Source organism: Lycorma delicatula, chromosome 2 (assembly GCF_047948215.1).
Source record: "Lycorma delicatula isolate Av1 chromosome 2, ASM4794821v1, whole genome shotgun sequence".
Lineage (NCBI taxonomy): Eukaryota > Metazoa > Arthropoda > Insecta > Hemiptera > Fulgoridae > Lycorma > Lycorma delicatula.
Genome location: NC_134456.1, coordinates 119,857,068 through 120,001,246, shown reverse-complemented (window position 1 = coordinate 120,001,246; position 144,179 = coordinate 119,857,068). Strand labels below are relative to the sequence as shown.

General features: G+C 31.4%; 1 protein-coding gene across 2 annotated transcripts; it reads left to right on the top strand.

Annotated features, from left to right (window-relative positions):
• Positions 1 to 62,039: 62,039 nt before the first annotated feature.
• LOC142319185 (calpain-B-like) lies at positions 62,040 to 140,608 on the top strand. Of its 2 annotated transcripts, none has more exons than XM_075356173.1 (14): positions 62,040 to 62,109; positions 66,957 to 67,154; positions 69,091 to 69,160; positions 76,219 to 76,336; positions 87,962 to 88,096; positions 93,410 to 93,581; positions 100,411 to 100,601; positions 107,002 to 107,267; positions 110,214 to 110,377; positions 117,416 to 117,627; positions 119,823 to 119,853; positions 122,453 to 122,654; positions 127,716 to 127,843; positions 136,764 to 140,608. In XM_075356173.1, the coding sequence occupies exons 1-14, from the start codon at positions 62,089 to 62,091 to the stop codon at positions 136,965 to 136,967; spliced, it is 2,112 nt and encodes a 703-aa protein (XP_075212288.1). In that variant the 5' UTR covers positions 62,040 to 62,088; the 3' UTR covers positions 136,968 to 140,608. The 2 variants fall into 2 exon arrangements, with proteins under 2 accessions (XP_075212288.1, XP_075212287.1); XM_075356172.1 differs by lacking the exon at positions 62,040 to 62,109 and adding an exon at positions 65,196 to 65,398.
• Positions 140,609 to 144,179: the final 3,571 nt, after the last annotated feature.

The window sequence follows — 144,179 nt, the reverse complement described above, 5'->3', positions numbered from 1 at the left end:
AAGGCTGTTAAAAGTAGAATTCAGAGTAGTACGAGGACTATCCGAGAACCAACTTTACCGTAACTGATAAAATGGTAAAGCATTATATGATATGCATAATTTACATTTCTATATTACTTTAACACATTGTTGCTACCCATTTTCATGGAATCATTCTACTCTGGCACCAATTTTTCAGACTCTTGTTAAAAAGTTCTGCCATCAGAGTATCTAGCCAGTTATTAAACCCATTCGTAAACTACCTATAAGATTTCAAAGCACTAATTAGTCAGCCTGCATCTACTGTGCATTTTGATGAAGAAAGAATGGTTGTCAATTACTTAAAATCGAAAGACCATTCTTTATAGTCGATTGAGGAAAATCTCCTGATTGAACCGCTCTAATAAACCTACTGTGCGATCCGTGAAGCTGAACCATGTTTTGTCATAGGAAGGAACAGTAAACTTTATGAGCATTTCAGACAGTTTTTTTTTATCTCTGAAGTCTATTCAGTTTTTTAGAGCAAACTGCTGACGCTATTGGTACCTGATTTAGTAAGTTATAAAACAATCCTCGTGTTTTTAAGTACTCTTAAATACAACAGACAACTGGAAGTAAGTTTTAAAACAATCCTCGTGTTTTCAAGTTCTCTTAAATATATGATTTTGTACTCTAAAAAAATTGGCCAGTACTCTAAAAAAAAATGACAGACCAAATAGGCCCAGTTTTAATTTAGCAGTTACTCTTTGAATTCTGTAACGTTAGAACGTCTGAAACATTATCATCGACTGGAAACCCCAAAATAAATAATGTACTGTAGCATTATGGACGTCAAAACTCAAATAAAAATTTAATTAAACCTTTAACTAGATTTTTTTCTAATTTCTAGTAATTCGGTGTAGATAGAAAAGATTTGGCGAAGAGGATATGTTACTACTTATCTGCTCATATAAATATCTATTTAAATATATCAAACAAAAACTTGTCAGATTTGTGATAGGAACTGAGGAATGAGTATTTTTAAAGTCGTATTTCTTTTAATTACTAGATTTATTTAAAAAATTCTAAGTTATGGAGTTAATTAAGTTTTTCCCCCATAAAAATAAATAAAATGTTCCCAATCATTAAAAAAACATTATAAGATCAATATTTATTCTTAGATAACGTAAACATGGTGCAAACGACCACATTGTATATGGAAGTCAAGCTATCGAAAGTAATGGAAAAAAACCATTTGCTACTTATGTTATTTATTATAAAAGATTTTAAGTAAAATCTGTTTAAAAGAGATTTTAATCTGGTAGTGTACCCTAGTTTACTAGTTAACTTTATTTTTAAATGTAAACTAGAAGGTATATTTGCAATTATTTGCAAGGTAAAAGCAAATAAAATAAAGTATAGTTTTGTTAAATACAACGTTTTGATAAAATGTTACTAAGTTAAAGCTTTTGAAACTTCTTTAAGTTCTCGAAATAAATTTTAAAAATTAGGAACGAACTACTCTTAAAAGATAAGAAACTTGATTATACTTAAATAAAATTTTTATGTTTATAAATTATAAAATATGTGATTTTAAAACACATTTTGTTTTTAATAAAAAGAAAATATATAACTAATTCCACAAGAAGTAAATTTTTTCTTCTCCTATAAATAAATTATCAAGCAATTAAATTGCGATCTCTATTAATATTCTACAAAGTCCAAAATTAGTTATAAATTTCGTTTTAATTTTATTGCTTGTTTTAGGAAACGCTTATCAAAAAAAAAATATATATTATTAAACAGCTACTCAGCTTCAAAAATAAAAAAATTAAAAAAATCATGGAATGTTGTTAAGCTAAACGAATATTAGGAAACGAAGTTGATGTATACCCTTAATTTTATGTATAAATTTTAAATTTTATAATTAATATATTCAGCTAATAAAGACAGTATCGAACCACAACTTAAGATTTATCACGCCTGAATATATATTATACATCATGAATGTTTGAAACAAGCGAATTAATAACTCATCCAGTAAGATAAGCGTGCCTTTGGGCTTTCAGATAATATAATATTAACAAAGTTGCTTTCTAAATTTCAAATAATCTATCTAATATATTAAATATATTGAATGTTACAAATATTTAATATATTATTATTACTGCCGATCTCCATGGAGGAGTGGTAGCTTCCGGCTTTTCATTTCAGAGGTGCCGAATTCAAATCCCGTTCAGGCAAGACATTTTTTCACACCCTACAAAATTAATTTATCATTCATTTAGTAACTGTAAGAGAGCAAAATATGTTGTTACATTGTAAAATAGATAAATAATAAATAAAATTATCACCATTGCCGTAATGTACATAAGTGTTCCTTTGTGCCCTATAACTTATGAACAATTGTACTAATTTTCATCGAAAAGTGTCAAATGATTCATTTTAATGCGAGTGATCGGGCAACTTTGTAAATAACGATTTGAAGAAAATAAATATGTAGACGGAAGATTTTTTTTCAATCTAAAAAATATTTGAAAATTATTAAGTCAGATAGCAAATGAAAAATAAAACTGAATGAACAGTATATATTTTTTTTAGCAATATTTTCCAGGAAAAATTAAATTAAAATTTTAAAACACTAATAAAAATAAACTTAAGTATCACTTAATAGTTCAATTTATATGAAAAGATAATTAAAAAAAAATTAAATTGGATCACTGAGCTCTTTTCATAGAAAAATTCAAAATAAATGCAAAATAAAAAAATGTTAAATGTGTGCAAAATAACTTACAAACAAATACGAATATGTTATGATAACTACATGTATGCTTTTATTATTAACTTCTTTTTAAAATAAAAGTAGTGTCTATCTTATCAGTGTTTTATCATTTTCAGCTCTTCATGAAATAATAAATTAGGTTTATCGAAAAAAGATTGCAGCCAAAAATAAAATCATATTCCCTACGTGATTAAGATATCAAGTTTTTTTAGACGTGACCGGCGTTGACCTTGATCCGATGCGCACAACGCCTCTGCCCCACGGTCGGTCAGTGCAATGGCGACAGTTCAGCAGAAAGCATAGTCCGTTTTGTGGTTAGCGGAGTATAAATCAGTTATAACTGTTCAACAACAGCGTGTTTGTAGCAATGATCCCCTCATGCAAACAGCATTAGAAGTTGTTACAAACAGTTTAAGGAATCTGGCAACGTGGAAGCGAAAAAGTCCCCGGGACGGCCCAAAACGAATGACGAAGCAGTTGGAGCGTATACGCCAAAGTTGTTTAAATAGTCCTAAAAAATCAGTTTTTAAGCGAAGTTTATAGTTAGGAATCCAAAGAAAACTATTCAAAATGTGTCGGCCTCCGTGGCGCGAGTAGTAGCGTCTCGGTCTTTCATCCGGAGGCCTCGGGTTCGAGTCCTAGTCAGACATGGCATTTTCATACACGCTACAAATCATTCATCTCATCCTTTGAAGTAATACCTAACGGTGGTTAAAAAAAAAACTATTCAAAATGTGTTGCACAAGCGTTTACGACTTCACACTTACAAAATTCAGCTTAAACGTAAAATTAAACCTACGGATCGTCCTAAACGTGTAGAGTTCGCAAGTAAAATGCTTAATAACATTGAAGATGACGAAATATTTTTAAAACGTGTTATGTTTACGGATGAAGCGATTTTCTGTGTCAGTGGTTGTGTCAACCGGCATAAGTATAGTAGATGGGGATCTCAGTAACCCATTGAAATTACTGAGTATGTCAGAAATTCCCCAAAAATAAACGTCTGGTGTGGTTTGAGGTCCGATTGTATGATCGGCCCGTTCTTTATTCATGAGCCTACTACCACAGGGAATGTTTATTTAGATTTGCTACAATTGTACGTTTTCTCACGAGTTGATCAAATTGAACATGTTGCTGTAATATAATTGTACGTTACTGTCTGTAATGTTTCACCAAGATATACTTCATAAATCCAGAAACAAATTTCCATAGTTTTCATATTATAAAAAAATATATTGAAATCTTTACAATAGTAATTTAATTACATTCTATCACAACATTTTATGGCTTTTTAATTTTCTCATGACAATAATGCCAAGCAAATTTAAAGTTAAGTCGTTTGGATGATTTAGTTTCGGTAACTTGTATTTCGTCTAATATGTGTGTTATTTGAAAATAATGATGAACATCTCTATTTCTGGTAAACCAGGGAGCATTTTGATTTATTACTAGCGGTGCTCCATACCGATTTTAAAGAGTTTAAAATATTTTTATTTAATAATTTATTTTAAAATATTGTAACTTTCTCCCTGACGGTCAAACTTGAAATTTATTTCCTTACTTTTTGTTCTTGTGTATTTTTCGCTTAGTGTTGTTATTTAGTATTAAGCCTAGATATTTTATTTCATCTTTTCATGGCAAATTTTTGTTATTCAAAGTCAATAATTTTAAGGTTTTTTTCATAATGAAGATTATCTATTTATACTTTCGATAGATACGTTTTTAAGAGAAATCAACTGTACTGAGGGGGTTTTCTCACTTAGTGGCACTACTAATTTATATATAACTCATTTTTTCGAAACGGAAAGGGTTAAATGTCGGTCTAATGAGACCTTTTTTTGTTAGTAATTTCCACAACTGCGTTTTTGCCTTAGTAGTCGGTTTATTTTTAACCATTAACAAAACTAATGGTATAAAGGTAAATTTAAATCTCTGAACCAAACATTCTTTTCTGCAAGAAACACGAAGTGAGATACTTTGGGTTATGAAATGAGTCTATTTCACAGTCAGTTGTATACAAAGATAAACCAACATTCGATTGATTTATACTAACTACTGTTGTCTATATGATGAAGTGATAAATCATTCTCGCTTACTAACTAATACAAACGGATTAATTTTATTTACGTAACTGTAATTAAAAAACATTGAAAACGTCGGTCTTATCATTAATAGAAATAACAAGCTTATGTATTTAACAATCTCTATATTATTTAAAATGTTAAATTAATTTATGTTTTCATTTAAATAAAAGTGTAATGTGGGCACCAAATTTCTTCCTTGTACGACTATTAAATATACACATTCTTTAGAAAGAATATGGTCCGACAGTTTCAGAGGAGTAATGAACTAAAAGATAAGAATTTTTTGCTATTTATTAAATATCGGGCATGTTTGCCTCAGTATATATGTTGTTGTGAGAGTCTATTTTTTAGTCACTGTAGTTAATTTTAATGTAGATGAAATTAAACAGAATTTCCCAGAATAATTAAATTAAATTAAAGTAGTAAATCAAAAATAATACGATTTTAAATTATAATTTTCAATTAATATTATGTAATCAAATGTTTCACCAAATCTATTACATATACACTTATGTAATAATACCTTTAAATTACATATACATATTTTTAAAAGTACATAAAATTTTATTTCACTAATAACTTCTGATTTTTTTTCATCTTTTTTTATTTACTATTATTATTGAATAATTATTTATTGTAAAATTCTTTTTGCAATCACGGGTTAATAATTATTAATAAATCAATACATTTAAATTAAAAAGAGTTAAAAGAAAAAGAGATGAAGTCCGATTGGAACCGATGTGCCTTCCCTTATAAGATCCAAATATTTCATTAATAAAATTTTATTTGGTTATAACTCTAGAACCAATGAAAATAAGTACCACTTATGATATATCGTTGAAAAGCTCTCAATGAGAGCTTATTACTGCAGTTAAGTAAAAATCCAAACTTTTTCGGATTTTGGGCTTTTTTGAACACTCTTGGTTCAGTCGATTGCAATCAAAAGGGGAGATGCACAACTAAATGTTACTACAGTCCTAAATCCAAAATTTCAGTATACTACGACTAATCGTTTTTGAGTTATGCGTTATGCGATATACGTACGAACATACATACATACATACTACGTACAGACGTCACGTTGAAACTAGTCAAAATGGATATTTCCGTTGAAATCTGAAAACCGAAATTTTTCGCGAATACAATACTTCCTTTACTTCCTACAAAGTAATATGAAAAAATTATTGTCTTTCTCTGTTATTAAACAAAAAATAAATCAGTATCAATAATAGACGCAATTTCTTTTTGACTTTGGAAGCGAACGAACTGTCTAATAATTCTATATGCATTTTGTCCCATCCCCCAAATAGCTTTTTCTCTTAAGTTTATATATATATATATATATATATATATATTTACTCGAAATGGAATTTCCAACGGTACACATAAAATAATACACTTCACTTTTTAAGTATTCAGAAATATCTAATGAATACCCAATTGCTTGGAGACGTCAAAAGGAATGCAAACTATATAAGTAAGGGTTTGGACAAACTAAAGTGGCCGACTTCAAAGCAACAAAACTTCAGCTGTAGTTCATAAAGGCAATTAAAATACACAGGTCAAACCAAAGTGAAAAGTTTAATCAAACATCATAAATCAATGAGCAATACCATCCTTACTCTGAAGTCGGTTTCAAATAAAGTGTGTTAAAAAACTTTAATTTTGGGTTTCATCAAAAGTATAAAGAAAATTTACGAATTCATCGTATATAGTAGAATATAAAAATAGGGTGATTTTTATTTAATTTTAAATAAATGTTTGGTGTGTGTGCGCGCGCACGTATTATTTTTATTTTACTGTTTTCCTTACGTAAATTGTAGTATTTCATAACTAACAAATAACAATTGTACTGACCTGTTTAAAACGGCGCACAATTTCCCTGCATTACATTCCATAATTCATAACACCTTTCTGTTTTTTTCTTTTTATATTTAAAATTATATTTATATAGCATTTCTTGGGTTTGAAAATTAAATTTACTATATTTAGTTTTTTATTTATATCCAATATTTATTTTTCAGTACCCAAATATATACAAATAAGCTGCAGTAGATTAATAACTCAGTCACTATGTATTTTACTTTACCGTTGTAAGATATAAAAAATTCCTCCGTTCTGCAGCCTGTACTTAATCATCTATCAGTTACCATCCTTTTCTATTTCTGTACTCACAGATAACATGAAAATTTAGATTGAACAGTGAGGAGGAAAGAAATTAAGAGAAGAAGGAAGAATTGTTTAGGAAAAGAACGATTGAGCAAAAAAGAAAAAACGTGTCTTGAGTTCGAAGGGATTTTTAGACTCCTCAATTTAATAGGCAAGCGCCATTAGATCAGTCTCGTTTAGAGTTGTAATAAAAATTCAAACGTATGAATTTGTTAAAATCACTAATAGATCATGTAAAATAATCCTATTAAAATATTTCCTTTAAAAAATCTTTTTAGTATTGATCCATAGGGTAAATATAACTTAGCCAATAGTTTACCTAATTTTTCAGTCCTTTTTTCTTACTGTTTCAAGCGGTATTATTTTACCAGTTACATTCAGATAAACAGGCCTGAAAGAAAAGTTTTGCTCAAAAGTACGGCCTTAAATTTCTGTTAGCGTTATCATTTTCTTTCTTACTTAATTAATGATCAATCATTAAGTAAGATTAGATGATATATTGTTCGTAATACAGGGTCATTCACGGGAACCGGATGTTTTTGAAGTGGATTGTACTCGGGCGTTCGTGGTGGGAGGGGCACGTGGCTGGTGTCTGACGTTTCCTTTGTTCATAGCATTTACATTTTAGTCGTTGAGATGGAGCCGTGGACGCTAGACCAACGCCTGTACGCGTATGACAGTTTTGTGCGAAATAACGAATCCGTAACTGCTGTTCAGCGAGATTTCCTCCGTCAGTTTAATATCCATCGTAATGCAAGTGTCCCTTCTCGTAACACAATATTGCGATGGGTAAACAACCTTCGAACAAGCGGTTCAATATTGAAGAAAAAACCACCAGGTCCCCGACGAACTGCTAGCACTCCGGAGAACATCGAACGAGTAAGGGAAGCCATTGTCAGAAGCCCACGCCGCTCTATTCAGAGGCATTCAGCTGCACTTCAAATGAGCACAAGTACGGTAAGACGAATTCCGCATACATACCTGCATTTCCATCCTTACAAGATAGCCGTCGTGCAGCAGTTAAATGAGCAAGATTTCACGCAGCGATTACAATTTTGTCGACAAATGCTTACCATTTTTGAAGAAAATGAAAATTTGTTATTGTTAATGAGTGACGAAGCCCATTTTGGCTTCGTCACAAACAGATTTGCCGGTATTGGGCAGAAAGAAACCCACATCAGCTTCACGAGAGAACACTTCATAGCCCAAAGGTGACTGTCTGGTGTGCAATAGGAAAGGTCGGTGTTATTGGACCATATTTTTTTGAAGAAAATGATGCTGCCGTAACTGTAACAGCTGATCGTTACATTGCGATGTTGAATACGTTTTTCATCCCTGAGTTACAAAACCGGGGAATCGATTTTCAAAATGTGTTATTCCAGCAGGACGGAGCTACAGCGCACACAGCGAGAGCAACGATGGCTGTTCTCCGTAACTTGTTTCCGGGACGGATCGTTTCCAGATTCGGCTACATCCCTTGGCCCCCTCGGTCCCCCGACTTGAGTAGTTGTGATTTTTTTCTGTGGGGGTTTCTGAAATCGCGTGTGTACGGCAATAAACCGCGTACATTGGAGGACCTAAAGACCGCAATTCGTCATCACGCCACCCAGATTGATGTAGCATGCTGCAAAGAATTGAGGCCAGTTATCGTGAAAGGCTACAACAATGTATTGCCCTAAATGGACATCACTTGCAGGACATCATTTTCGTTCATGATTAAGTAACAAATTCTTTGATTTAACAAGTGTTTCAGTACCAATAAAACTTTTTTAAAGTAAATATTCAATTTTTTATGATTATTTTAAAAACATCCGGTTCCCGTGAATGACCCTGTAAAAGATTATTGTTAGATAAATATTTCCAACAACCCAAAATAATAAATATTGTTTTTTAAAACTAAAAAATGTAAAAAGAAATTGTGTAAAAAATATCAGAATAAAATTATGAAAAATTTGTGTGACTGTTCGTGCCTTGGTATAGTAGAAAATTTAATCATTTTATCTCCGACCTTCGGTGTCTGAAGAATTTTCAACAAAAGATTTAGTACAAAAGAAAAAGATGTACTACGAGCTTACGAATTCAATTAGTATTGCACGAGTGTATGAGACCACGCGTGCACGAACACACAAGCGTTTTTAAGGAACAATCAGTTGGACTCTTTGTGTAAAACAACTCTGATTAAGAGCCCTGAACACTATGTAATGCCTTATAGCTCACAGATTATAAAAATGATTAAATTTACTCTATATACTATATGACCTTCTAAAACATTTTGAACTGTCGATCTGTAAATGAACTTTAGGTAATACACTTATCAGAAATCGAAGATCAGTCTACGACAAAAATAAAATGTTGAAGCTTTAATTTTCTTCTAATCAGCTACAATTTCTAAAAAATTGTTTAATTATTTAAAAAATTGCTAATGTAATTTTTCGTGTACAACAGGAAAATATTGCTTATTTAAAACCGATTACTTCAATTAATATTATTAATTATATTAATTAATATAATGATTACATCATTAGTTTTTAATATCAAAGCAATAATATGTAAACAGATCACATATATAACACACATGCGCGCGAAGACGCACGCATGGGCACACAATAACGAAATATTTATCAAGAAGTTTTTATCACTACTCGACATTTATCACAAGTCGTTCGTCAAACATTTGACAGTTTGAAAATTTTAATTTTCCCCTTCAAACGAATAATTAAAATTTCCTTCAGAATTTATAAGCGTCAAGTCGCCAAGTACAAAAGTTAATATATCATGAAGTTGAGTTATGAACTAATTTAAACTTTATTATAAAAACTTTATGTCTATAAATACCGTAAATTTTTTAATTAGTTTTGCAAATAAATAACAAAGTTACAAAATTTACCCGATTGAAATTCTCATGAAACAAAATTATCAAAACTTTAAATTATTTTAAAAAACATTTCACAGGAAAATATATTTTTTTCTTTATTTTTTATAAAAGTCTATGAAATATTAAAAACAATATATGTTTTGTGTATTTATAATTTTTAATTACGAAAGAGTTTTTGTTATTTTTCTACAAAAGTTTTTTCCGACATCTCTTAAAAAAAAAAAAATAAGAGTGAATTTTATCATTAAAAATTTCAGTAGAAGCCACAAAATTCAGTAAACGTTATATATTTTATGACCGGAGCTTTCTGGACAAGTAGATTTAAATAAACTACTGGAGTATTCGGATAAACCGCATAGCTTTCTTGATTCCTTCTGTTTTAAAGATGAAAAGTGAATTTATTTTTTTTATTTATTGGTCGTTGTTAGTTTCCATTTTTTTTCTCATTAGACATAATAAAATTTTGCAACTGAAAAATATATTTTACCAGACATTTTATTAAATAAATTTTGAATGTAGAAAATTTTGGGTGTAGAAAATATATGATACAAAGTTATATTTCTTTGCAATAGACATATTTTTATATAGAACTAACAGTAATTTTAGATTTCTAGTATATTTTACACTTTAAATTATTTTAAAATGTTTTTAACTTTATTTTAATATGAAGCAAGTTGTTTGTTTTAGGCAAAAATATGATCGGGGAAGAAATTTTTTGTGATTCAGCCGAAAACATAAAACATATATATAAAATATATATTTTATATATATATATATACATTTTTTCTTTCTTTTTATAACTACACCAAAATTATTAGCATAAAAAAGCGCCCTACTAAACAGTTATTGAAATAAATTGGAAAATAAAATTTCGCTTAAACCTTTTAAAAAGAACTTACTTAAAATCTAAATCTAGATGATTATTTCGAATGTTAACTAACCATCATCACTAAACACTATCAAAAATATATATAAATACCTATTAAAAAAATAAAATAAATAAATAATAAAAATATATTTAAAATAATATTTATGACAATAATATATTAATGAAACATAGATTTGATAAGAAGGAGAAACGTTAGACTAAAAAAAAGTTGATTGAAAAAATTAAAACATGTTTCTAATTTAGACAAAACATAATGATCAAGACAAAAAAGAATAATAATATTAACTTAAAAAATTAAAATAATTACAACCAATAATTAAATTCTTCTTAAACCAAAATCGGGATATTTATATTAATATTAAGAAATAGACTTTTTAATTTAGAAAGGCAAAATGTAAAAAGAAGATATTTAACTTGTTGAATATATTTATACAACTAGCGAAAAATTTCGCCCGGATAATATTTTTCTGTTTTGTTTTTAATAATTGAAGTTTGTTTTTTTTTGTTTTTCATAGACTTTATTAATAAATTTTCTCAGAATTAAATTCTCTACAAGTCTTGAAAATAAGATTTACGCATTTATAAGTTATTTAATTAATTTATTGTACTCCAAACCTAAAAAAAAAGGTGTTTTCCATCACCGAATCTTACCGTTTTACGATAGATATCATGAAAACTACGGGAGAGATGTAGTTCTACGGCCTATTTTATTCTATTTTTCGGGTTACAAAACATTATAAGCCTTCAAGTATATATATATATATATATATATATAAAACATAAATTATAAATATTTACATATTCTATTATTTATATACTAGCAGACCCGGCAATGCTTCGCTATTGCTAGATTTGAACGTCACAAAATGAAAGTTACGGAATTTCATAAAATTTAACCTTTCCCTTTTCTCCCTTTTCCCTTGCTCTTTTCTTTCCCCCCTTTTTTCTTTTCCCCATCTTCCTTTTCCCATTTTCATTTTTACCATATTCCCTTTTCCTTCCCGTTTCCCCTTCCCTTTCCCCATATTTCCCCTACCTTCCCCGTGTTTTTCCTTAACCACGCCTTTTCTTCCCCATTTCTCCTTCCCTTATTTCCTTTTTTCCTTCATCTTTCTCCCGTTCCAATTTTCTTTTTCCTTCCTCTTTCTCCCTTTCCAATTTTCTTTTTTATCCTTTCCATTTCCTTTTTCCGTTTTTCCTTTTCCGCGATTTCCCTTTTCTATTTTTTCCTATTTTCCCTTTTTCCATCTTCTTAATTTCCTTGTTTCCCTTTTCCGATTTTTCCCTTTCCCCCTTTTCCCCGCGCGTAAATCGGTCCAGTACTTTTTAGTCTTACACATCATTTTTTAGACATATATATCGGAAACATTGAAATGGAATCGTGAAATATTTAGTATAGCGTGTGTTGCTTTTACTCCAACAGACAGCGCTATTTAAAAAAAAAAATCATGTTTTTACCTATCACAGATGTAATGTCTTAGATATATAAATAGTAGCTATATAAAAACACGCGCGTACTCAAAATTTCAAAGCAATCGGTCAAGAACTTTCGGAGATTTAAAATTTTGAACAAACGAACATTTAAATTTTTATTTATATAGATAATATTTATAAATTTAAATTATTTAATATTAAAAATTATTTACCTTATTAAAAAATAGACTTCTTACCATAAAAAAGCCAAAATTCATAAATATATATTTTTTTTGTAATACTGTGGAGATTAAGATTATCATGATAATCTCATAAGCAGCATAATATTTATTAATAAGTTATAAAACTTTATGTACAGTTACTATGTATATTTATGAGATACTATGCTAATATGCATACAAACTCAAATTATTTAAATCTCTAATGGTATATTTAAACTCTTTAATAATTTTTTTTGTTAAAATTTTGGATTACAATAGTCTATGACAGTACGTTCTGGTATCACAAAAGCTTTCCATTTATTTGAAATATTACTCTTTTTTACTGGAAAGCAATCCTTATTAGGTAATAACCTAATAAGGACCTACCTCACGTTCTATAAAAAGAAATACGTAAATCCCAAATTTCTTCTATGAATAGATTTCTTTTCTACTCGCTGAAAATATATAAGTTAACTTTTTTTTTAATGAAAAATAAAATTCACACTTAAATCTTGTGTATTTTTTCGGTAAGTCGAATTTTTTTTCATTTCTATGAAAGTCAGTAATGGAACATCTAAATATTTAATTACAGTTCTTTTATCTGTTATAAAATCGCTAGTCTAATTCAGATAAATAATACTCATACAATTTTTAAAAAAATTATTAAAATCAAGTTCTTAAATCGTTTGTATAGTGTGGTAAAACAAGACTTAATACACGCTTCAAAAATTTTTTTAATTTTTTTCCTCGGAATATGAATTAGCAGAAACTGAGCTGAAATAACTGCCGGAAAAATATTCTACACCGTTTTCTAAAAAAATTACATTAAAGTTTTATGAACTAAGGGCCAAAATAGTGAGTTTTAACTTCAATTAGATCCCCCACAACAACGATAATCTCTTACAAAATGGCCCTCTTTTTTATTTTTTTAAGTATTTCATTCCTATTGCCATAAATATTTACTTTATTATAAGATCTAAAAAAACATTCCCTTGTAAAAAAATTATTAAAAAAATATTTTACTATTAACATTTAAAAAAGTTTGTTAATTCTTCCAAAAAAAAAACCAACATACTGCTGATGGATGACCATGGCGAATTAATAGCATATTTTCTTTTCATATGTAATTGGTTGGAATTCCGATTAAGTCTGGAAGTTTTTCAAGTTACAAAATTAATTTTTCATCATAGAAAAGGAGGTAAGAAAACTGCGATTGGGCTGAGACCTATAAATGTTGGAGAAAGGACATAAAAATAAAAAAGATGTCTCTTTTCTTGAAAATTAGTACCGTCATTTTTGAGAAAAAATATTTGTTTGGTTATTCCCGCTGTTAGTAAGTCCGGTCTGGCGCGAGCGGTTGTTTTGGCAACTAGTAATTAATTATTTACTAAACCAGTAGTGTTTGTGATGTGGACAGAGAAGGTCGGCTTAGAGCCTTTTCCTTTACGGATCATATGAAAATTAACATAATTCGTACTTATAATTAATTAGATTTTTCCTTAGTATGTTTTCTGTTTAATAGCGTATTGTTTTAAATTAAATAACAGTGATTCACGCGTCCAGTGATCATTAACCACTATCTATACAGTCAAATTAAACCTTTAAGTTATGACCGTTCAATATTTATCTACATAAAATCATTCTAAAGATGTAATAGCATAAAATTGAGACAGAATATTTTATGTATTTTTTTTTTTTACTCAAATACAGAAGCCCGTACTGCCTCAACATTTGGATTAATGGTTCTGAATTACCACATAATATCAGATTTTTAATGTCTTGGTTTCAAAACAAATTTCAGAAAAACTAATTCGTATAGTGAATTTTTTCGGTAATTGACTGAGCTTATTTATTTTTATTTGATTATGAAAATCAAGTTGAACCAAATACAGTAGTAGCACAATAAGTAAACAATTCAATAATTTGTTTATATAAGCTATATTTAAAATGATGAGTTGATCTTAATTACAACGTAGGCCTACACGAATTTCAAGTGTTCGCGTTACTTTTCACCCTGAAAGCTGAAGTGTTACTAACTTACATTCTAAATGTTGCACGACTCAATTTTCCGCAACAGGTAAAGTTGAGTGTTGTATAATTCATTTTTATAAATATCGTAAAATTATGTTAATTTATTTGATATAAAAATTCTTATAATTAAATTATATAATAACAAAAACATATTTTACATTAAAATGGGAAAATCATCTGTATTTTTATAGGTAATAATTGTAAAAATATAATATTTTATTTTATAAAATATTCCCGTATTTCCGACATATCAGGTTTTTTTTTGGTTTTTTATATATTTCACCTTTTTGTTAAAATACATAAGATTTAAAAAAATATTATACATTTTTTTAATGGTAAATTTTCTGGTGCCTTTCTAGTACTTGATTTTTAAAGAAAATTACTTTTATGTTTACCTGTAAAATAGTGCAAAAGATAAACTAATTAAAAATTATTTCAAAAATAGATTATTTCGTATGAAATCTAGTTTATATTTATGTATATAGGAATGGGAAAACTCTATTGTCAGTATCATCAGAGATTTTATTCTGATAAATTAAGAACTGGATAAGAAAATTACTGTTCTGATTAACAATCTTAATGAGTTAAGTTAATAGGTATTGAAAACAGGTACAAAAAAATAAAGTATTGCAAACTTAAAATCTGGCATGCATTTTTCAAAACAATTCAGTTCAATCCCTTAGAAGTCAAGAAGGATATGAAATGATATTTGTTTTTTCATAAACAACGTATTTTGTTTCAGTCGAAATGATATCCTGAAATGTTTATTTTAAGTCAAGGAATTTCTCTTAATACTACCCGTAAAAGAATAAAACAAAAGAATTTTAAGATTACAGTTGTTTACAATAATCTCCTTTTAGAAGGTTGAAACACAACCTAGAAAAAACCAAGATTTTTTTAAAGCATACATCGGGCTTTCCAACTAAATAATTCCTAAAAGGGTAAGCTACATTTAGAGTGTATTTTATTGTTCCGGTGAACCATCAATCCGTCGAATATTACATAAGAAATAAGTTTGCAACCCTATAAAATTCAAACTGTTCAGGAATTAAAAGATCCTGATTGGTTGCTCGCATGAATTTTTGACAAGAAATATTTTGATGCTAATGAAAACTAAATCCACAATATGTTTATACCAGATGAACCTCATTTTCATCTGAACGGCTACTTAAATAAGCAGAATAGCCGATATTGGAGAACGGAAAACTTATTTCACTTACATGATAAAAAAACTTCTTTACGTAATCCGAAGATCACATGTGTTGTGCACTTTCGTCATCTGGCATTATTCGACTGGTTTTTTTCACGACAATCGAGGAAACGTTACAACCATTTCCATTTCGGCAGCAAGTTACACAAGCATCGTCACAAACGTTTTAAGGTAATAATTACTTCGATTTCCACAAAGCACGTGATCATTTCACAAAAGTACGCAAAATGGTGCTACAGGTCATACTGCTTGTGTATCTATTACTCTTTTAAGAGAATTTTCTCCGAATCATATCATGTCCTAATATGGATACATTATTTGGGCAGTTAGATCTCCTGATATGTCTGAGACTTTTTCGTTGGGTTTGCCCAAGAGAAAGATGTATGTCGAGCAACTGCGAAGTTAGGAGGACAAAAATTAAAAATTCAAAACGTTGCTCCCATTATGGCAATGTTACGGCGAGTAGTGGAAAATTTTCGGTTAAAACTACAAGATCATAATAATACCGAAATGTCAAACGTTAATTTAAAAAAGTAAACAAAAATATTTTATTTAACAGAAAACTGTAAAAAGATCATCTTAAGATAAAAGCTTATTAAAATATAGTAGTTTTAAATTTCCACTTCACTGACATACTCTTTATTTCATGAGCAAATTATAACCAAAAAAAATTTGTTCACAACTTGAAATGGATTTTTCATAGCATTCCTTATGACTGTAAAACCCTAATATAACATCTGTGATACAAGTGACAATCTAAGGAGAGATTGATCTACAATCTAAGCACTTAGATTGATCTACAATCTAAGCACTTAGATTGATCTACAATCTAAGTGCTTTCTCTGAGGGTAATAATGTTCACTGAACAGCCATTCTCTTTGATGAAAAAGTAAAATTATGACTTTTAAGTGTGAGTATCAACTGCATTTCAGTAGGCTCGTATGCTGATAAGAATAGTAATATTCTCAGTGGAAAAAATACAGGAAACCACTTCATTTCTCGCTCTTCTCAGTAAGTCTGGGCATGGGATGATTGTTATTCATTAAACAATATCTATTCTTCTTTTAGGAATGATTTTTCCAGTCCAGATCGTCTATAACAATTATCATTATGGCATTTGACATACATACCTCATGTGCCTATACTGTATCTTATAACATGCATCTTTCTTTCAGGGTATAAGTCGCTAACTTTTTTTGTTAAGCATTTTTTAATTTTTTGTTATATCTGTTAAGTGCCTGCTAAAAGTAGTATACAGTTAACGCTCAATCTGCATAACGGTTTAGATAAATTATCAGTGTTATATTGGAATAATAATTTTATTTAAAAATAAACTAATAGTAAAACAACTCACACAACCAATTTCTTTTCACGTTTCTAATCTCTTTCGATTTTCAAAATTGTAATAAAAGAATTTTTTTTATTTAATATAAATACTCTTAATAGTACTTAAAATTAATAATAAAGTTTAAAAAGTAGCTTTAAGTAAATTTATGGGAATACTTCTATAACACGGCAATAATTAATATTTTGTATGCTAAATACTTGTGTTTAGAGTACTTAAGCATTCGAGATGCTACACTGAGTTTTCGTCGTAACAGTATTAATTCGATTTAAGTTCGTAACAGAATACAAATTCTAAGTATTTACCGTAATTGCATATAGAAAAAGGCGAATCAATAGTACGCTACAAAAGATATACTAATTCGGAAATTTACTCCAAGAAATCCATTACAAACAAGTATAAAACAAATGTAAGCCGAACGACTGAAGAAGATATATAAGGGCTTCCACGTAAAATGAACTTTCAGATAAGTTTTAAGACACGTGTTGATAGTCCCACGCATCTTACTGTTTATAAGTATATGTGCATAAATATATCGAAGAGTCGACGTCTTAGAAAAGCAACTTCTTGAAAAGTTATAATTTTGTCATTATAAAAATACCGATAGTAAATTTTAATTATTTTTCAGAATTTACGACAAACGTGATATATGACATTATTGCGGTATCGTTAATCATTCTCTTAACTAACATCATGAGCTAAAAGTAAAAATATGCTATTTTCAACCTGTCAAGGAAAGAAGGTTAATGAACTATTTGATCGTAAGTGATATATGCAAAAATGATGTTGAGTTTTATATTTAACAACTATCTTTAATTAATGCGGTTATAAGCCCAATAAAATTTGTAGTTTAGCTTGAAAAGTAATTAAAAATTTTACCTTTTTTTGTAACTACAACTCTTAACTAAATTTTGGAATTAAATCTTTTTTAAAAATCTTACGTCCAGACATTTTCAGCCGTTTGATCGTTTGTGCAACCATCTTCAGTGACTGGTGAACCTGTTTTCACATTATGTCAGCCGATGTTACTGTTAACGAATTATTTAATTGGATAGTCGCGTATCATTAAGAATTTAGTCAGAAGACATGCTTGATTTGATAGGATTTGGCCATTTAGATTATTGTCTATACATATCATACTACTAAAGTATTTGAAAATTGTGTTCTTTTTGTGTATATGTAGAATTTCAATCTTAATATTGATGAATTTATGATTTTTTTGCTATAAAGTTGTTAGAAAATCTTGATTCTACGTTGCTGTGGAGGAATTTTAATTGTTCGTTCCACCTATACTAAAAATTGCTTCCCATTTGACCGATGTAAAACTATGTACAATCGAAATAGTTTAGTTTATACATTTATGTTTTTTTGGTGATTGTGTTCTTTGTATAATGATTTATATTGATTATTATTCTAAAAGCTACATTGTATTAAGATTGTTTTTAAATTTTACCTATTTTTTCTGTCTTTGTGCATATAATGTTTCAAAATGAATATCGTGGTTTTAAAGCTATGTAATATTTCTCAAGTTTTACATACATTTATTAATTATACATGAAATAGAAGAGCAATTTAAACAGTTTTAGCTGTGCTTAAGGTAGTAAACTGCTTTCTGTACCTTCCGGTTGAAAGTACTTGGAGCAAAGCCCCCCCCCCCCTCCCAACAGAAAGCATTTTGCAGTTTGCAAAGTATGAATCTGTAATTACTGTTCAACGTGCGTTCCGTTTGAAGTTCCGTTGTAATCCACCGAGTGACAATAACATTCACAGATAACAATTTGAAACCACTGGCTCTGTTTGTAAAGGATAAAGTACAGAACGACCGAGTGTGGCCGAAGACAATGTTGAACGTGTAAGAGAGTCTTTTGTGCGAATTCCTAGGAAATCCGTAAGGAAGGCTAACCGAGAATTAGCAATTCCAGGACGTCTGTGTGAGGGTTTTAAGGAAACGCTTACAACTGCGTCCATATTCGTTTACAGCTTTTACAAGCTCTAAAGCCTACAGATTATGCTTTACGTGCTAGCGTCGTAAATGAGATGATGCACGTGACGATGAAGAAGTTTCGATGACGATGAAGTTTCTTTATACTGTCCTATTCTGTGACGAATCAACATTTCATGTTAATGCAAAAGTAAACACTCATAATGTGCCTATCTGGGGATCAAAAAATCACACGAAATATTGCAGTATGAACGAAACTCACAAACATTTTTTTTTTGTGCCGTATCTCGACTGTAAGTTTACGGGCCGATCTTTTCACGGAAGCAAGTGCGTCTGAAATGAACTATCTTAATATGCTACAACTACAGCTCTTTCTTCAACTGCAATACGAACCACAGGACTTTATTTGGCAACAAGATGGTGCGATTCCTCACTGGCAAAATGTTGTACGTGATTGGTTGAATGAAATTCTTCCCGACCGCTGGGTTGGTCACCGGGGACCAGATGATAGGGCTTGTTTGCCGTGGCCTCCACGTTCGCCCGATCTGACTCGGAGAGATTTTTTTCTTTGGGGGTTTATAAAGGAACAAGTGTATGTGCCACTGTTACCAGCTGACCTGAGACACAGGATTGAAGCAGCTGTCGCATCAGTTACTCCAGACTTGCTGATTAGAGTATGGGATGAACTGTCCTGTTTGATGGATGTGTGCTGTATGACGAATGGTATTCAGATTGAATACTTACAGGCAAATCTGTTAGAGTTGCTTTTATTTCATTTATAATTTATCAATGTAAGTAAGATTTAATAAATATTATTACATAACTTTAAAACCCCGATATTCATTTGGAAACACGATGAAATATATTCTTTATTTTTGTTTTCTTATTTTTATTTATTTTGTTTAGAAATGTGTCATGAAGTGAGCTGTAATATCATATGTTACAAAAATAAATTTTTCATTTACTCTACTTACTTTATAAATTATTTTGGTCTTTAGCGATTCCATTATGCAATTTATCAGTTTTTAAAAAAGGTAATTGTTATGAATACGTCAACAAAATTGTAAATTTGTTTAATTACCTGTTTACCTGTATTTAATGAATTTTACTCTCCCAGTTATTGTAGAATACAATAGAGGGAAAATATTTCTAATGTCAAAAATGAGCAGTTGAAACATAAAACATTTTCCGAGTCGTAAGACCATGAAACGTCGAAATTCTGCAAAAAATCACTTACAAAAATGTGTACTAACGCTTAATATCTCAGATAGGAGTTAGCGTACTGCTACTTAGGTAGGAAGAGTTCTCTATATCAGGTCGTGGATGTCATTAATTTATTTTTTTAATTACCTAAGGTGGTGGAAAAATACAGAGATAGGGAGTATCATTTCTCAATAAAAATATCAGAACGACCCTTTCGTTATACAAAATATGTATGAAAAATTTTGTTTAAAAAAATATATATAATTTATCCCACAAAAATTTAAAATATAGGAATTTCTGTGAATGTTAGTTTTTAATAATTCTATTGTAATTTAATAATTAATTTAATGAAATATTTTTTTAGAAATGCAAAATCTTACTTTTGATGAATATTTAAAAAGAAGTGGTTAGGGATAGAGTAAGGAATTTCAGTTATCGTTCAATCCGGAAAAGTTGTGCAAGTCGTTGCCACTTTTTTATATGATTATTGTGTAGATTAAGACTGTTTATCATTAAAATAAATTTATTCTCGCTTAGGGATATAAGTTGCAAAAATCCACTTAAATTCAGGATATGTTGTTTCTTAGATAAACATAAGTTTCATGATTTTAAAACTTTTACATCGACTTCAATTTTTTTGCTTTCGAGAAGTTTCTGAGTTTTGCAAATAATTTATTGTTTTTAATTGTAAGCTATAATTTATTATTATTTTGAAATCAGTAAATATTTATTTTGTTTTTGTAGTTTAATTTTTAAATATTTTTCTTTTAATTTTACTAAGACATTATTTATTTTAAAGAAATTTATTACTAGGATTTTAGTTTTAATCATGAAGAACATAGATATCTAATGGACATATCAACTTAGTTTTATTATTATGATAGAAAATGATATGTTAAAAACGCTGGTGATAAATACCGGGCGGCTATTGTGTTTTTAATTGAGATCTTTCATAAACAAAAAAATATTACTTTTTTAACAAAAATCGATATTTTTCTGTAAAAATCATTTTAAAAGACGTCTGTAGGAAATTTTTTTTAGTTTACCAAAATTAATTTTTATGCAGAAATTTTCTTTTTAACAGAAAAACACAAATTTATCTGTCCCTCAATAAGGCATAAAAACATTTTTGCACTCTAAACGTTTTAAAGAAATTATAAGTTATTTTTATATTTAAAAATTATGTACAGATAACAAATTTTTTAGGAAAGAAAGAACACGTAATTTATAAGGAAGAAACTTATGAAATATCAGCACCATTTAAATATATCAGCATTCAGCACCATTTTGTCAAGCGATATTAATTTATAATGCGTTTCGATGGTAGGAACCATTGATTTAAACTCTCCAGTTTAACTGAACAGTAAGGCATCTAGGATTAATGAAGCTGATTTTAGAAGGAAGAGTAAAAAGTAAAAAGGAATAAAAGAAAAGAATGAAATATATAATATAATTAATTATGAAGGGAAAAAATTTAAGAAGCAGCTGAATTTAAGACTTGCACAGAAGAAAAATGTATCCAACTAGTCAAACGACTGAATTAAAATAAAAATTGTTCAATTGAATACTTCCTTCTAAATTACAATCACAATACAATGGATACTATGACGTATCTAGGGTGGCGTTACTTCAGGAACGTAAAGAAAATTCTAAAGTGGTGTAGAACGCTACGAAAGAACTCCGAAGAAATTGTGGAAGGAAAAGGCCTCCGCTGCAAGAATATCTTAAACCTACTTTTCGAATGGGTAGTTTTTTTTATACGCTACAGTTCTTAATCGGAATGTATTTCATTTTTTCTCACCACCGATCTTCTTTGTTTCTTTTTTTTTATTCCCTTCAATCATAGTTTAGATTTTGTGAGTTTGGATCATGTTTTCGCTATTTCTGTAACGAGGACACATAGACGTACGAAGCCAGTGGATCTTTATCTGATCTGGTGGAAATATTTCAGGCGGTCTGTTTGTAATATGTCAAGGACTATATTTCCGGTCCAATAGCTGCACAATAAATCTAATAATTAGACGAATGCTCAACGAATAAAACCCGTCTTACAGGGCTTTACCGTTTCAGTATTCTTAAATAGATATATTTTTCATATAAAGAGTACACAAAAAATTACTCAGAAATTTTTTTTAATTTTACATTTTACAAACAATTAAGATTATTAACGTTGTATAAAAATTCTTAAAACTTTCTTGAAAGAACGTAAAATATTTATGTTCATTTTAAAGGATGGCCCTTTTAATCCACATTCTTTTTAAGAAAAAGGACTTGGAAATTCATTAAAATTTATCTTCTGTTCCTTTTTAAGTCTTTTAAATTTTTTTACATCTATTTAATGCTCCTTTCCCTTTCTTTTAAATATATTTTAACGAACATTATGAAATGCTAATAACTGGAAAAAGTTTTATTGGATTATAAAATTTCTGTATTTTAAAATGTATTTTCTGAACATTTCTACGTATTCAACCGGCTGGAATAATGATGAATTTTTATATACAACTAGTATAATTAGTTACATCTACAAGTTACCTCTCACCACTTTTCTACAAGTTAAATTGTCATGGATGGCAATATAAGTTTCAACGCTTATTAATGATTTATTTATGGATATTTATATTTCTAGGGAAAATACAAGTGCTGTTATAATAATTTATAATAAATTTATTTAGGAATACACATTAATTATTATTTTATGTAAACATTAAAATTCAATAATTTATGTAACTAATTAACAGTTTATTTAAACAAAATGATGCTAACAAATAAAATTGACTTTTATACATATAGAATAATGAATAGAAACATGATATTTAATATTACATAGCTATTCATTAACCACTGAAAACGGAAAGTAAATGATAAACTCTTCAGTTCCTCTCAACGAATCAACATATCATTGTGAATATTGTGTATACGGTTTGAAGTGGGTAAACGGACATTTTGGTTAACAAGGACTAAATGTTAACAATTGCTACAATTTATTTGCCCTAATGGTCACTACAATTCGACGAACAAAACCCGATTGCCATCTCCTCACAGCTAATGATGAATGTATATTACACAAATAATATAACTTAGGTATACAATTCAATAAATTTATCAATTATTACGATTCTGTTTGGTTAGATTTAATAAATTTTCATTTTCTCTTTGTTATTATTTCCAGCAAAAATATATTTTAAATATTATTTAGAGATAATAATAAATTGATTAATTAATATGAATCAATTTTATTCCGACCAAATTACTGATACTAAATTTCTTTAATTTTACAGCATTGCTTTCTACTTAAGTAAATTCTTTCTACTAGAGTCATCTAGTAGAGTCATAAGAACGTTATTACGTTCTTATTCAAAATCATTTAAGTTTAAAGAATTTTTAAATTCAAGCCGGACTGAGATATCTTAATAAATAATCCTTTGTCTATTATACTGGTAAGAATTTTCATCATCTGTTGAAGGATTTCAGGATCTCTTAACTCAAATTTCACTACCCTGAGTATGAATCTCCTGAACCCGTTAGGGAAGACACCTAGTGACGATCCCGGTCTCCGTTCCCCCCTCCGCTCATAGCCCAGATGGATTTTACCAGAGGACGTCTTTTAGATCCTCTAAATCTGATTACATATTACAGTCATCATTTTGGTCTCTGTTATGATACCTAGGATGCAAATGCCTCGGCAGATATCTCCATCAGCGTGTTTTCTCATCTGTACTGTCGCCTTTGTCTTAGGCTTCTTCCAATCTCGCTCTCCTAGTCTAATTTGTAGTCCTCCAAACTATCTGTTCAAAGATTTCGCGAAAGCGCGATCCTTCTGAAGATTTTAAGAATTATTCCAACTGTTTACAGTAAGGTGGTTACGATTTGGGAGTAAATTTCAAATTTCTGTATATACCCGTCAATCGTTGGTAGCCAAATACCCACTGTTTGGTCAAAACACTGCGGCAGTGATTTCTCTTTCGGCTGAACAAATTTTCTTAGATTTCAACTGCCGAATCTAACCAACCAGTTTTCAGTAAATTAGCATCAAATATTTTAAATACTTAATTTGACCAGTCATCTATTTTATGTGATTAATCTTCCTCCAGTTTCTTTTCATAAAATATTACGGTAGCTAATTCTTTAGCCTGGCAATAAATAATTTTTTTTTAAATATCATTTTGACCACTTAAAAATTTGATACAAACTTGTTTCTATTCACGATTCTACCGTTTGCCCCATCTTCAGCGTTATTACCATCCGCATATTACGATTCCATTTCCTAATCATTGATGGAAATCCGAGGATTAGGCAAAATTCCTTTGTTTTGCAAATACGCTATCACATTTTTATTAGTTTAATCGTATCTACAAATGAAAGAAGTTCATTCTTCACTACTGCCCTGTAAACTGATTAATTTGGAAATAATAATTTGTGTACTGACAATAAGAAAAATAATTTATTTCTCAGCATATCTTGTGTTAAACAGAATATAATAAATAAAATGACTTTATTACATCCTTACATTGATAGGTAGATAATGGAAAAGATATGTTAAAACAATAATAAAAAACTGGTAGACAAAGAACAAGAGAAATCATAATTTTATTAAAAATAGTCAAACTTTTATTTAAAGCGATCTTTACTTATAATTGAATGATAGATTTGTTTCTATAGTCTGAACATGTAAAATGGAGCTAATTACTTGATATTACCTACGTACATGAATAATTTACGGAAAAAACATAAATATAGACAAAAACAGTAAAAACTAAGTTATAAAAATAATAACACCCGGTGAAACATGTAAATGAGGTAATAAAACTTTAATAAAGTAAATTAAAATAATAATTGCCAACAGAATACATCTAACAAATTTCATCATTTTGTTAGAAATTCGCTCAAGAAAACTAATAAAAAGTAAAAAAGGAATAATAAGAAGAAAAATCAACAAAAAGTTGACAAAGTTAACATAAAGACGACACGTTATAATTTTTTTTCTTTTAAAGAAAACAAACAAGAAATGAACAAAAAATTGAATGAAATAAACCCTCAGAAAAGTTGATCGTAATATACCAAGAATAATTTTTTTTTTTACTCATTTTTTCAGATCTTTTTCTTTCTTTATAATTTAAAATGAAAATCAACATTTCTGAATCAACTCACTCATGAAAATTTTACCGACTAATTTTCTCATATTCTGAACAAGTAGAAATTACTAAAAACCACCGGGATAACTGAGATAAATCACGTATCTAAATCTATTTAAATGTTTAATGCTGTGATTATATTAAAGAAAATAAAAAATTTTATTGAAAAAAAAACACAAAATTTGTCTTCTTTAAGTATCTTCTCCCACTTGTACAAAACCTTTTCATTTTTTGTAAAAAATTTTCTAGTGTAAGCTTTATATGTTAGTATATTAATTTAAAAATAGTGAAGTTGACCTGTCCAGTGATGATTTTCTTTTATAGGAACCAAGAAAACTTATTTATAACAAATCCACAAGATTATATTATACTTTTATATTATTTTCGATTCATTAGCATAGTAGAAACCTATCACTTACGAGTGACAGACAACCTTCTGTTATAAAATTATTTATATAAATTATTAAAATTTATTTATTTTTTAATTATCATCAACCAATTTATTATCAGCCTGTTAATAATTAACGTCTTGTTCTTCGGTAAGCTATTAGGTCTAAAATAGCTTAAACTTCGTCGGACTTGTGCAGAATTTAAACAATAATGTTCTTTACGTTTCGAAGAAACTCAGCGGTTGGTCGTACTAGTTTAAAAAAAATTAACCTATTGATTTCTAAATTCAATCCTTGATTTCCACTTTTCATTCCCATAATTAATAAGACAATCCTGGATTAGAACTTTCATTCCATCCGAAAAAACAGCTACCAATTTATCCCGACTAAATGAAGCTTCACCAGTTGTCCGAAAGAATTTCAAATAATCAGGCTCATTCACTCAAACTAATACTTTCACTATATGTGTATTTCCTGAAAATATTCTTCAAAATAGTTCTTATTACCGAGTAGTTGGTGACAAATTTTACGTTAAGATTAATAGTTTTGAACTCATAATTTTTTTGACGAAATATTGCGTTGTTTCCAATATTGTGATGTTTTGTATCAACATACCATTAATCTTCGGTCTTTTCATACAAAAAATTGACATGCGAATAGGGCACTTATTTGGGAAGTCATCATTTCCATTCTTATACCGATCCATTTTATTTACGGATGGAGAAAAGAGTATAGGTTAATTAAATAAAACAAGAGATAAAAGTTAAAAATTAAAAAACACGACTGCTGAAAAAAAAAACTTTGCACTTTTAGTTCTGGTTTGGTTCCATCGTGATTTTATATAATACTAGCAAATACTCAGTTTGAATTTTAAAAACTGGAAAATTGGTTGCGAAGATACAAAAACATTTTCGAAAAACCGTGATCTATTAGATCGAGAGTGTATAATATACATACAAAGTTAGTCTTAGACATACTAACAATTACCTCGTTTGAATTTTGAAAATCGGACGATTGTTTGCAGAGATATTACAAGAGCACACCCCATTCCATCTCCCAAAACAGCGTCTCAGGGGCACCTCGTTTGTTATCAGTTGATGGTAATGAAGATTGGTCTAGCCTCGTGCAAGGTGCTCGCATACCTCATCATTGTAGCCTCACATGCGGTCCCCACCGGAAGCCCATTATTATTAAACAGAAATTATTTAAACTTATGTAATATTATTTTATTCTATTTAACGTAAATTTAATTCCATTATTTTTATAATATTATTCACGCGATTGATTTGAATCATTCAGTTCAAACCCAGTTCACACAGTGATGGAGGATCACAGATCATAGTTCATTAACGTTTGTGCTTCAGCCGGAAAAATACTACTATAAATAACAATTATATATATATCTGTAATTGTTATTTATAGTAGTGATTTTATATATAAGGATTCCAACAAGAGATAGTATATCTAAATCGGTTCAGCCGTTGAGCTGCTACAATGGAAAAAACATACATACATACCCTAAATAATATTACACTCTTTTTTGGGTAGTCGTGTAATGAACGATAAATTCGCGTAACGTTGTCGATTGGGGTAAATACATGAGAGAAACATTCGTATTTTTTTTTTAACAAGGTTGCTGTAACGCCTCTCTCATAAATTGGTGGTGATCCTTTCGTAATGAAAATCGACGAAAGAACATTTAGAAAGTGAAATCGCAGATGAGTTTATCCATAATTATGGATATTTGGTGAAGGTTTTAAACACCGAAAAGAGCCTTCAAATCATCCTTCAAATTAATCCCTTCAGATCAGTAAAATGATGTCAAAACTAACAAAAAGGAAAAATCCGCCATTTATTATAACTTCTGAAGACATATACCACAGTACCACATTAAAAAACAGTAGTTCTAACACTTCAGAGTCAAATCTCAAGTATATTTTTGCGAATAGACTTAATAAAATTGAAAAATAATGAAACAAAGAGCATGGAGGTACAGCAAGGCATTATTTGGTCTAGCTTTAATTGAAGTATTATGTCACGAATGTCCTTTCACAAGCATTATCCATAGAATTAAAGTCTTCTAGCTTCCTTCAATCAACATTAACCTAAGTAAACGTGGGAAAATATTTCAACTACATAAATAATTTAAGTGAATAATATTCGACTTAAAGGAAAAACCGAGTGTCTTGGTATCCACTAATAAAGAAACCTTTTTAATTAAATAATACGTAAGGAAAAATCAACAAATATCTATAGATCTAGCTGACCTCCTTTCCAATGAGATTTTTATATTGCTTTAATTAATGTTATTTGCTTCCCAAATCAGCTAATATTCAAATCTCATTAACACAAACTAAACAAACATAAACTCATTAACACAAACATAAACTTATTTATTTCTATAAGCTTAAATTTAAAAAAAAAATGATCCATAAAAATTGTTTTGTAATGAAATTAGAATATATGCACATATATTTATATAAAATTGCCAAGGAATAGTCTTAACTAAAATCATGCGTATTAAAAATAATTTCTACTCAGATTAATTGAACTTAGAGTTGAAAGATAGATCATTAGGGCGGTAAAAAAACATAACAAATATCTTCAAATATAAATAATTAGAACATGTAATAATCATTTTTAAAAATTAAAGTTTTCACGTAATATGAATTATTATTTTTATTAATACGAAGTAAGTTCGGTTTTTGTTTAGTCTAGCTTCATAATCTTTTACAACTCTATACTGTTACTAGAATAGTCTACGAAAGTAAATGCTTTAGCTTGTTTTAAATCTACTCGTACGCTTATAAAACCTCAGAAGAGCCTTCGGTCTGTTTCCTTAAAATTCAAGAAAAACTGGACGAAATTTTACAGGTTTTAGAGCTTTACAGGTTTTAGAGCTTTTCTCGAGGAAGGTTTCTCGAGCGGGGAAAAAAGAAAAGCTGTTAACTTTTTAATGGTTTGAGATATCGGATTAGAACCTTCTTTAATCGATTTCCTAACCAAAACCCAGTGAGTGACACCATGTTAAAACATAAACTCCATATTTCTTTGTTGCAAATATTTTTCATAACGTTTTTGAGTAATGGCGTAATATCATATTGAAGGCTCGGTTTAGTGTACAAAAAAAGAATGTACTGTACCGACTTTGAGAATGTTAAAAGGAAAATTTATGCATCAAAACATTTTATTACTGATTTTAATAGCAGGAAAAAGTGGATTTGCTCCTGGACGAAGCCGGTTTCAGCAGCTAGTTGTAATAAAAGGTTTTTAGAACAATTCTTTTTAACCTTCTAGATTTCAAATTGCTAATTAATAACATTAAGAAAGTAAAGTTATGATTAATTCAGTCATTATTTTTTGTTAATATTATATAAGAATACATGAATTTAGTTGTACACATGAATTTTTCTCCATAAGTTTACTATGTAAATAAACTATTTTAGTGAATTTCCTCAGAATGTTTCAATAAAACGTGGTATTACTCATACATTTTAACTATACGCAGATAAAGAGAAAAAAATTCAGACCTTATTTAACTGCTAATGGGTAAAAGTAATAAATAATTTGGCAATTTTTCATAGTGTCTTCCCTACCCTTACTAACAACATAATTATAATTATAAATTGGAAATCCGCCTGTTTTTAAAGAAAATATAGAATTTTATATAAATTAAAAACCGGTAACAAAAACACCTTCATGGTAATCGATATTTATCAAACTATATCAAAATATTTACACAAAGAATAAATAGAATAGGAGCATTATAAAAGAAGAGAAAGACTAAACCACATAATTTCGGGTAACGAAATTATGTAGCCCGGAAAAAAATGATTGCAGCTTCATAATAACTTAAAATTTTCATAGTGCTTTTATTTCAAAATGCCATGTATTTTGAGTTTCTTAGAAACAAAAAGTATTTTACCTTATCCATGAAAATTCAAAAAAACTTTTTTTAAGTTATGTAAAATGTATTTTTTCTTTCTTTTTTTCAGTACATAGATGTGACGATTATTCTGTAGAATTTTCTTTGATTCAATGTAAACTTATTGTTTTAAATGATCTCTTCATATTAATTTTCATATTTATTGATTTTTTAGTAGCTCCTTGCTGCTCCGCAGTTTTATTATTAAAAATAAATGTTATACTCGTATATTTTTTAAAAATCAGCTAAAAACCTAGTGGACCCGTGCTGCTCCATATTACTTCCATATTACTATTCTTATTACGTGCTTCTTATTACGAAGTAGTGTTATATATTTTTTTTAAACTGGTTAAGAACGTATTCTATTTACAACACGTTTCATCCAAATCCCCTTGTTTTTCTCTTTCTTTCCTACCACAGGTAAAAGGCTTGCTCAAAACCTATTTACGATCCATCCAGAAATTCTACTGGACGGATCGGACTTATCTTTTTTATTTTGCTTAGTATATATCAACAATCACCGACGGATCTTCAAAGTGATTTTCCTGTGAATAATTATCTCGGAAAGTTCCTTAATTAAGGATAATAAATAAATCAGAATATTTTGAGGATTTCACAGAAAAGACTCAATTTTGGGGTCCGATGGCGCTTGATTAGTTAACTGTGAGTGATTTCGAACAGAATAAAAAAAAAATCAGCCCAATCCGTCCCGTAGAACGCCCGAACGGACTGGAAAAAGGTTTTTTAATATATTGCGTGCTCAAAACCTATTTCCAGTCTGTCCAGAAGTTCTACTGGACGGATCGGGCTGATTTTTTTTTATTCTGTTCAGAGTGGCCCGCAGATGTGTCATTAAGCATCGATAAACCTTCAAAGTTATTTACCTATGAGTAATAATCTCGTAAATTTCTTCAATTAAGTAATAAATGAGGATTTGTTGAAGAATTCTTAGATGAGACTCAAGTTTGGAATCCGATGACGCTTGATGACATTTTTGTGGGTCAGTAGAACGCTCAGACGGACTGGAAATAGGTTTTCAGCCCAATGTTTTTAATATAAGAGTATAAGTTTTATAATTATTTTTTATCGATAATATCATTATGGAACTGTACATATTTATTTTATATCCTCTTTCTCAAACATTTTTAATGTTTTTCCTTCATGTTTCAAAGAGAGACCTTACTTAACTCTTCCAGTTGAATAAAATGGCGTGTACTGTACGCCAATTTGGTCTTTTAAAATGTATCTATCCTTCATTATTCACGAAATCGAAACGAATCTCCAATACCTATTTCAAGAACTAAGTTTAACTTTTCCGAGTTACGGAAGTTTAGCCCTTGCGATAATAACTAAAATATAAACACCTAACTAATAATGCTCTATAAGAAACACTACTTTTACTAAAAATATTATTAAATATTTATCTTGTTTTTGAATACACTATATGCTCTGTTGTAGTCAAATATATAATCAGATCTTTGTCTGCGGTATACATATACAGACTCCGATTTTGATTGAAATCTGTTTGATTGGATGGATGTACTGAGCAAACCTTTAGTAATTCAAAGACTTTGAAAAACTGGTTAAATGCAAGTATAAGAATATTCACTAAAACCTTTAAAACATCCAGAAAGTCTGTAAATTTTCATAATTGCAGTGCTTTCTTCCCATGTAATGAAAAAATAAAAAATTTCATAATTTCTTTCTTACATAAACTTTTTCTTCTCTGTTAAATAGTTAAAGTATCTAACCGCTTAATTCAAAGAATAAAATTGAAAAAGATTGCAAAAAAATATTTAAAAAATTATAATCTTAATTCAAATTAAATTTATTATTCTAAAAGATAAAATTCAGATTTGAAATGTTCCTTCGCTTTCATTGTTTCAGTAGAAAAGTAAGAATTTTCAGTAAATTGCTGAAATACGGCCACAGTGCAACTTGGAAAACTTGTTGCTATTGTTTCAGACATGTTATTTGAGTTCCTAATGTTTGTATCACGTGTAACTGTAGTTATTTTAACTGAGATATAACTTTCATTTCAACTAAATTCATAATCAAAATAAAATAAAAATTTATAACTATATAACAATAATTATAGTTGCCCCAGCGAATCTACGAGCTTGTGACCTCACGTGCTGACATCTTATTATATTATTATTTTCCAATTATTATTGTTATTATAACATTATTTTTGCGCGTAATTATTTTTATTTCATTTTTCGACTTACAAACAATACGGGCGTCCAAACAATACATTTATGTAGTTGTGTGTTCAATTATTTCCACTTGAGCTGATTAGATATTTAAAAATGCTTAATGACTCAATCTTGTAAACAATAACCGTTCCTTGTTGGATTGATGATTGCCGAAACGCTATTAGCAAATGACGGCAGGCACTGCGTAAATTTAACCTCAGGCCTACAAATGAACATCTAAATTTATACCGTAAGGCTGGAGCGGTATGTCGTCTGGTATTCTTGGACGCTAGGAGGAAGTCATGGAGGAAATACGTGGACACCATCTCAGGCATTACTCCCATGTCTACTGTGTGGAAAAAGATCCGTGGGATTTGTGGGTCACCAAAACAATCTATTCTCGGGCTTATTCATGAAGGGAAACTCCTTTTATCACCTCCTGCAACTACCTTAGAAAATTCTTTCCGCTCGGTGTTTCTCACTTCATCATATAGTAACGAATTTCAGAGGTACAAGATACAGATGGTGATACAGATACGTTGGTGGTTCGGTCGGTGAATTAAATGTTCCATTCGAATTCAAAGATTGTCACGCGCACTTAAAAACTCACGTGACGCGTCCCTTGGACTTGACAACATTCGTCTCGGGATGTTGTCATACATTCTTCATTCGGTGTTATAACACCTATTGAACGTTTATAATGATTTATTCTCTGCGCAAGTTTTCCCACCCTTCTGGTTAGAAGCCGTTGTCGTACCAGTATCTAAATCTGGTAACGACAAAACAAGCCCCTCAACCCTATCTCCTTAACAAGTGTCTTATGCAAAGTAATGGAGAGGATGGTGAACCGCAGACTTACGTGGTACTTGGAGAGACATGGCCTTTTATCTCCAGAACAGTGTGGATTCCGACAAGAACATTGAACATTTAGTGTTGGAAACAGCTATTCAAATCTTCTTTGATATCAGAAAGGCGTTCGAAACGGCCTGGCGACGTGGTATCCTAAACACTCTCAAAAAATGGGGTGCCAAGGGCAATATGCTTGCTTTTATTAGGGGTTTCTTAAATGGCCGAATTCTTCATGTTGGTGTTGGAGATTCTCTCTCGGGTAGCTTCAACTTGGAGAATGGAGTACAAGGAAGTGTATTAAGTGCCACCTTGTTTTTTATAGCCATCAACAGTATTACTAAATGTGTGCAGTCGCCTGTTTCGTGTTATTTATTTGTTGATAATTTTGCTAAATATATTGCGTCCCGTTCGACAGCCACAGCGGAGAGACTACTGCAGAATACTGTTTCTCGTCATAAAGCTTGCTTTAAGTTTACCGGCTTTACATTTTCACCTGAGAAAACAAAATGTGTAGTCTTTTCTCGCCTTCGGGATTCCTTAAATCTGCAAGTCTTTCACAGTGGAGAGCTAATTGCTATCTTTCCTGACGTCGGATTTTTAGGTTTATTTTTTGATAGTCGCCTTACATGTGTCAAACACATCAAAGAGTTAAAAACGAGATGTTTCAAAATTTTAGATATGCTGCGAGTCCTTAGCAATATCAATTGGAGTGCCGATCGGTCATGTATGTTGCGTTTCTACTATTCCTTAGTTTGTTCCTGTTTGGATTATAGTTGTGTCGCCAACTCTTCAGCGCGTAATACCATGCTTAAAATGCTGGATACTGTACATCATGCTTTCCTCCGGCTTGCTACAGGTGCATTTATATCAAGCCCTGTCATAATCATCCTTGTTGACTGTGGTGAACCGTTACTTTGGGATAGACGGAACCAGGTTTTAGCATCTTATTTTACCCGTCTTAAGGGGCAGCTAAATCACCCGGCATTTGACACAGTCCTTGGAAATTCTTATTTTCGAAGGTATGTCCACGTTATACTTCAACTGTAGGTATTCGTGCCCGACGTTTTCTGCACCTTCTGAATATTGACGCACCTTCTATTTTTCCATTATATCCGTGTGCATATCGTCCGTAGAGAATCACCTTATAAATTTTATGTTTGACCTCACTATATACTATAAAGAATCAACACCACCTATTTTCTTTCAGCAAATGTTTCACCGTATTCTCTCTAAGACAAACCCAGACGCGGTAGTATTCACGGATGAATTGAAACAGAACGATACCGTTGGATGCACATTTATTGTTAATGGCCGAACCTATATGTTTGGTCTACCTGGTATTACGAGTGTCTTTACGCTATAAATAAGACTTTGAATATCATTAACCCTAAGTACCGACATATCCTTATTTGTAGTGACTCGTGTAGTGCTCTCCAGGCCTTAGAAAATTTTTATTCTAGACATTCTATCGTCACCGAAATTTACAATGCAATCGCCAAGTTGAACCATCGCAACGCACAAATGAGTTTTTTCTGGATCCTTAACCAAGTGGGGATTCAGGATAATGAACGTGCGGATTGTGTTGCTAAAAACGCATGTAGTCAACCATCCTTCAATATTCGTGTTACTGCATCCGACTTTATTAACTATGTAAAACCTACTCTTCGCGCAAAGTGGCAGGATGACTGGACGGCTACAGTAGATAAACTCCGGCACATTAAAGGTTCTGTGTTGCCATGGGGGTCCTCATACAGGAAAATTCGTCGTGAAGAAGTGGCCCTCTGCCGATTGCTGGTAGGTCAAACGAGAGCTACTCATGATGTCAGCAGTAAATGCTCCAGTATGCATACGTTACGACTGCCGCTTGACTATGCGCCATATCCTTGTGGATTGCGTGCGTTATGCAGCCTTGCATCGTAAATTTAAATTGTCTAGGAACATTCGTCGAATACTGGTCAATGACAAAGAAGTTTTGGGCCGGGTGTTTTTATTTCTTTGAAGTGTTAGTATTTTAGATACTTTTCAGTAGTGTTGTATATTTTTTTATTTTATTTTTATACTGTTGTGAATTTCATTTAATGTTTAATGTTTTAGTTTAAGTTTTTTTGTTGTTTCTGTACTTAGTTTTTATCTTGTTTCTATAATTTAAGTTTTAATTTTGTTTTTAAATTTCTAGTGTTTTTTTTTTTTTTTAATTTTTGTTTTATTATTAGAATCTTTTTCTGGACGATGATAATGTAAAAACGTTTTTCTGCCAAAATAAAAAAAAAATGTATATAATGTATATACATATATTTTACATGTATATTTGTAATATATATATTCTTATTTTAAAATACATTTGCTTTAAAATAATTGTAATTTATTTATTATTGTATTAATAATTTCACAATGCATTTAAGTATGCAAAAGATATACTCCAAATTTACTTGTAAATTGTTATCTCTAAACAGTTTATAAAACTGGTAATGTTTCCAGATGTATGTTGTCAGTCTAAATGAAATTCTGATATTCTATAAACGAAATCCTTCCTGCTATATTGATAATAAATAATTCAAAAGTCTTTATAGAATAACACCATTGATCAGAAAATGTTTTGAATTTTATTATCATAAAATGAAATCGTATCTCTTGTATCGAGATTCTGTAGATTGATGTAATAATAACAACTGAAATAAATAAAATTAAAGGTTGAAGGAAACAAAAAACCTATTAAATATTAGACTTTTTTCAGATCAAAATAAGTGTCCAAGTATTTAGATATAGTTGTACAGTTGAATTTTTAGCCATGCACCTTTGATTTCTAATTATGTAACAAAACATGAATATAGGCAGTAAATAAAAAACCAGATACAATTTCATTTCACAACAAATAAATAATTTTTTTTCAACATTATATTTCATGTTTCACACAGCACATTTAAATAGATAAATAGCTAGTCTTGTCAGACTTAAGTTAACCATTCCTGAGCAGCATAAATAACTGAAAGGCAACAATAAAAAAATATGCATATTCATAATGTAAGGATTCAAATTAAAGTAACTGTAAACATAATTATATTTGGATTTACTTGGCTGCATCAAATAGTTATTAGAACAACAGTTGTTGGACAATGATGCTAATTATTGTACTTGCAGCATAATTTAATTCATGCTAATGTTTTAGTAATTTTCACTAAAATAGTATTACAGTAGCATTCAAATTAATCTAAATGTTGTTATTTAATAAAGAGAAGATTTAATTAGAAAATATGTATATTTAACAATTTTTTGTATCTATATATTTTAGATTACTTTATCACAAAAAAATACTTACATCAATATCATGTTAAATATATATTCTGATAAACCAATAATTAATGTCTGTTTTTGTAATTCAGTTAATTTTTGGCATTTGTTTTTTGACAAATAATTTTTAACAGACTTTCAATTATATTAATATTAGGAACATAAAAGGAAGCCAGTATCTATGAACTGTTTTATAATCGTATTCAACCAAGTGTAACACAACTATCAACACCTCGTACAAGAGCTATCTACATCAGTGATATTATTTACTGTTTAGTACTGTAATTAAAAAACGTATGGATTCGTGTTTCTTCTATGACTAGCTTTATTATCTTAAGAATTAAAATTTTTACTCCTTAACTACTGAATGATTTCATTTTAGAAAATATATGTTTATTTTTAATCTTTTTTTTTTAAATTATGAAGCTTAATAAAAATAGACTTTTAAAAATGTTCATATTTTTAAAATGAAAAATAACAAAATAAACTTAATATCTTATCTAACACAATGTTTATAATAGTACTCAGTTAAAGATGAAGAATGACTAAAGAATCATTTATTATAAGATTTAATGAACGTCAAAAATAATGGAGAGAACTCTCCCACCCATGGTAATAACAGAGGATGAAGATAAAAATACTGTTTATAGGGATGATGCCACTAACTTAACTTGTCAAAATTTGAACACTGAAAAGTATTCGTTATACACGCACATTGTGAGCCTACCAATTCATTACTAATTTTGTTTCAGTTAAGAAAAAAGCATTTTTTGAGCTTTAATTATATGAGAAGGAAAACAATATTATTATTTTAAGTAAATAAAAATAACCAAAGTAATTTTAATTATTATCATTATCAATGAAATAGTATCAAAAATTATTTAATTATTTTACTGTACGTCATAACAAATTGATGATATCAAACAACAATACTTTCATTGATATTTTAAAACATACTGGACTTTTTCATAGAACAGAAACCCTAAATAGCTGAATGAAAAGATTTCAACTTCGCATAATACCAACCGGTGTAAAGGTCAATTGCCTCTAATAACATTAATTGAAAATTATATTAATAAATCAACCATTGACACTTTTCCCATTCCTCAGTCTTAATACATTGAAGCAAAATACAGAATATTTATAAAACATTGTAAAACTTTCATTACTGTAGTATTATAAGATTTATTTGTTTTCTTAAATACTAAATATTCAATAGATTGTTGAAGGAAATCCCTGAAATACATTCTTTTCATGCTCTCTATTGCACTGTCAAAAAAAAAGTAATAGATTAACCCCTACCAGTTCATTTACTTTTCTAAAATTTCTTTTTGTTCATTACTTTTTTCTTTTTACATAATAAATTTTATATAATTAATTATGAGTTCAAAATGTTATGTAAATAAACATAATCATGTGTTTTCATGATAGGATCAAACATTTTAATCTTACTAAGCTAACATAATCATTAGCATAATCATACATATTTATTTCATTTACATTTCAATTTCTGTCACTAAATGCTTTATAAGTTTAAAAACTAGTCCTGTATATCTCTAGGTCACCTAGAAAAATGGTCTTGTAACTTCTACGTATCCAGAAGTACTATAGTTGTTTTTATACTAAATGTAAAATAAATAGCCAGCATTACTCTTGACAAATAATATTAAACATAATTAGTATTCAAATGCTAAAAAATATCATATCTATCTAACAACCATTGTAGTTCATAAAAAATAATTACAACCACGTGTAATTATATTTTTATTTGTTAACACTCTAGTAATGACAGTAACCTATTAAATTTATTTAATTTCAATTCCAGCAACAGTTGAAGATATTGCTTTAATAAGAATTTTTATGCATAATCATTTTAATATTTCTACAGGAAACAAAATAAAACTGGTCAAAATTCAAGAGCAAAATATTTCATCACCTATTTAGAAGAGGCTAAGAATAATAATTAATTGTTTGAGATAAAATATGATGAGAATTTTGAATAGTTAAATTTTTACTTTAAAAAATCATTATTTATGAATTAAAGCAACTACCAAACAACTTTGAGGCTGACTCAACCAACAAAAGTTAGTGTGTTTTTGTCATAATTCATATTACCATATCCTATGTCCTATATAGCAGCATCAACAATTTGCAGTTTTCATTAGATATTAGGCCATTCGGAAAGTTTGCAGCCTAACACAGAGATGGTGCAAGTATGATCAAATCACTATGGTATTTGTCAAATAGCAAACTGCAAAGTTTCAAAAGTGTAGGTTTAGTTGCTTCTTTGTGACGATCGAATAAAGCAAACAAATTTTTATGTTTTCTTAAAAATGGATAACCTGGAGAAAGGTACATCACTGGACTTATTAACTTGCACTACTGGACCGATTGAAGGATACTATTCAGGTTAACATTCACAATTAGCCAAAATTAAAAGTGCTCTTTCACACAGTAATGTGCCTGCATACAAATCTTGATTTGCTGCTGCAAAACTCTATGATCTATGCTTTGAAATGCTTCCACATGTGTCGTGTTTGCTGGATTTGGCTCTCATGATTACTTCTTCTTCTTAAACCTGAATAAATGGCCTGCTGGACAAAGATTCACTTCAAATGATGATGAAAAAGCTGGGAAAATCACATATTTTGCAGAGTTAGGCAAATCATATTATACTTAGGAGATCAAAAGGTTTGAATGTTGTTGGTTGAATTGTATCAAATTGAAGGTGACGTGCAAAATAAAAAAAAATTCTGAAAAATGTTGTGTTTCTTTGTCAGACCAAAAACTTTCAAAATGGAAACAACTTCTTTCCCTTGTACAAAATGCAACATTGCAGTAATCTAATAAGTTGTTTTATTGTTTGGAATTTTCTGCTTTCTTATCAAAAAATTTGTTTGATATGTGTTAGCTTATAATACTTTTAAAAGGGTAAAAGTTATTTAGTAAATGATATAAAATTTATATTAAAATAAAACTATATATTATATTCAAACAGTGATGTAAAAATGAACAATAAGGATAGAACAGTTGAAAAATTAAAAGGCTAGCAAAGAAAGAAAAATTAATAAGAAAAAGGTTACAATTGGTAGAAGCAACAAAAATCCACATTTGGTAAAACCTAAAAAGAAAGCATTTATCATCAGGTATAGCTGTACTATTATAGGCGCTGATCACTGAATCCATTGAAATAAGTGAAATATTCTAAGTTAGCTGCCAAAAGACCAGGTTGTAATACTTTTTGTGTTAAGGAGGATGAATGTAATTTTGATAAGGTTTCTGATTTGACAATGAGGTCTTCTGGAGTTGGTTCTTCCATTCTTTGCTTCATTGAAACATAACTAGCTGTTTTATTCTGATAGTAACACTAAGAACCTGAGAAGATGGGGTTTTCTAGCTTCAATAATGTTTATAAACTCCTCTGAATAATATATCACATGATTTTGCAATACGTCTAATGAAATTTTTGTGTATATAGTGAATAGTCATTTTGTTATATATTGCTGTCAGTGAGTGTTCCTTAAAGAATAATTCTGTGTCTTCTGACTATTTTACAAATGATTTTATAGAGCACAAAGCTGATTGTCAAGTTAATATTTCTAGAAAAATGTTTGGTAAAGGTTCCCTGGTTGTACTTTGATTTTCAGTTCAGAGGTATGTAGGAGTGATTTAGAATACACATCTAAATTTGTATTAATTAAAGTAGAAATGAGAGATTGAAATAATTTGTTGATGAGTAATCATTATTTGTCTTGATGTCTGCCCACCCCCACAATTTAATCTAGTCATACTTTAATAAGGTAGCTAAATGTAATGAACCAAGTTTTTATTGTATGATGATCATTAGTGATTTTAATGCACCTGACATTGACTACACAAACTTCTCTTGAATTTAATGTTATTTTTTATGTTAAAAAGAATGCTAGAACTCTGACCAGTTTCATCAATGATTTACTTTTGATTTTTGTCAGGATGAATATTCTGGTGTTTGTGATTCTGTTAGGCAACACGATTAGAATACTGTCTTTTCTTCTGCTGATATTAATGTAGCTGCTTCTTGTGTTAGTGAATTTTTTATAAGCATATGGAACACCATATTCTTAAAAAAATATTTTCTGCATAAGAACTTTCCTGCAAGGTTCTTCAAGAGACTGATAGTGTTTAAAACAAAAAAAAAATTGAGCAGGAAGTATAAAAGAACTAAGCATGACATCTTAAGCTACTATAAATTTTCAAGAACAAGCCAAAATACTTCTAAAGAAAGATAAACTTTCTAAAGCTATAGCTTCAGACTGATACCAAGTTTTGTAGACCACAAAACTGGATCAGATGTAATAGTCCTTTTTAAATGAAAATTTTTGTGTGAAGTCAAGAAAAAGACAGTAGGATTTACTAATGCAGAAGAGAAGTGAGTAATTTGGATCTAATTTCATTCTATATTTCAGATGAATAATCCAGCATATAATGTTGTCTATGGGGGAGATTAATATATGGGCATTATAGAAGTGCCTTTTGTTTCTAAAGAGGAAGTATTGAAGGTGATTAAGTCTCTTAACCTAGAGCTGCAGCTGGTGTTGATGGCATTTCACCTTTTATAATCAGAGGTCTGGGTATATGTATTACTCTGACACTGCTTTACAATATTATTCCAGTATTGTTTGATTTAAGTTTACCATGTGGAATCTTTTGCGATAATTGAAAAGAAGCCCCCAGTTTCTAGAATGAGAGATCTCCACTTAATTTTCAACTTTGGCTTGTACAAGTATTAATCTTGAATGAGCTTCTAAAGTCGCTGAAATATTATCTATCATATTTATATTCTGCTCTGTTTCATTGCCTCATTAATGAAATATTATAATCATTCACAGGATCTAAGGTTAAAAACAGATTGATGTATATTTCAATCAGGCATTTGACAAGGACCTCATGATTTACTTTTGCAAAAAGCTTGCTCTTTCTCGGTACCACTGAAAGTATGATACCATATCACTGAAAGTTGATTAATGTGTCATACTTTTTTGAATGATTGTAAAAGTGTAAAAGTGTTAGGATTTCTAATATGTATAATGCTTCATCTGATGTTCCTCAGAGTTCTAATTAGGGTCCTCTACTCTTCATTCTATTTGAATGACATCACATCCTTTATTTCTTTTGAAAGATGTCGTAATTTGCACTAAAGTGAATTATAAAAATTATCAACTAATTTAGCCAAGTAACATTAATAAAATACAAAAATGGTCTATTGCTGATATGATACCCCTTAACCCATATACCAAAACCCTCTTTTTATTTTAGTTCATGTCTAATAGGTCGACACCACATTTTGTTTTATTGCAAAAGCAGATTATTTCTGGCTTTTTATTTTCTTCATTGGTCTCAATAATGTGGTTCATTGTTGATGCTAGAGCTACAGCTTTATCCTTTTTTTAGAACAAAGCTCACAAGAGTCACTTCATCCATGAACCGTAAATAGAAGACATGACTGGTTGAACAAATTTTGAAGAAATTCTTCCAGGATTTGTTGTTTCTTTTTTCATGGTTCCAATATATGTCAGATTTATCTTGAGGAGTTGACAAAAATTGCAGTCGAAGTAATTCAATTGTCAGCAGTTACATTTCTATTACTACCCAAGATTGATTTACATAATCGAATTAATGACTGATGGTTTGCTGCACATTTTTTTTTCTTCACTTAGGCCTGTAGAATCACTCCCTTCTGTCAATGTTTTCATATATTAATAAATAGTAAGTTTTATAATTATGCAAACATAAAAACCTTACACCATATTTGTTTGGTTTCTTCAACAGGAAAACCTTGAAACTGCATCTTTCCTGAAATGAAATGAGCATCTCATCTACTGTGACAGTCGATGAAACAAAATAGAATTCTGCTGTCTGAAATGAATTTATCAAATACTTCAGAGATTGGAGCTGCTTTATCATTAGATTTTCTTTGTGGGCAGGATTCTACATTATTGAACCATAGACATACAAAAAGGATTTCAAAGCTCTTCTCAGAGATAGTAGCTGTATACATGGGTCCGCTGAAAACACATTTCTTAAATAAAGAAGTTATTTCTCATCGTTTGAACTCAAGACTGAAGACATTAATAGCAAACCTATCAGAGCGATATTTCTTCAGTGTCTGTGTTCCTGTAATTATTTATTTTCATTTGTGAAGACACCCTGCTCTTACTTTTTTTAATTTTGTTTGTTTTTTGTCTTTTTTTAAACTTGTTCTATATATCCTTGATTTTCTAGCGGATTGTTATTTATAACTTGTACATTGCTTTGATCTTGTAACAAGTTTTCTTCTTCGTTCTCTTCCTTTTCTGAACTAGATTCTTCTGTATTAGTGGGTTCCTCATCCGATAGCACAAAAATTAGGGTCTTAGTTGAAATCATACACTGCTAATATCACTTGGATTCTTCTGGAAGGACTGTAAGTAATTTCTGTATTTAACCGCAAAATCTGGATGACGTGAACCTTGGTGATGACGTGAACCTATTTGGATGATCCATTTATTCTCTTTGTTTCCAAAGAAAATTACAAGGAATATAAAAGTTATACAGATGTGGGTAATACAAAATTATTTATGCAATTTATACATAAACAGTACGCTATATCACATACACGGCACACATGCATAAACCAAAACCTCTGGTATATGAAACCACTTTTTGTGAAATACACAAATACTCACATCACTGAGTTGTTTAAAAACGTGACGTTTTTAAACAACAGTGTGTCAAGATCGAATGACTAAATCAATATGAATAAAAAGTAATCTGACAAGGGTAGGGGTTGAATGGAGCAAGGTATTATGAAAGTGAACCATATCGGTCAATCAGTGCTGCTAATATTAGCTTATGAAATTCCCCCTGGGCCTGTGAGACCAAAGTTTTGATATAAGAGTTAACCTAGAAAAGATTATTCTCATTACATATTCTAGAAAGACAGTGAAAGTTAAATATTTTTATGAGGTTGCTCAATGTCAAATATATTGAGAAGAAGCAATTATGGACTTGGGAGTTTTGTTTGATTGTAAACTGTTGTTTAATAAACATGTTTTTCAAACAAAATCCAAAGCAAGGAGACACATTGGACTGATTTTATGGGTCTGTTATTTGTTTCAAGATGCTTGATTGACCCTTCATCTGTACAAGACAAGATAAGACCAGCACTTGAATTCCGTACTTTAATAGATATTGTAATAGGGCCTACACTTTGAATTTAATTGAAGCTATTTAGAGGCATCTTTTTGGCATATAGAGTTTTTGGTCAAGCAGCTTTTGATTATAAGACCCAAAGCAATTTCTGAGGTCTAGGTTCCCTTACTAATTGGCAGTTGCTTCAGGATATTATGTTTGCTGCTAAGGTAGTCAAAGGAAGTCATCTAAGTGGTATATCCAATACTGGTTTGAGTGCCTTATGTTAGATCCAGAAAGAATAGTTTTTTTCTTTGGATACAACAGCCTGCTTTTGCCAAGGTGCTCGAAAAAAATTAACCATTATCTTCCTTAGTCTTTAGATGAAGTTGTTGTAAATGGCAAAAATTAGTAACGATATAAACTATTATTAATAAATACGCCATGGTATAATTTTTAAAATTATTATAGTTAGTTTTGTGTACTGAGAACAGCTCGTCTACAGACATTTATTAGAATATTACTTATATTTTATTATGTTGCTTTAATTTGAATGATTATTGATAGAATTTTATTTTTAAGAACTTTTCTATTCTGTTGCACTTTCTCTTTATTTAAGTAATTGTGGCTACCCAGAATTATTTATTCAGTGGATGGTTGCAGATAGCTAAAAGAAGAAATGTGGATATCATAAAAAAATTACTACTATTTGTACTCTATAGGATAGTGCTTAGAATTTTTGAAGTTATTTGTTTAGGTAAACTAAGAATTTATTCCTCATACAATTTAAAAACGCTTATTTACACTTTTACTAAACAAATTTGTCAAATAAAAGTTACTCTCATAGGCTTGCTATAATTGAAAGAAAATGAAAATATATATCGCAGTAGCAAGTAATTATTAAAAAACGATATGAGTTACTTTATAATCTATTTTAATTTACTTTGCTTTTTTGCATTTTCATCTTACCTGTAGAAATGTTTACAAAAATAATTGTTGTTATTTGATAATCTACATAGGCCAGTACCTATTCTACTTATTTTTTATTATTTTTTAGGTGACTAATTCATAAATTCCTTATAAAAATAAGTAACTTCAGTTTATACTGTCATGTATTATCGATTTGATAAAGATATTGAGCGATTACAAGTTGAAATTATTGCTAATACAATTTATTTACATTTTAGCAATTTACTACTATCAAAATAAGTAAATTATATATATATATATATATATATATTATGTATAAATACAATCAAATATAATTTTTACCAAGGATTGTTTAGTTCTACTATTTAAAAATGGAAACTGACCCTAACTTTTATCAATGAATAATAATGAATTAAAATAAACTCCTTCACAATAAGCTCACCGAACAAATTCTAATACTTAACCACAGGACAGAACACTGTCGCAACTCTTTGTTCCTACGCTCATCTGTTATCTCACAATCACTTCAAACATTATTACACTCTCTCCAGTTGCTGGCTTTCTCCAATATTTGTTCATATTTGAAACAATAAGCAATCTCATAATCCAGTGAAATGAGGATGATATGTATGACATGAAAGTAACTGTAGTCTCGTACAGACTCAGGCCAACCATTCCTGAGATGTGCTACTAAACTACTAAAGTAAATTGGTATGCACTGACTAGTCCTAAAATCTGTATAAAAATAATTTATCTTTACTAGGATTATTCTAGATGACAAGAAAACTGTAGGGGAATATGAGACTGAACTTCCAATATGGAGAGATAAATTCAAAGATAATACTAGAAGAACCTACTCACCACAACATGAAAAGAACTGACAACATCCCAGGAGAAATCCTCAAGGCACTCAGGGTAAAAGCAAAAGACAGTCCGTTATGGTAAATGAAATGTATACAAAAGGAGAAATACTTCCAGATTTTGTTGTAAGTAAAACACATGATTTGTTTTCCAAGACAAGCACTGCAAGGAAATGTGAAGAACTCTTATCTAAAGAAGTTAGTTTATTTCTTATGTGAAGAAATACAAAACTATTACCTAGTATCACATGTTTCAAAAATATTAACTAGAATTATCTATCATCAAAAACATAAAATGTTAATCTTGGTCTAAATTTTATTATAGATAAACTTTTGCGACTGAATAACCAAATAATGATAGCTTTCATTAACATAAAAGAAGTGTCTGACAATATTAACTGAAACACTATGTATAAAATACTTACATATATTAAAATAGATTACAGAGATTGAATAAAAATGTTATAGCTCTATAAAAATCAAAGAGTATTAATAGATCAGGATGGGGTACCAGCAGATAGCAAAAGGACTCAGGCAAGGCTGTGGACTATCCTTCCTATTGTTTAACCGTACACAGATTGTGAAAAGAAAGATTTTTTGGAAACCTGCAGGAATGGAATAAGCATAAATAAGCTAATGGAATAAGCTTAAGTTAATGAAATAAGTTTTACAAACTGGTTAGATTTGCGAATGACATTGCATTGGTAGGCAATATTGAGGAAGATCTTTAAGGTACTCTACACAAAATGATTTTAATTTTAAAGGTAAATTATGACATGAAAATATGAAAGTAAAACTAAAATTATGAAATCTGCTTAGGAACCAGTGGACTGCGTATAGCTTGAGGATGAAAAACTAATGTAGGTCAATAAATTTAAATATTTGGGGAGTTACATACATCAGATGGCAAATACACAACAGAGATTAAATACGGAATTGCAGAAGCTTTAATCTGGAATATTTGTAATTATGCATTAGACGCTTGAACCTGGAGGAAATCAGAAAGAAGAAGACTTGCAGCTTTTGAGATGATGCTGAAGCAGTGATCTGAAGATTCCATGGATGGAGAGAATGAACAATGAAAAGGCACTTTTAAGAATGGATGAAAAATGATCATTCCTACAAAAAATAATCAAAAGAGGAGACAGTGTGACTAACTATCTCTTGAGACATTCAAATTAGTTTACAACATTACTTGTGGATGAATAGAATAGAACGAACCAGTGGGAGGGAAAGACCACAATAGAAATGCATGGATGAGATCAATTAAAAGAAAAAAAATACTAAAACAGTAAAGAGGGTAGCTATGCAGTGAGAAAAACTGTAAGGTCCACCAACCCTTACACTGAGGAAAGAAGATAGTTCATATACATATAAAAGATAATAAACAGAAAAAAATACTGAAGACCAATAATGAACAGCCAGTCTCCATGGCGCGAGTGGTAGCACCTCTGCCTTTCACCTGGAGGTCCTGGTCCGAATCCCAGCATTGGGTATCCCAGGCATGGCATTTTTCATATACTACAAGTCTCCATTTGGGCTAAATGATCATAGCAGTCAAAGCGCACACATCTCATAGAAAAAAATATTGAACAAAAAAGAAATTTTAGCTATTACAGGTGCACTAACAATACTTTCATACATTGTCACGTAGCATCATAACTGTAAGTACAAAAACTGTTCAGTGTGTCCAAAAACTGGACACACTGTTTCAGAAGTGGAAATTATAAAAAAAGAAAACCTATTTCCAACACCCTAAACTATTTTTGAATTTTAATAACAACTACTGAATTTGAAATTCTACAACTAAATAGTATTATGAAGCTTAACTCAGCCTTCTGTCATATATCAAATTAAAGATTTTTTTTTATGTTAATGATTTTTCTTATATATTTATTTATAAATTTCCTTATCAAAATAAAAACATTTAAACAGTATTACAAGTTTTTACACAACTAAATAAAAATTTCAATCTGTGCTAAAGTGTCATTAAAAGCTATTAAAAGACCATATTTTGAATTGTGAAAAGTTTTTTTTTAATAAAATTTCAAAGTGGTTAGAGCAATAAAATGTTTGCAAACTTTATAGGACTAGTTCTTTTAAGAGTATGATTATATTAATTCCTAACTCTCTGAGAAGGACTATAGACTATAATCATCTTATAATGCCTCATTCAGAGAGAAATAATAAAAACAGTACTTAAAATCGCTGAATAAAAAGTGATGTCAAGAGTAGAAGTATATAAAAATCATATTCAGTCTGGGAGTTTTTAATTTCCTTTATTAATTTGTGAATGATATTATTTCCAATATATTTTCATTTATATATATATATATATATATACATATTTTTTTTTTTTTTTGAGTTTAAAGCGATTAGAAGTTAAATTTTTATAAAGTTGAATTCTTATGAAATAAAGCACCCCTCAACATCTCCCAAACCAAAAATATTTATTTATTTATTTTTTTAATTAAAATTAAATATTGGCCAACATGCACACATGAACAAGCACAAGCACACTTTATACACAATTTTAATAAATTTGGAATTAGGGACTTCAAATAAAAAATTTGGAGGAGATCAATTTTAACTATCATTTTTGTACAACACCCAGAAAACTCAACATCATTCTATTTTCATCAGTATTTTTTGAAGGAAAATGTAACTTGAAATGCACTTTCTCTAGAGAATACTGGATCCACTCCTGTCATTTACATACAAATGTTTTCTTATATTTCTTGTAATTACACTTAAATAGGTAGATTTAAAGAATAAACTTTGCTTTTTATGTCATGATAATCTCATTAGTGATTAGAATTATTTATGTTAAAATTTCTGTAGCAATCTTTAAAGAAACAGAATTATTATCACTATGTAAATTTCTATTTATGCAGTTTCATTTATAAAATTCACGATTTACTGAATTCATCAGTGTCATCATCTCTGCAGCCCAGAACTGTCAAACTTGAAGACTGGTTTGTAAGTTCCTCTAATTTATAGAAAGTTGTACATGGATTTCAGGATGCCAAAGCTGGAATATAACTTAAGAAAACTTTTAAAATTGAAATAATTTTTTTTGTAAATGTTTCAGATTATCAGCTATGAACAATTTACTTGTTGCTTAGCTAGAATCATGATCCTGGAAAATCATGGATGTGATAGATTGAAATTTAGAGAATTCAATCAAAATTTCACCTTGCTATAATTTAATTCTAATTAAGACAAAATTACCATGGTTAATAAAATTGAATGCTAAGGTGTGGTGAATTTATGCACAACATTATTGAAAACTGAACATTGGCAAAATGCAAAATTTAAAGCCCTTGTTAATTGGGTTACAAACATAAAGAGATTATTATTTAATTTAAGAATTTAACCCAATTTATTATTATTTATTAATATATTATTTATTTTATTTTATTATTTTTTTCTGTCAACCAGCATATTGTTAGTCACATTTATGTTTTGTAAAAATGTTATTGTTTAATTTAATATGTATTTAATATGTAAACAAATACACTTGAATTCTGTAAACATTTTTAGCTTTATAGATTTAGTAATCAAAAGAAATTCTTCTCAATATCTTTGTGGTGTGCTGTACTTTATTGTAGTGATACATGGACAATTTGCCAAAGCTGTGCATGTGAGCAACTTCTATTGATGTGGCAGATGTGCTTGATATGCTTGCTGCCACATATCTGCTTGTGGCAGATATGATGTACTTTCTATCTTATAGTCAAAAGGTTCCAGTTTGAATCCAAGTCAGATTTCCTATTTTTCACAAACTACAAATTTTCACTTCATATCCCACAACACAAGTTTCAAGCTTAAGTGGTAAATGAAAAACAATGACTAATAAAAAAAAAATAAAACTAAATAAAAGAGTAGCAAATTATTAAGAAAAATAAAGGCTTTTAAAATAATGTATTAAGGAAATGTGTGAGTTGGCAAAGCAAAATGAAAACTTGTTAAGCAAAAATGGAAGAAGAGATGTTTTTTAACTTGTAAAATATTTTTTATTTTATAAGAACTACTTAGTAGGTCACATATTTTTTTTATATCTGGAGCTTCATCCAGCAGAAGAAATGTATACACGATTTCTTCTTTTTTTTGTACATATTAAATTTCAAAATGTAATACACACACACACACACACACACACACACACACACACACACACACACACATCTTTCTTTGACTTTACACAATGTACCAAATGTGGTATACTGACATTGAAGACAATCTACCACAAATACTTTCATTAAATATTTACGAGTATGATAATTCTACCCAATCAATCAATTAATTAATAATAATTAATTATATATATTAAAAAAATGTATTATTCTCTACAAACCACAAATAACAACTGATAATTAATTTTTCTATCACAAGAGAGACTAAGTGTTATAATATTCCAATAAAAATCATTTTGAAATCAGTAAGCTAATAAAAACATAACCTTAATTACACAAAATTTCAATATTAATTTGATAAATGTGATTTCAGTATTAATAAGGTACATGGTGAATTATTTGATTTAACTTTGAGTGATGATTACTATAAATATTTACATAATTTTGCAACCCTGATTTAGCAATTTCTGCAACAAATATAAAAATTTATTTTAATTCTATAGAAAAATAATCAAGCCACTAATCTTTGTTTCAGTATTTATAAAATAAATGCTGGCTTGAGTAATTCTAATTAATCCAGCTAGGTTTTTGGATAAAATTAAAGTTTTTAATCAAAATCAGATCTAAAGATGCAGTATAATTTTTTTAATCTTTTATGATCGCATAGGATCACTTTAGTCAGTCCCTTATCCAAGTCTCTTTGAAGGGGCTGTTCGGGCATTGCAGTCCTCCCAGTACTTTTTTATATATTCCAATCTCCATGCCTTTCTGGTGCTGAAAATGTTCATGATGTGAGTTTCTTTTTTGTGAGTATTAAGCAAATATTTTTATCCTTGATTTTTTATTTAATTTTATCTTATCTAGGGTGTCTTCTGGTATAAAGCTAATTATGTTCAGATCTTCTCTTATATATCTGATCCATATGCATCCTGTCTTGGTGTTTTTCGAGTCGAGATTGTACCGTACCAGTTGTTTCAGAAGTCTTGAATCTTGCATTCTCATGATGTATCCAAAGAATCTTAGTCTTCTCTTAGACATAGTATCACTGATGGGTTCTAACTCTTTGTTCATGACTTTGTTGGGTACAATCCACCACTGCCCACCTTTCTGGTACTTTTTGTTGATGCAGGTTCTTCCATTTCTTCTTCCGATTTTCTGGAGTCTGTTGGTCTTTGATTATTTGTTCAGGTGGAAGAGTGTTTCTACTGAATATGTGGCTTCCAGTTTTATAAGTATGTTATAGTGTCTTATTTTTGAGTTTATAGTCATTTTTTACTGTAGGTGTACCAGGTGAATTTTTGTGCTTTAGTTAATTTGTTTGTTCTTATTTGGATTGAGGTTCTTCTGTTTAGGTTGTTTGTTATTATTTCTCCAAGGTATTTAAATTGGGTTACCATTTTGAATTTATTAACTCTTACGTTTACTTCTTTTAATTGTGTTGGTTTTTGGGGTATAACTTCTGTGTTTGATATTTTGAGGCCAATTTTATTTGCAATCTTTTGAAGTTCTAATATCTGTGTTTTAGTTTTGTCGATGTCAATTGCTAGCAGTGCCAAGTTGTTGGCAAAACCAAGGCAGTTTGGTTTGATTTTTTAGCCTGTTTTTATTTTTGGGGACTTTTTTGAGCCATTCCCTTACTACCATTTCCAGAGTGCAGTTTAATATTTCCGGTGAGAGTCTATTGCCTTGAAGTAGTCCTCTTTGATCTCAAATGGTTCTGAGAGGTTGCCTCTGAATTTCACTTTTGATTTACTCTTGATTTACTTTTGATTTATTTTCACTTTTTGTGAAGGTCAGTTTCATCATGCTTATTAATTTGGGATGTAGTTTGAGGTGTCTTAGATTTTTTAGGAGGGATTCTTTGTTGGTGGAGTCATATGCTTTCTTGAAGTCTTGAAATCTACAAACATTATTACCATGTTTCTGCTTTATTTTCTGTTGTTAGGTTGAGAATCATAATCTGGTCTGGAATGCCCCTCCAGGGGGTGAAACCTCCCTGGTATTATCCTAGTTCTTTTTTGAGTTGTAAACCAATCCTGTTGAGGATGATTCTTGAAAGATTTTTTTTACATTGTGTTTTTTTATGTTGTGTAAGAGTGAGATTCCCCTGTAGTTGTTAGCGTCTGTTTTGTACATTTTTTGTGTAACAGGTGGATGAGGGCTGGTGTCTAGTATTTTGGTAGTTCTTTGATCCAGATTTTGACAAGCTGTTGATTTGTTGAATTTTTCTTCAATTGATGTCAGAGCATGTTATGGTGATGTCTTTTTATTTTCCTTAGGGTTCAGGTGGCTTCTTTTCTTTGTTTTACTAGATTTTGGAAGGATGTTTCTGATTTTTGGAATTTGTGCAATATCCATGCTTGATTGTCTCTTCTCCACTGTTTCATCTCATTTAGTGTTCTACCATTGATGATTTTTGTAGGGTTTTATTGGGTCTATTTCTTCTGTGATTTGTTTAAGGAGTTGATTAGGTCTTTGAGTTTATCTATGATTGTAATTTTTTCCGTTGCTTTCTGGTAATTTTCATTCTTAATTAGTTGGGTAGGATCTACTTTTTTTAGTTTTAGGGGCTTGGTTTGTTGCTTCCTTTGGAGAGTGAATTTAATTTTAATTTTGACTACATAGTGATCTGAGCCTGTGTCTACTCCTCGGAAGTCTTTCATGTTGTAGACCACTTTGTGGTGGTGTTTGTCAATCAAGACATATCTAGTTGCCATTCTCCATTAGAGTAGTCGGGGTTTCCAAGTTTTAGTTTTTGAGGTTTCCTTTTGAAATATGTGAATTTCAAGATTAGGTTGTAGTTTCTGCAGAGATTGATGATTCTCTGTCTGTTTTCATTTGTTTTCTTTTAGGGTTTTCATTAGGTCGGTTATTATTTTTAGTTTACCATTCTGCACAAGTCAGTTTTTATTGTGTGTGGAAATGTAGGTGATTTGCTTCAGTTTGATTTTGGATTTTGTATTGTTCTTGTTTGTGTGTGTGGTGTTGGGCATTCCAGTACTTCCGATCGCATGTTATTTTCTAAGTGGCATCCCACCATATCCAAGTGCTGCCTTCTCTGAACTCTGGTGTTGCTTGGTGTAGCTGGTGTAGTATTCCTTAAAAGACCTTTCATGATTGACTGTCAAGGGGTCACTTGTAGTGGACTACGTCTCGAGTTACAACTCTAGATATGATCTAGTGGAATGATTTAACGATAGATGAAGTTTTGATTTTGAGTGAAGTTTTTTTAAATTCACTGGATAAATTTCTCCTATTTGTTCCAAGTATATCCCAGTGCACCTTGTGGAGGCTTGATCTGACTTTTGTTAAAATTGTTATTTTGGAGAAAACTTAAAAAGCCCAATCCTAAACTTTATATCTGATGCAGTATAATAATAAATACTTCAAAACTTCCTCAGAAGTGGTTGAAGCATTTTGCCATTCTTTAAATGTCTTCATAAATTTAGTGATAAAAGGTAAATTTTTGGATTTGCAGACATTGCTTGCTATGTTTAATTGTGATATTTCAGTAATTACTTTTGATGAAATTGAAGCAGTACTTAATAAACTGAAATGTAAGTGATGTGTCCCAATAAGATGCCACCTTACATAGTGAAAGCTTTCAGAGTTTTATCTACCCTCTTCATATAACATTTATTAAATCCTTTCAGCTGTTCATGTATCCAGATAATTGAAAAGTAACTTTAGTTACATTTGTCTTTTTAAAAGGAAAAAATTATTTAATTATAGGTCAATTGCAATTTTATTTTGTTTCAGCAAAGTTTTTGGAATGTTATTGCCTAATAAAACCTTAGTTCTTTTTAAAGATTTATCATGAGTAGAAATATTATTTCCTTCCAAAATGTTCAGTAACCTCAACCTAGTTAATAATACAGATATTATATTTAACTTGGAGTCAGGAGATCAAGTGATCTCCTGGTAAAAAGGAAATTCTTTTCCTGATCAAAAGGTCTTTGATCAGAAGACAATATGTTCAAAAAAGGGAATTATTTCTTATAAAACTCAGACGTTCCTTAAGAGTTAAATTTGAGCATCATTTTATTCCAGTGTTTATAAATGATATTGGAAGGAATCTTAAACACTCTTAATATTTATTGTTTGCAGATTACTTAAAGACTTTTTCAAAACTTTCACCTTTTTTTCTGTGAACAGCCACAGAGTGATATTTAGGCACTAATAAAATAGAACAAAGGAATAAATTTTTATTATAGGAAAGTGTATTGTTAATTTCACTAGGGCCAAACAGTTAATTTTAACAAATACTCTATTTGTAATGTAAAGCTAGAATGGAAAACAAATCAATAATAGATTTAGGTAATCAATTTAATTAAAAACTGAACTTCAAAAAAAAAATTAATTCCATCATCAGAAACTCATATTCAAAATTAAGTTTTATAATGGGATCAACATTATAATTTATTTCATTGAATCCTCTTAAAATTTCATATGTGACACTTATTTGACCTAATTTAAAGTTTTATGTTAAGGTATGGTATCCCTATTGTCTGAATATATCATAAAAATTGAAGAAATCCAGGGAAGTTTCTTGTGTCTCTTCTATTTTCAAACAACTGATGTTTATAATAATTGTAATACTTTGGTAAATTATTAAATATTTCAAATTTTCTAAAAGAGAAGAGTGATAAGTATTATACAGTTCTTATTTGATTTAATGAATGAGTATATAGATGATAGTTTTTTTATCTATATAAATTTTCATATCTCATGTTTTAATTCTTAGTTGAATCAGATGCATTTTGTTTTCACATACAAACAAATGAATGACAAATTTACTATTGAGCATGATGGTCAGTTTTATAACTTTTATGCTGAAAATTGTTCATTAGATTTTTTTAGTTGTTTGAGTTGGAGGAATCAAGTTCAAATTAGATGAAATTCTAAAACTTAATTTTTTATTTCTTTTATACTATTTTAGTTTTATTATTTAGAGATCCCAAAAACTGGTATATTCTGTGAGACAGATCATTGTAAACAAATAAGATAAAATATTATTTAATTAATCATTAAAAGATAAACAAATTTTAATATCTGGTTGTCTAAAAAGTATTGAAACTTCAGAGGCCAAAATTGAAAAAAAATTTATTGTTATTTTTAACAATGCACCATTTTACAATGTCTTTCTGCCATTTTTGGTAATGTTGATGGATGTTTAAGTCATTGGCGATGTCATGACTGCTTACCTGCCGGTCTTCGTTGACTTTTGCCAGAATACAGTAGAGCTATCTCATTTGCGAAAGGCTCAATACATTTAGACTACTACATATATATATTATAATAAAAAATATGCCTATCTGCAAACTTAATATAAATTTACCAATTCATAAAAAGCTTTTCTGCAAATCCACAGATTCATCATGAGTTATATGAAATAGATAAAAAGAAAATAAATTAAAATATGTTGAAGTAATGAATTCTGTTGATTTATTATTAGAAAAGGTGATGTATATTTTTATCTAATTTCATCAGTCATTACTTGATAATTTATGCTTCTCAAGAGAGAAGAAATGGTCCACTATCCCATAATTTGAGCCAGAAGAAACTCTATTAGTAGTGCATACATTTTCTATATCAGATGATGAGAAAGGGGTTTTCAGGCTGCATATAAGCAATTTTTTTTATGAATATGCTAGACAGAATTTATTGTAGAAAATTTTAATCAACCTTTTATGAAAGCGTAAATAAAAAAATAACCAAAAAACATTATTTATTTAATACATCTAATTCAGTCACAATTAAATTAATTACTGTAAATTTATTATAAGAATAAAAATAATTATAAAAAGTGAGGAAACTTAAATAAGATTCTACTGGACATTTGTAAACATTGAGAATGAAAAACAAACTTGAGACAACTGTTCCATACTATTTATATGTATTTGTATTTTACGTGTATTGAATTATTTGTTATATAACCTGTAAAGGGCCAATGCAGCTGACAGGACCCTCTTGGGTAATAGATTTTGTATTGCCACAGTCCTTCTCTGAGAAAACTGTATTAGTTTTTATCCAGCTTGGTAACCATTTTATACCAGAATACAAGATAAACTTTATTCTGTAAGTAGAAATTTTTATTTTTTATTAAAAAAAGGATTTTTCATTGTATTTTTGTAAAATGTTCAAATATTGCTAACAACATTACCTATAAAAATACTGTCATATTAATATGGAGCAAAAATGTATATTTTAACTATTAACTGAAAAACTATGTATAACTTACAAAAACATACTTTATAAAATTCAAATAAAATAAACAATTAAACTTTGAATCCGAATTCTGTAATGGCAAAGACATAGAAACATTTCCATTACGTAGTCGGGATAAAATTAACTGTTTAACAAAGAATTAAAAATATCCTCAGTCTGTTGACTGGTTTGACGTAATCTTCATTTCTGTTTGTTCTGTTGTAGTTTTTTTACCTCAACATATTTTCTACATCAAACTTCTTCAATTATCTGTTTTGTATATTTCAGTCTTTATCTTCTTCTACAGTTTTTATCTTATATACAGAGTGTTTCTAAAATGGTGGGCTGGCTATATTTTTCGGATTGTACTTATAAAACTAAACAAAAAATATTCTGAGGAAAAATGGCAATTTCTCCTTCATTCTCCCCTTGTCTGCCATTTTGTTATTTTTATATAAAAACTTATATATCAAGTTCAGATAGAGGAATCACATTAATATTTGGTGTCTTTGTAATAAAGTTTTAAAATTAGCAAAAAATCAGGACTTAAATACCTTTGCAAATTATAAAAAAGGCGGCCATGTTTATTTTTCAATCCGTTATATCTCCATAAACATAAGTTTCATCAAAATGTATGTTTTGCTAAAATATTAAGTCTTTTATTTTGAACAAAATGATATTTTATTTTTTTAAATCAGTTAACAAATAGCCAAGTTATGGCAGAAAATTGATGATGTAATTTTATGTCATCATGTTCTCCACTTTACGTTCAATTCAATTAAATATTAATTGTTTTTATTTATTGTTAATTCTAGTATTGTAAGTTATCATCAAATTAAGTAATAATTTTCTCACAATAAAATTTAATATTGCATAATAATAAAACAATTGATATTAACTTTTCACCTTTGAATAATTTTACACAGCGACTGTTACTGCTGATCATGTTAATGTAAAAATGAAGATTTTTTCAGCAAGAATGCTGTTCAAAATTATCACAACCAGTGTATCTGGAGTGATGAGAATCTTCATGGTGTCTTCCAAAGTAGCCATCAACAAAGATTTTTCCTGAACATATGGGTAGGTATTTTTAATGACTATTCTTTTGCTTCCCGGACATTTGGTCCACACTGCAGATCCATCTGAAATCCAATGTTCATTAATTATTTAGTTCATATTCTAGTTATATATATCCCAGGGTGGTTCCAAAATAGCAAAGTTCTCTACTGAAGCTTCCTCGAGACAGGCGATCAAGAGGTGGCAGACAAGCTTCTCCATAGCTTCGATGTTGCAAGACAACAGAAATGGTGGGAAGCCTGAACTTTCAGACCTCGAGTCGTCATCCACAAACTCTGCTAAGAAAATTAGGAAGTGGATCTCCTATTCAGAGATCAAAAGCAGGTGTCTCCCCAAACACCGTGGCATCCCACATAGTGGCAACATCCAGAACACCAAGAGACAGGGCGCGCACAATTGAGATAAAACGCGAACTAAGAAACTTGAGGAGGAAGGCAGGAGAGACTGAGTTCGCTCATCCTTTTACACTTGAAGAGATTGAATCGACGCTCAAAGATGTTGCTCCAGGGTAAGCAGCAGGGTTCGATGGTATCAATCCGGAATTTTTATTAAACTGCGAAAAATACGCAAAACTTTGGCTGGCCAGATTCTTCACTGACATAATGCAGACCGGTAGCGTGCCTAGAGAGTTCAAGCGATCGAAGGTAGTAGCCATTTTAAAACCAGGGAAACCAGCAACCTTACCTAAGAGCTACAGGCCTATAGCATTGTTATCAGTAACATATAAATTACTAGAAAGGTTTATCTACAACAGAATCTGTCAGAGGATATATGATGTTATACTAATTGAACAAGCAGGCTTTAGGCCAAAACAAAGTTGCACCGACCAGGTTCTCTTGCTTACATTGAAGCGGGGTTCCAAAGAAATCTTAAAACCTCTGCTGCATTCGTTGATTTATCAGCCGTTTACAACAACGTCTGGAGAGAAGGTATTATTTGTAAGGTCCTCTGTGTAATCTCATGCAAACTAACAGCTCACCTCCTTAATAACATGTTGAACGACAGAATGTTCCAAGTTATCATGGGATCCGATACAAGCTCACCAATCAAGGAAACTCAAGAACAGCCTGCCAGAAGGGTCGGTACGTGCGCCTCTCCTTTTCAGCCTCTATGTTACGAACATGCCAGATACAAGATCTAAAAAGCATGGCTACGCCGATAACTGGGTGCTAACAATAAAATGTAGATCATTTGAAGAATTGGAGGAGTTTCTGATGGCTGACCAGGAGAAACTGGGAAGGTACTTCCGGAGATGGCTCCTCCAACCGAATGCTAGTAAAACAGAGGTGTCATGCTTCCATCTGAGTAAAAAGTTTGCTAATAGGGAGCTTAAAATTCTATTTGAGGATACATGGCTCTTTCACAATAAGACACTGAAATACCTAGGCGTGACACTTGATAGAATGCTTTCATTTAAGGAGCACCTAATGAAAACTGCAGGGAAATTGAGACCGAGAAACAACATCATACATAAGCTCTGTGGAACAACGTGGGGAGCATTGGCTTCCACTTTGCGGACATTGGCTCTGAACCTGGTCTTGTCGGTTGCTGAATACTGTGCGCCAGTGTGGCTTAACAGCCCTTATGTTCATAGAATTGATGCTCAACTTAACACTATGAGAATGATTGCCGGGGTTATCAGGTCTACTCCCATGGAATGGCTCCCGGTATTGAGCCACATACCACCCCGAACCTACGCCATATGAATGCTCTTGTAAGAGAGTACAAGAAGATTATGGTCAATCAAAACCTGCCAATACATGAGGACATTGAGGATGCCAATCGTGGTCAACCTTCAATCTAGAAAGCCACCTATTAATGCAGCAACTGCTGCTGCAGAGGACGGATTTAACCTAACTGACGCCTAGTGTCGAGAATGGACCACAAAGCAGAATAACCAAATCCCATGTATTACTCAAAGGCTGCTGGGTTTTGACTTGCCAAGTAAGACACGGTCAACGCTAAACAGAATACGAACTCAGCATGGTAGGTGCGCCTATTTCCTGTATAAATGGGGTAAAACACCGACACCCCTTTGTGAGTGTGGTGAAAATCAAACTGTCAGACACATCACAGAAGTTTGCCCTAGGACAGCTTATGAAGGGAATCCTGAAGATTTCCAGATGGCGACTCCACAATAGTAGCATATATTAGTTTGTTAAATCTTTGTTTGTAATTTTGACTGTAATTGATGTTATGTTTTGGTGCCATATGCTAAATAAATATTCCAGTTTCGCCCATCGCACTTATGTCCACTCCAGATAATATCCATTTACCGTATTGTCCACTAGAAGACCTTTAAATAAAGTCCATCGCATATCTGTCTAGTTCATTTACCAAGATAAATAAAAAAAGAGAAATATAATTTTTGTTTTATTTATTTATTATGTATATATCCCAGACCAAGCATTTAGACACAGGCAGTCTTATGTTAATGTGGCCTTCTAGCAGCTGGGTGATATCTTGTTGATTTTGTTGTTGTTCATCTATTATTGTATCTATGAATCTCCCTATGGAGATACAATGATAGATGAACACAGAGATGAATGATAGATAAATAAACGTTGGATTATTTTTTTTAGAATAAATCACCTCTGCCATAATTTTTTATGAATTATTCCAAGATGATATCGCCTAAATCAGCTCTGCAATAAATTTATAAAATTCTTCCCAAATGATATCACCTAACAACGTTGGCAAGCAATCTTTTTATTTCAAATAATGGTAACAATATCTGCATTGATATTATAACTCACAGTGGAGTGAAAACAGACCTAAAAATTAGTAATAGATCTGTGTAGACTAAAAGAAAGTGGACCAAAACTAATGATGGACAAAAATACCAGTGGACGTTAAATAAAATTAACAAACAAAACAGCGGACATTGGACTTTTGTGGACCTCAGTGCAAGTGGACTTTACCATGTGGACTAAACGTCTGCTAATCCTATCTTTTGGGTCCTGTCATTCTATTATATCATTTAAATGGAGAAAATTATCTTGCTCATTTGGCCAAAAATCTTCCACATTTTTTGGAAGACCTACCTCCAAAATTAAGAGGAAATATTTGATTTAACCACGATGGAACTCCAGCACATTTCAGTTTGTTGGTATCAGATTTCCTCCATGAAACTTTCCAAGAAAAATGGATAGTGCATGGAGGGCCAGTGCCCGGGCCTGCCTGATCACCTGACTTAAACCCTCATGACTTCTATCTGTGGGGCCATTTGAAACATATTGTTTATTCAACTCCAATACCCAACATTGGGGATCTTCAACAAAGGATACAAAATTGATTTCAAGAGATTAGGAATACTTCCAGAACTTTTGAATGGTTAAAACAATCTCTCAGAAAAAGACTGGAGACTTGTGTAATTTCTAATTATTTTTTAATGGTGGACACTTTGAACATCTCTTACAACTACTAACAATTTTTAACTGTTTATTAAAAAAAAAAAGTATACCTAATGTTCTACAACAATGATTCTCAAACTTTTTCACCCACCGCCCACATTGCAAATCAAAAATTTTCTACCACCCCCCAACATTTTTAAACTTAACCATGTGTTAAAAATAATAATTGCAATTGCTGTTTTTAAGATGCACTCTTAAAAACAGCAATTGCAATTATTATTGAGAGCGCATCTTAAAAACAGCAATTGCAATTATTGTTTTTAAACGTGGCATATCCTATTTCTGAGTCAAAACTTACATTTCAAATGAGAGCAATTAAAACACATATTTAATCATATTTGGAAGTATTTTTATTAAAATTCCTTTCAAAAAGATTACAATTGTATTTATATATTGATAATTATATGACAACAATAGTGATAACATATTCAATGTAACAATACAATAATTAAAACAAATTTACATTACATTTACTGAAAAATTACATTAATGTAAAGGATGAATCTGATGTGCTTTAACAATTTGTTAAAGCTGATGTCTTAAGCTTTTAAACGATTTTAATGTAGCTTACTGAAAAAATTTTGATTCCCCATGTGCACAATCACACGAAGAAAAACTTTCAAATTTTTGAAACTTTTCTTCTTACTCATTTTTTTTTTTAATTTGATGATTTTTGAAATCCGAAGTATATTGTCAAAAAGTAGAGTATTCAAGCTTTAATTTTTTTGTCCCTAATCCTCTTTGTTGCAAAGTTAAAGTAGTTACAGTCGTATTTTATCATAAAATATTTAATTTTTTGTACTAGTGTAGTAGGTATTTAATTTTAGTCTGAAATATCAGAAGAACATAATTTTTGCCTTTTTATTAGTCTGCCATTGCCTTCCTGCCTTCCTAGACCGACTGAATGCCCTCAGTTTTCTGTGCGCTTCTATTGCCTCCCCACTGAAGGCCTCTAGCGCCCACAAGGGGATGTTATTGCCCACTTTTAGAATGAATGTTCTACAACAATTAACATAAGATTATCACAGAGAAGTGTTTTATTTTTTTAATTATTAGATTTATTATTGTAAGAATATTATTACTTAATTTAATACTAATTTACAGTAAATAAAGACAATTAATATTTAATCGAATTGAACGTAAAGTAGTGGATAAAATTACATCAATTTTCTGCCATAACTCGACTATTTGTTAACCGATTTAAAAAAATAAATTATCGTTTTGTTCAAATTAAAAGGCCTAATATTTTAGTAAAATATAAATTTTGATGAAACTTTTATTTAAGTTGATATAATGGATTGAAAAATTAACATGGCCGCCATTATGTAATTTGTGAAGAAATTTAAGTCCTGATTTTTTGCTAATTTTAAAACTTTATTACAGACACTTACCAAATATTAATGTGATTCCTCTATCTGAACTTGATATATAAGTTTTTGTGTAAAAATAACAAAATGGCGGACAGGAGGATAACGAAGGAGAAATTGCCATTTTTCCTCAGGATATTTTTTGTTTAGTTTTACAAGTAGAATCTGAAAAAGTATAGTCAGCCCACCATTTTAGAAACATACTGTATTATATGTCCTTCTGTTATCAAATTAATTAAACCTGGATGTCCTGATACATAGCCCACCAATCTAGTTCATTTCTTTAAAGCATTCTGCGATAAATTTCTTTGATATTAGCAGAAATATTTTTTCTATGAAAGCTCTCCTTACTTGTGCCAGTCTGCTTTTTTTTGTCACATTCTATTAATACTAAAAATGAATACATGATCCTTATACATTTCATGGTTGAACTTTTTTCAACCGAAAATCTATATGAAACAAACTTTTTTTTTGAATTACAAGTTATATTGGCTCATGTACAAAACTAAGGAAAGAATAATATTTTTAAATGTAAAGGTATAATTCTATTCGTACATTTCTCTACTACTTGGTCATTGTGCTAGATAATGTCTAATGAAATGGTGATAGAGACAGATGATTCAAAAGTAGTCTTATGGGAACTGAAACAGAGAATTGGATCAGTGTGGGAATGAGGGTGAAATTTACCACTTTAAAAATGAAAATGGAAAATTATCCAATATTTTAGAGAAAAAGAAACTCTATTCACAAAAAAATTATTTTATTCTCAGAGTATTATTCCTAAAAAAATAGTAAACCATATAATTTAGAATAATCATTGCTTTATTTCCAGGAAGTTATTTAACATTGAAAGTTACGTTATTTACCTCTATTAAAAAATTTTTATCTCTTGAGGTTCTTGTGGTGAAAAGATAAAAAAAAAAATACTATAATTGTATAAGATAACTTTCATAAGGAGGAAAAAGATTATAAATATTGGCTTTTAATAATTATAGTTTATATTGATTCTACACAGTTCACCTTGTTAGTTAAGAGTGGAGAACCTAATAATGTTCTCAAATAAAGAACAGGTAACTTTTTTCTTTGTAAAAATAACAGTAAATTTTATTATGTCAATTATGTGCTAAATATTGATTAATATTTTCAGTCAACCATATATAAACAAATATATTAACACCAGAAAGCAGGTATCAAACATGGCATTACCATTTAAGCTTATTATACAAATCTCCAAGGTATGTTTACAGCAAGAGTCTTTAAAGAAATACAATAAAAGAAGTTCAGAAATTAAAAGATATTTGAAACTCTATATACAAACTCTTTATACTAATAATAGTATATATTATTTTCAGTGGTTATAAATAATAAGAATGCAAATATTAATTGCATCAAGCATAATGCAATGTTTCAATTATTGACAATTGCTAATAGCCTTTGTAGCTGATACCAGAACTATAAAGAAATTTAAATAAATGTATACTGTAGAATTTCCATGATTTATCATCTTTGGAGCTATAGTGATGACAAAATACTGAAAATTATGTGGAATATGCAATTCTTGATCATAACATATTATGTATGTTTGAAAAAAATACACAAATGTCAGAAATTTATTACTGGAAATGTAATACCATATAACTATTTTTATGACATATTTATTATTTTATTTTTTCCTATGTATTGCAATCTATTGAACTAGAGAATAATGAGCAGCCCCTCCCCAATGGCTCAACGAGATGAGGATGATATATATATATATATATATATATATGTATATGTAAATGAGGTGTAGGCTTGAACAGACTTAGGTCAACTATTCCTGAGATGAGTGGTTAATTGAACCAAGCCACTTGAACCCCAGCCACCAAAGTCACCAATATACAAGGTCTAGTATTCAAATCTATATAAAAGTAACTAACTCTTACTGGGATTTAAACCTCAGAATCTTTGACTTTGAAAATCATATGTTAAAAAACTGATTTGAAACAAGTGTACCACCAGACCAACCTGATAACAATTTCCAGCTAAGTATAACATTTTTTTAAAATTTAAACATTTACTAACATGTTAAAAATAACATTTTTAACAAAAATATAAGAACATTCATGTAATAACAAAATGGACAAAAAACTTGTTCATAAATTTAGTAATTTTTTTTAACTTGTAAGAAATTAAGATTGAAGAATTCGATTACTTTTAAATTAACCAGAAAAAAATTGCAAAATAATTCTGTACTAAACAGTTGTTTTTATTTTCTATGGTATACTGGTGATTATACTTTATTACTATTAATTTTAACAGACTGGGTTTTGTTTTATCATTTTCTTATATTAGCAAATGTATTAACATCCAATCTACTCCTGTGTATTTTAGACCATTACATGGTCAAAGTTCTTCACACTTCTTTTTTTGTGTTGCCAATAAATAACCTTTATTTTTAACAAAAATGACAATTTTTCTTTTCACTTCACATTTTGTATCAAACATCATTTGCATCTTCTCTTGTTTTCAGGGCCCATTTGATATGATTTCTGTCCCAAGTTTTTTTTTCAAATTCTGATAAGAAATATTTCTTCCCCATAACCATGCACACCTTTAAAAGTAGGTAATACAAATTTATTAAATGCTTTATTTTTTTAGACTAACCTCACTGATGACATTTCATAAAAAATACAATGCTAAAAGTATATAAGACATATAAACTATGTAAATCAGTATTACTTTCTGTGTAATGTTTGTCAGCAGTAAAAAAAAATTATAGAAGCAAAACATTAATACTAAATGAAATAAATTATATTTATTCTTACATTTTTATAACTGACCATGGTTAAAAATAATAACTCACTAACACAAAGTCAAATGGTTAACAAATTATGGTAGATGAATAATGCAGATGAATGGTTATTAAAGAGGAAGGTAGTTTTCAAGTGCAAATTAACAAATTTGAAGCAATAATAATTCACTCATATGACTTTTATAGCCTGAAAATATAAATACTTAAGAAAATAAATTCAAAAACTTACGTACAGAATTACGTATTAAATTCAAATCTAAGTAATTGTCACGAGTAGTAAAATAGATAAAGTTTAAATGTTTTTTGATCAATTTTGTTTTTGTTAAACACTCATGATTGTAAGCTATTTTTAATTATTAATAATATTGTATTAAAATATATGTACTCCACTATAATCTGTTCTGAAGTTGATCAGATTTTTTTAAATTTTATACTGTATTTGTGTATTTTAAACAGTATTCTGATCTATTACCTGTTATATATATAAATTTTAGGGTGTCTATGAGTTTGTTATTCTTTCACGCAGAAATTACAGAAACGACTGAAGTGAAATTCTGCATAAACATAGTTTTTGTACTGGAAAGAAGAAAGGACTACAGTTGTCAGGAAACGTTTCACCGTTTCAAGATGGTGGCCGTTTTAATGCTTAATAACCGGATGGATTATGTTCCTTCAATATTCAACTTTATTATGGCCAAATCTTGATCAAATCGAATTCGGAGACCATTTGCATATTTGAAATGAATTGTTTTACAAGTCTCTTTACCTTTATCGATAATTGAGAAAAGTAGCTTTAAACTAAGACGATGTACGGCAAGGCAGCTCAACCAACACAACCACTGCTACCGTGTGTGCGAGAAAACGGTCAAATGAAACCAAATTTTGTTTCATTATACTATGTGTGCAAATTATATTTTTACCCGTTCGAAGGACGGGTAACCAGTTATAACCATAATTTTAAAGATGGGGATCGACTATTCTGAAACCCGTGTGCTTCAGATCACCCAGTTTTCGGTGCTCACCAAAATGTTGTTCTGAAGAAATTACAATACGCTGATCGTTTTCATAATTTGAACAGGATTTAATTTTATTTATCGTTTTATTCTCGCAAGCATAACGATAATGACAGAGTGGGGAGAAACCTGACTAGACGGTTAGCAAGTAAATGTATGGCAATGAAAGGAGCAGCATCTTTGCTTTGCTGTTCCGTTCCTTTCTACTCGAGTGATGTCTGACGTCACAAGCAAAACAAGAATAATACACGTCCTTGGTGGGGGAGGTCACTATGACACAAACGCAATGAAACAACATCCTCCCACCACGAATTGTAGTAAAATTATAATATTGTATAATTATAGTATCGGTGGCTAAACAGGAAAAAGGAAAAGGTTGTAGTATTGTGAACGCTTAAGCTCAGTAAATTTATCATTTCTAAGTTTTTGTCTATCTTCACGTCAAGAATCAAATTTTTATATTTTATTTTCAATATGGATAGTACTCCTAGCAAAAGGATGAACTTGACTGAGGTTGAGCATATTTCTATGATACAAAGAAACATATCCAAGGTGTGTAAAGTTATTTTACGCTCTATTAATAAAATTTTATTATTAGAGTAAGTTTTCCCTTAGCCGTGAAAAGATATAGATGAAAGCATTAGTCCAAAATTTATTATAAGACATTCTATAATGAAAATTTTAAGGGTAGTTTTTCAATTCCTGCGCCAGCTCAATTTCAATTCCTGGACTAGCTCTTATAATTCCACTTAGTTTTAATCAGGTGGTTAACATGTGTATATTAAATTGTATTTTATTCTTAGTAAGATATTTAATCATTTCCTTTTTTCTGTTTAAGTGAAATTTTGAAACATTGCATAACCAATTACTACAACCTAGTTTGTCGGTAAATTAGGAATTAGTTAATTAACTCAGACAGACCAGCAATTTAGCCTGGTGGATTCAGGTTTGTATTGGAAAACTAGATGACGCATACCATGTACTTCATGAATGCGCAAAACACGAACTTTTGCGCACGGAGACTATTTGTCGGCTCGACATTAGATCTCCGTGAGAATCGGTAAAACCGGCCGAATGGGTAATAGTTGTAAATTTCATCGGGTACCTGGCAAGAGAACGGATTGCCGAGGGAATTTAGGGTTTCGCCTGGCATTTCCTGTATTTTGATTTTGCTGTTCTTATGTTATAAGGTTTGATGTTTTTATAGTGTTTTGTTTACTTAGTTTAATTTTAAAGTTTATTTTTATTTCTTGTTTTTTGTTATGTTATGGTTGCATATTGAACTCAACGTCTAACCTATCGGGTACGTAGTTTGGTTTTTAATTTTAGTTCCTTCACGTCACTCAGTCTTGTTAAAGACTCGACATAGATGTGTTTTGTTTTAAAGAGTTCATTTCTTAGTAGTACAGTAATGGGATTATCACATGTGGTGTTCGCATCAGTGGCATCCTGGCAAGAACAAGGCTGAGAGATGCCTTTTACTGGTTTTGAAGATGACCTTCGGTAAAGTCCATAAGAGCTAGGTATGAAGGGGGTGGCATGGCAACCGAAACTGCAACATGGAGGGTGTCTTTCTCCACAGAGTTAGGATGGTAAAACAATATTAACTGAGTTCTACGCTCAATTGGTTTGTTATCATCCTTCTCACTATACATAATACATTACAAGAAATATGTTCCTTTATTTTAGTTATTTTTTTTTACCGAAAAAGTAAACCATTTATTCCAAGCTATTTCACATACCATTATTACCCTTTTATAAATACATTAATTTTTCCAATTTTTTTTTTATGAAAAATTTTTATTTTTATTAAAAATGTTTAATTTAACCAAACTTATTCAAATTTATTGAACTGTTTTTTGTTTATCTCCAGCATGGAATATTCTGTGGAAGAAATGTGTCCAAAGGTAAACAAATTTATTTTCTTAATGTTTTTTTTATTATAAACAAGATTTTTAAACCATTAATTTTCTGATCCCCACATGTATTGTCAGATTAAAATTATTACATAGGAAATTTATAATGTATCACTGACATGATTAATTCTCACCTCCATATTATATTTTATAATAAGGTATATTATTCATTATGTTAAAATTCACTTTTGCAGCCTGAGAACTGTTTACCATGCAGTAAAGAAGACAGTACCCAACAAGATTTTTATAAATTAAGATCTGAATGTCTTGAAAAAGGAATATTATTTGAAGATCCAGAATTTAATGTATCAAAATTAACAGAGGACTTAAACAAGATATTAAATGGTGAAAGTGAGGAAGATTTATTTAATGTTGAGTGGAAGCGCCCAAAGGTAAATTGTTTCTTTAAAATCAAATCATAATTTTGAGTATTTATATGACCTCCAATATGCATTTCCAGTCACTTACTCTAAACTGATTGCATAGTAATTAAAAAAAAGAAACAATTGAATACAAGGAAAAAATGAAAACTCATCAGTCATACAGATTTAACAGCACAGTTGAGGGTTTTTCCAGAAATAATCTTATTTATCTTAATCTTCAAAAATACATGGCCTCTATGGTCTATTTCTATTTAGTAACAATAATTATAAAGAATACCTTATCCTATAATTTTTTCTCATAACGTTTAATTTACAATAATACAATTATTAATTTGTGGTTCCCATTTTGAACACAGCAGTAATCTTGTAATTTAACAAATGCATTTTCAGTTGTTTTTTGAGTTTTCAGTTGTATTTTTGAAAATTCATTGATTCTTATTATCTTAACAGAAACAGTAAACAAGTAATAAGAATATTAAGTTCAACATGAATATTTTATACATAAAATATTTGACCATACTCTAAATTAATTTACAGACCTACACCCCTTGCTGACATTGCTAATATCAAATAAATTTAAATGTATGAAAATATTACATGAATGTAATGCTTAACTTACCTGTATGGAATATTGGCAGGTATATATTTTTATGTGAAAAACTTCCTTACATGGATGAACCTAATGAGAAACTATAAAAAATCCTTGCTTATATAAAACTTCATTTTAATACATTCATGGTAAAATAGGGTTTAAATCCATCAACCAATCTTTAATTTTATTCATTTTAAAATGATATATATTAATTATTTAAAATTTTTATTGGTCAGCTTTTTTTGTTATCCAGTGAATAGTGAAATGATAATAATGCTATGATCATTAATTATTTTCTGACTGTTAGAATGACCAAAATTAGAAAGAAAAAAAAAAGTGAATTTAATTTCAAATCCTTACATACAAATAACAGCTAGTGTACAAGCATAACCGCAGATGGTAAATTTGGAAATAATGAGGAATTATTTTATTTACTAAGGCAAAGTGTAGAGACAATGACAGAATAATAACAACCTAGGCATTTCACAAAAGAGAAACTGTGCACACAACTATTTTTACATAGAATAAGACATTTTTAAATATTATTAATGGAAATTGTACTATCTCCTAAACATTTACTGCATGTCCCAAATGTTTAAGTATAACACAGTGATACATAGATTTTCTCCTAAAACTGAGATGAGAATGGTTGTATAGAGTAAATCGCGAAGAGAAAAACCCCGTTTGAAAAAAGATTTTAACGGATCGCGTTAATTAGTTATTGACGATTAAAGTTAAAAATTTTTTGACTGTCAACCATATGATTTTTTGATATGTGTGTATTGGAAATTATATACAGAATATGAATTTCTGAAAATTATATTAAAAAAAAAAGAAAAAAGAAGAATATTGATGTCTGAAAAATAAATAAATAAATCGAGAAAAGGTGAAATCGGGAAATACCTTCAAACAAGTGTTAACGATAAGTTATAAGGGTAATAAACAGCGATTTGCCATAGCATTGTTGTTACCTTTTATTGTAGGGATTACAGTGGCCCAACATTGTTGGGCCCATTTGTTGCACTTGCAACAAATGGGGACTGAAGGGGGCGGGAGTTGGGGAGTGTGTGTATTTCACCAATCAGTTTTCAGCTACTGCCGGGTCTGGGTGTGTGTTGTATAGGAAATGCAGTTACTGCTACCGGCTTGCCAGGCCTGATGTAGCTGTAGTTGTGCATAACTGTAATGTGATGATAGATTAAATATTTATTATCTGATCTGGATAATAAATAAATTTCTTCATGGTAGTAATCCTGAATAGATTATAACCTACATATAAAATAAAAGCAACTTTTGAATATTTAGTAACAACTGATTATATATTTTTTAATTGTGAAATATTATTTTTACTAGGAGGTTTGTGATAATCCTCAGTTCTTTGTTGATGGCCCATCAAGATTTGATATTATACAAGAATACGTAGGTAAGTTGTAATTTTATTTTTCTATACATTAATAATCTTAATAATGTAGCTGATTAATGGTCCATGTTAAATTTTAATTTCTTCTTGTTAGAGAATCAAGAGAAATTCAAAAAGAAAGCTATGTTGCAATGATTTTGTGGAAAGAATTCTGCACTAGTACTGAGTTTTAAAGTTACTTTATAGAATGTATTTATAAATAATTTTTAAAGAATACAGTAAAACTTTCCAATATCGGACATGACTTAGAAACAACAATCTATCTGTTATTTAGAGACATCCACTATTCAAAAAAACATGATTCAGTATTATGTTTGGTTATTGTACAGAAGACACTTTGAATAAAACAACAGTTTTGTGTATTTATTTCATGTAAATTAAAATTAAAAAAAAATATTTGCTAATTAAAATGACTATGTAAAATACAAGTTTCTTTTAATTGTTTTTTCTGAAAATAAAACCCTGCCTTTATGTTTATATTTGAACAAAAAATAATAGTAATACTGTACTCTACTAAAATGGAATAAAAACAATTTAGGCTACAAAAATATTAATCAAAGAAGCTGCAGTATACAAGAATATTAATCAAAACACATGTACAAAAAGTAATATAAACATCAAATAAAGATATGTACAATTTACTTATTCGTAGATGGTCTAAAATAGCTGTTTATTTTACTTTGAACTAAGTCCTGGTACATATTTTTGCAATAAGCGACTACACTTCTGATATTAAAATAACCCATTCTGATAATCCTTTTTTGTAAGAAATATAGTTTTAATTTTTTAACCTCTTCTTTTGCTTCCTTACTCGTGATAGTAAATCCAGCCAGGTTCATTGTCATTATCATAATCAGAGTCATTGTCATTCGGTTTGGAAGTAGTCAAGTCTGAGAGAGCAACAAGATCATAGATGTCAGTCTGTACATCCTCGGTGTTGAGCATGTTGTCAGTGTTCGGGTACTCATTGTAGTTTCCAAAAAGTTCAATAAGTTTTTTGTAATTCACTCTGTTGTAATTTACTCTTGATGTAATTCACCCTGTTCCACAGAATTTTCATTTGGTTCAGTAAGATTTTCAGTGTCAGAATTGAAGTTAGTTTGTGGAGGTTTAATACCAGCTTTTACAAAACAATATCTCACTGTCATAGTAGTAAGCTGCTTTATAGCCATAAGAATCCATAAAACTGTATCCAACACACTAATGCTTTAAGAATGCTCATTAGCATCTGCAACTTTCATTGTTGATAATAATTACTGTAAAAACTTTTCTGTACTGAATTTTAAAGTTCTGAATGGTCCCCCTGATCAAGCAGTTGACATACTGTAGTAGTGTTTGGAGGAAGAAATATCAATTTTACATTTTCTAAGCTAACATTAGGGGGGGATTTTGTATTGTCTAAGAATGGTACGACTTTCCTATTCTGCCTTCCCATTCTAGAATCAACACTTTACAATCAGTCCATCATTATGTCCCTAGACATCCAAGATTTCTTATTTGAATACCATTCCAATTTCTAATGAATTTATGTTCACGCCCTTAAAACATAATGGCTTTGCTGATTATTAATGGTTTTTTTCAAATTCACCTGACATATTCACAGCCAATATAACACAGTCTTTCTTTTGATATCTTCCTCCCTACACATTTATCCTCTTTCAAATGCCTTGTTTTACTGGGCAAAGACGGGAAAAAACCAGTCTTATCACAATTAAAATGTTTTTTCATTATAACTCACTATTTCATCACTTTCAACACTTCCACTTTTGGTATAAGTACATAGCTTCAGTATCAATGACTAAAGATTTCTGAAAAAGAATATGTTCTTTCCTCTAATATAAGTTTTATTTAGAAAAAAAAATATTTGAAAATTTTTAACTATGAAAAACATCTATTCTAAATTTTGTGCCATAAACATTGAAGTGTCAGCAGTCTCTCTAAATTACTATAATAGCTTGTGATTTCTTTGAAAACGTGAACAGCTGCAATGCAGTGCTAGACACACACACACACACACACACACACACACACACACACACACACACACACTCCAGTGCTCCATTGCTGCTAACTGACAAACAAAATGGGTATTTTCCTTTTTTCAATTGATAGGATATTGCCAACTCTATGGCTTCATTTTTCCTGTACTATGACTTCGAATATGGAGTTAGCTTTGTGCTGATCTGTATACTTGCAATATTGTAATTCAAAACATTTTAAAACCTTGTAAAAGGAATTAAAACATTTAATAAATTATTTATTAGTATGATATTACTTAATAATAAGGTTGATTAAAATTATTTATTGCTCCAGTTTAATAGGTATTCATTCGTACATATGGATTTAAATTTGAATTATAGTTTTATTTTTTAACAAAGAATTGTTTCTAAAAAAAAAGGATAAAAACACCAAGTTAAAGTTATCAGAATCCAGTTAGGGCAATAAATTGCATTCCTTATAATCTGACAGTTCTGTAATACCTAAAAGAAGAAAAATTAAAAAGAGCTTCATCCATTTCACATCATATAATTAGCAGTTATTAAGAGCTAATGACTATAACTGTTAATGCCATATTAAATTTTAAAAAAGGAAAGAAAATTACTGAAACATACAGAAAGATAGAAAACCATAAGACTTATTTGGAAAATAAAAGTGACACTGTATCCAGGGTCAGATTTAGACATGGGCCACATGGACTTGGGCTCAGGGCAGCAAATTTGGATGAAAATGTGAATTTAAAAAAATTAAAATAAATTTTACAGTGACATAAATATGGAAAACATATCATTTTCAGTGCAGTCTAAAGCAGGATAATTGTGGCATATCAGTTGTAGCAAAATGTTGTCTTTTGCCAGCAAGTATGTGAAATCAGTAAATGTACAATTTGCTAGGTACATCTGTTGGAGAGGGTGGCAGTAGGTGATGTACTGGGTGGGCAGTGCAGCACTGTAGACAGAGTATGATGCTGTACACACATGTGTGTGTGTGTGTATGTGTGCTTGCACCTATGCAGGTCACTACTTGTTGAATACTATATCTTGGATACCGGTGTTCTATGGTGGTTGGGTTTCAATTAACCACACACGTCAGGAATGGTTGAAATGAGACTGTAAAAGACTACCCTTCATTTACACTCATACATATCATCCTCTGAAGTAATACCTGAATACCTGGGGTAATTCCCGGGGGCTAAACAGGTCACTACTTTGAGACTTATCGCTTACATTTGACAAGCAGAGTGTAATATTAGATAATTTTTTTTTAAACTAATCCTAGTGCAGGGGAAACTTCTTCTCAATCTGATTGAACATTTTCACAGAGTTCAAGAGTTGATGAAAAAATGTAGAGTCGAAACAACTTTTATTGATCCTGTTGTGCCTACTGCCAAACAAAAGGTCCGAGTTAATGATCAACCTAATCTCTTATCATTGCCAACCAAGCCAAATGGATGTCAAAAAAAGTTGCATCTGATGCTAAAGAAAACAAAAACATCTTTTAAAACCTGATACTCCTACTACTAGTGTTGCCGATAACTTGAAACCAAGTAATGATTTTGTACTGTGGAAAATTAAAGACATTACGTGAGAGACTACTTTGTTAAAAATGGTTTCAACCAAAATAAAGATGGTGACTTTGAACAATTCAAAAGAGTATACCCTGTTAAAACAGTTTCTTGAACAAAGCATTGTTTGACAGAAAACTTGCTAATGGAGATTTAGTGAATAGAGATTACTTAGTTTATTCCCCCAGTCAGGGGTCTTTGTTTTGAGGCCCCTGCAAAACTATTTAGTCTAACTTCAAGTCAATTCAGTGACAATGGATTTAGTGATTGGAGACATGGTTACCAGCAGGTTAAAAAACATGAGAACTCACATACTCACTTCGATATGTGTTAACCTACAAACAGAGAGCTGCTGAAATGGGGAAGATTGATAACCATTTACAAATTCAAATTAAAGAAGTAAAATACTGGAGGGTTGTGCTTTAAAGGGTGGTTACCATGATCAAGAAGCTAGCATCATGTGGCCTTGCCTTTAGAGGAGAAGATGAAATGTTTGGTTCCACTAATAATGGAAACTACATGATGTGCCTAGAACTAACCGCAGAGTTTGACCTTTTTTTAAAAGCCCACATTGATAAGCATGGAAACCCTGTTCAAGGTAAATCATTTACTTTTCATCTAAAGTCTGTGACAATTTGATTGAGATAATGGGTAGAAATGTTACTAAGACCATCTTAAAAGAAGTGAAAACCTCAAAATACTTTCAATTACTGTTGATTCAACTCCTGATGTTATACACAGTGACCAGTTATCTTTCATCCTGAGGTATGTGAATGAGTCTGGATATCCTAAAGTGATGCTTAGTAATTTTTTTAAAAACCAAGAGGCCTTACCGGAAAAGAACTTGATTCAGTTTTTGAATTTCTTAAAGCTCTTGGTTTATGCATTCTGAATTAATGCTTTCAGTAACGCTTCAAATATGTCTAGGGTCTACTCTGGATTACAAACTAAACTAAAAGAAGCAAATCCATTGATATTTTATGGGGTGCACTCTACCCATTCCCTTAACTTGGTGGGACCTAATGCAGGAGAATGCTGTAATCTTTCTAGATCGTTCTTTACTTTGTTACAAGGCTTCTACAATTTTTCTTTCTTTATCGACCCATCTATGGAACATGCTAGTCATTTTTCAAGCCTGCTGATAAGAACCTCTATAAAATCACTGAGCATAACAATATGGTCAGCCAAAGAAGTAGGCATTCAAATGGTGATTTTGAAGCGATTGCAAATACTCTCAAAAAAATGACTAATAGCCAAGATGAAAATGAAAAAAAAGAACAAAGCAAAATGGCTTTTAAAAAAACATATTTGCTCTGTAACTTTGTTTATAGCAGCCTTATGGGGTGACATTTTCAATAAATTTATCTCTGTTAGTGAAAAGATACAATCACGCCGTATGAATGTAGCTACAGTTGTGATGTTATACAAATCTCTGATTGTATTTGTGAATAAGCTGAAAGGTCTGTTTAACTTCTGTAAGATGGCTGATGAAAAAACTAAAGACTGTCTAAACTCTTCTTGAACTGAATTCAATGGTGAATATCTAGAAGATAGACCTCAAAGATCAAGAAAAAGAAGAAGTTTTTTGATGTATCTGACTCATCAGAACCAGGAGAGGAGGAGGAAGAAGAAAACATAGACCATAGTTTTCAAGAAATATGGTGGTTAAAAATTGGATGCAGGAGGAGGTTAGCCAAGGGGGAAGGATGGGATAGATGGTGGGGGACGTCACCGCCCCTTAAAGTAATGATGATTGGATTTGCAGACAACATAGTACTTGTCATAGAGGCTAATACCAGGAGGGAGGCCGCCAGCAAAATCTTGGACTCCTACACTGCTGTTGGATCTTGGATGGCTGAGGCGGGACTCAGCTTGGTGCCAGAGAAATCTGAGTTTGTGGTTATATCCTCTGCCAAGTGTATACCTACCTTGTCAATCGAGGTGGATGGGAGAAGAATAGAGTAAAAGAATTCAATAAAATATCTAGGTGTATGGATTGGCTCCTGGCTGAAATTGGAAGGCGTGCCATTGAGGCTGCTGAAAAGGCGGAGAGAGTCATGCACCATATACCAGGAATTATTCCTAACTGTGGGGGTCTGGGGAAACTGCGGAGGAGGTTACTTGCAGGAGTTGCGTGTAACATGCTGTTATATGGTGCAGAAATCTGGATAGACGCGGTGCGGTACAGAGGGAAGATTGAGGCCTTACACAGGAGGTGCTGTCTCCAGATTGCAGCAGCCTACAGAACTGTTTCTCTGCAGGCTGCATTGGTCTTGGTGAGGATACTTCCTGTAGATTTAGTGATCACACACAGGAGAAGGCTATGAGAAATTGGTACCTTTAATCCAACTGAGAAGAAAGAGGTAAGTTCAGTGATCACGGAGGAGTTGATGAGAGCATGGAAAGAAAGATGGAATGGATGTGAGAACGACAGGTGGACCTATAGAGTAATAAAGGATGTTGGAAGATGGTCCGTAAAACCCATGGCTCGCTGAATTTTAATTTAATTCAGTTGCTGGCAGTCCATGGGGGATTTAGAGAATATCTATTTCGTTTTGGATTGGATTACTCGGATGGATGCCCTGAATGTGAGGTTGAGGAGTCAGCATTCTATGTGTTCTTTTGTTGTCCTCTATTTTAACACAGTAAGATAGAAGATGGTGGATGCCACTGAAAGAGACATAATGTTTGAACCAGAAGAACTAATGGGGATTATGCTGTATGGTGAAGAATACTGGTCAGCCGTTTCCGGAATTATAAGAGCGGTAATGACAAAATTATGCATTATCGAGGAAAATCGTAGGCCAAGAAGGGGTCATCAGGGGGTGCAAGGGCAGACAGGTATACAGCTGAGAGCCTAGGGAGTTCCCTGTACATGTGGGGGTCACCTGGGTGCAATAAGGCTGTGGGCACTCCACTCCTGCATCCGATAGCGACCCATGAGGTAAGTATGCTGTAGTGTTTGATTGCCTGTGAAGTGTTTGTTATGTGATTGGATGTGACTGATTGATGTGATGTGATATGTGCGGCATGAGGTATGTATTCTGGAGTAATGATTGGATGTCGTGGAGTGTGTAGTGTGATTTTAGTCTGATGTGAGGTACCGTGTGGGTGTGTGAGGTTGGTGTCTGTTGACTGTGGTGTCTATATGTGTGTGAGGATGTATTCCTCCCTTCCTGAAGTAATGCAATGAAGGGTGGGCAGCCAGAGGTGGAGGTTTAATCGGTAGTGCGCAAGAACATATACGCATTTAATAACATCTTGCAGAACCTGCCTAGGTGCCCATAAATGGAGTTCCTCCACCTCTTTAAAGAAAAAAAAGGCGTGGAACGTAAGAGCGGCAATTTTGCCGGGGCCCATGGGTACAAAACATATAAATCCAACTCTGTTGTATGTGAAAAAATGTAATAAATTTACCAAAGTGTTTTTCTGTAATTCTTAATAGTACTTAAACTTATTTTACTTATAATTAATGTATGCTTAAAAAAACTTCATCTAGGTGACTGCTGGCTACTAGCAACAATTGACAATCTTACCTTACATAAAGACTTATTCTATCATGTTGTTCCTGAGGGTCAAGGATTCAGCAATAACTATGCCGGGATATTTCATTTTAGGTAAGTGAATAAATTTTATTCAATTGTCTGTACCATCTAGATAAATAAGAAAGTAAGTCTGTTTTTCGTAAATTTGGGCATCATTCTTAAACACTTGTTTCTCTTCTGATTTTAATAGCAATGTAGATTAATTTAATTCAAACTTAGGCTCTACAGCAATTACAAAAGTACTTTAAATAGCTAACTCATAAATGTCCTGTGATTTAATTTAATTTTATTTTAAATTTCATCTTTATTCTAATATTTAAATTTATTAATTTAGTTTTGTTATTATTTTGACAAGTGATTTATAATTTTTTCTTATTTTCTAACTGTTAACAGTGCAAATATTTTTATGCCACCCATGCTATAATATATATATATATATATATATATATGTGTGTGTGTGTTTTTATCATCAAGACTCTCTTGATAACTAAATCATATTGCTAAAATCAGCAATTTTAATCAGAAACCACAATAATAAAAAAACAAGATGGCCCACCATATCGGTTTAGGTCTACTTTTTGCAATAACTCTTGTTTGTCGTCAGATTTTTATGACTTAAGGTGTCATTTTGTTTACAAAAAAATATTTCATAATTTTTATAATACAACACAATCTGATAAATATAATAATACCTAAGACATTTAAAATTGAAAAATTGAAACGACCACCATTTTGAAATTTGTCAATGAAGAGTATTGTTGTATTGTTATTTTTTTCCTATTAAAAAATGTTAATTTAAAATAAAGTAAAAACTTTATTGCATTATCTTCAATCGTTCTTGAAAAATATTTTTTTTCTTAAAAACACAAAATGGTGGGCTGACAGAAAAATATGTGTTTTCGGATCTATGTTTACTGGCTATTTTTTCTTCAGTTTGTTAGGTAGAATCACTTTCTAGAGTTTGGCCTCACCATTAAAGGACACTCTGTATATATAGTACTTGTTATCAAGCTAATTAAAATATTTTCATATAATTTCTACCTTAATTTAATTTTGATTTTTTTGTAAATTGATAGTCATTTAATTTAATGATTTCATATTTAGTTAATGTTTAATAACACAATATTAAGGTATCACCATAAAACACATTTTCAATGATGACTTCATTATGAGTTTATATATTTTTTTTTTACTGAATGAAAAATAATTATTAAACTTGTTTTATGAATTACAAGATGCTACCCAAAAGTTTCCAAAATGTAATATGGCATGTGAACTATCTGTATTGGACATCTGAAATAGCTGTGCTGGATTGATACTACACGCTGCATTTCTTGACAGGTGGTCATGTATGCTTTTATTTTTTGTGACTTTGTAACAGTGTGTTTGCATCATTTTGTGATATTCTATGTTAAAATGAAAATGAATGATAGTGAAGAGCAACAAATTCTACTTCAAACTTAGTAAGACAGTTGCAGGAGCTCACTCTAACTTAAGGAAGTGTTCAGCAAACATACTTAGTCTAAAGACAAATTTAAGACTGGTACAAGCATTTTAAAAATTGTTAACAGTCTGTGATTACAAGAAGTATTCTGGCCAGCCTTAAAAAATAAAACATGTCTCAAAAATGAAGACCAAAGAAAAACAATTCATGACAACTGAGAGATTGTAGGCCTATCGTATATTGATGATCAACAAATTTTCTCAGAGGAGCTCAATATATGATACACTGCCAAAAGATTTGTTCCAGCATTGAACAAAAATATACATGTCTGTACTGAGCTAAAAAACTTTCTGAAATTAACCCAACTTAATTCATCATTACTAATAATAATAGAAATGAATCATGGATTTACACCTAAAACTCTGAAATGAAGTAGTAGTCATTGCAGTGCAAGAGTTTAACAGCACCAATGCCAATAAAACAGAATAGGTTCAAAGCAACATCAACTCAGTATCTGATTTACATTTTTAATTCTAATAGCATGCACAAGTTCCTTCCAGCAGGACAAATTGAGAGTAAGACTACTGCAATGTTTTGAGTTGGCTCAGAGAGAACATTCAGTACAAACAGCCTGACAAGTAATTAACAAATCTTTGTACCTACACCATGAAAATGCTCCAATCGACCTGCAACATATGTATAGATCTTTGGATTATGCACACACACTATCTCTCACACTTCCTTCCTACATATCAGGCTTAGCACGAAGCTACTTATGGTGGTTTCAGTAGAAGAAATTGAAGGTTTAGGGAACAAAGATTCAGATTTTGAGAATCAGGCTTAATTGCCAGAGGTATCATGGTGATCAGAAATAGCTTCCAAAATGTTTACAGTCATAAAAAAATTGTAGGATTATTATTCATCATAGGAGTACTTTTTTCACACCCTACTCCCCTGGGCCGGACATACAATTAAGTAAAGCTCAGCCCAGGGAAGTGTCCTTTTACTCTAGGAAGCCTTCCCGTCCACCGGCAGTAAATCTGGCACGGCAGTTCGCTCCGTCCCCGGTCGGATCTTTTGATCTTTATTTTACCTGCCTCTAATCCCCGGGAGGAGGTAACCAGGCCCGTCTATGTCGTCCCCAAGGTGATATAAAAATTTATATCACCGTGTTTCCTTTTCGTTCACATGTCTAAGTCTGTGATTAATCTCCTTGTACAGGCTGCATCATTTCCAGTCATCCATCTTGCACTCCATGTCTCCATTACATTATCGTCGGCCTCACTCTTCCCATACCATCGTAGCAAAGCTCTCGCACTCTAACTTGCAGGTCAATTGTCAAAGCTGACGCCAACACGCAAACCGTACTGGACGACGTAGTTCTATAACCCACCGTAACACCCAACAATGTTTTCCTGTGAACCCTTTATATACGTGCCCGGTTCCTCATGACCCTCATTGCTTCATCCCAAGCCGGGGCGGCATATAACAATGCTGAAGTTATCATTGGCATGATTAATCGGCGTTTGGAAGCCCTTGGGGCCGACTGAGTAGTGATCAACCATTCAGTGATTTCAAGGGTTTTTCGGCCCTTGTACAACTGTCTGCTACGTGTTGATTAAATTTACATGATTTGTCGATCTGTACCCCAGGTAATTCATCATGTCTCTCTTTTGTAGCAACTGTCCGCCTAGCATGAGGTTTATTCTACCCACCGTTCTTCTGTCCGTTAATGTAATGTATGCACATTTCTGTGGGGACAGCTCCAGTCCGTGTCACCGCATCCAATCCCCGATCGCATTTAAGGTCGTGTTTCCCCTTTCTTCCAGCTCAGCCTCAGACATGCTGCTGACCAGAACGGCCAGGTCATCAGCGTACGCCACTGTTTCAGTTGTAGCCGACAAACAAAGCCGCAGGATGTCATCATAGACCAGGAGCCAAAGCAACAGCCCCAGGACAGACCCCTGCGGCACGCCTCTGAAGATCTGAAATCTCAGCCTTCCGTTCTGGGTGTCAGCCCATCTGTCGGACAGGTACTCATAAATCTGTCTCCTGAAGTATGCACTGATCCTTTTCGCAGCCAGCGTTGCCATAATCGATCCCCATGTTATTCAACCAAATGCATTATACGAGGGCTATTCAGAAAGTATGGAACGTTTTGGAATTTTAAAAAACCAAGTACAAGAAAAAAGTTTTATTATATACATGTGAAAGAGGAACTAAAATACTGCTTTTCAACATAATCACCATACAAATTCAGGCACTTATCATAGCGGTGGACAAGCTTTGAAATTCCTGTGTCATAGAATTCTGCCGCCTGTGATGTCAACCACTCAGTGACGCACCCATCTTGCACAAAATTTGTGGTAGCCTAGCTTCTGTGAAACAATTTCAAATAATAAAGTCCGTGAAACTTGTGAGAAACATAGAGAAAGCTCAGTTATTGTGAAACGGCGGTTTTCACGAATCTTTTCGTCAACTTTGGAGACCAGATCGTCAGTCACAATGCTCGGACGTCCACTTTTCTCTTTATCGTGAACGTTTGTTCGGCCATTTTTAAACTGAATGCACCACTTCCTGACAGAACTTTCACTTGTTACGTTATTCCCGTACACTTCACACAGTTCCCGATGAATTTCTATTGGTTTTAAGTTTTTTGTCAACAAAAAACGAATCACAGACCGCACCTCACAACTGGCGGGATTTTCGATTGCAGCACACATTTCAAATTTGTATATAAAAAACGGGCAGTGCGGAGATGTTGCCGTTGTCACGGCTGGACGCTGATTGAGGTGCCGAGCACGAGCACACCAATATATGCGCGATTGGCGTGCGCCTGGCGGCGTCAGGTGGAAACGTTCCTTACTTTCTGAATAGCCCTCGTATATGTCCAACAGGATTAGCATCGGAATTCTTCTTGTGCGCCAGGTGCCCTGTCTCTCTAGAGCAGCTCAATCCACTACTACCTTTCGTATCGCCTGTATTGTGGAGCGTCCCGGCCAGAGCTAAACTGATTTGCATGGATGCCCGTGCCCGCATTAAGCTCGTCCATCACGCGAAGCGCAAGCATCCTTTTGGTCTTACTGAAATTATTTAATAGGCACAGGGGGCGGTAATCCGGGTTCGCTTCATCTCCACCTTGCTTAGGGAGAAAAACCACTCTTGAGTTCTTCCAGCACTCAGGGAAACTCCTGTTCTCGAGTCCGTGATTGGCGATGTCCGTTATCTCCCATGGAACTTCCTTGACTAACCTCTTTAGCATTACAGCTGGTATGCCGTCTGAGCCCGAACGTTTTTTGTACTTCAATTTGAGTATGGCCACCGTCACCTCATCTTGCGTGAAGCGCTTTCTGTCATACTCGATATATCTTCCACGCCAATACCCCTACCAGTTCTACCACTAAGTCGTGGGAGAGAATACTTCTATTGGCATTAGATAGGGACAACTTAATCATTTCTGGTTGCGCCGCACATCACACCTCCGGTGCGGTGATCAACGCTATTCCAGTTCAAACATCTTTTTCCTTCTCAGCATTCCCTAATCTGGTGGCCTTTGCCACCACAGTTGTAGCACAACTCCGTTCTGTTAGGACCTCGACACTCAGCGCTCCTGTATCCGGAGTCTCAACATTTGTAACAGCGATTGGATTCTTCTCTAATATAAGCTTGGCAGTGAACACATCCGACTGTTATCCTCTTCTCTATGAGTTTATTTGGTGCCCTGTGTGTCGTGATGACTCACGTTCTGAGTATTGCCATACTCTCTCCTTATTGACGATATTCTGAAGTCCTCATGACTTCCGACAACACCAACAACTGCCTCGTTTATCTCCTGCTCTGATGTGTCCAGTTCCACGTCTCTGACATGGACAACCGCTCCCCTGTCGCCTCTGGTGCGCATGTCCACCTGCAGCTTCGCCGCCTTATCTCGGAAAGCTGCGGTAAACTTTTCCGCATTCTGCAAACTCTTGATCCTGCTTGGAGCTCTTCATTGCGTTTCTTCCTTAAGGAAGGATCTTCCCAGCCTCTTCCTTGGTACGAATGTTCTCATCGTCTTTAGTAAGTCCGTGTAGGACTTACCCTGAGCTCTTACTACGACTAGTCTGCTGTCTTCTGCCGGAGGGATCGACCTTCGAGCCGAGGGCGACTTTGATCTTAAACGGCGGGATCCCAGCTGATCTTGAAATCACCATCGCCGCTGATGATAAATACACTATCATCTTCCTAATAGCCGCACTGACCTGTTCTCCGGACAGAACAAACACCGGTGATACTGATCTCTTCAATACACGTTTTAATGGCCCCAAAATGGTGGCCGACATCTCGCGGTCACCGCCTTCGGCACTGTAGTAGATGCTGAACTTGCTGTGGTGAGCTGACTCCGCATCTTCCCCCATGAGAGAGGAAACATCTCTGACAATGTCACCTACTTTAATTCTTCGCGCCCTCGGGTTGTTAACGTCCACCCTCTGCTTGTTTGCCAAGTCAATAAAATGACACGAATCCCCTTCGTCATCAAGAGATTTATTCTGTCTAAGAGATAAATTCCGTTTAGTATCTCAGACGGCGATCTGTATGGAAGTAAGTCAAGAAGTTACTCATCGGTCAGGTCTTGTCTCAAAATTTCCTAACATCTGATTCCTTTTGCGGGTCCGTCTGAGTGGCTTGTGTGATCACGGTTAGTGTCGGGGACCTCTCCGACAACTGTTTTAGTCCGTTGTATATTGCAGTCACCTTCTTATCATGACTGGAATATATTTTGCCAGTCCGGAACCATGATGCTGCTTCAACGCCAAAGCAGCTAATCCTAATCGAGTCGTTAGCTCCTTCAAGCCCTGCACTGGCTCCTCCTCTTCGGAAGAGTCCTGCCGGATGCGTTTCTTTCCTATAACGTCTGTAACCTTCCGTTGCGGGGCGTCAAGATCTCCGGAAGTACTTTGGTCGGTGACTTCCTCCACGGGAAGTGACCTGCGCCACATTTTATATTTTTATCTCCTTCTGTGTCAAATTCATCGTATTTAGACACCCCACAAACCTAAATTTGGGAGGTCAAAAAGGGGGAGTCGGGTTTTTTTGGAGGGGGAAGGTAAAATGAATCTGCTTGAAAATAGGTTCAAAAATTTTTTTGGGGGGTCGAAAATATATCCCCAAAAAAGGGTTCAAAAAAACTGGTGCGATGGGGGGTCAGCGGTTCCCGAAGGACCCGGGACGCAAAGATCCCGGGGTGGTTTGGGATCGGAAGGATAGGGGCGGAGAAATAACGGAAAAGATTGTTCCCCTTATAAAGCATGCGAGGACTTAGAATAATTCTCGCTTACCTCAGTAAAAATTGTTGAAAAATTTTCAGTCCTTGTTTACTGCTATTAGTAGTGACATCACTGACTTGTAATTCCCTGTCTATTTGAATTTTTTTGTGTTTAACCTCCGGGTCCACCATTTGTCATTGCTTCAGAGGATGAGAAGAAATGATTTGTAGCATGTGTGAAAATGTCATGCCCGGCTGGGATTCGAAGACGGGACCACGGATGAAAGGCCGAGACTACCACTCACGCCACAGAGGCTGGCCTGTCTATTTGACTTAGAATATTTCTTCTCTAACCTCAGTAACTTGTACGTTGGTTATACGTGAAAAACTAATGCACACAGAAAAATCAAAATTACATTTTTGTAACATATCAATTACGTTATTGTAACGTCTATGTGTAACATTATTTATCCAGGAGACACTTTGAAGGCAGTGAAGGCTAATAATTTTTAAAGTAATCTTTTTATTTTTTTATAGGTTAATTTCAGGACTTTTGTGTAGCACTTTGTATATGATTAAACATCTTCTAAAAATTATCCATTTAAAAAAGCATACTAAATCAATCATTTTATACTATATGCTTAACAATACAGGTACAATAAGACATTATTAATAAATTCTTATTTATTTTTTATTTTTTTTATAAACTGATATTGCACTGAAAACATGATTTTTATAGTACTTTTAATGCAAATAAATATAAAAAAATGGATTAAGAATTTTATTTGTGTCAGAAATGTCATAATAAAAACCAATAAAAATGTAGTACACTAACACTTGAATGTTCTTTTCAAGCACTTTTAGCCCCCCTCACCAGTAGATGAGTTTTAAACAACTTTGTTTATTTAGTTATTAATTTGATTTAAACTTCATTTTTAAGAATCAGAAAAATTTTAGGGTTTTGCTCTCTTCAAAGAGCTTCAGACTTGAATGTCTACTCTCAGCTTGTCCTATTACTCCATTGTTGGCTCCCACCAGGATAGCTGTACATAATGTTTTATTTATACCCATTGGTTGATAATCAGGTACCACTGCATTTAAAAAGCTCTATTGAAAAATACTATTTATAAATCCTGAAAATGAAGGATGATTAAAAAAAATTATTGTTTGTAAAAAATGGTATCAAAGAATGTTTACTGAAAAATACTGTTTGTAGAATTTAGAAACAAAGGATGCAGAATTAATGACTCTAGTACAACAACACAGTAGGCTTCTTCCTATCTACAATATCGCAGTACATTATCTCTTGTAGCAGTGTTTCTCAACAACCAGTCCATAGGACCAGTGCTGGTCTGTAAGATATTGCTGCCAGTCCCTGAACAAATTGGCTCACAAAAAAAATTAAACTTTAAAAATATGAGAAAATATGAATATTAAAAACTCTTATAATAGCAATATCAAATTTATATATTATAATTATTTAATAATGTTCTACATATATATTGGCGAATACTGGTGCATGTATAATTTATTGAATACATTGTATTTTTTGCACAATCAACAACAACAAACTATCCCGCAATGCATGAAGTATAATAGCAGAAGATAACAAAACAACACCACACTAAAGATTGTGGCTTTGACAGTATCTATGTTTTATGACAGTTATGCACATGTTCAATTTATTAAAAACACTACATTTACAATTACATCCTTTACTTTACACAGTTGACTACTAGTGTTGTAGTGAAGTGGTTTACTCTTAATTATTTCAAAAAAAATTTTTATTCCTCTTAAAATTATTAAAAAAAAGACAAGGAACTTTACATAATTTTTTCTGCATTGAAAGTTCTACTCTGGGAAATGGAAATCCAGAAAAATTGAGTGAAACAGAAAATGAATGTCCACCAGACAAGAAAAATAAATCTGCTTTTGCAAGATGTTACAATAATTAGTACTTGAAATATTGTTTTATTCTTTGGCTGGATTCTACGGAATACGATGTACGTCCAACGTGCAAAATATAAAGAAGTTAAGAATAATGATACCATGAAACTGTCCAAAATATTGCCTCATTTAAAATCAAGACATCCCAAACTAGAACAGAAACCACTGGAATATTTTGAACAACAAAAAAAAGAATTTAATCACCAAAAGAAAAAATTTAAAGAAACTTTTATTTAAAATAAATCACAATTAAAATGTCCATATTTAGTTGCACTACGTATAGCCAAAGCATAAAAATCATTCATAACCAGAGAAAATTTAATTAAACCAGCGTTAATTGATGTTTGTAATAAAATATTTAGAGCCTCAGCTGCAGATCAGATCAGATCAATTCCTCTTTCAAATGAAACAATTAGTTGTCTGACTGAGACTATCTGAAAATATTGAATACCAGTTAAAAAATATTAAAGAATCAGCCAGATAAAGAATCATGCCAGTCAGATAAACGAATCATGTGATATTTCTAAAAAAGCTGTTTTGCTGTGCTACATACAGTACATTGACTATTCTTCTGAAGAAATTAAAGAATTATTATTTTGCAAAGATTTAGATTCCCACACAAGTTCTGAAATCTTTGATACTTTGAATTTGTATATTAATAACTTTAAACTGGAAAAATTGTATTGGTCTATGTACCAATGGAGCAGCAAATATGACTGGGAAGCATTGCAGAGTAACAAAAAGGATTCAACAAATCACTTCTCCTGACATATTACTAATACACTGCATAATATATTGCCAGCACTTAGCAGCCAGAAATATGTCACTTGAATTAAACAATGTTCTCCTGGAGTTGACAAAAATTGTTAATTTTGTAAACAAACATGACTTAACTTTTGATCATTTGCCATTCTTTGTCAAGAGGTAGGAGCAGAACACCAGCATCTCTTATCTCATGCTAAAGTAAGATGGCTCTTGCAAGGAAAAGTGCTAACCAGACTTTACGAATGTAAAGTGGAGATTTTTTTATAGAAAACCAGTCTGTGTTATCAAAATGCTTTTCAAGTATGTATTCGATCACAAAACTGGCATATTCAAGTGAGGTATTGTCTTACATAAACGATTTAAATTTACATTTGTAAGGAAGTATGAAAATTACATTTAATTTAACAAAATTGATGCATTTTAAAAAAAATTAAATTTTGGCTAAAAATGTTGAAGAAAATAATCCTGATGTAATTAATTCTTATTATGATTTTATTACTACACAGAAAGAATTAGTAGTTGATAATCTGAATGTAGTAGTAATAAGTCAACATTTACAATCATTACATGATGGATTTGAAAAATATTTCCCTACAAACATAAACTTACAGGAGATGAATTTATGGATAACTAATCCTTTTATTGAAAATAATATAAATTTAAGTTATGAAGATCAAGAATGTCTCTTTGAAACTGAGTTCAATAATGTTAAAAATCAAATTTTGAACAATGAATTTAATTAAATTTTGGATTGCAAGTAAAAATGAATGTCCAAATTTACGTAAAAAAGCCATGAAAATGCAAGTTTCCTTTGCAACCACATATTTGTCTGATGCTGGATTCTCAGTTATGACACTTATTAAAAAACCAAAACAAGAAATTGTTCATCAATAAATTCATCTGTTTTATTAAGTTTAAGTAATTTACAACCCAACATTGAAACAACTGTGCAAAATGAGCAACAACAAATTCTCACCAACTTTCATTAATTACAATTAGTTTGTAATATGATTTGCTTGTAGTTCCTATTTTTAAATAAAACAACCTATATTTATTTTTTGATATTTATTTTATGATTTTCATTTATATATTGTTTTATTGTTTATAGACAGATGATATTAAATAATATTATGTATATGTAAATCTAATTACTAATAAAATAAAAATATTTATTAGTATTATTTTTTTTTTGCTCATCAAAATATCTAAGCTGAGGGTCTGCCGATCCCTATATATTTTTCTATAATTTTACCAGTCCACTATAAAAAACGTTGAAAAAAACTGCCTTGCATTATACTATTAGCAATGTCAATGCCAATACTACTTCAGACACCCTGGGTAGAATTACTGTACATCTATTTGTTTATGATTTCTAAACATTAAGTTATAATACATTGATAGTCTAGTCTTCTATCATACTTATATCTTAATAGTCTAATTTTGTTTTTAAATCTTAAAGTAAATTGAGGGAAGAGGAATGAATTCAGCCATTTTTTATTGTAACATAATTATCTAAGGTGATAATACTGGAATTACAAAGATGAATTGGGTGCATGAAATGATCTAATGAAATTACAGTGTTTAAATAAAATATCTAAAAAAGTGAAATGTTGGTGATTGGAAAGGATAAGAATTTATTAAATGATATAACTTTGGAAGACATAGCTTCAAAGAAAGTAGAAAACTTTACTTACCTCTTGGTCCAGACACTGGAACAAGAAAGAATCAATCATAAGATCCACTAGTAGGTTAAGGAAACAGAATTTTCCATAGTATAAAGCATTTGTTGTGGGGTGGATCAATCTCACAGAAAGCAAAATTTTAATGTACAATATATATTTTGCTGCTGTAGTTATTTATTTGGTAGACATGATTAATATCTGAAAGAGATTGGGGTAGGATTTAAGCAGGAAAGAGAGAAGAAATTTTTGACAGCAGTAGTGGGGCAAAACAAAAAAAACACAGTAGAATGAGGAACTATGTCATAAGGAATGCATTTGATTGTAAACAATAAAAGAAAAAGTAGATTGACATATATGAGAAGGATGGAAATATAAGAATCCCTAAAAGTATGGAAGGAAGTTGACCAAGAGGCAAACCACATTTGAGTTGGACAGCTGGTATCAAGAGAGATGTGGAAAGAATGACATGTTTCAAGGGGAATAGTGGATGATCAATAACTTGGAGTAGGAACTATACATTTATCTACGCGCGCGCGCGCGCGCGTGTGTGTGTAGGTTTTTTTTAATAAGCTTTAATAAATAAATAAATTTAAAAAATTTATTTATATTCACAGGTTTTGGGTATATGGTCACTGGGTTGATACAGTGATAGATGATCGTTTGCCTTACAATGATGGTAAACCTCTGTCTGTACACTCAAGAAAACAAAATGAATTTTGGATTATGTTACTGGAAAAGGCATATGCTAAGTAAGTATTATAAATTTGTAAGCTATTTTACTTGTCAACCAATTTTTATTTTAAGATAATACTTTATATATTACTAGCTCTACCCGCCACACTTCGCTGTGGCACATTGTGGTTGCATGGATGAGAAATGAGAAACAAAACAAAGCATACGTTTCATAGAAGTTTAATTTTGCAATACTTGTGGATATACAATATTTTTTTTGTTTTTTTGCACTGTCTGCGTAGATATAAAGGCTATCTGGTTTGCCGACTCGGAAACACGCAACATACAGTTGCTCATGTGAAAAGCAATCCCCATCTAAATCTAAACCACACAATTCTATAGATTGACCTTGAGCTTTATTGATTGTGATTGCAAATGCCAATCGAATTGGGAATTGCAATCTTTTAAATTAAAATTGTGTATCGGTCGGGATTATGGGTATTCGATGAATGAGGACATCTTCACCTTTGAAAGGCCCAGTTAAAATCGTTGCTTCCACTACGTTATTCATCAATTTCTTAACTGCAAGTCGCGTACCGTTGCAGAGTTTTGGCTGATTAATATTCCGCAACAGGATAATTGTCATTTTTTGATCGAACCGTTGCTAGAATCAATCTAATGAGGAATTTTTTTCCAGTTCCTCCTGGCGCATCCAAGAAGAAGGTCCTCCTCCAACTCCGTCATTTATCATTTGCATTATGCGATCATAAATCCCTTTCTGTTCACGCGTTAATTTGGGAATGTTTGATTGGACATATGACTGAAGATCACCAATGTTGTAACTCTGTTCGCGGCGTAAATCCACATCAAATGAAGCAATCGCAGCTCGGGTGGGTGCTGGCATTCCCAATTGACTAAGAACTTTATTTGCAATAGCTAAGCACTTGTTTTCAATATTTATCAATGCTTCGTTGTAAATGCCTTCTGTAAATTCCATGGTCATATTGGTATTTTCTAGGCGTACTCTATGCAAAATATCCTCAGCCATATGCGATCGATATCTTTCCCATAACTCTGTGGGAGATGAAGGGAAGCAAGCGGTCAATAAAATTGCGAATAATGCGCGAATTTGGTTTGAATGTGCAGTGTTGCACGCGTCATTAATACATATATCCCACTGTTGGTCGTTTTCTAATAAATTCAGAGCTTGGTGAAAGGCGCAGCTCAATCACGACACGATCACACAAAAGTACTTCGATTAAAGTGAATATTTAATTCAGATTGTATAATAATCTGAATCAGATGCAAGTGGATACGTATTTTTTTTTTTTTTTTGTTAATAAACAATGTAATTGGGAACAGGTATTGTTTCACATGTGGCTGCGGTTGTCGTTAGCTAGTATGGCGAGTGTTCTCCTCGCCTCCGGCAGACGGCGCGGTCACTGGTACACAGCTGACCGTTAAAAAAACAGTTTTCTCGCGGTCGCGGGTATGTGACTGATGCGAAAAATAGATAAAAACAATCTTTAATGCGGGTTATATATCGTGCTAAAATTTAAGCTCAATCGGTGCAGAACATTTTGAGTTTTTGAAGCCGTACACAAACGAACTTAACATTTTTATATATATAGATCAAGAAGTTTTAATATGAGCTTTTCAAGTGATTTATTTTTTTGTAGTCTTGTATTCATATATGACGGATATATACGCATTTTACACATAATATGACACATCAATATATAAGCATATATGTATTCATATATGCGTATGTATTACTGAAATTAATCTTTTTAAAACTCTAGAGAGCTAACATGTGTAAATTGTTTCATTAAAGCTAACGTGCCATAAAATTTATAAGGATTTTAAAAAACACAAAAAACATTTAAAATTTTCAAAAAAAATATTGTATTGAAAAAATACATAGAATAAAGGTTTACAAAGAATTATTTTTAAAAATCTTTGTTTTAGTTGTCTTGTGCACAGTTTACACAGCATTTTCCTCAGTGCTCTCCACAGATCAGCTTGTTGAAGTGGCAACAATTAAGTAATGTCATTCATCTCTTTGGCAGTGGAAAAATTGCACAAATAGTATGAGGCTGGTGTTGTGGTTGAACAGCTTGTCATAATGGAAGAGGTGCTTTCAAAATGTCTTCAATAGACTCATGGAGTTGATGTGGCAAGTTTGGTACGACCAAGTAACATTCAAGCCATGGTTTAACCAGATCACAGTGGATTTTGTGGAAAAATTCTCGTCTTGATACTGGTTTTAGGCCTGTTTTTACTACATTGGAAACATATGACATACTAAGCAACCTAAGCTACATTTACCATGCCGTAAGACACACAAATGGGCCACCTTTTTGTTTTACAAGACATTTGATTACACATTTGATCCATTGAGTCTACTCCACTGTTAGTAGCATTGCACATTTCAGTGATGTGTGGCTTCTTGAAGTTTGGGTTGATTGTTGTCTTTTTTCATGGCATGTTGACAGTAGCAAGACAACTTTATCATTTTTTATCTTATAGGATACCATAGTGTTGAATTCATCAAAGCAAAATATACTCGATTCAATTTTTCTGCTCTTTGGATTGACCATTTCAGTGGGTATCTTGCTTTTGTTCTTATGTAAAGTCCCCAAAATAGTTAAGTTGTAAGGATGATCAAGTAATGAGTTGGCTGGAGGCACTGAGTTAAACCAATTATTGATTGTGATATTCCAATTGGAACCACGAATAGTTTCTGACACTTTTTAATGAAAAATTCAGCATGTGGCAAATTTCCAGTCTGCATTGTTTTCCCAATTTAAGGAATTGCATCCGCCATGAATTTAGTTGAATTATTACACATCATGACAATTTTAAGCTTGTATTTCCCAGGTTTGTTAGGGATATACAATCTGAAGCTACAACGATCTTGAAATGCAAGTAACTGTTCATTGATTGTTACAAATGACCCAGGCTTACAAGAACTTCAACAGGCTGCAACAAAATAATTCCACACTTCTCTTATTCGTGCAAAGCTATCTAGCTTTCTACACTCTTCAAGTTTCAGCAAGATGAAATCTTAAACATTCAAATAAAAACAGTCATAGCTCATTGTTGCATGATACCTTCCACCACAAAATTCAGGGTTGGAAAGTTCATTTGAGGGCATACAGTTGGTTATCTTTTTTGCCCGTGGAGAAATCTAAGAGACCCAAAAAACTGTCTAATTCCAGGGGACACAATTCAGAAACTGTAGCGTTTTGTACACGATAGCTTTCAGCTTTCCCAGAAATTTCAGGATTAGTATGCAAACGAATTTTTCTCTTAATTTCTTCAGTGAAAAAGATATTAAATATTCCAACAGCATCTATTTTTATTTTTAGCTTCACCAACAGGTCCTGGAGTGATATAAATAATATTTCTCGCTGCTGAGGACCTATTTTCTGTCTGAACAGGCTTATTCATCCGCCTGTGGCCATTCTCCCTTTTAGACTTATATTATTACTCACTACAGTTAGGGAGTTGTCAGGGGCACAGTCAACAACATTCAATTTCATTTGGTTGGTAAGAGCAGACTGTGATACAGTATGGCTGAAAAGTTCTCTCTATAGAAATGCGAAGAACATCCTTGTTCGTACCAGGATTTCAAGGAGGAAGGGCATTAGGTTTGCTTCACAGGTTGTGAGGCATACTCTTTGTCAGATGACTCTCTTGCCAAATCTCTTTCAGTAACTACAAAACTAGGGTTCGCATCTGAATCATCACTGTTTAGAACAAAACCATGTTCTAAAGAATCAATTTTTCAATTTTATTTCTGAACCATTATTACCTTCTTCAAAAATATAATCATCGTCATCTTCAAGTAAATATCACAGTATTAATTCATCTTTGTTCAAATGAGCCATTTTTATGGTTTGAAACCTTAAAACACCAATAGCAAAAAATAAACCCTTCAAATATAACAACAAACATGAAGAAAATATTAAAATGTAAAAAAAAATCCAAACACTACAGCTCATATATCGTTAAATTTATGAGCGACTGTTGAAAAATAGCATAATCAGAGCACTCAAGAAAGTGAAACAGTTACTGACTATTGTTTTTAGTGTGTGGAGTAACGGAACAGGACAAGCGAGTCTATTATTTCAACAAATGGGGGAGGAAGCATTACAATGTGTTTATCGTTCATAAGATTTACAATATGTTAGCTTTCTGGGCTTAAGATTCATATTATTCCTCTGTACTATTAAATTATATTTAAATTCTGTTAAATAAACCATTTAGTACAGAATATTAAGATATATATATATATCTTACTTTAATTTTTCATGAAAGTGCTTGTGTAAGATCCCGCATGCTCAGATTTGATTAAAATAATATTGTAATTGCTTGTTTATTGAAATAATTCCATTATTTGTTTGTTGCAATAATTATTAATTGTTAAATATTATTAAGGATTATTTCAATCATGACTGAGGATATGGGATCCTACAAAAGAACTTTCATGGAAAAATCAAGGTAAGATATGTTTTATCTCAATATTCTATAGGTGTTTTTTTTTTTTTTTAATACAATTTAAATATAATGTTGCAGTACAGAGAAATAATATGAATCTTAAAAAGATTAATTTAATAAAAGTAAAATAATAAATATATATGTTGGGAGCCAGGCATCTAAACTGGTAGTGGGGGGGCAGAGTGTTGATGTGGAGAATATTGATTTCAATACTTGAGGTATTCAGTTAGAAGTAAGTCATTCTATTGTAACTCAAATTAATTTTCTCATTACAAGACTAGTAAATGTGAGAAAGGTCCATACATGTTTTGCAGAGGATTGAGTCAAAAAAATAAATAAATAAAAAAGTAGGCTATTGTTCACTTAAACGATTTCAGAAATCTAAGCATTTAGAATATCCAAACAACAATAAAATAAAGGCTGATGTATTAAGAGGTAATATTCAAATGCCAAATAAAAGACACCCAGCACAAAATAGATAGATCAGATAATGTTTTAACTAGTTATCGCAGGATTCTTTATATATGTCACAAAAGCATAAGGTAACGATGAGCTTACATAAAAGTAATATGTACTATTTTATATACTTCTTGATATTTTGCTATTTAAAATACTGATAGATTCATTGAAATGCATGACTAAAGTTGCAACTTTAAAATCATTAAAAAGTATAAACAGATTTCTTTCCAGTTAATGAATCTTTTTACTCCTAACATCTTTCAATCAATTTTAAGGTATTTTTCTAACATTGTTATTTATTAATAATATTTCTTATTGACATGACAACTCCAGATTCCTGTAGAAAGCAATATTATAGAGTTTAAAAGTTGTGTGTGTGTGTGTGTGTGTGTGTGTGTATGTGTGTTATTATTTTTTTTTATTTATAGATTTCATGGATCATATGAAGCTATAATTGGTGGATATCCAGAAGCTGTAATGGAAGATTTCACAGGAGGAATAACAGAAACTTACAGATTAGATAGAGAAACACCAAAAGATATGGATCAGCTTCTTTTACAAGCTTACAAGAGAAATGCATTAATGGTCTGCGATACTTGGGTAAATACCATTCATACATACATATATACACACACACATATATATATATATATATATATTTACTTTACCTAACCTCCTGTTAGTTTTAAGTGGTGAGTATCATTACTACCAGCTGTTGTTGGTATTAGATAAAAGATGCTCAAGACAAAGAAAACATTTTCTTGTAAGTGTGTTTATCTGATAACACCCCTAACTATGAACTCAAACCTATTATAACGAATTGAAGAAGACAAAGATTTGTAGAAACTGACAATTCTGATAGTGATTTAGATTTTTGTGGTTCTGTTCTACATATTTTGAGTGACTTTACAAAGATAACCAATAAAATTTCCATTCATATTGAAGTTTCTTGTGGAACTAAAAATAATAATTATGTTCAACCTTTAATAAGTTTCATGTCATCAGAAAATTATACTGCTGTAACTGATAATATACCTTTACAAACGATGAAAATTATATTGTAGTTATTTAATATTTCTTAATTATTATGCACTATTGATTACCTTGTTATTTCAAAAGGTGAATATATGATGGTGGGGTGCCTCAATCTGAAGGGGGCATTCTACTAAATACTGTTCAACTGCTATAGACCGCGATGAGATCAGCAGATCACCAACACCACATTCACAACTGCACCCAGACAAAACTTCATTATATATGTTGTCTTAGAGTGAGGAGACAAGTATTCGTACCTTAAGACTGGACCTCTTGCCTAAGGGAATAAACCCTGACAGAAAATCCTCGTGGAAAGCAACAGAAAACCACTAAGAGTATTTTTTCCAAGAAAACCAATCTTCCATGCAGCTAAATGTTCTGGAGTTTCAAGTCCCAACAACTAAAAGTGGAACCTCATCTATCATCAATGGAAGAGTACACAAGATTGCAAGTTGGAATATAAGAAAGAGAGTTAATGAAAGTTGGCAAGCTTGTAGTTGTCGAGAAAGAATGTCAAAGAATCCAGATTTCAATACTGGGACTAGCGGAGACATATTTGAGAGACAACACTACTTCAGTACATCAAAAGGAAATGTGGTTTATTTCTCACGAAAATCAACAATCAAGCAGTGGTGTCAAGTTTACAGTATCGAGGGAATGGAAAGATGTAGTGTGAGATTGTAGACCAGTTACTGACAGAATCCTTCCTGTGAGAATACAAAGCTGGTGAAGCTCAGTATAATTCAGATATATGCTCCAACATCAGTAGCTGAAGATGAAGAAATAGAAGAGTTTAACAACCAACTTGCATCATGTTACGAGTTACTACTGACAAAAGAAATCACAATTCTGCACGGCAGCTTTAACACAAAGATAAGCAGTGAAGAAAAGGTAATAACAGCGCATGATGGGTATGGTTTTGTGAAAGAAATGATGGAGGAGAACAATTACACCAATTCTATCAAGACAGTAGACTCCAAATAAACAATACACATTTTTGGCAGCATCCTCAAAGGCTGTATGTGTGGCTGTCACCATGCTCTAGATATCGCAAACAAATCAATTATGCCTTGATTTCAGAAAAATGGAAAAGTCAGTCAAGAATATAAAAACAGGTCCTGGCACAGGCAACAGTCAGACCATCAGTTGCTATGTCTGTTTCTTAGAGAAAAGTTGTGTTAATAGAATAAAACAGAAAACTAATCTTTTCAGAATTCAAAAGGAAAGAGGATTCCTCCAAAGCAAGCTGGATTCATCAAAGAATATATGTGAGCAAATTCTAAATATTAGGCAGCTGATAGAGAAAGTCAAAGAATTCCTCTTGTATTATGCTCCCTAGATTACACCAACGCCTTTGACTTGGTCAGATGGAAAGAGCTGTGGCAAGTATTGAAGAAGATGGGCATTCCTGACCATCTTGCTACCATCAGTCAGAACCTATATGTAAAGAACAGCTCGGTGGTTAGACTGGAAAGTAATACAACAGAGCCTTTTTATCTGTCAAGAGGAATACAATAGGGATGTATTTTGTCTCCAGTCTTACTTAACATTTATGATGAATATGTCATGCGGAAGAGCCTGAAAAACTGGCATGGCAGTATACGAATAGGAGGCTGGTGTATAACCAACTTAGGTGTGCTGATAATACAACCCTGTTCACAGGCTCAGAAGTTGAAATGAAGGAGATCCTTGACTGAGTTCAGCAAGAAAGTGATACACTAGGTCTAAAATTAAACATCAGAAAAACAAATGTAATGATTGTAGACAGAGCCTATGATCTCAGTCAGTGGTGCACTGTGTGATTTCAAAAAGATGGGCCTTTGATATATTTAGGATCTACAATAGATAAAGATGGGGTCTTGTAGACTGAAATACAAAGAAGAATTATCTTGTTGAAGGAGGTGCTTTCAAAGTTGACAACTATTTGAAAGGATAAAGCAATCATGAGGAATACGAAGCTGAAACTGGTTCAAGTAAGTGTCTTCCCAGTAGTCATATACAGCATTGAGACCTGAACCATTAAGGTGGAGAATTGATGGAGGATCAAGGTAAGACTGGAGAAAATTGATGCATTTGAAATATGGACTACAGAAAAATGCTCCGCATCAAATGGATGGAAAAGAGGATGAACAACTCGATTATAAAAAAGTTGGATATACAAAGGAGATTGTTACAATGTGCTTCTAGTGCATCCAGTCAGTACTTTCAGTCATATAGTCTGTAAGCGTAGCAAAAGTTTTGAGAAGCAAGTCATACAGTGAAAAATCTCAAGGGCAGCAGATCATGAGGAAAACTACTGAAAAGATGAAAAGATGACTGGACCAAATTGAAGGCAACTGGAGAAACACTACACACATTCATTCGAATGGCAGACAATTGTGAGCTATGACAGGAAATTGTCAGCAGGATATGAATATCAGGTCACCAGTCACAGACATGAGAGGAAGGATCATGGTATTTTAATGCACTCACAAGTTTATTTTGCTCAGCGAGATGTATGAGTTACGGCTGAAGGCTGGGCTGCTGCACACTTTATACACATATTATTCTACATGCCATAGTGTAATTACATGTCTAATAGTTTCAACTGTGGAACGTTTTTTTGTTTAAATAGAAATAAATTCATATCTTGAAACTAATTCTACACTAACTTCCTTAAATTCTTATAATACAGCTTAAATTTTTATTCATTAAATTAGTGTTTTATTAAGCAATTATAGTAGGATTTTTTCATATTTTGAAACTAATTCTGTACTAACTTTCTTGCCACATTAATTGTAATGATATTATTCATAATTTGACAAGCAATACCACTTAAAGCATTATCATAATCTGTTTGAGCTAAAGCCCAAATATAGCTTCTCCTGATGTTAAATTTTCTTTTCAGAGACATTTTTATTTTACTACAATGGTCACAATGCTGTAAATTTTCATAATATTATGTTAATGTAAATCTATCTGCTGTTTGGCAAAAACAAAAATGTGCAGATAAAATTGGGAGTCAATAAATTAAATACCAATAATTTTATAGAATTATGCTGAAACAAAATTCAATGAAGATCTATAAGAAAAGGAAATTAAATTCAATTACAAATGTCTGAGTTAAAATGACTAAGACTTGTAATCAGCTCCTTACAGTAACACAATCCAAAAATGAATTGATTTATTTCCATGTTAGATCTTTAAGTTGTTATTTCCAGCTGAGTTTTAACAGTATATTTTCAGGGTTGTATTATAAAGATATGATGACTTTATTTTGTAATTACTAACAAATTCAAGCCATTTTTATTACAAGAAAACTACTTTAGAAGAGTCATTTAAAAACAAAGAAATCAATTATCTATTTTTTTTTTTTTTACTATATAGCTATAAATAAAACAATATTTGGGCCTTTATTTTTATTTTCTGCCCAGCTTAAATGCTTATTATAAAATTATTGTTTTATTAAGCAATTAAAGTAAAACTTTTTTATTCCCTTTTCAAAATTGGATTTTTCATACCTTGATGGTTCTGCAGCTCCATGGACACCTCAAGGTATAGCATCAGAAAATTGTTAACCATGTAAATTTTGTTAAATATGTTCAGCAAGCTAAATAAAGTTGGTTATAGTTTCTGTTGAGCTGGTAACTGCATACATTAATCTGAAGTTATCAGGATTTTTTTTTTGACAATGTCCTTAGCAAGGAATGTCTTCTTTAAAAGAAAAATAAATCATTCTATTCCTATATGCTTTTTGAACAAAATATATAATAGAACTTAAGATAAAAAATGCATCATGTGTACTTACATTGAACATTAAATTTGTGTGTTTGTTAAGTATTTTAACACTACAATTAGAATATTGAATAATTATTTCCTAATAGTTTTTACTGGCTGGTTGGCAAGTTGGTATAGTGGTCAAAATGCTGGCTTTTAGATCAGCTGTGTAGGTTCTGAATTTTTACACATCATTTCATCTTGTTAATAATCAAAACAGAAAGATGCACTTAGAAATATTTAGTTAGATGTTTACTGAATAACAAACCCTTTTGTCCTTTGCTGTATTTGACTTTTATACAGAATTGTTACCAAATATTCATCTGTTACATACATTCAGTAAATAGCTATTCCAAAGAAAGATAATTAATATTTTTATATTATTCATATTCATTTTACTCTAATGACTGATATACACTAACATTTATCTCTACAGTTTTAATGTTTTTCCATTATTCCTGTACAAAAATACCCATTATGAACAACCAAAGATCTCTATACAAACATACAACATCCCTTTCTGTTTTGAGCTAGTTTTTTAACCACAACATAATAATTACAATATCCATCTCCTCAACTAACTATTTTATAACTTACAATCTTTGCCTTTCTATACATTTTAACATCTTACATTCTTCTCTCATTTAATTAAACTTGAAAACCTGGATATCTTACTATATATGATATCTTACTATATTACTATATGACTAATGTAATCTAGTTCACATTTTTACATTAATATGACATAAACTTCTCACCTCTTCTATATTTTTTAAGATTTTTTCAATTTCCATTTTATCAACATACTTAATTTTCATCATCCTCCCATAACATCATATGCTAAAAGCCTTTACTCTTATCCTTTCTGCTTTTTCTATGGTCCATTTTTCACTACCATCAAATATCACAATCCGCTGAAATATTTTTAAGAAAATCTTTCTAATTCATAGATCTATATTAGATATTTACAGATTTCTTTCCTACTTAAACATCTACTTACTTGGACCAGTCTGCTTTTGAATCCTACCTTATTTTATCTGTTCCAATAATTTTATTTTTATGTCTTAAATAGCGTAATAATATAACTTTTGTTATATTATGTTTATTAATCTCAATGTTAAAATTTCTCATTATATTCTTTTTTGTTAAATTTCATCACCTTTGTTACATTATCATTTATATTCAAACTAAAGGATTCTACCAGGGAATCTATGCCAATAGATAGTTTTCCATTCTCAAATTTGTCTTCAATTCAGTAATTCTTTTTCTGTTTTCAAATTAAAGAGAAGTTGGGCCATACTACTTCCTTATTTCAATTCTTTCTGAATCATAGTTTGTTATTCTTCATCTTCTCTTCTTATCATTGCTATCTTATTCTTGTACACATTCTATATAGGTCAAATCGTCTTCCCCAACATTTTAGTCCAATTTTCTTTAAACTGTTAAATATTTTATTCCAGCTTACAAAAAATTCCTTTGTCACACCTACAAATGCCATTTAGGTGGTTGCATTCTTCTTAGACCTATGTTCTACTATTAATATGATAGCCAGAATTACTTCCATTTTTACCCCTGCTCTTCCAGAAACCAAATTTGTCTTCATCTAAATACCTTCTACCACACATTCTGTTCATCTTTAAATTATGCTTGTGAGTAATTTTTATGCATGAGGTGATAGACGTAGCATGAGATGATAGATGTTGGTGTGGTAGTTTTCATAGTTTTCACATAAACTTATCTGCTACTGTTTTCAGTAATATAACTATTACACTTCTTTTTTTTAAATCTGTGGGTACTTTTCTACTCTCACAAGCACTGTCTACTGGTCTATATAGTCTACTAATGTTCTTAAAAACATTAAAAAGTATTATTATGCTTTTAGTCACTCTTTGTGTTAATGCAACTTAGTGTTGCTCTTAATATCTTCATTGACTGATGTTGCTGTTCTAACCTAGCATCAGTTGGTATTATTAGTAACAGTCTTTTTTTAAATATTTTACTTAGACAGATATCAGTTTAAATTGTGATCAAAATGATTTAAATTGCATTCATTTAATACTTGTGTATTTCTTAACATTCAAGTATGTGTCTTTTGTATCAGTAAATATCAAAGTTGTTACTACTAATATTTGTATTTATTTTTATTTAAATCAAGCGCTGACTATGTTTCTCCATAGGGTTTTAAGTGTTACATGCCTCTTTGCTTTAAGTAGTCTCCCGTTTTTCATTGTTTCGTAGTACACTGTGCAATTGGAGTAATTCAGTTTATTTATTCAAGGAGTATTATATTTTTTCCCTTGTGTTCGGTGTGTAGTGCTTTTAAAACCATTATATTTTATAAATTCTATTTAGTTTGTTATTTAAAAGGTTGATAGTTCATCATCATCATCAATAGATGATGAACTTGCTCATTCTTCAAGAGTACAATAACAGTCACCAAGGTCAAGACCTGGCAGTTATATTTCTATAAATTGTTATTAATTTAATAAGAATACTGCGATAAATCAAGAGAGAAAGTGTTTAATTAAAATTTAGTTACAGTTATTATTTTTATAGTTATTATCTGCCTATTTAACTACAAATATATTTATAATTTATTAGTGATAGTGTAATTATTTAGCTTATTTTTTACATTTAGTTTGTACGTTACCCAAAAGAAAGCGAATTAACTTCTCAAAATCTTATGAAAGGACATAGTTATAGTATTACCAAGATAGAATACATTAAAAAAATAACCAAAAAAACAAAAAAGGAAGAAAACGTTCTTCTTTTACGAATAAGAAATCCATGGGGTAATGAGACTGAATGGAAAGGACCATGGAGTGACAAGTTAGTATATAAATTTTTACTGTTTTAAACTTAATTATAAATCAGGTTAAATCAAATCAGAATTTTATAATATATGCCATTTTAGAATTAAATTGCATATAAATTACCTATTACTTAAAGGTAATAGGCTCATCGCACATTATAAGTACCTTGAAGGCTCTTTAATGAATAAATCCTGTTTTAGTAAACTAATTCTTATTTAAATCTGTTATTTTTATTTACTGAAAAAAGTTATTTATTATTATGAACTTTCTTTATGATGTTCCAGTTATCAGCAACCATGAATATAGTGGAAGAATATACTTTTTTTATTCATCTTGTCAATTATTGACATATAATACTGAAAAAAGTACTTATAATTCACATGATTTTACTTTAAAAACAATTAAACTATTTTGACTACAAAGTCTAAATCAATAATCTTAGTAAAAGAGGTCAATTTAATCTTTTTTATTGATAATAAATTAATTTAAATTACATCATTACCTGATTGGTAATAAAAATCAAATTTAGTTATATAAAATATAGTCCTTAGTAGAATGCCAGTTTTTAAACAAGAATACAAACCAGTTAGTGGTGAAAATATTTTGTTAGAAGCAGAATTAAATTACTAGCTTATATCTGTTCCCAAATCAATGATAAAAATAAGTTAATAAAAATCCAAATAAAAATTAATTAAAAAGCTTAATCTGTATAATGAAGCTTTACAGCAGGTCCAAGAAAACACTGTACCAATACAATAATTATTTGACCAGATTTTAACCTACATAGCAGAATATGGACAGGAGAAAAAAATTGGGATTTTTTCCTGCAAAAATGTAAGATGTAATAGCACATTAAGTGGAATGGATACCCTACAGAAAAGAATTGGGAACATGAAAACTAAATTAATTTGGACATAGTACAGAGAGATCCAAAAGTTCAAACATCAAAATTAAAGTATCTATAAATAGTAGTATAATTGAAAAATTTCTATCAGCTACCACAAGGTAGCACATGAGTATTGCCAAGAACAAACCTAGATGCCATTGTGAAGTGTAATGAATACACGACGCTTACAGTAGTACTTCATTTGTTGCTTGGTAAACAAGTCGTTTTCCCAAGAGTAACAAGTTTTCATTACTAGACATTATTTCTCCAGTTATTCAATGCACGTGTTATAGATTTATGTTTTAAAGTTTTAATTTCATGGAAAATATCTGAATGTGACAGTACCTAACAATTCGACCATAACGAGGTTAATCGTCCATTTTAGAAAACGCAGATCAGTTGCAGACAAGAAGAGAACCAGGAGACCAGCCATTTTGATTGATGTTAAATTGGCTGAGGTTAAAAATATAATGCAGCAGTTGCCTTCAAAAAGCTATACTATTAGTACACTCTCAGATTTCATATGGAAGTGCTCAGAGACCATTGAAGCAGTTATCTTTTGTTATATCATGTTCACAGTGTTCAGGAATTGAAGACCGGATAAAGAAAAGCACATAGTGTACTGTACATGGTTTCAGTCACTTGCTGACAACCATGGAATTGCAGAGTTTGACATGTTTTTTTCACTGAGGAAATGTGGTTTCACCTTAGTTGGCTACATGAACAGTCAAAACACTAGAATTTGGTCAACTGAAAATCCACATGCTTACATGCAAAATCTTTACACTTTTAGAAAATGGGAGTGTGGTGTACTGTATCATGTCGTCGAATGCCATTTTCTCTACAACTACAGTGAACAGTTTGTGTATTAAGACATCATTACACAGTTTATTGAGCTTCTTGAAAATGATGAATGTGATTGTTGATTCCAACAGGACAGTGCCACATGTCACACATCTAATGAAAGCATGCATTTCTTGTCCGAGTTTTTTGGCATGCACATCATCTCTAAAGGATTATGGCCTCCATGTTCACACAATTTGACATCCCCAGATTTCTTCCTGTGGGGGTTATCTTAAAGGAAAGGTTTATAAAAACAGGTCACACACACTGGAGGGACTAAAGATAAACATAACAACGGAGATTAACATCAGTATACATGTGGTCCACAAAATGGCCTCAAACATGATAAAAAGAGTTTGTACATGTATCACTGAACAAGGCAGCCAATTTGAGCATATGTTGTAAAAATAAATAAATCTTTAAATATTATTACTTAATGTCTTATTTTTTTTATTCTTTGATCTGTGCAACTTTTGGATCTCTCTGTAGATTAGAAGAGGAAAGATTAGACAACAAATTATATTCTTTACTGGAGTCCTGAGGAAGATAGTAAAATTCATCTCCTTATTTGACAATTCTATCCTACCTGACACATCTCAGAGAGTTACATTTTGTAAAACTGGAGATTAAAAAATTAGTTTAAAATATTAATGGTTGAAGCCTCAAAGTTCAATCTCTATTGCTGGATACGGTTTCATTGCATATTGTTGGTATTTATTAGTAGCAAATGGCCATTGCAGTCGATACTAATAAAAATGTTTTAAAAATATTCCATAAATTTAGAGGATGACTGCAGAAGACAGAGTTAAATGAGTGGATACAGTGATTGATTAATGAATTAATTTTCCGATCTTAATGTTATTGTTTAATATTTATTTATTATTTAAAGTTTAAACTGCATCTACATATTTTAAAATTTCAGTTTACCTTACAGGATCCCCAAAAATACATGTACACAGATAATAAGTAAGTAAATGAGATGAAGTTATCAATTGAAAATCTAATGCAGTGGAAAATTGATCAATTGATCAGTGCAATATCAAAATTGATATTGCAGTGGAATGATTGTTGTCAGCTGTATTTGGGTAATGTATAATCGTATGCAAGAAAGTAACTTGAAATGATTAAATAATCTCCATTGTTAAATAAGTTGAGAATTATGTTATGTGCATTTTACTCAGAATAAATATTTATGCATTTAAGAAAGTTATTTTAAATCTTATAATTGTCAAAATATCAGGAAGAGTAGTATCGTAGTTATTTTTTGAATCATAAGTGTCTAATAAGGCATAAGAGTCATAAATAGAATCATCCATTTTAATGAAACTGATTGTATAGGTTGCAATAATAGGAATATTTGTCTGTTTTATTGATTTGTTGAAAGTATTTGACAGATTATGTTGTCAAAGACTATCATATCTGTTGAAAGACATTGGTATTGACCAGAAGGATAAAAAAGTCATAAAGGGATTATATTACAAGAAAGAAAGTGATAGAGATTAAGTGCTGAAACAGAAGAGATTATATATTACTCATCAGCAATTCAAACTAGCACACAGCTTAATATTTCTTTAGGTGATAATTGGGTTGAAAGTGATAAACTGTTTAAATTTCATAAATCTATTTGATTTTTATGGAATTTTGGGAAGCTCACCCCTAACTCTATTTTATATATATATATAAATTGTATATATATTACCTAACTATATAATATAAACTTATTCAGCCACTCCACAAGCACAGAATTTAGAGTATTCTTGTCTTACTTTTTTTTCATTAAAACGCTTTCGGACATAAGCCCATCTTCAGTAATGTTTCTTTAATTTTTTTTCATTTTTACATTTAGACATTAAAGTTCATATGATACATTAAAATTTGTGGAACAAATATTTGTTGTCAATAATGTTATTTTTTTTTTTAAATTTAAAATGTAATTTTTAAAATTTCCTTTTAACATGTTGTTAATATGTGGTACAGTACTGTACTGATTATCTGATTAAAATCAGTACAATACTGTATTAACATATTGACAACATGTTAAGGAAATTTAAAAAAATTATACGTTTTAAATTAAAAAAAAAATTATTGACTGAAAAGATATTTGATCTACAAATTTTAACATATCGTATGTATTTTAATGTATAAATATAAAAAAAAAACAAAAAAATTACAAAAATATATTTGATTACATATAAAAAATTATTTTTTAAAAAAGCTTTTATTTAACTAATAATAATATTAACATTAACAAAAAAAAGGAAACAAATTAGAAAAACCCTCTAAAAAGTGAAAAATAAGAATTAAATCAAATTGAGAATTTTAAACAAAAAAATATAATATATTAACAAATATAAAAATGCACTGAAAAATAAAAAATAAAGTATATAAATATCTAATAAATAATCAATAAATAAATGTAATAATTATTAAATTTAAAAATTAAAATTAATGAAAATATTTAGTTAAATAAAGCGAGGCGCAGTTTTTATAATTTATTTTTACAACAATTAATCTTCATTTTCATTTTCAATAATGACGCGAGGAGGCGGAAAGGTCTGCTGAAACCTCTCCAGTTGAGACTGACTAGCTACAAGTAACAATCTGGGAAAATGCACCCACTCGCTTTCTTTGTATGTGTTCTTACATAGTTGAAGTTCATCTTCGAATTGTGCTTGTAATCTAAGCCAAATTGAATGCACTCTTTCCGCTAAAAGTTTCAATTTAATTAATTATGAAGTTTTATTTAATGAATTCAAAATTATGATTACAATTATAATAATGATAATAATTAACAATTTTTCAGATTACCTTCAAAATGTAATAACTTTGTGCAAGATTTCTAAATTTAATCTTTATTTTTATCTTATTAACCCTTAAAGGTCATCACGGTGCAAATTTGAACCATCAAAGAATTAAAACTTGAGTTATTTTATTACAGATAAATAAAGTATATACATATACTAAACAACCTCATTAAACAAAAAATATAATTTAAATAAGTATTTAAATACTTATTTACGAATAAGTATTTATGCTAATGTCTATAAATGTTATTCGAAAAGATTGTTATAAAAACTGTACCACGCTTTTATTTAACTAAATATTTTCATTACTTTCAATTTTAAAATTTAATAATTATTACATTTATTTATTTTTTATTTATTGGTTATTTATTAGATATTTATATAATTTATTTTTTACTTTTCAGTGCATTTTTATATTTGTTAATATATTATATTTAATTCTCAATTTGATTTAATTCTTATTTTTTACTTTTTAGAGGGTTTTTCTGATTTGTTTCCTTTTTTTTATTAATGTTAATATTAATATTAGTTAAATAAAAGCTTTTTTAAAAAATAATTTTTTATATGTAATCAAATATATTTTTGTAATTTTTTTTTGTATTTTTTTCCTATTTCTTACTTTTTAATCTTAATGAACAATAAACTTTTTACATCCAAAAAAATATTCTTAATAATATTTATATCTGAATATTATTGTTTGTTTATCAAGACTAAAAAGTAAAAATATTAATTTTTACACATCAAAGTTACATACGTGTACCAAATTTCAATTATTTTCATACAATAATTCATGAGAAATGAAAATTTTCAACTAAATGCATGAATTTAGCATAGGGGTAGCGCGTGGGGTGTGGGGGTGGGTCATATCAAATTCTGACACTGTAGTGCTGTATTGTCATCAAAGTTACATACGTGTACCAAATTTCATTGATTTTCATACGATAAATAAAAAGATATAGCAGTTGCAAGATTTGATTAAAACTAAAGCAAGTTAAATAAAAGCTTATAATAAAAAAGAAAAAAATTAAAGAAACATTACTATTATGCCTGAAAGCGATTTAATAAAAAACGTTAGGATAAGAATGTTCTTTAATTCTGTACTTTGTGGAGTAGCTGAATAAGTTTATATTATATAATTAGCTAGAATTTACGTACATATATATATATATAATATGTAATTATAAAAAATATAAAAAAGAAAATATATATATATATATATATATATATATATAATTATTTTACTGTAAATATGTAGATTATTACATATTTACGTCATATTGTATTATGGTTAGTGTATATATTTCTGACTGTTGAAGTTTTCTGCCACGGATTCCTTACAATTCCTTACTGTTTCCATTTCTTGTGTATTATGTTGTACAAAATTTTATTCTGGCTTCTTTTATCCCTTATAATACTTTTCTATAACATTTTATAAACATTTTTCATAGTTCATCAATGACACTTGTTGCAACTACTGCATGGCATTTTGCTGCTCAAGTATTTAGAAGAACAGCACGTATCTAATTGTTCATTCATTAAATTTAAAAACATTCAGAGTCTATAAACAAATCTTTGATTAAGATGATGATAGTAATGTTAATAATAATAATAATCATGCTCTATTTGAGATAGGTAAGAAACTCTTTTAGTATGTAGATGCAGTATTGCATTTGTTTAATGTGTTTAATATATTGTTTTTGGCAAATTAATGTATTTGTGCGTTTCATATTAATATAAACAAAGTTAGCATTTTTGTTTTATACATTATTAATGTAAAATGCACCCTCAATCCAAGAATTATAAGTTTTAATTTTTTATTTATTATACCTGCTTAATAAGCTGAATAACTCAATTTTCCTAATTAATTATTCATTATATTTTAGGTCAACTAAATGGGAAAGTGTTCCAGAAGAAGTAAAAAAAGAAATTGAGTGGAATATAAAGCCAGATGGAGAATTTTGGATGTCATATTCAGATTTTATTACAAATTTTGAATTTGTACATATCTGTAATTTAATTAAAGATTCTCTGTTTGTCATTGATGACAAATTAGTAGACAAGCGTAATAAAAACTGGGTATCAAATACTATTGAGGGAAAATGGGTTGATGGAATTACTACAGGTGGCTGTAATAAAATAAGCAATTTTGGTAAGTAAAATATCTTTGGTCTGAATCATTATCAATCTAGACTGTTTCTTTTTTTGTTTTATTCAGTTATTCTAGTGAAAATCAACTTATATATGTGAAGTGTCTATTTTTTTATATTGTGTGTAATTCTTGGTTCATCTAATATACAGTAATTTACAAATAGGATGAAATAAATTATAAGTATTTAGCAATGAATGATTCTGTTACAGTGAAGTGGGCTATCACAAGTTTTTAAATGTTACCGTTACATTCATATAATTATTACATAATAGAATCCACAAGTAACAACCTTCAGGACAGTCTCAATCAGCTCTCTATAATGATTCATATAAGATTGACTGAGGAGCTATAGCTCCTCAGTCAATCAAGAAAGTGTCAAGAATTTAACACTTAGAGTGTATTTAAATGATGCAGTGGGAAGTAACTTTTCCCAGTTGCAAATTGTCAGTCAGTTCTGTGGTAAAATCTCTGGGCATTACTTCCTGCAGAAAGTCCTGAATTCTGCATGTAGACTGATGTCCTGAACAAAAACATTTTTGCTCTGATAGATAAAATAAATAATATATTTACCTTTCTTGAAACTACATGTTCTCTATATCAAAAATATCTTTCCTCTACCAGTTTTATTTTGCTGATTTACACTTTCTATTTATTTATGTTAATCAAAAGTCACCCCTTTCATGGTCACACACATTTTTTTGCACTTTCATACATTGATGGATTGCACTTGCAATCCATCAATCAGTACAATATACCTTTCGTTTCCTATCATCTGGCAATTTTATCTTAATTATTTCCTTTCTTTTAAATCATCCATTCATTTTATTGCTATCATCTGATCTTGTAGTACCTTCTAAACATGTTTCTATGGCTTGTACAAAACTTGGCTTTACATAACTTTCATTAAAATGCCCCTCTTTTTTGTTTCCAGTATTTCTTTAATTACTTAAACAATAATCTCAGTACAATAAGAATGTATTATACTATAGATATGCAGACTACGATGGATTATAATCCATTATTTTATTTTTAAATCTTTAACCAACCATCATGTAATGAATCTAGAATCTGATATTGACGGAAGTATTCTAATCTTTTAATATTTTTATGATTTTTAGAAGAGGTGTTTGATATCACTAAGTTAATATTTTTGTAATGAATTTTTAAAGTTTGCATTCTCTTATTATCTCTAACCTAGTCAAATCTCCCCAACTTTTTTTGTTTTTTTTCAATAGAATTTCACTATCCTGTTATTGTTAGGTTCTAATCATCTCTTACATACTTGTTTAGTTTTCCTTCCACATGTATTTTCTGTTATGTCAATTTCTGCCAAAATGGTAGACATAAAAACTTACAGTTTGTGGTTGGCTTAGGTTTTAAATCCTAAGATAATTTTCGCATCCTAAGTCCTTCCTGAAATCCTAAGGGCATCCTTCCTAAGATAATTTTCTTGTAATATTTTTTATAATAGCATACATACTGTTCAATTTTACTGTTTCTTATTTGTACTTGCACATTTCCATATTCCGATTTTATATTAATAACCTATAGTTTCATGACGAAAATACTTTTGTCCTTAACTCATTATGTCCTAGTCCATCTTAAGTTGCCATATCTAATTTCCTTTTAGATTGCTGAACACCACTGTTTGAAATTCTTACTTTTAAAGTTTCAATACAACAGTTGTCATGACTCTGGTATTTTCTGTTGGGTTATTTTATGACAATTATTTTTTTATCACCAATTATTTTTTTATGACAATTATTATTTTTTTATATGTTAATTCATGGAGGCAAATAAAGTATAAAGAAAGATTATCAATAAAACAGATTAACATTTAACAAATTTATCTGCTTTAATGATGATGAAATGATGGAGAATAATATTCAGTATTAAGACTTCTCCCAACCACCCAGACCTGACCTCATCGAATGTATACAGGCAAATGTGAAGAATTGGGTTCCAGAACACAGTACTATAATCAGTATGAATGTAGTTTTTAATGTTTCATGTACATTAATTAAATGGAAAAAAGTAAAGAGGGTGCAAAAAAAAGCTGAAGAACCCATTGATTTTCAAAACAATACTTTGTTTTAAAAACTAAAAAAATTAGTGTAATTTAAGATAAAATAGTAACAAAATTGCAAAAGGTGGTAATGTTTGTAAAACAAAGGTTCTGAAGGGAACTATTACACACAAGAAAGTAGCATTTCAAAATGAAAAATGATTGAGCAAGAAAGGTTTGGAATGGAAGGAGTAATAAGAATATAAGGCTTAAAGCGTAGGAGGTAATAAATGCATTAAATAAGGAAAATGGAATTTTTTATCTGACAAATGACTGTTGAAAAACGTGTTGTTCAAAAAGGTAAAATGAGTCTAGTATTTAAACAAATATGTAGTTCCCAAACAGCCAGACTTAGAAATCAAAAAAAGAAGTGTTGGATACCTTATCAATTCTAATTAACAAGAGGTCTAGAGATATAGTGAAATTATACAAAAATAACTAAAAATGATAACAATCCACAAAATAGTCTGAATTGGTATAAAATTGAATGTGTGTGTGTGTGTGTGTGTGTTCATGTGCATGCATGTAACTGGATTTTATAGAAAAATAAAAGACCAATATATTTTTTAAATTCATAACCAAATCAAAATTTAAATTAACTTACACATAATTTTAATGTAAAATATATGGCTTAATTTTTAAAAAAATTTAATCATCAAAAAATAAATGTCATTGGCATAATAGTGTAACAGTTGCACACAATAATATTTGGAAGAAAGATGATGAAATCTATAATAAAAAAGCTGACATCTACTTGGTTTTTTACAATCTGTTTCTGAATATATTTTACACTGTTGTTCTAATGTGGTTATTTTTTACTCATTCATTTATTTTTTCTTGGTACATCAAGAAGATTTCATCAATTTTTTTCTTACTTACAGACATATTTTGGCTAAATCCTCAGTACAAAATAACACTTTCAAGTCCGGATGAAGGAGATGAAGATGATCTTTGTACTGTTTTGATAGCTTTAACAAACAAAATTAAAAAATCAAAGGGGAAAGAGGGTCATTCTATCAACTCGGTAGGATTTGAAGTATACAAGGTGAGATATTAAGTAGTATGATCCTAGTTACACATAAAAAATAGTTACATGGATAAAGAACAATATGCCGTTAAACTTCTGTGTTAGTAATATAATTACCAGCAATATTGATTTGATACTAAGGTGCAGCAACGCACAATTTTTGAGTAACAGTCACTGAAAATGCATTGTAGTAACCTGAAAGCTTGCTATTCTTTCAAATATAAATATTCTTTCAAACTGCATTAACATGGTACCTTAGTGATATTGTCTAATTGTCTTACTTCTATCTCATAACCCATTCTTTTTAAATCTTAACACTGTCTGTACCTGCTTTCTTTACACACTTCTTCAGGCAATATGCATCCTTTTAATTTGCCTGAAATCTGCGATTCAGGTATTTCTTGGGCCTTTGATCATGCAAGGTAAAGAGCAATTTTTTGTAATACCATATAGCATTCAAAAATTATTATTTTTATTATACAAAAATCTTTATTATTGTAATTCATTGGTGGATTTTTTTATACAGTTTCTTTTTATATAAACTTTTAATTCTAGTGAAAGTAAAGAGAATATCTTTTGATGTATCATTTAGAGGAGAGTTTTTCTGCATAACTTTTAATTGTTTGGGAGTTAAATTTAATCTTTCTGCTTTAATGTGATATTTGTTTATTTAATCATATCGTGCTAATTTTTCTCCTTTTTGTTATTTTTATTGTTGAAATATAATAATATTGCAAATACTGTTGAAATAAATATTGCAACAATTGATACATTGTTACATTTTTGATTTTCAATCCCCCCTTTTGTTGACATATTATTTGACACTTGCTTTTAAAATTAGGTTTGATACGAGTTAAAAATGGGATACTTGGTAATAATCATAAAAAAGTTAAACCTGCGTATATTTATATTTAAAAAGCAAGGTCAACTTTCTCTATCACATACCTTCATATTTCACTTATTTACTTGAAGAAGGTTATGAGTATTTCAGTAGTATTCCTTTCTGAGTTTTATATCAAGGAGATATTTTTTTTGTGTATAATTATTAGTCTATTTCAATTTCTTAACCATTTGATCAGAGAGAGCATTTTTACCTACTTCTTTATGAGTAGACTGGATCAAGGTAGTCTTTTTTCTTTCATTCACTCTGATGATTTGTCTGACCTAAATAGTGTTATTATTTTTAGAAAATATAGGATTGAGTTCTTTATTTTTAGGATATTCTAAGTAAAAATAATAAAAAATAAAGTGCTTTAAGTAAAAATGTGGTTTACTGAATTTTTTTTTTACATTATATTTTATAGGGCAAAAGGTATTCACTGAAGTATGAGATGCTACCGAAAAATTCGGGGAATTTTACCATAAAAATAGAATAGCTTACCATAACTTATAATTTCCACTGTCAACTTTAAAGTAATCCCCTTGGGCATTGATACAGTGACCCCAGCGTTTTTCCCATGATTCCATGCATCCCTGGAAGTCTGCAGGTGTAAGTGTTCAAAGCGCGTTCTGCGTTTCTTCCTGAATCTCCTCAATTATGTTAAAACGACGGCCTTTCAATTGAAATATTATTTTCGGAAAGAGAAAAAAATCGCACTGGGCAAGATAAGGCGAATAGGGTTGGTGTGGAATCACTACCGTCTTTTTGGAAGCCAAGAAATTCCGAACAGCTAGCGAAGTGCGTGCGGGCGCGTTGTCATGGTGCAAAACTCTCTGTTGTTACCCCACAGATCTGAACGTTTGCGCCTAATGCTTTCACGCAACCGCTTCAAAACTTTACAATAGAACATCCCATTGACAATTTGACCAAGAGGAACAAATTCCTTATGGATAATGTCTTTGATGTCGAGAAAAACAATCATCATGGACTTCACATTGCTGAACTTGGCGACTTCCACTGCGACGATTACTGCTTAGTTTCAGAGTCATACCCCTACACTCTTGTCTCATCACCAGTTATGATGTTGGAGATGAAGTTAGGGTCATCTCTTGCTGAATTTTTCAATTCACTAGACAGCTATGCGATTTTGTTTCTGGTCGCTGTTCAACAGTATCGGTACGAATTTTGCCGCAATGCATCTCATGTTCAAATTGTCCGACAAGATGCGTTGCACGGACCAATATGATATTTGTACGATTGCACAAACATTATGGATTGTTTGTCTACGATCTGCAACAATAGCCTCTCGCACTTTCGCGATGTTTTCCGATGTTACGCTTGTTGATGGTCTTCCTGAACGATCATCGTCATCGACTGTCGTTTGTCCATCTTTGAATCGTTTGTACCACAAAAAAGTTTTACTATTACTCATAGCATTGTCACCAAATGCTTCCACAAGCATGCGATGGGTTTTTGCACCAGGTTTTTAAAGCATGAAGCAAAATTTGATGCAGGTTCTTTGCTCTTTAAAATCTGTCATTTAGAACTTTGCCGAAGCAGTAAAACACAACGTTACACAACCACACGAAAGTCAACAATGCAACCTCTCACCGTCACAGCTGTTGGAACACTGATTCACAAAGAGTACTGTTAACCACATCTAGCGGCAGCAGGTCGTACCAGCAAAGGTTCGCGCGCGAAATTCAAATTTCCCGAACTTTTGGGTAGCACCTCGTACTACGGATAAATACATTTTCATGCATTCGAGGTGTAATTGGAAAGTTTTAAGATTGGGCTTTTAATTTCAAAATGGCAGTACTTGCAGGCTATTGGAGATGGATCTCCTTCAAAGTAATCTCCTTCTGACTGAACATACCGACTCCAACAGTGTTTCCACTTTTGGAAGCATTCCTGAAAATTTTCTTTCTCAAGGGTATTAAGAACCCTCTCTGTTGTTGTCTGGATATCTTCTTGGTTACCTTGAGTCAAATTAGTTTCCTTTCATTGAAAATTTCAATTTAGGTAATAGATAGAAGTCCTGAATTTGGAATTTGGTTAAAAATTCTGTGATTGAGAACACATGATGGGCCATAATGAGTGGTGGTGGTCCACCCAATTTTGTCTCACCAGAGTGCAGGCCTTTTCTTTTGCTTATCTTTACACAAATGCTGAAACTGTTATAGTACTCCTGGTTGAATGTCTGACCCATAGGGACAAACTCATGATGCATGATATCCATAGAATCGAAGAAAACCACCAACATTGTCTTCACCCCCAACTTTGTCGGGCTTTTTTCAGTCATGATGAACTTGGACGCTTCTTCTGTGATGATTGTGCTTTTGCCATTGGGTCATACCATAAACCATGATTCATTGCCTGTAATTATCCTACTTAACAAATCTGGGTTAGTTTCAGTTCGATTAATCTCTTCTTGGGGCATTACAAGTCAGTGCTGATTCTGCTGGACAGACAAAAATTTGAAATGAATTTCATGAACACTCAAAGCGTGTTCAAATTTTTGGTTAAAAAAACTAAACTATGTTGTAACATAAATTCAGTTCATTGGCAATCTCCCTAATTTTAATCACAACATACTAAATCGCAAACTTTCACTATGTTTTCACACGTCTTTGAAGTGGAAGGTTGGCCAAACTGGAGCTCATCTTCGGCTGATTCGCGGCCATCTTTGAATCTGCTGAACAAGATAAAAACATTTGATTAGCTCAGACATTTGTCCCAGAAAGCTGTTTTTTTAAGAAGTCATAAGTCTCCAAAGCTCATTTCCCGGTTTTCAAACAAGATTTGACACAATCTCATTGTTCCATTTTTTAATAATCTGCTGAGAACTGAAATCACATATTTACTCCACCAGGATGCCACTTTCTAGTGAGCAAAGATGTCGCTGTGATTTTCTCAGGACATTTCAAGGACAAAATAAGCTTCCCCTTCCACATCCGTAAGCAAACCCAGCCCTCCTATTGAGCAGTGCAGTACCTGTCTTAAAACTTTCCAATCACACCTCGTATGAACAATAATTCAAACATACTTTTATTATAATACAATTTTTTATTTTCAAACATTTATTTCAGACATAATATGTATGATATTCAATTTTGAATGAGTTGTACGCTACTTACATTTGAAGACAAAAAAGTATTATCATTATAAAGTCTATAGTTATTGGTATGAATCTTACATATACAAATATACATATACATATTTTTTTAGAGAAAGAACTTTTGATCCAGGAGCACGGTTTCTGCAAAATAAACTTGATCATATAATTCAGTCCATCATGTTTCAGTCATGTCCATTATGGACATATATTGTCTTGGCCATAAATTATTTTTACAAAAAATGCATTTACATAAGCTGATTTTAACTAGAAAAGAAAACATATCTGTAGATATGAAAAAAAAACCATATTATATTTGGAAATGGTAAATACTAAGTAATACTTAGTACTTTTTTCTAAACCAAATATTGCTCTTCTGCTTCTTTGCAGAGGAGAACACATACTTTCCATAAAATAATTTCATAATTTTACTTAAAAGCTGTGTACTTGTTTCCTTTCTGCAAATATTGTTCTACATGTGTTCACCCTAAGGATTCATAGCATTACCACTATTCTGCTTTTCCTATAGCAATTTTCTAAAAATAATAATACTTTGCAAGTAATCAGTCTGCTTCATGGCATAATAAGTTCAGATCAATTGATCAGCTGTTTTCTTGAGAACCATAGCAGGATTGACCATAAGGAAATGAAGAGAGTTAAAAGAGTAAATGGAAACTTACTCTTTCTATAGCATGACAAAACATATTCATAAAAATGTTAGTGTTTTGCATACATATATCTGAAAAATGTACTCCCAAGACAGTTGAATCCAGGTTAAATATAATTTTGACTGAAGTAGAACTAGATAATTACTTAACAGAGTTGATGAATATAAATCCTACTTCCAAAAATAAAAATAAAATAGGCTGAATTACAATGATAAAGTCATTAAACATATACTAATTTCACCAGCATATCAAATATGCTGGTGAGCATATCAAATGCTCAGTATAAGCACTGAAGTTCAGTGCTTATTACTCATGTATTTATCCCCAAATTACAGATGGTTTAAGTTCAAGTTTTTGCTTCAGTAAACGCAGTAGTTCACAGTAGTTGTCAGTGTTTACTGATTGACCTTTAGGTGTGAAATAAACCAAAAGTGAACCTTCCTTATCCCAGAATATCATTATCACCTTTCCTGCAGACATTTGAGTTAGAACTTTTTTGTTGTGGGAGATGAAAGATGTTTCCACATTAAACTTTGTTGCTTACTCTCGGGTGCAAAGTGATGGACCATCAACGGTTATTATTCGCTTAAGAAATGAATCTTTTCATCTTCGTAACATTTCAAAAGCCTCTGGGAAATTTTCAAATGATTCTCTTTGTGGATGCTGGCCAATTGATATGGAAACCAGCAAGTACAGACTTTTTTAAAGTTCAAAGAATCATGAATGATTGAAAATCCTGAGCCATGGCTTATATTCCACTCACTTGCAATGTCATCAACCGTAATTTGTCAATTACAGAGAATCATTTGTTTAGTCGCTTCAATATTATTGTTGGTCTTTGAAATAGAACCTTGCCGCTATTCATCAAAGAGAGAAATCCTACTACTTTTAAAGCAATCAATTTATTTGTAGATCTTGCTTCCACTCAAACAACTCTCTCCATATTGCTGCTGTATTTGATGAATAATCTCTGCTATTTTCACCCCTTCTGAAGTGAGGAAACATATCGCTGCTCGCATTTCTTCCTTGGTGCAATCAGACATGGGATCACTCATTTTAAACAGACTTTTAAACACAGTCACAAATAGCTAACAGTGAAAAAATACTTTCAATGAATAGCTGATAAAAGTTATAACTGAACAATCATTGCTGCCATACAAGTGAGTGGGAGGGAAATCAAAATTTCCCTTTACTTTTTTACTTACTCTCGTAAATTTCACTTATTTTTACAACTGATGTGAGTGATCACTGTAGTGAGAGTTTTTGCAGGCTGTCACCTTGAGCGCAACTTAAATGATTACAATTACACATTCTGATGTTATTAAATTATATGTAAAAATATACATAATGTTAACATTTCTGTATAAAATTACCACCACACGTAATATTAGATTGTTTATTCATAAGCTGGTTATCATACTTTTCTTATTGCTTTAAACATTTATTAGGTGACAGATGATACAAACAGAAGTCTGTTTTCCATAATATGAGTGTTTTGTTTATATCAGTATTAAACATATGTGAAATAGTAGACTGTACAGTAGTGAACAAAATAATCTGAACAAAGAGAATTTTTGTTCTGTTGTAGGAATTTTCATTCTGTGGCCGATTGCTTGTTGTTTGGTGTTTCAGGTTATGTTGTTAGTTCATATACAAACAGAATTAGTGGTTTTTGTGCTTTTATAATTCATTGACTATTAGTTGGTGACCTAAGTTTGGTGACCTTGTGAGTTTCTATTACAAGTCTGTTGTAAGGAGCACTTACGCCTGTGGATGGGATGATAAAATCGGACCAATACGTTAACATATGCCATAGAAAAATAGTCCCACTTATAAAGAAGAACCCAGAACTCATTTTCCAACAGGACCTTGCACCATGTCACATGTCAAAGAAAGTGAAAGAGTTCTTAAAAAACCAAATAAATTGAGTGGTCTTGTAACCAGGCAACTCCCCCAACCTGAATCCCATTGAAAATGTATGGGCAATACTAAAAAGTAGACTTGGGAAAATGAGTTGAAGCACAAAAACTGATCTTATTAGTTCAGTGATACAGATTTGGTTTCGAGATGTAGAAATCAAAAATCATTGTTCTACCTTAGTGGAATCAATGCCAAAGAGAATTAATGAGATAATCAAAAACACAGGGGGCAGAAAGGAGGAACTTAAATTTGAGTAAGTTTGACTATTAAACGTTTTTTCTTTTAGAAATAAAATTTTCTGTTAAAAATACTGTGTTTGAATTAATTTGTTATAAATAGCAAACCAAACAATTTTTCTTAACTATATGAATACGCTGTAATGCATTCAGAAAGAGATAATTACAGTATAACAGATGTATAATTAATTATATCTAATGAATCTGATTTAAAAACTATTTTTTGATTGTCCTCAGTTGGAAGATTCTGAAGATACACCAAAACCACTAGACAAAGACTTCTTTAGATACCATGATACAGAGAAATTTTCAGCTTATTCATCTACACGTAAAGTTTCTGATCATTTCAAATTGAATCCTGGAATATACTGTATAGTACCTTTCAGTTATTATAATGAAACTGGTGAATTTCTACTTCGCGTGTTCTCTGAACGCAAATGTAATCTGGAGTAAGTAGTTTGGTAAATCATTACAGTAATTTTGAAGCAAAACTTTTAAAATTTCTCAAGGAGAACTGAAAGGAGTCAGTTAATGCACTATATCAAGTACAGTAAACACTAAATTTCATTGAGGACAAACATAATATGATCTTCTTTCTTTCAGTTCTCTTCATAATTTTCTTACAAAAATCTTATAATAACCACTTTTTAAAAGGAGAAAATCATACCACTAGCATCCCAGAAGCAAGCATGTTAACTAGCTACTTAAATTACTCAGTTGGTACACCTGATTCTATTTTTTGTACAAGGGTAAAACTAGTTATAAAATTGGAATGTGCAGAATATTTTTCACATCTTGAACTAAGGGTAAAACAACAAAAAATTTTCTCAATTTTTATTACTTTCCTGTCTAGATAGCACTACAGCAGAGCTATAGCTCTAGAAGGGAAAGTATAGTAATCGGTCCAGTTTGGGCATAGGTGGTTTTCACTGGATCTTGATGTTTTGACATCTAAGGAACCCAAAAAACTGAATGGAAATTTTCCAGATGTTAATGTTCGAATGTGTTCAGTGTTAGTCTCTAAATCACCTTATATCTCCAGAACTACTGGACCGATTTTGACCAAATTTGGTCAGATTACTTATATACATGGGGCATTGATGCCATTAAATTTTCAAATTAAAAGTTAAGGGGGTTTGGCTGTACAGCAAGGTCACTCTTTATATCTCAAGATTTCACCTAATTAAGGTCATATTTTTCTTAGGCATATTTGTTAACAATTAAAAAATAGCAATATTTGCAAAAAAATTTTAACAAAATTGCACCCTCACCTCGAAGAATGCTGTTGTAGTTGTCTGCTGTGTTGTGATGTTACAGATGAGCAGTAGAATTAAATAAATGAATAATATTTAAAGTGTTAAAAAGTATTTAAATTGGCGCTAGTATTGCCACATTCATGCGAATTAAATAGGACATGCATGCATGTTTTAGTTAGAATCGATGAATTAAATAAACAAAAATACATTATATTTAAGTAAAATGATAAATATTTTAAATTAAGTTATGTGTGTATGAGTGTGTAACCTGTGCATCAGAAACAGCCCACACTTGTATGACTTTACCCAAGAAAGCGGCTTTAGCCACATGACAGGAAATTTCTACAACTGTGTTGCCAGTATCTTTTTTTTTTTTTTTAAATAAAATCTACTCTAAACTCACCTCTATATAAAGTATTCATTTTACATTCTCTGCAGAAAATACACACTCCACATACACCAAGACTAAATCAATCACATGTCTCATCAATCTTTTTTTAGTGGCATTAATCACTACCGCATTAGCATCTAATAAATGTCAACAATATTCAGAAAAACTGAATCCAGTGTTTTTAATAAAATAAACTGCAGAAACTAGTTTATTCAACAGTATAGTTACTAGTTTACAGTTTATTTAAAATGCTGTCTTTTTATCTTTACTTTGTAGTCTTACCAGGAGTTTTTCTTATCAATTAATCTGCTTAATTGGAAATTTTATTCGTACATGTGTATGATAACCACCACATACTATTTCTACCATCAGTAACATGACATATATTTACCATACTCGAGGGCAAGTAACGAATCATGAGGTTAATTGTAGACTAAACATGATTGTCACACCCATTACTGAGTTGGATCGAGGGTTAGTCTTCTTATACAAAAGGTTGACAATTCAATTTCCAAGCCAAAACCAATATGTGTTTAATGCCATCAGTTTCTCCACCATCCATCATTTATTATTAGATTCTAATTAGCAATACAGCCTGATCAGGCAGTCTGGGGATGTAACACGCTACAGGCTACTCCAACGAAAGATACAGTTGCCTAAAGGGTCTTCAATTTAATAAGACTGCACAAGATCTTGAAAATTTTGAAATAATTACATCATTCAATTGATTCTGAAACATTATCTATAGCTTTCAACTACCAATGTGTGTCATTAACTTGTCTTTCCATGTCCTAATATATATTATTTCAATTCTGTGCGTAAGTCATACCTGATTTAACTTGTTACAATATCACCTGGATAGAATCCAGACTTCAATATATTCTTAAAGAGTTCAAAAGATACAGAGCAACAACATTTTTATATTTTACTTGAATTAATAATTACTGAACTAAATGTATATGAAAATTCCACTATTACAATTTTTATTTTATTTCAGGGACTATGATGGAGAAAGCGTGAAACTAATTGTAAGTATGTAGAAAACATGAGTGCCTTGTTTTTGAAAAATAAGAATACGAGGGATACACAAAAATAACCAAAATTATTAAAAAAGATTGTTTTAATTATTTTTACTTCACTAAAGACCTGTAATCTCTTTCATGCACTTTTCACGTGATTGAATATACTTTTCCCAATGGTTTTCTTAATGTTGGAAACATTTTTGAAGAGAAAGGTTGCCCAAGGCCAGCTGTACTATTTGACTTCTTCCGTAACACAAAACTTGCTTCCTTTGAGTTCTTTTTTCATACACGGGAACCAGAAATAGTCACATGAAATAAGATCAAACAAATAAGACGAGTAAGGGAAAATGATCACCTTCAACAAAGGCTGTTTGATGTGGATGCAGTGCAGGTGGGAGCATTGAGGCAAAATATAATTGGGTATTCACCATCTGTCCAGGAGGAGCTGATTCCTGTGAAGACCAAATCAACATTCTCTTCGCATCTGATTGAACTTGCCACACTTTTTTGGCTTTATGAATTGATTTTAATTGGTAAAACTCCAAGTTACACAAGTAAATTCAGAAATCTCATCTTCAATAGGTTTGTCGATCAATAAATCGGCATTTGAAAGAGTCTGCATTGTAAATTTTTTAAAGATTTTCTTCATTGATCAGATTTAGGTTGGTCTTCAAGTAACATTCCTCCTCAATTGAAACACAAAAACTTCTTGTAGATCTCTGTTTTACTTAAAGCTTTCTCTTTAAAAGTATTTTGAAGCATCACTACTATTTTAGCCATTTTCCCTAAGAGGAAACAAAATTTTTGCATTTTATGATCACCCATTACAAAAGTCATACATGATTAAGAAGCATAAAAAAACTCATGGAACGTCTTAATTCAGAGCAATGCCAATTGCACTTAGCAGCAGAATTCTCAACTATGTTTAGATTGTGTGTACAGATTTTGCTTATTTTTTTATACCTCCCTTGTATGCATTTAAAAATAACATTTCTTAATTACATAATTCTCTGTTAAAACAGCATTTAAAAAATTCTTCCTATTCATATTTTAAGAGTTCTGTCAAATTCAGGATACTACAGTAACTAATTCTGACGTAATCCTGTTACATTTTAAGAATATTTGACTAATTACTAATCATCTTGATGAAACGTGGTTAAAATTTAGAAAAATTAATCACTTCCAGAATAAATGAAAAATATGCTTCCAAAATATCATTGAATGACACCTGCATAATATATCTAAAATGATCTGAGAAAGTCACTTGCAGTTGATTGCTCCTCTATGTTAACTCACTTAATATGGACCTGCAGATATTCAACAAAAAAGTTTTATTAAATAAAAAAGTTATTTTCCAATTAATAGCTACCATAATTAGTAGCTCTCTATTAAAATGATAATAATGGCTTAAGGTACTAATGATTATTTAACATTATATTTCATAAATAACAGATTAAATTTTAAGTACAGTTTGAATCTATACGTAACTGTAATAGAATATGTTGTATTTAACTGTCTATTCTCAAGAATGGTTATTATATTCAATTGCAACCTAAAATAAATAACCTAAATAATAATTAGTAATCACCAAGAACAAATTAATGCTATTGATTTTAATAAATTCAAGTAAATATTTTTTTGAAAAAATGTTTGATCTTATTTTATTTTACTGCAGAAACATTTTGCTTTGCTAGATATTATACTCATTTTTTAAGTTATGAGACATTGTAGTGCATTTCATTTCTAAAAATCACATTTCAAGTTTAGAGTGCAAATACTTCTTTTTTTCTGAAAACAAATACAAAGATATTACACATGTCCGAAAAAATTAATGCAGACCAGAAAAGTAGAAAAAATCTACTTGTAAAGAAAAGTTTTTTTTTCAGTCTTATTTTAATCTCATTCTTAATATGAAATAATAATAAAATCAGCATAGCAAATACTATATTGAGTAATTTATTTTTTCTCCCAGTTTTCAAAGCATGGATAATAATAATAATTTAAAATAACTCAGGTATTTATTTGGAATCAATTTTTATCAAAATAACAAAACTGCCAGTTGCTTAAACAATCTTACAAATAACTTTGTATATTTGATAAATCATGATTAGAACAATTTTATTTTACTTAAATCAATTAAGAAAATGTTTTAAAAAAGTTCTTAATGAAGTTTATGACAAAAAATTTTGATCTGTTAGCAATTTGTAAATTGAATACAGACATATAAATCAAATTGTGGCCTAATTTCTCAGAAGTCTGTTAAATAAAATAACATATTTTTACCAATTATATTGGTATGTCTTGTAAACAACATATTTCTAAAGCAATTCAGATTATTCTTTATTTGACAAGGATTTCACAATTTTTAAGGGATTTAGTTCATCATTTTAATTTATTTTATTTTAAGCTTTTTTCAATGAAAAATGCTAGAAGATAAAGCTTTTAAACATAATTCCATTATATTGTAAATAGTATAAAAATTGATGAAACCACAATAAAAAAGCATTTTATTTTCTCATAAAAGTAGAATTATCATAATTAATTCCCCAACCTATAATATGAACTAAATACAATAAATTTCATTATTTGTATTTTTTTAATTTAGGTTAATAAAGAAAATGAAGATGCAAATAAAACTGAAAAAGAAAAGGAGAAATTAGACATTAATGGTGCTCATGATGAAGAAGAACTTAGGAAAAAATTACAGAGAAAAATTGATAATCATTTCAAAGCATTACGTAAAGCATCTGATAAAAAAGTAATGAAAAAGGAGTTAATAAATATTCTTCATGCTATTATTGAGAAAGGTAATTTCTACACATTATATTTCTGTAAGATTGTTTAAAAACAGTATAAATTAGTTACATCTTTAACATGAATATCTCAAAAAATTTTTGTAACAAATGATGAATAATCAAACTAATCGATTTGATACTGTGCTCCCTTCTTCCATTCAGTCCAAGTTTAAGTTTATCTCAAGTTTACTGAATAGGAATTATCCATTCATTACACGGAAGGTAATCCGACATGAAACTGCAATCAACATAATCATAGTTCAACTCTCAACAACTGGTTTATTACATGTGCCTTGGGCTGTTGGCATTTTTACCTTGCTCGTTCCCATCAATTTCCAGGATTCTACCTCAGGACATTTCAGTTATTTTGCAACTAGTAAGTTGCAAGGAAATACATTTTATAGTCTTACAAAGAACTCAATAAAAATAAGAATATTCTTTTTTCATAAATTTTTTACATCAACCATTATTTTTTTTTGTCTTCAGTCATTTGACTGGTTTGATGCAGCTCTGATGCAGCTCTCCAAGATTCCCTATCTATTGCTAGTAGTTTCATTTCGGTATACCCCCTACATGTTACATCCCTAACAATTTGTTTTACATATTCCAAACGTTGCCTGCGTACACAATTTTTTCCTTCTACCTGCCCCTCCAATATTAAAGCGGCTATTCCAGGATGCCTTAATATGTGGCCTATAAGTCTGTCTCTTCCTTTAGCTATATTTTTCCAAATGCTTCTTTCTTCATCTATTTGCCGCAACACCTCTTCATTTGTCGCTTTATCCACCCATCTGATTTTTAACATTCTCCTATAGCACCACATTTCAAAAGTTTCTAATCTTTTCTTCTCAGATATTTCAATCGTCCAAGTTTCACTTCCTTATAAAGCGACACTCCAAACGTACACTTTCAAAAATCTTTTACCTAACATTTAAATTAATTTTTGATGTAAACAAATTATATTTCTGACTGAAGGCTCGTTTCACCTGTGCTATTCGGCATTTTATATCTCTTCTGCTTCGTCCATCTTTAGTAATTCTATTTCCCAAATAACAAAATTCTTCTACCTCCATAATCTGTTCTCCTCCTATTTTCACATTTAGTGATCCATCTTTGTTATTTCTACTACATTTCATTTCTTTCGTTTTGTTCTTTTTTATTTTCATGCGGTAGTTCTTGCATAGGACTTCATCCATGCCGTTCATTGTTTCTTCTAAATCCTTTTTACTCTCAACTAGAATTACTATATCATCTGCAAATCGTAGCATCTTTATCTTTTCACCTTGTACTGTTACTCCAAATCTAAATTGTTCTTTAACATCATTAACTGCTAGTTCTTTGTAAAGATTAAAAAGTAACAGGGACAGGGAACATCCTTGTCGGACTCCCTTTATTATTACGGCTTCATTCTTATGTTCTTCAATTAGATACTGAGTCAAAATTTGAGCAGTTTCAGCTGTCACTTCATCAAAAATTAAAACTTGAATTCCCTCCTCCAGTCTGAAATATCTTACAATAATCAGAACAAATTTTACTTCCCTTCTGTTTGAGCTAGCCATCGTTACTGTTACATAATTAATGTTTTCCAAAGAACACAACACATTATCAAATGTAAATGATGAAATAACGTTAATAATAATTGCCTCGGTTTTTGCAATTTCATCTGCTCTAGCAGATGAAAATTTTGGGTCACAACTTTTTAACCAGTTTAGATGTGCAGTCTGATATTTTGAAACTGAGTTCGTGTCTAGTCGTGTGGTATGAAAATTTAGCTTCTTCAGCAGCATACTCCAGATCACTATTGTTGTTATTCTCGTCTTTGGCTTTAAAAATATCTCTTATATTTGCTGCAGTAGTAGCATTAATAGCACTCCTATGTTTAGCTGTTTTCACGTGGTCTTCAATATCACCCTTTCCTTTATGCATTCTCCAGTACATAATGTGCAATAGACACTTCATTGTTACCATCATTACACAACTTCAAAAATTTGTATTCTGTTGCAGGTTAACATTAAACACACATTATCTTTTGGCCATTGCTAAATGATGAGATAAAAAACGAATAGAGATAAAATGATCAAAAATGTGCAGACGAGTTACTTCACACACAAAACAACATAAACACATTACCCCTGTTATTTTGCCAAATGTCTAAGTAAAAGGTTGTGGTGAGACTGGTAGCCAGGCCTCCATCAAAATCGACATCTGTGCTTGCTCCAAGCTGAGAGTGCACGGCCATAAGAGAATGTTTAAAAACACGATATCGAACATGTAGGTTTAAAATTTAAAAAAATCCTTTCCAGTCATAAAATGTTCAAACTCCGGTAGTCCTGGTTTTTAGTGCTGATTTAGTCTTTTTAGTACTAATTCCGGACATATGGTAAGCGGAATAATTCACAATAATTCCGGACATTATTGGTTTTAAATAAAACAAATGTTTCATCTAATTCTGTAATCTTTTTGCTTGTAACAAATAGTAAACTTATCTTGTAATTCTTTCAAGTAAAATAAAAAAGCAGCATCTACATCAAAATTTTATTATTTCTTCTGACTAGAAAAGAGTATAGGTTATAAAAAAAAATAATCTTGCTTTCATGCACTGTTAACACAATTGCTTCACTCACTAAATATATTTTGACTGGCTGCACAGTTCCAGAATTACTTTGCATCTAACTTTTTTTTTCAAATTCTCCAGTATATATAAAGAAACTTTCTGTTATAAAAATCATAAAAATTAAAAAGACGTATGACATAGAAAATCTAAATGTTCCTATAAATCTATTAGGTTAGGGATTGAAAAGACAATTTCATTTAACATGTTAAACAAAAAATATTGCTATTCAGCTTTCTTGTGAAGATAACACTGAAATAGAAAGAAAGCTGAATAACAACCTACTTCTTTTAGGTTGATTCTTTTAGGATTTTATTAAAAGTGAAAGTAGTTTAATAGATTGTTATTAAATAAGGTAAAATATATATTTTGTAGCCATAAATTATGCAAAGAAAAGACCTAAGTTATTTTAGAGGGGTCTAACAATGCCAACACTAAGCTCCTTTTCAAAAAAGAAAAAAAATTAAAAATTGCAATAAAGAAAATATATATTTTTTAGATAATTCTGTATAAGAAGATTTTATAGAATCATGGAATTATTTTTGTTTTGCTTTATGAATTTTAAAACATCCTTTTAAAATTTATTACACTGGCAGTGATCTAGTTATGGTAACAACTGTTACAGCTGATGAAATATATTCTCTTTTGTCAGCTACATGTTTAAACAATGTTTTAGTTGAACCAGGTTCATCTCAGAACCAATATAAACTTTTAATCACATTATTATCAATAATTAATCAGAAGGTTAAACCACAGTGACCTCTTGGCTTCACTTGTGAAGAAGAGTTTATCTCTATGAAAAAATTATATTATTATTTTTTTTTGTAGAAGGAATGGGAGAGTTGCATGGTCCAAGTTTAAAATGTGTCTTAAATTTAAACTTAAAGTCCATGGTGATAAAATTGTCCAGTTTATTCCACAAGCAGCAGAGGACAGATAAAATTGAAGAAATTAATTAAATATACAAGAGTATTTGATGGATGACCCAGTACATGATCAGAGTACTTCCACTTACCTTTTTACTTGCTTGTACGAAGTAAAGGAAGTATTGTGATGGCAAAAAATTTTTGGTTTTCAGATTTCAACAGAAATATCCATTTTGACTAGTTTCAGCATGACATCTGTATGTATCTCACATAACTCAGGAACGATTAGCCATAGGATTTTGAAATTTTGGATTTATGACTGTTGTAACATCTAGTTGTGCACCTCCCCTTTAGATTGCATAGACTGTACCAAAAGTGTCTAAAAAAACCCAAAATCCAAAAATTTGGATTTTGGACTTTTTCTTAACTGCAGTAATAAGGTCATTGAGAGCTTTTCAATAATATATCATAAGTGGTACTTTCATTGGTTCAAGAGTTACAGCCAAATAAAATTTTAGTTAATGAAATATTTTATCTTACAAGGGGAAGACACATCAGTTCAAATCAGATTTCATCTCCTATTTTTTAACTTTTTTTTTGTTTAATTTAAATATATTGATTTATTAATAATTATTAACCTCGGTTGTAAAAAAAAATTGTAATAAAAAATAATTCAATAACAATAAAAAAAAAATATGAAAAAATATCAGAAGTTATTAATGAAATAAAATTTGATCTACTTTTCATTTAAAAAAATATGTATATGTAATTCAATAGGCGTACAAGGAAGTCATATGGTGTCCACATCAGATATTTTACATTGAGAATGAGAGAGAGAGAGAGAGAGAAAAGAAATAATTATATATGATATAAATAAAAGAAAATTTAAAGAATTTTTTTTAAAAATCTGACAGTATTATTTATTAATTTTGAAATTCTGTGATTTAGTGACCTACAAACTTTATTTTTCTAGTTTAAATAACAAACTAAAATGTATAAAAATGTCTGAATTTTGTTTTTGCTCAACCTTTCTTTAAACTTTAATTTTCATAGTACTCAACCTTTGACACTAAAATATTGTTTATAAAACTTTTCAGAAATGTTTATATGTTTTTTACTGCAAAGAAACACGAAAATAAACATTTTGTAAATTTTTAAATCCCTTTTTAACACACTGGACTGTATATTTATTTAAAAATAAAAAAAGATTACAAAAATTCAATATTAGTAGTACAAATATTCACACACTGAAAGTGCAAATTTAGACAGACTAGTCTTATTCACTTGTAAATAAATCAATGGCCCAGTCAGTTTAATCCAAATAACTATAAAAAAAGCATGGATAAGGGACGAGAAGAAATACATACATGTAGGTTAAAGGAAATTTGAACTACAAGCTGTGATAGCTTTCTTGCATTCTGCCCACTCTCAGAACTTGTAAAAACTACTACCCAATTATTTAATACAACATGATTAAAATAAAATGTGTGAATAAAAATGTATGATGAATTTGAAGCATACATACAGTAGATAATAATTTATATATAGTTATACATCAGCCGTAACCAACTATCCTATTATAACTGTTTGTTTCAGAAATTGTAAAAGAAGGTTTTTCAAAAGATCTCAGTTGCATTATTGTAAAATCAGAAGTCTATAACAATGGAAAAGAACTTAGTTCTGATAAGATGAAACAACTGCTCTTCCAAATAGCTGACTCGATGGTACGTATATGTTAGTAATGTTGTGATGAATAGCTTTTCTGCCTCAATAAAGAATTGTTAATAACAAGAAAAACAACTAACGAAAGATCTGTGAATATGTGGTAACAACTGGCAATACACATATGAAGTGTATGGATGGCCAACATCTTGTGCCATGGTTCATTTATCAGTGGTAAACTGGGGCTGTATTTCCAGTATTCTTCTATGGCATTTCCAGTATTCTTCTATGGTATAACTGTAAAGTTATACCATGATGGGCAAGCTAGCTACCATAACTTTATACCGAATTGTAATTTAAACATGAAAACTTTAGTAGCATCGTGGGAAGCAATAAAGACAATAAATTTTGGTAGATAGCTTCTGACAAGAAGGTGCAGGCTTATAACTAATGTAAGTTACTACATTTTAATACAGAAGGGCTAGTTTTCTGTTAAACAATGTTATTTTTTCTAACATTTAAGATAATTCTAATATGAATAGGCATAAGAACTATGCAGTTGGACATCTAGAGATCATTTTTTAGGCACTCAATGTGAGGAACTATCTGGGTGAATCTATTCCCATCTAGAACACCAGGCTACTTACGAATGGATTTTTTCACTCAAAAATTTCATCCACTTAGAATTCAACCTAGGGGGTCTCCAATGCTTGCTTAATAGTACAACTGCAACTACACATTGGGGCAAGTCAATATTACTTTATGAAATCTGGTTTAAAGTCACATCAGAGTTACCTGTTAATAACGCTAATAGATAAAATACCAATTATTGTAAATTTTTAAATTACTCAAAAAAAATTCTTAGTTAAAAAAATTATTCAAAAAAAATGAAGCAGACTTAAAAACCCACTAAAAATTGTAATTCATGTAACTTGGCTTTTCCCAATTAAAGAAATGTTTTTCAAACATTAATATTTTTACCTTCACTTAAATCCCATCATTAGGTAAAAAGAAAAAAATGTATAACTAATACCCTGTCAATTTAATCAGGGAGTTTCATTTCAGGAAAACACTGCATAAGTCAAATAGATTAAGACTTAATAAATAAATATAGAGTTCCTAACTTAAAATAACATTTCGTCATCTTATCATACTAATGTAATCAATCATTCTTCTTTAAATATTATGATAAGAATTATAATTAAAATTATAATAATCTTTTTTTTTTTTTTATGAAGGGAGGTGGAAATGCATTTACGCACAGAGTGTCGGGCTCCCACTGATGGTATTATCCAATCACTATCAGCAGACTACCGACTAAAACCACCACCCTTTCTACCAGGACTCGATCCAGAACCGTTTAACACATTACTTCCGGTCGAGTCCCCCTATACTAGCCTGATTAGGTGCTACCTAATTTTCAGGACTATCCAGGTCAACCTATTTGGCCCTGAGAATGTTGCTGACGAATCGGGTTACACTTTCCCAGGTATTCAGGTCACGGAGCATCAACACAACCACGTTGTGGGGACTCAATGGTCCGAGATCCGCCTCTAGTGTCCCTCGATCTGCCGCCCACCGAGCACATTTGAAAAAGGTGTGCTCAGCGTCGTCCCGTACAGCGGGGCAATACAGGCAGTTGGAGGACGGCGCTTTCCCTATGACATGGAGGTAAGCGCGGAAGTACCCGTGCTCCGTTAAAAATTGGGTCATGTAGTACTCCACCTCTCCATGCCGTCGCTCCGTCCACGGCCTGACCAGAGGGATAAGCCTTGCGGTCCATCGTCCTCTGGTCTCGTGGTCCCAGGTCTCTTGCCATGCAAGGAACGTGGGAGTGCGTTCCTCGTTGACAATGGTCACCCGGTCTTCGCCTGCCCGTCGCCTCCTGTACGCCTTCCGATACGCGAAAGCGGCTCGTAAGGCTGCGGTGCGTTGCACCTGCGCGAGCTGCTTCCGGTTTCTTGTCTCTTAATGTCTGGGCCCACACTTCCGACCCATACAACGGATGGAATGCACTGTGGACATTAGCAATCGCCGTCTGCTGGCCTTCGGTCCACCGACATTCGGTGGACCAAGTAACGTCCAACATAACGAGAAGGACCACACGTCGCGAAAAATGATTGTGGTCCTCTTCTCGCCGCACTGCCTCAACAACCTCCTGAATTGCGTCTAGTGTCGACCGACCCTGCCGGAAACCGTACTGGTTAGGTGTCAGGCCACCTGCCTGATTCATCGCCGCAACCTGTCTATTATTTAACAGCTTCTCCAATATCTTCCCAGCTTTGTCAAGCACACACAATGGACGGTAGGAGGACGGCGACTCTGGGTTTTTGTTTTCCCTTGGGAATTAGCGCAAGACGCGTGGTCTTCCAGCTGGCGCTAAAAGACCCAGCCTTCAGACATGCATTATACATGTCTAGAAGAAGGCGGGGGACAATGGCCGTTAACATCTGGCAGTTCATAAATTTTCATGTCTGGTATTTTGTCTTTCATTCATATATCTCATCCATAGTAATCAACAGTTCATGTTCCCATATACAACGCATATCAGAACAATAGTTATAGCTCTTGCGCCTTGCCTTTGAGCCGGCCAGGATGCTTTTTACTGGACTTGCCCAAGAGAATAATAATAATAATGCCCTGAGGTAGATAATCCCCACGTCCGGAACACAACATCTACGTTCCACGTCCAAGGCGGCAACAGCTGTACTTACGTACAATACATGCAGCTGGCTAACGGGGTTCCAAGTGCTCTTCTCGGACATCCTATTTTACGGCCAAATTACATCTATAGCCTGTATTTAAGGACTGGATTATGCGGTCACCTGCAGGTACGAAAGTTTTAACGATTAAGGACGTGGATTGATACCACCTTTAGAGCTGGCGATGTGGCGGCCACGGTCGAAGTTATTTGCAGGTGTAATGGAGGCCTTTCACTGTCCACATGCCCCCCGCGATGGCAAGCATGTAGTTAAGGTGCCCATATTTTTCGGCGCATGGGAGCCCTGAAAACCTCAGTGTGTAGGGGCCTGGAGTCAGTGCTGAGACTGCGCATTCACTCTCTGCCAAGAAATATGCCGGTTCCACCGGAGTACCGAAACCGACCTCCAGGGTTGGTAGCCCTGGAGTGGGGGTGTGCCCCGGCGGCTAGCCTTGCGAAGGGAAGGGATGCAAAGGGATTAAAGGTCATGCAAACTGAACAACTAACAAGCGTGGCAGAGGGTTTACGAAAACACCCTCGTTTAGAACCGGCCGTTTCGCCTCGGGCGAAACGGAGAAAGAACCCAGAATCCTAGGGTTCAAAAAGAACGCTTCAGGTCACTGTCTGCAGCATATACTTGCCGAATTTTGATTGGAATGAGGATGACATAGTACGATTAATTTCTGAACTTCCCCCACCTGTTTTACTGGTGGGTGATTTTAATGCTCATAATTCTCTTTGGGGATCAGAACGAATAGATCCCCGCGGAAGAGAATTGGAAAGGTTCCTGATGAATTCAGAACTTATTCTTTTAAACGATGGGTCAGGAACTTTTTTCAATGCCAGAGATGGATCGACGTGCTGTATAGATCTTGCACTTATAAGCAGATCGATAGCACCAAGGTACACCTTCCATGTTTTAGACGATTTGCATGGAAGCGATCATTTCCCAGTGCAAATTATAACTGATGTTGCAAGAAAAATATACCCCATCTCTAAAAGATGGTTGTTTCATAAGGCAGATTGGACGAGTTTCACAGCTAGAACGATACTCCCCGAAACAACTGGAGTTATCGGAGCCGATGTCGACGGTATAACAAATGCGATACTTGCGTCGGTATCGAGATATATTCCCAAAACATCTGGGAAACTTACGAAGCGACCCGTACCGTGGTGGATTGATGAAATAAGTGAAGCTATAGAAATAAAGAAAAGAGTGTATAACGCCTTTAAATGTAGATTACTAGAACTATATAATCAAATATGGCGGGATGGAATGTACCCGAAGCAGTGGAAAAAGGCACATGTTGTTCCAGTACCAAAGAAAAATAATAATTTAACCCATCCTAATAGCTACCGCCCTATTTCGTTGACGCGCGCTATGGGAAACATACTTGAAAAGTGATTAATAATCGACTCGTTTGGCTTTTAGAAAACGAAAACCTAATATCACCATATCGAGCAGGTTTTCGACAATACCATTCTACCATTGATCAAATGATCAACTTGGAGAACATTATATACAACAGCTTTATTACAAGGAAACATTGTGTCCGAGTCTTCTTTGATCTTCAGAAGGCTTTCGATATGACCTGGCGACATGGAGTGATTGCTCCAGATACATGAATGGGGCATTGGTGGCAATCTGCCAGTTTTACTCAGCAACTATATGAATGACCGTACTTTCCTATTACGCGTCAACTATGAATATTCATCTGAAAGAAGCTTGGAAAATGGCATACCACAAGGTTCGCCGTTGAGCGGTACCTTGTTTACGATCGCCATTAATAAATTTATATTAGCCATCCCAGTAGAAATTAGCAAAAGCGTCTATGTTGATGATTTGGCAATTGTGTATGCTAGCAACAAGATTGCTATGGTGAAATACAAATTACAACGAGCGATTAACGCTCTAAATGAAGTTGCAAGGAATAATGGATTCCAATTTTCACCAGAAAAAACGTGTTGTGAACACTTCTGTAGGAAGAGAATTCCTCACCAAAGTCTTATTTTGACAATCGGCAACAATTCAATACAATATGTGAGATTTTTAGGACTGGTATTGGATAAATCCATTACGTGGGGATTAGATATACAGGACTTGAGTGATAGATGTAAAAAAGCCCTAAACATTATAAAATGTTTATCGAACATCAATTGGGCCTCAGATAAAGAGATATTATTGAGACTATATAAGGCATTGGTACAATCAAAACTAGACTACGGATGTATTGTATATTCATCCGCTAGGAAGTCGCATTTAAGAAAGTTAGACGTTATTCACAATAGCGGAATAAGATATGCGACAGGCGCTTTCCGCACTAGTCCGACGACTAGTCTAATGTCTGAAGCCGGAATACTGCCACTACATTATAGAAGAGAGATCCTTTTGTTAAGATATGCAGCAAATATATGGGCTTTTCCTGTCCATATAAATAACAAACTTTTTAACAATCATCCTTTGGCTGTGCATTGTACGAACATCGTGCTACCTATTCCAGACCAGCCGGAATTAGGTACCACGAATTAAGAAGAAAACACGAAATTGTTATTCCAGATACATTAGCAATTTCTACGAAAGAAATACCGCCATGGCTCTTGCCAGCGGTAAATACAAGGTTGGATCTCTCTCAGGAAGAAATAAAAAAGAAGTTTTAGCAGCCGTCAGTAGCTACGAATAACATATAAGAATTTATACTGACGGTTCTAAAACCGAACATGGTGTTGGATGCTCCATACAGCAAGCTCTTCGGTACACAGAACACTATTGTGAAGAGAGAGTGCTGATATGTTCTGATTCTCTAAGTGCACTTGTTGCAGTTCGGAAGAAGAAAACTAAGGATGCCCTAATTGCAAATATCCTGTCCATTTTGTACGTTCTAAATCAACGAGGACAGCGATGCGTATTTGTATGGACTCCAGGGCATGCTGGTATTGCAGGTAATGAAAGCGCAGAGTAAGCTGCCAGAAACGCAACAGTCTGCGATGTTTTGGATGCAATTCCTATAAGGGTGGCAGATGTTAAGAACTGTCTAACTAATATAAGAAACAAGTGGAATACTGATTGGAGGAGTTTAAATACAAAATTAAACTCAACCCAAACTTCTCCTTATAAATGGAAAAACGAGTGAAGTTGACTCGCCGAGAACAAGTGGCTGTAACCAGACTTAGAATCGGTCACACGCGAATAACAAATTCATATTTGTTAACCGGCGAAGAGAGACCAATGTGCGGTGTTTGTAATAAAACACTTACAATAAAGCATCTAACGGAAGAATATACCATATATGAGGACCTCAGAAAGAGGTTCCGGCTAAGAAATGATATTGCTGCTGATTTGGATAATGGAAAATAAGAAAAGATAGTTGCTTATTTACACGCCAGTGGACTTCTTAGAAGTCTGTAAAAGTGAAAAATTTAAAACTGTGTTAAAATCTAAGAGGTAGTTTTATATATATAAAGGAGTCTCGAAGCATGGCACGTATAGTGACGGGAGGTAGCCCTCTTGACTAGGCCACCCTGGCTCGCCTGCATGCAAAAGCAGTGAGTCGGGGTATGTTCAACGATGGCATGGGTAACCCTCAAGGGTGGACTTAGGGCGCGAGGCTACGGGTAAGTGCAATGCATGCCTGAAGCCAAGTAGGTCAGGACCGGCAAGGGTAGCCTCCCCGCCGAGGGGCTTTTTGGCCGTCCTGAACAGGTGGTCAGATTGATCTTATGACGCTGGGAGGACCCCGATGGGTTACGTCCTACGGGACTGTTTATAGTGAGGAGTCAACTGCCACCGCATCCTGAGGCGACTGATATGACAGAACTGCTTAAAGGCAGTTCTGGTCGCCCCGAGGGTGCTCAAATAAATAAATAAATGAGACAGGTAGAAAGAGTATTGTAAAGACTTAGATTTTTTCTAGTTGTTCTTTGGGATATTATCTCAAATTTTAAGATCAGGGCCCTTTACACCCCACAAGTGTTGTTTGTTTATTGCTGTGCTTTAATGTTTTTGTGTACTTTGTGCTTTTAAATAAAAATGTAAGGACCCTTTACACCCTTACATATGACGACCCTGATGGTGATACTAACCTCTTTTTAAGAATGTGACGAGGGCTAATGACCTTAGCAGTCGATGCCCGTAATAAAAATAAAAAATAATAATTATATTACATTATTATTATAATAAGAATTAAATTACATGACGTTTTAACAATTTTAGTTGCTTATTATAAAATGAATTTCATTGTTACTCAAAAAAACAAATTTCAGAAAATTCTGAAGTACTTTTTCATCCAATAATATAGTTTGGCTTACTGCCGATTGATTTCATGCTGCGTGGAAGGACTATAAATGCAGAAGCCTACTGCGAAACTCTATGTAAGTTACGGGTGTGTCATTCAAAATCTACTACTAAGAACATTTGGATGGGAAATTTATGATCAACCACCATATAGTCCATATAGCTCCTTCTGATTACCATTTGTGTGGGAAATTGAAAGAATTTGTAAGTAGTAAGCAATTCGCAGATGATGATGAACTTAAAAATGCTGTTTATCAGTGGCTAAATGGACTGGCGGCAGAAGAATACGACAAGGGTATATTGAAGATAGTTTATCGCTACAATAAATGTCTTAATTCATGTGGGGATTACATAGAGAAATAGTATAAGGTATGTGGTTTAAGAGAAATAAAAAATATTTACAAAGTTTTCAGAATAAACTTTTTTTACAATGAAACGGTCTTTACTTTAGAGATAACTTCTTGTAAAAAGGTTTAAACTAATAAAGTTCATTGATTATTGTGCAAATTTTTAAAAAAATTAAAGTTACAACACTTTTAATTATAGATGATCAGATCCTATTGCAATATTTAATTGTTTAATAAAAAATATTTAGAACTACAGTCCTTAAAAGAGCTTTTTTTGAATGACTGAATAATCAGTCACGTCAAGTACATTTCAAAACAAATTAACAGTGTCACTTGTAACAGTATGAGTATTCAGCACTCCCATTAGCAGTTTAAAGAAGCTTCATTTAAAGCAAATACTGGTTCAGACTGTAGAAATCATATTCCTATTATTAGCCTATTTCCAGTTTTAGGCCTACTAATATAGGGAATTACATCATCAGCAATAATTTTAAATTGTACCAGTCTGGATATTTATAAAATGGTTTTTTAACTGATAGCAGTAAATTTTATGTATAAAAGTTTTAAATACTTTACTTGTGTGAACTTCCTTTTGTCTTCAAGCTGTCGCTGAGAATAACGAGTTGTTTTCATTCTGTAAGATATGGCCCTGATGTTTGAATATGTTTTGAAGGATGTCTGTTGTTATTCTGAATTTGTAAAGTGTATAATTAAAATTGCAATTATTAATTCAAGATGTGATTCTAATATGTTTCGGTGCTTTTTCATATTTTCAATTATTCAAGAATTTATAGTTTTTGTCTGTTAGATTTCTATGTTACTGATGTTTGAGCATGTTACGTGTTTCAGTAAGGTAATCTTGAAAATGAAAGCAGTTATGAAATGAAGTAGTTTTAATGTACCCTGCGTATTGTGAAAAGCTGGACCCTGCTTGTCCTATGAAATTCCTAAATTAGAGAGGTCCAGGTTTTGCCATTGTGCATTTACAACTACTCTCAGCATCTCAGCAATTTCAGTCGTAGTTTCTGAAAAAGTTTTCATTTAAGGCAAAACCTAGCTCAAACTAAGGAAAATATTTCAATAATTATATCCTCAATTCTATATTTTTTAAAACTACTTTATATTTTTCACATAAGGTAAATCATGGATATAAAAGTCAAACTATGAATATTTGCCATAAAGGTTGCAAACTTCTTTCTGAAATTAATCAAAACAATAATTAACACAGATTGTTGTCAAATCCAGTCACAATAAGATCCTCTCATATCAGATATGTAACCACATAAAATTACGGGGGAAATAGATAAAACTGGAAAAAAGTTTATTTTAACATTAAAAGTTAAATTAATTTTTATATAAACTATCATGTAGATGGAGGTTTGTATATTGTATTGCACACATACAATATCTAACTCATACTCATATCATTTGTAACATAATTTTTAACCTCTTCTAACATTTAAAAATTTGTAAATAATATTTCTTTAATTTGTGCCAAAATCAATTTTTTTTTTAAACTTCAGAAAATTAATCACATTAGGTTTGAAGAGTGATGTACATAAATAAACTGGCCAGTAAGCCAATCTAATTACAACTGTCAAGAATGGATAATTGTGAGTAATGGTCAATTTCTTATGTTACAGATTATATTCAGAAGATACCAAGATGAAGAAACAAAAATGCTTAGCAGTCATTACATTCAAGCTGGTCTGTTAGAAATTGGCTATCATGTAAACAAACGTACTTTAATTAATCTGGTTAATTGTTATTCTTCGGAAAGTAAAATTTCATTGGAAAATTTCATTATTTGTGTAGTTCAACTAAACATTATGATAAATAGGAAATAATTTATATGCATAATGACACAATAAAAATGTAACAACAAATAAGTACACACTGTAGATCAGCTAACCCAAAATGTTTGAGTTAACTTGTTATAAATTTGTAACAGTTTAAAAAAATTTGCAATATTGATTAAATTAAAGCCTACTCTATTTTATATTAACATATCTACAATTCATTCTAAGAGTAAGAAATATGTAAATTACAGTCATAGCAACAGACAGGAAAATTCAGTTTTTTGCCCTTTCTGAGCTGAACTTAATTACAACAAAACAATTTTGTAAAGTAGCAGTAATATGTTTAAAAATAATAACTTTTATCTCTCAGATTTTTAGACAGTTTGGTAGTAAGTGTTTTTTTTTAAATGATACTCCATTTCTGTAAACAAGATAATTTTCGACAAAAGTGAACAGTCTCATAACAGAAATTCAACAATGTGATTGTCTGTTTTTTATTACAATTGAGTTTAACAAGAAACTTGAAAAGTTTATTTTTAAGATTTTTGTTTAGATTGTTCATATGTGGGAATACAGTCTTCAGCATGTAAAACCGTACTGTATTTTTAAAACTAACAAAAGATACATTAACCATATCAGCAATTCTAATTCTAGTGCTCTACTTTAGGGCTATTTGTTTTATTAAATTTAAGTTAGCACTGGAACTATGATTTGTTTGAAACTGTAACAAAAATGTTCATGTATTTGTTGTGTAAACTTATATTCTTTAAATAATTTTTTTATCCTCACAAATAAACATGCAAAAAATGTAGATTTTATATGTTGATGTTATTAGAATTTGTCTGTAATAGTAACATATAACATAATTTTAATGGTTGGTTATAACAGGGTAATTGAAAATAAAAAACCCATGCAAAAAGGAGAGCTACTTATTTTGTATGCCTACTGATGAAAATATGTAATTATGATTGTAAGTACCCAAACTACTAAGGTGAGTTTTGATGACTTAGGCCTACATTTACAAATAATAAAAAAATGCACTCAAATGCTGAAATACTCTTATGTGAAATAATATTCACATGGAAAAGGGGAAATTTTCCAGGTGATTTAAATATTGGTAGAGTAGTTTGAGTAGTTTCTATTACCTCTACAAAATTTGTAAGTAGTTATTAACAGAAAATAAATAAATGCCTATGGAAATGCACAAGGCTCCTAAAAATACTAATTTTTTTTTTTTAAAGTTAGACTGGTTTAATCGAAGCTTCTCCAAGAAAACACCAATTTCCTGGTTCATTAAAAAAGTAAAATAGACATTAAAAACACTCCATTTGTAGCAACTTACTTACACAAATTTTTGGCTGTATTAATTGAATGGCATTGAATTTGTGGGAAATTCAGCTATTTACTACAGCTACATAAGTCTGTTTTTTATTTTACATGCAGATGATGTATGGATAAACCACAGATTCTGTTACAGTTGACTTGAATTAACCTCACATATTGTGTCTGAAATAGTGTAGAATATTCTACTGAAAATAGGCTTAAAGCAAATATTAATAAATTTGTCATAAGAATTTAGAGTAGGTAATTATGAATTACAAAATTAGGTCAAAATGAATTTGACTTATTATTGCTTGATAAGTTAAGTTTGCTCATGCCAACCAACTCCCTTTGCCTACACCATATTGTCAGTGTCATGTACAATAGGAAGATTAAGTGGTTATTATGATTAAACACTGAAAAATAGTTATTTTGGATTCTTTTGGACTTTTTTTACTAAGAAGTTATTTTGCACGATTTAACTCACATTTAAGGTACAGTTTATATACAGTAGCAAACAAATTAATCCGAACAAAGGGAATTTTTGTTCTGTTGTAGGGAATTTTCATTCTGTAGTGACTGCTTGCTGTTTGGTGTTTCAGGATACAGTAGTTCATATACAAACAGAATTAGTAGTTTTTGTGCTTATATAATCTATTGTCAATTATTTTTTTGGTGACCTTGTGAATTTCTGTTATAAGTTTATTATTCATTTCTAGTTAATACAATGGATATAACTTCACGAAAACGAAAACAGTCAAAAATTGTTGCTCTGTCCTAACACATACAAATGACTCAAAGACAGATTGCCAGAGAGTGTAGTGTGGGGTTAGGTACTGTAAGTGAAAGCATGAAAAGATTTAGGGAAACAGGTTTCGTGCCTCCAAAGAAAAAAGGAAAATGTGAATGGAAAAAGAAAATCACACCTACACAGGATCAATTACTAATAAGAAAAAGCAAAATTAATCCACGATTGTCAGCTGTTATCATTAACCGGGACTTCAGACCCAATAAGACTAATGTTTCTGATATGACAGTTTGTAGAAGATTGTTGGTAGTGGGAAGGATTGCTCAGAAACCTAAAATGAAGCAGTTACCGACACAGGTTATGAAGACAAAAAGACTTTAATGGGCAAAGGAACATAAAGAATGGACTATTAAGATGTGTAAAAAAATTTATTTTTTCAGATAAGACTCATTTCTTTGTCCAAGGGGAGAGAGTAGCCTACATTCATAAGCCAGCAGATCAGAAGACTACTACATCAGCACACCTGCAACAAGCTCCCAAACACCCAGCCAAAAAGAAGTTTTACATATGAAGGGCCAGGAGCACGTCTATGGATGGGAGATGAAATCAGACCAATACATTAACATATGCCAAAGAAAAATAACCCCACTTATGCAGAAGAACCCAGAACACATTTCCCAACAGGACCTTGCACCATGTCACTTGTCAAAGAAAGCAAAAGAGTTCTTCAGAAACCAAAAGATTTGAGTGGTCTTGTGACCAGGGACTCCCCCAACCTGAATCCCATTGAAAATTTATGGACTATATATATATATATTGACTTATTTAGGTTAAACTTTTTATAATCCATTTTTCATCTTTTTTTTCATATATTGGCTGAATTTTCCACAAATTCAATGCCATTCAATTAATACAGCCAAAAATTTTTGTAAGTTGCTACAGATGGAGTGTATAAATCTATATATACAGTATAATATTCTTTCAGCCTCTACAAAGCACAGAATTAGAGAAACACTCTTACCTTTAATCTTTTATTCCATCAACACGCTTTTGAACCTAACTCCATCCTCAGTGATGTTTTTTATAATTTTTAAACTGTTTACATTTACACAATAAAATTTTTAGCTGTTTACATTTTGTAAAAATTGTTTGTTTAAAATAAAATTAAAAATTGTTTAAATTTAACAGACTTTTAAAAACATTTAAAATAAATTTTGAACAAATATTTGTTCTAAATTTATGTTGTTCGGTGAGTTATTAGTAAACAGTAGTGAGAGTGTTAGTATTCTATTCAATCAAAAGGTGTAGGGTAGTTCTATTGTGAACAGTAAAAGTAGTAATATTTGCAGAAAATTTAACTGTATGAACTTTAGTATTTTCTAGTGTTATCATGTTGTTAATGCAATATTAGTTTCTATCAGTAATTTTTAACATTTTTAGTAAATTGGATTGTATTCTGGTTTTTACAACTTAACTGTCATTAAATAAATCTTTTCCTGTTTATTTAAATTACTATTTTGTATGTTTTATATATATGTATTGTCATTATTATTATTTTTATTATTATTATTGAAACTATTATTTTTATTATTTATCTTGTTTTTATGTCTCTACAGTAATAAATTGTATTTATAAAAAAATGTAGTTTGTTAGTCTCTCAATATACCGATTGAACCGTGAAAAAGCTACTGTATATTAATAAAGAATAATTATTCAATGAAAATTATTGATGCTATTTATAATAAGAGATATATCCAGTTCAGAAAAAGAAAAAAAAAGCGTTCAACAGAAGATTATTTATTTAGCAATACCATATGTCTGAGATAATCTGAAAACACTGATAGAATTGTAAGCAATAAATTTATGATCGCATACAATAAATATAATAGTGTAGAGCATGTTTTAAAAATTAAAAGCATCAGTAGAATAATTAAATCAATAAAATCTTGTTTACAATGCTCCCTATGGCGATTATAGCAGGAAATATGTTAGACAATCTTCTAAAAGTGTTAAAATAAATAACAATAAAATCTCATACAACATAGTAAAAATGAGATAACAAGTTAGAAAACCATAAAAGAAACACAACATAAAGTCGATTACAATAATGTGAAAATACAGGAACGTGAAACAAAAATACTAAAAAAACAACTCTAAAAATATAAAAAATACACACTTTACAAAATATACACATGGATTGATTACAAGTATAATGAATCCATAAACAATAAAACTAATTGCGGGTTTAAATATCACAGAGAAATTTTATAAGTGATGGAAAAATTGCAAACAGAAAAAACATTATCATTTTAAATCATTATTCTACATGTTATTTACCATACTTTTCTATTTCTATTTTTACTTTCCTGTAAAAAGTAAAGGAAGTATTGTGATCACGAAAAATTTCAGTTTTGAAATTTCAACGGAATTATCCATTTTGACAATCCTGAACCATTTTGACTTGTTTCAGCGTAACATCCATACATACGTATGTATCAAACTCAAAAACAATTAGCTATAGGATGTTGAAATTTTGGATTTAGGCTATTAACAACCAGTTGTGCACCTCCCCTTTTGATAGCAATCAACTAAATCGAATGTGTCCAAAAAAGTCCAAATACCAAAACAATTTGGATTTTGTACTTTTTTTTAACTGCAGTAATAAGCCCTCATTGAGAGCTTTTCAACGGTATATCATAAGTGATACTTATTTTTATTGGTTCAAGAGTTGTAGCCAAATAAAATTTTAATTAATGAAATATTTGGATCTTACCAGGGGAAGGCACATCGGTTCTAATCAGACTTCATCTCCTATTTTTTAACTTTTTTTTTTTAATTTAAATATATTGATTTATTAATAATTAATAATCACTGATTGTAAATTTTTTTTACAATAAATAATAATTCAATAATAACAAAAAAAAAATATCAGAAGTTATTAATGAAATAAAACTTTATGTACTTTTCATTAAAAAAAAATGTATACATGTAATTTATTAGGCGTACAAGGTCATTGGTGTCCACATCAGATTTTTATTACAAACAAAGTCAGCATAATTATCTTGCTGTTGTATATAAGTTATTACATCATAAATACAGTTATTACTATATTAAATACATTTCAATTTAAATATATTAACTATTTATAAATTTACTACATTTAATTGTTCATGTGAATCGTACATGCTAACAGCATAATAACAAATTGCAGATGGAGTAACAATGAGTTAAGAGTTGGAGTAACAGGATTGAGTAGGTTTTGTATCAGGGAGTAAGGAATATTTTGGGTTGGAGTGAAATGAGCAGTAAGGATATGTAATTATCAATTTTCACGATTTAACTGTTAAGTGGTCCAACCCATTGGTAGCTTATTAGTGTAGTATGTTCCCATTCGTTAGCATATGAAAATGCTATACTATAAGTGAAACCTAAGAAACATCAGTTTATTTATTTATCCTTTAGTTAATTAATATCTTTTTTTTTTGTAAAATCAAAAAGGAAAAATAAAATATTAATCACTTATCTACCTTGAGGGTAAATCATTATGGTACAACTCTTTTTTCTGTTTAGTCTCCGGAACCACCGTAAGGTATTACTTCAGAGGATGAATGAGGATGATATGTATGAATGTAAATAAAGTGTACTCTTGTACAGTCTCAGGTCGACCATTCCTAAGGTGTGTGGTTAATTGAAACCCAACCACCAAAGAACACAGATAACATGATCTAGTATTCAAATTCATATAAAAGTAACTGCCTATATTAGGATTTGAACAATAGAGCTCTTGACTTGAAAATCAGCTGATTTGCGATGATAAATTCACCACTAAACCAACCCGGTGGTTCATTATGGTATAATTGCCGCAATGAATCTTAAGCTTGGATTACAACGGCTAGTACAGTGCCTAGTGCCCAAACTGAAAACATTCAGCTTACTTTTTACATGCAGAAGCAAATTGCTTTCTTGTTATTACAACTTATTATTTTATGTTACTGGATGGGTATTATATTTTACTTTTTCTACTCTTACTTATATTTTACTTCTAATTCTGCTCTTATTCTTTATAAATAATTAAGGATTTTTTTTGCGACGACGCAATGCCGCATAACATATGCAATCTATGAGTATGTGGCGCCCAGTCATGCTGCAGTTGCATCGTGCGCAAAGGGTGCGTTTCCTCCTGACATCAGGTACTTGTGTGTGACCCTCGTATGTCCTATTCACAATCGACAGAGGACTACTTCCTCACGCCGAGTTTTTCTGCATGAGGAGTCCCATGGCAACACAGAATCTTTAATCTACTGGAGTTTATTATCAACGGTAGCCCTCCAGTCACCTTGCCACTTTGCTCTTAGTGATTGTTTTACATAATTAATAAAATCAGAAGTAGCAACTCGGGTGGTGAAAGGAGGCTGATTACATGCTTCTTTGGCAGCTGAATCTGCATGTTCATTACCCGGAACCTTTACGTACCAAAAACTTACTTCTGTGTTGCGATTATTCAACTCGGCGATTGGTTGTAAATTTCAATGACGATAGGATGTTTGGAATAAAAGTTTTATATGGCTGGGAGAGCACTACACGAGTCACTGCAAATATGAATATTTCTGTATTTAGGGTTAATGATATTTAGAGCCTTATTTATAGCGTATAGTTCAGCCGTAAACATACTCGTAATACCGGGTAGACCAAACATATAAGTTCTTTCATTGACAACAAACGGTATCGTTTTGTTTCGATCCATCAGTGCATACCACCACGTCTGGGTTCATATTGTAGAGAACACACTGAAACATTTGCTGGAAGACAGTAGGTAGTGTTGATTGTTTATTGTATGTCGTAAGGTCAAAAGTAAAATTTATAAGGTTTATTCCCCAAGGAGGATATGAGCACGGATACGATGGAAAGAATGACGGTGTGTCAACATTTATATGCTGCAGCAGACGTCGGGTACGGACACCTACAGGTAGGTGCAGTACAACGTAGACAGTGCTCATACTTTCCTAAATTAGGATTTCTAAGGACTAAGTCAAAAGCCGGGTGATTTGGCTGTCCTTTGAGACGAGCAAAATAAGGTAATAAAAGCTGGTCTCGTCTATCCCAAAGTGATGGTTCACCACAGTCTACAAGTAAGCTTGCGACAGGGCTTGACTTAAACGCGCCTGTGGCAAGCCGAAGGAAACCATGATGTA

What these genes read in the sequence shown, in the direction of transcription:
- LOC142319185 (XM_075356172.1), top strand. Translation starts at nt 65,321, where the DNA reads ATGGATAGTACTCCTAGCAAAAGGATGAACTTGACTGAGGTTGAGCAT. An exon ending in TATTATACAAGAATACGTAG is followed by an intron (nt 69,161 to 76,218) that starts GTAAGTTGTAAT and finishes AACTTCATCTAG; the next exon opens with GTGACTGCTGGCTACTAGCA. An exon ending in TAATAAAATAAGCAATTTTG is followed by an intron (nt 107,268 to 110,213) that starts GTAAGTAAAATA and finishes TCTTACTTACAG; the next exon opens with ACATATTTTGGCTAAATCCT.